Source organism: Dermacentor silvarum, chromosome 8 (genome assembly GCF_013339745.2).
Source record: "Dermacentor silvarum isolate Dsil-2018 chromosome 8, BIME_Dsil_1.4, whole genome shotgun sequence".
Lineage (NCBI taxonomy): Eukaryota > Metazoa > Arthropoda > Arachnida > Ixodida > Ixodidae > Dermacentor > Dermacentor silvarum.
In genome coordinates, this window is record NC_051161.1 from 162,984,282 (window position 1) to 163,116,294 (window position 132,013).

General features: G+C 46.8%; 1 protein-coding gene across 3 annotated transcripts; it reads left to right on the top strand.

The window, feature by feature from the left end:
• Positions 1 to 38,060: 38,060 nt before the first annotated feature.
• Positions 38,061 to 106,661, top strand: LOC119461813 (uncharacterized). 3 transcript variants are annotated; one of them, XM_037723187.2, is made up of 7 exons: positions 38,062 to 38,192; positions 56,101 to 56,405; positions 63,038 to 63,220; positions 72,180 to 72,314; positions 76,725 to 76,814; positions 78,246 to 78,342; positions 105,683 to 106,661. In XM_037723187.2, exons 1-7 carry the CDS (start codon positions 38,107 to 38,109, stop codon positions 105,735 to 105,737), a joined length of 951 nt encoding a protein of 316 aa, XP_037579115.1. In that variant the 5' UTR covers positions 38,062 to 38,106; the 3' UTR covers positions 105,738 to 106,661. The 3 variants fall into 3 exon arrangements, with proteins under 3 accessions (XP_037579119.2, XP_049528183.1, XP_037579115.1); XM_037723191.2 differs by lacking the exon at positions 72,180 to 72,314 and having other exon boundaries at positions 38,061 to 38,192; XM_049672226.1 differs by lacking the exon at positions 63,038 to 63,220 and having other exon boundaries at positions 38,061 to 38,192.
• Positions 106,662 to 132,013: the final 25,352 nt, after the last annotated feature.

Consider the following 132,013-nt stretch of genomic DNA (forward strand, 5'->3'; position numbering starts at 1 on the left):
TTTAAAGAGATGGGAGTCGCTTTGCTCGGCATTCACAACACGAAATTTGGCGAGGCTTGTTCCAGTTAAAAAAGAAAGTCTACTGAGTTTAGGAAGATGACGTTTTATTTATATTGTCAATGTTTTTACAGTGATGGCGAAAATTTGGGAACTTAAAAAAAAGACAAAACCTCCAGCACTGTGTTTTCAGCTTGTAACTAATAACTAAATAACGGAAACACAATTCTGTAAACTGCACCTATTAAGACATGAGACGGAAGTAATGTGGTCCACTCTGAAATATCACAAATTTGTGACTACGACTTTTCAGAACCCCCGTGAAGGTTGGAACAATTTCCCATATGCATTAAACACATCCAGGGTGTCCTAACTATCATGCACCACTATTTAAAAACGAGCAAATGCCACGTAGCTGGGGAGAACCAAGATAATGTTGTTTGCCGTCGCTTGGAGATACTCTGATTATTCCTTGCATTTCGCCTAATTACATAATTAGTCCTAAATAATAATTAACTTCTCAAATATTATAATGACATGAAAAGTGTTAATGAGAAAACTGTAGAGAAACACGAAAAACTCTCAATACAACTTTCTGTTGCTCAATACGTGCTTCAATACTGCCTCGCGAGTGGCCAGTCAAGCGGTAATTTTGCGTGTATTTGCGTACTTCTTTTACGCTCATTTAATTTCTTTCACTTGTTCATTTATTTTCTCTTGCACGAGCTCACTCGTCACCCTTTTCTCGGTATTTTTACGATTAAGGAGCACCTCTTTGTGTAAACCTTTTGGCTTCTCGATGATCCCTAGATGCCTGCTTATGCACTTCTATAGCTTGCTTTATTTGTGCACTTCTATAGCTAGCTTTATTTGGGGTTTCCTCTTTTCAATACAACAGTCTTTCAAGTGAAGCTTGTGTTGCATGACTCGTGTCGGTGTTGAGTTGGCGTACGAAAAAACCCAAGCCGTGCGAGAATAAAAAAAGAAAACGGCAAAGCTTGCACTAGGCCGCGCAAAGCTCGAGACGCAGCGAAGCTGGCCGATCGATTGCGTCATAACCTAAGAGATACCTGCCATAACCAAGCTCAACCAAGCGAGACTCAGCGAAGCTCGGCGAGCTTCGCTGAGTCTCGAGCTTTGCGCGGCCTACTGCAAGCTTTGCTGCGGCAAGGCGGAACTCGGCTACTTCAAGGAGGAAATCGTGACGTCACACAAGCTGCGGTGCGGTGGTAGTGCGGCGGAACTCTGTTGCGTGAGGTGTCTCCGTCGCTGGGCGTAGCTTAGCAATAGCAGCTGCGTGGTTGTCGCTACTCCGTATGCGCGGCATGGCATGACGTCACGAGGTTATGCCAGGTGTTCTAGCAGCTGCAGCGTCACTGGTTGCCATGGCTACGGCTCGGCTGGCTTTTCCTGAAACGCGACTTTTTACGGCTGAGCTTAAACAGCTTCGCTGTTAAAATTGCTCTTCGGATTGCGAGACCACCATGCTAACCAATTCAGCCATTGTCGGTTCATCATACGCGCCCTTTAACGTGGGTTTCTCTATGCATCTATACGCAGCTGGCGCGCGCGATAGCGCCATACCCCACAGCCAATCGCAGGCGTCCCCCTCCCCCGGAGGAGCGAAAGGGGGTGATCGCGTGTTCGCTCGCCTCGCGCCCGCCGTTTCCCTTCATTTTAGGCCCGGCAGTCAGATGAAGGCCGTGTTTGGTTCGTTCTGGCGAAGATCAGGCTGCGACGAAGGAACGGCAGTGGCAGCGGGCCAGTGAACGTCTCAAACGCTCAGTGTGCCCTCCCTCCGGAGGAGGGAAAGGGAGTGATCGCGTGTTCGCTCGCCTCGTGCCCACCCTTTACCGCCAGTTCAGGTCCGGCAGTCAGATGGGGAGTTCGCGTTTGGTTCTTTGTGCGGAAGAACATGCTGCGTTAAAGGAACGGCAGTGGCACCGGGCCCGTATCCTTCGCTGCATACCGTCTACCGGTTCCTCATATTTCCAGACTGCTGTAGAAATCCCCTACATTTTCTGCTATGTTCTTTAAGCATGAAATGATTTTAGCTCCCGTTGTCGGCGACCTTCAAGTGACTTTGAGCCAAAAGCCAGAGCCGTTATCCGGGCACTCAAACTACAATATCCGGGCATCGTTGCGAGAACAAAACGAGATGATCAATAAAAAGTTATGAACCAATCAAAAGTTAGTAAAATGCGGTCTCTGCCCCCAACCCTTTGTGCAGGACCGCAATATATATGTTAGTTACTGTCCAAAGAAGTTGCAAAAAATATTACTTCCGAGTTCTCCCTAATGTTTGTTCACAATATCACTCGAGCTCTAACTTCCAATACGCTGAAGTTTTATTTGTCATTTCCCATAGAGACGTTCAAAAGGCAGACACAGGACACCATACGCTTGATTGCCATCCTTTGGCGCTGAGACAGGGTGGCCTCTGCTCTTTTGAACGCCAGCAGTGCGTGAGTTCCGCGGCGTGGGTTTTGCGTAGCCTCGAGAGATTGCGCCATGCTACGTGGCGCCTCCTTCAGGCGCTTTCTTCTTCTAGCTGGGCAGTGCGCTCTGTCTCCCTGGCGTCTTTCGCTGCCGGTCGTGCCGCCTTTAGCCGGTTTTATTCTTCTAGCTGGGTAGCGTCCATATGCACCAGTACATAGTATGGTGTGCTGCGGTGTGCTGTGGTGGGGCGTACCGTTGCGAACATGCACTACATCCATTTTAAGATTGTGGCTATCTCCAACCAATCTTCTTTGCCGGTAGCCATTTCATGCTTACATCTACTCTCGATTACAGGAGAGGCAGCAGTTTTTTTGTTGCGATCTTTGTTATTTGCTTTTCATTCATTTTCAAGAATTCTGGCATTATTGGTTCGTGTTTTGCGTTATCTTCCCAGATTTTAAGGTTAAACGCTACCCAAGCTATCTTTTCCATGTTCATGTGTCGTCATTTCGTCTAGTGGTTTGTAGGCCGTTCCTAAGACTAAGGCGTAGTCGATACATGACTGACTGTTTCAGCATTGCCATGGTACCTGCGCATGACAGTTATTCTCCCTCTTGACTGCTATAAGGTTATGTTCATCGCACAGATCTAGCACTAGGCAACCGTTGAAATCAGTATATCCGTCTAAATCCTCCATGTGCGCATTCATACCTCCCTCTAGTACCACCTGGGTCGATTTCTTGAGCTCATAATATCGCGCGCAATGCAATGAATCAATGCCTTATTTTTATCTCTGCTATCACTACCTGTCCAAAGGCAAGCTACTCCTATCTACGTCTTTTTCAATGTGTCGCTAATCCATAAATGCTCGTTATTGGTCTTTTTGTTTTTTTCCACTCCATACCAGTCCTAATTACCATGCCTCCTCCTTTGGCTGACCCAGTCATTCTGTTGCACACTTCCCATATGAAAGTGTCGGTAACAGGCCGCTGCTTGTCACATGTAAGAGGCCGCCTGCGGCGAGAAAAGAAGACGAAGAAGTTCGCGGAGCGTTTGAAACCGCGCGAGCGCTCGAGGCACGCGAACCGAGGTGTGGTCGAGGCGGAAGCGAGGCAAAGCAGCATTATCGACGTGGCTCTTGAGCTGGAAGGTCGCTTCGTCAGCTGTGCCCTGACGACGGGAGAGCGGAGAGCCCGGCCACGAAGCTTGTGACGCTGGCAAGGCCCAGCTGTGGCTGTAGACCTCGGAGACGTCTGGGCGAAGCTCCTGGGACCGGCTGCTGCTGCTCACGGTGGTCCCGGTCCTCTTCGCAAGAATCCCTCTTCCTCGGCCAAGCCTGATCAACCGATAATCACTGTATCGTATCGCGTCTGACAGGTGTGCTACGGTTGATAAGCTGAGGGGGCGTTGCCCAACTTCTCTGTACTTCGTAGCATGATTGTCTGAGGGGCGTTGCCCCATTTCAATGTATAAAAGAACGGCTCAATAAATCCTGGACGATTGTGCCCTGGCCACCCCGAACATGGTGTCTGGCTGATACAATCACCAGGACACCGGGCCGCCATGCAGATCGACGTAGGGCGAAGAACGCTTCGCGAAGCCTAACCAGGCAATTGACATGTCAGCGGCCGCTACCGGGGCACCAGCCACGTATTCGGTCAGGTCGACGGAACCGTGAATCGTCGGCATTTACGGCATCAGCAACACTCCGGTCAAACACGACGTGGACTCATGACAAGAGCATCAAATCGACGGTCCGTAAGAGCCCACATTTCTGCTTTGCGACGCAGTTAGGTCGGGGCTAGGGTGGCCAGACTTTGATGAGTCAGGGCTAGGACGGACTTAGAGACATTAAGACGGAGTTAGGCTCCGAGACCGAGATAGTGTTTTTGGTAGTTTTGTATTTAGTCTCATTTTTGTGTTTAAGATTGAGTGAACATTTTTGGTGAATTATGGTTTTAGTTTTGCGTGCCTTATACTTTTCCGGTTCTTGTACATATTAAATCCTTGTTTGCTGTGCTGCCAGTCGTGTCTCTCCTCCATCGAGGGTAACGCCTGCGTGCAACCCTCTTGCTCTCGAGTAGAAGGTGACACTGCTCCAAATCTGGTAGATGAGTTTTGGTCAAAGCGCACACGCTAATAGCTTCGTCATCCAGCTGCGTTTGAAATTTCAGCCATTATTTCTACACAACCATCCTGCGTGTTTATGTAACAAATGTAAGCGTCTCTATAGTTATCCTTTGTGCGTCTTTTCTTAACTCTTGCGGTCTAATTCTGCTCTTTGTAGGTGCGTCGCTACATCCAATACATAATATTCTTTCCTAATTGCCTGATGCCCACCTAAAAACTACACGTGGCACGAATAGATGCCCAACTGGTATTGCTACACTATCGCTAAAATGTGTCCCGTCATGCACAAAAGCGCATTCGCGGCCTGCTCGGTGCACTTCTCGGTTGATGTCAATGACCCTAAAATTCATTGCCTTAGCTAGCGTCCCAATTTATCTGTTTAGTGCAAGCACTGCCCTTTCAATTGCATCCCCTTCCTTTCAACCTTTGGCACCGTGTACACTGCGTTTTGCACTTCCGATAAAACATTCCGCAGGTTGGTGACCCCTGTGGCCAATCGCGATTCCTGTGCCCTTTCCATGCAGTATGTCAATTCATGTGCCTATTACCACCGCTAGGTCTCTCTGTCATGTGTTGCTTGGCTCTCGCTGTCACTTGACTGATTGGTTCGCCTATAAGTGCGCTAATCTGGACTAGCTCGCGTACACCTACCCTCTATATTATCATCGGTTCTACTTTACGCACGTTTGAATCTCCTACAAAGACAATTAAACCCTTTTCCTGCTCCTCGCCGCCGTAACCTGTACCTGAGGCCGCGATGGCCTCCCCTCCTGTATTAGCCTCACCCTTCGCTTTGTTGTTGATTCACGCGGCCGGCACATCAGTGGTAGCCCCTACGTGACCATTACTGACGTGTCCGCCGATGCTTCCCGGCGTGGTAGGTTCGGCTTCCTTACCTGCTCTTGCTTGGGAGCCAGCCCCATTCACAGTGCTCGCATCAAAGCGTTCACCATTGCTTGCGGAATGGCGCCCTTCAGCTTCATTTCAACTTTGGCTAGCTTATCTTCTACCATCTTCCTCTGCTCTGCTCGCTCTTGAGTTCCTTAGCTTCCCAACCCGCTTAGCTAGCTCATCCTTCTCTTGATCTAGACAGTCTAGTAGCGACCCTAGCACACATGGCTATGGTACGATTTGCTAAGATTATGATTAGGGGTATGATTTGCTGTTGAGTTGACACTACGTAATTACTTGTCTCTTCATTAAAGATAATAATTTCCAATTTTTTTGTGCTAAACTTAAGGCCTTGATTTGTCGTTGCGTTGCCACATATATTCGCGAGTGTCTGGAAATCTCTTGCATTGTCCGCGATTAGCACTATGTCATCCGCACATATCATTCCGGGGACCTTCTGTTGCACCATTACGCATGTATAATAAATCGAATCCAAATTCACTGGTTTCCAGTTGTCTTTCCATGCCGTTAACATAAAGAGTGAACAACAATAGAGACAGAGGACATCATTGCTTCAGTCCTTGGTGCTCTTCAACCCCTTCATTACATTTTCGGCTTTCACATACAATTTGTACTCGGTTGTGTCTAGATATCTCGCCCAGCAGCTTTTTACGCGACTTTTTCAAAAATACTCATCTATGCCCTTGTGCTTGAGAATATCCCATTACAATTCCCTGCCTACGTTTTCGTAGGTTCCCTTAATATCTAGAAATGCTATCCATAAAAGTCTATTCAGAGCTACTGAAATCGCTATGCACTAAGCTAGTACAAACATGTTATCGTCTAAGCGTCTGCCTTGTCTGAACCAATTCTGTGGTTCCCCCAGTACACCATTTGTTTTAAGCGAAGCTTTGGCTCACAAGTATCGGCGGTGGTGGTGGTGTCACGCTGAAAAGTGAGCCGATCCTGGTGATAGTTCAGAAAGGATCCAGGCTCAATGGTACATACCCCTGTGGGCTTGGGGACATGCAACGCGCCCTCAAACTACTCTTGTCACACGTAGGACCCAAAGAGACAAAATCACCAGCCCTTCCCCTTTCGAGAAAATGGGGGTAAGCGAGACTTGTCGTCCGATACTTGCGTGAGGGCTTCCGAAGCCCAGGCGAAATGTCAGCGAAGAGCCGCGGACCCCGAGTTGCGGGAGTGCGATATTGAGGTCAAATGTCAGAGAAGAGCCGCCGAGCCTGAGTTTAGAGCGAACGAAGCGGAACGCCTGCGACAGTGTCGTCTTGCCACAAGCTTAGCTTAAGCCCATTTTCTCGACAGGGCAAGGGCTCTGAATTTTTTCCACCCACTTCAACAGTTCTAATTTTATGGCTTGCATTCCCATTGTATATATCGCCGACGTTACTGTAACTGGCCTGTACGAGCTCGTCCTATCCTTATCCCGTTTACCTTTGTAGATGAGGTTCAGTAATACAGTGAACAGGGCTTGTTAGTGGACGTCTATGATTGTACTGTGCTTGGTCCTGACTTGCGCCACGTACGCCCACTTTTCAGGCGAAAGCCTTAAGTGGCCCAAACCCTCGATGGCCTTGAAAAAAAAAACACGTCGTCCGGTCCAGTGGTACAGACATTGTCATCATCAGCAATGGCTCATACCCCTCAAGCAAGCAAAAGTGCCATGGATCATACCACCGTGAGGCTGAGGCTACAAGCGCTCAGCAAAGTGAAGCGAACAGCGCATACTTCCATTGAAATCACTCATACAACACACAATCCCTTACTGAGAGGATGCAACTTAAAGTCGAAGAGAAACGTCGTTGGCGCAGTCTGACCCCACTATACGAGCGCGCGAAGCCGCAGCTAAGCATTGAAAACGAGCGGAAGAAGCCGAACTGTGAAAGCAGCAACGCGACGATGCGACACGGCGCATTACCAAGTGTGCAGCAGGCTCTCGCCTTCACGTGTTGCAGGAGTGTAACATGCTGCCGAAGTTTTCTTCATTCGTGTTCGTTCTTGAGTTGGTCCGTCAGTGTAATACTAAACGCAGTACAGTAATGAATAGATGAGGTTCATCTTGCTATCGAGCCACCCAACCGAAATTTTCTTCCTTTTAATCACTTTCTCAATGGCATTAGTCAGCAGTGCCGTGGTCTTCTTTGGACCGAGGTTATTAACTAACTTTACTGGGATTTCATCGGGTCCTGCGGCTGTGTTATTAGGGACATTTTCTCCTGCTTTTTTTTCTAATAAAGGTTTTCTATACTTAATTTTGATATCTCTCGGCTTCTCTGATCATGCTGGATCTGTTTGAGTCCGAACTACGCTTTCTTTTGTACCGAAGTTATCCCTAATAACGTCTCTGATGTACTGCAGTGCGTCGTATCCTTTGAAGATGTTACCGTCTTAAGCCCTTGTAGCCGTTTCGAATCTTTATATAGAGCTCGGAGTGCCATTATATGGTTCCAGACTCATTTTGATGCTGCTTTGCCTCTTTTGCATATGTTTTGCACTAACGTTCACTTGTGCATTTAAGTTTCTCACTTGAACTAAAAACTATAAACTCACTTGAACATAAGTACACATAAGTAATTGCGAATGTGGCGTTTGATGTTTTCACATATATTGAACTTGCAGGAGCCGCGCTTCAACATTTCCCTGAAAGTGAACGCAAAACGGCGACGTCGGTGTGCGGTTTTTGGGTACAAAGGCGGCGCGAGTGGTAAAAATGCACAGCACCAGTTACCGCAAAACGAGCAGCTTAGGCAAGCCTGGTTAGCTGGCAGCCTCCCAGTTTAGTTTAGAGCGTGGTCGAGCGCCAAAACCGGAAGTAGTGGCATCTACGCTGAACATCTAAAACCAACTCTTAGCGCGTGCCACTGTGACGGTCATTGGGGGGGAGAGAACTATTACATTCTAGCTTCCCGCTACAATCGGATGGATAACAGTATATTTCTCCTATATAAACCTTTGTCCACGTTGTGTGCAGAACTGACTTGTCAAAAGACGGAGTGGGTGGCAGGCAACTCCGGATCCTTAGATTTGAAGTCCCAATATTTTTGCTCTCGGCCACACCACACCGATGCTAAAAAAGAAACCAGGCGCAGGTACTGTTGTAGCGCAAAGCTAGAATGTAAACGCTCCCCCCCCCCCTCCCCCAATGAACGTCACGGTGGCGCGCGCTTAGATTTGGTTTCAGATGTTTAGCGTCGATGCCACTACTTCCGGTTTTGGCGCTCGACCATGCTCTAAACTAAACCAAAGTACAACTTAACGCTACCTACCTTAAAACCAAGGACCTAAATGCATTTGCTGAATTTAAGCGGCTTAGAAACAACGTTGTGAAGTTGCTCCGAAAAGCGAGTTTGGCGTATTACTCTAATATATTTTCACATAATTTTAAGCGTGCCGACCTCACCTGGAAAAAAACACCGCATATCCACGGGGTGAATGATGATGAGTGGGCGAAGCTCCGGAGGGAATCATCGGTAAACCGTGAATCTTCCGTGTAATTCGCCCAGTCTCGTCGCACTAAATCGAAAGATTGACTTCCACCAATGACACGCGCCATATGTGACGTCATTCCTATTTTATAACAGCGCCCTTCATTATAATTGCACCATCTCCCGCTTAAGGGGACGCTAGCACAAACGCGTTAGAAACGTGCAGTACTCTCTAGTAAAGGGGAGAGGCCACAGCGTCTTACGCAGCCGTTTACACATGCCGGAACGTGCACCGCGTTTGACGACGCCATCACATGACTGCTAAGAGAGTATAACCCCCGTATTCATAAACGCTCCTCGACTTGAACTTGACTTGCCACCGCCTTCAACGGGTTTCGAACGCGCTGCCCAAGGCGGTGGCAAGTCAAGTTCAAGTCGAGGAGCGTTTATGAATACGGGGGTAAGGCGGAGAGGCCACAGCGTCTTACACCAGCTTCTTACACGGGCCGTAACGCGCTAGCACAAACGCGTTAGAAACGCGCAGTCTTTCGTTAATGTTGGGTATTTATTGTCGTCGTGGGGCGTGTGTCCATGTGCGCTTCGTGGCGTAGTGGTTAGCGCCGCGCGTTCGGAAGCGAGGGGTCCCTGGTTCGATTCCGCGCTACGGACACAACTTTCGGAATTTTTTTTCATAAAAGTAGACGTGGCTACCTACTACGACGACTACTACTACGACGACGACGACTACTACTACTACATACTACAGAGGAGGGACAGACCCACACCCTAAGGAGCTTCGCCCCTAAAAAATAAACACTGTGCTCGGGCGTAACCAAGAATACAATGAAATCTAATTGTAGCGAAGCGTTGGAATCCTGAAGTGGGTCGCGTCGACGAGGGACGCCGGGACATGCGGATGGGGCGGGAGGAGGTGTCTTGCGGCATGGTAGAAGGGCATCGAAGGGGTTGCTTCGATGCCCTTCTACCATGTAGATGCCCTTCTACCATGTTGTACCCTCACACCCGCTCCGTTTACGGAGCGGGTGTGAGGGTACAGCACCTTCCAGCAATTTATAACGATGTTTATTGGACGGCACTTGAAGTAGCGCAAGGGCGACTGTCCAAAAAGCGCAGCACGGACTCTCAACACAAGCGGCGCTCGAGAGCCGAAGAAAACGACCCACTAGAAGGTACTGGAGAAGGAGACCCACTTCAAGGCGCTGGAGCGGACGACCCACTTCAGGGTTCCAACGCTTCGCTACAGAATCAATATGTTACGGTAACGATTATGTTTCTGGTTCTGCTATAGCGAATCTGTCTAACAATTTTTTCATTAACCAATTCTCAAGTAACGCAACACAACAACACAATAGAATACAAAGACCTTGCACAAGCCCAAACACCATATTTTTTTACCCAACAGATGTTCAAGAGGCGGTTTCCGCAATAATAAACCTTAAGAACATTAACGTTTGTGAAGTGGACAACCTACAATTAGGACCACTAAAGTACGTAGTGCATGAGATAGCGTGTCCATTAACGCACATTTTTAATCTTATCCTCGCCACTGGTGTATTTCCAAAAAGACATGCAGGTTGCAAGAGTAGCTTTAATTGTTAAGGGTGGTGACAGAAATATATTGAAGAACTATAGACCCATATCGATTTTACCAATTTTTCCCAAAGCGATAGAAAAGCTCTTGTATATAAGATTGTCTAACTATTTTTTAAGCAAACATTACTACACAATCTTCAGCATGGATTTCGTCAGCATTGTTCGACGGAAACCGCGCTGCTAAAGCAAAAGGAAAGAATCTTAAAAAACTTTCAGGCCTTAATTTAACACTGGCAGTATACGTAGATTTATCGAAAGCCTTTGATTCATTACAGCATGAAATACTACTCGATAAATTGCAGTCATACGGTGTACACGGCAGTGCGCATGACCTCTTAGCTTCTTACTTAAGGCATCGTAAGCAATACGTATCAGTAGGAACATCTTCAGATATTAAATGCATAAAGATGGGAGTACCTCAGGGCGGCATATTGGGGCCACTTCTATTTTGTGTTTACGTTAACGACCTACACTCTTTTACCTTAAATCCACATATGTAACATCAATTTGCTATGCTGATGACACTACATTATTAATCACCGGTAAAACATCTGACGATATACAAAATATATCTGATGAAACAATGCCGCTGTTAACAGTAGGGACAAAGTGCAATTCCTTAATTATTAATACCTCAAAAACAAAGGCAATACTTTTCAGTCCAACAGATAAGGCTGTAAACTTGCCGTTGATTACACTTGGTCACAATCTGATTGAAATAGTAGAATGCATGAAAGTGTTGGGCGTATAATTTCAAGTACTTTAACTTGGAATGACCCTATCCGCGAAACTCATAAAAATTGTGCAAAAATGCGGGTATGCTAAACAACTGTAGACATATCATTCCTCAACGTGTCTCAACGTGTATAACTACTACTATATAACTCGTTAGCCCTTTCTCAGTTAACCTACGCCCACCTAGTATGGGCACAACAACAAAAACGAATCTAAACCGGCTGTTCTTAATTCAAAAGAAGTTTACGAGAATAATTGCAAACGTCCCATATGATTTTCACACGCAGCCACTCTTTCAACAGTTTAAGGTTATAAATGTCCATGATTTTTATAATTATCGTTTACTCCAGACATACTGTTCGGCCACAAAAAAGAACAACTCTTTTTACAGCGAGATTTCATAATTAGGAGAAAATATTGCCGTATACACTACGCGTCACCACAATATTTGGCACATACGTACTCCTCAAAGCAACTATGCGAAACAATAAATCGCTTTTACTCTTCCAGCTCTGCTCAATAATTTTGCCAACAAATCTGTAGATGTGTCGCAGTTGTCCAAAAAACAGTGCGAGATCAGTGTCTGTGAACATTGTTGTATTTATTTATCAATTGTTTTTGCTCATTTAATCTGAAGCTTGCCTTTGTCTTTTGCAAAATGTTTGTGTTATCTTGTGCAATCATTCTCTGTACATATGTGTAAAAGCAGTCATTTCTATAAAAATTGTTTAATAACTGCTGCTGCTGCTGCTGTGTAAAGGGGCAGCCACCTCGTCAAGCTACTAATCTCAGTAGCTTTTTGTGGCTACTCCTTCCTTGTCTATTTGTTCAAGGGGAATAAAATTAAATTCAATTCAATTCAAGTAACTTCTAATATTTTATCTGAGCTACGGCCTACTGTGCAAGACCAGACTCGACTGTTCATCGAAACATATCCCCGAAAGCGCGTCTTAACTCGAAGCCCATGCTTGACTTCATTTAAGCAGCGCCTGACACGGTCGTGCCCAAGACGCTTATTAAGTTTCCTGCGGCGCGTTCACGACAGGCGTCATTAAAATCAAGTCAAGCATGGGCTCCCGGTTAAGATGGATTTCTGAACACGAGTGTTAGGTTCTTTAGTGACGTATAAGCCGGATTCCTCACTTCTATAACCCGGGAGGCTGTTACGCGACTGGCGATTTCCCTCAAAGAGGAAATAAAAGTATCGCATTGACAGGTTAACATTGATTCATTGGTGTAGCAGAATGGCCGAGCGCTCGCGCGTTGTGGCATCGTCGGCTACATGAACGATCGGTACCAGTCAGCAGCCGCTGAACGCCGCGCAGAATTCAGTGCGACCCGCCGAGTAGCGCGAGTTCACGGGTTCAGTTCACGGGTGCTGCATTCCGATCGGGGTGCACTGTACGGTTTAGGTGCACGTCAAATAACCCTAGGTAGTCGAAAGTGATGCAAAGCAGCGGCGGAGCGCCCCCGACTGCTCCCCGTACCAATCTCTGCTCTAGACCCACTCTCACTCGGCCATTGGAGTACATTTGCTCTTAAATTAGCCAGAGATTTAAATCAGAGTGTGTGGCGAATGTATTCTTGGAATTTAGCATAAAATAATTACAGGCACAGCTTAACGGGTTTAGATGCTAATGTTAGCTTCCGCCGAAGAACCACAACTGTTGTTCCTTCGCGAATTCTTTTCGATAGTGGTTTCCAGCCTAATTATTTAGAATTCGGTAAATGTAAATCTACTTTGACTAAGCTTGAATAAAACTGCTGAGTTCATCACGTAATGATTCATTATCGAGCTTTCTTTTCCTTGTAATCCTTAACTTGATAAGATTTGGATTCATTTATTTTCGTTGTTTTTTTGCCACCCAATATTCTACATCTGTATGAGGCCTTCATAAAGGGTTTCTTGATTAAATGGTGCATTAGGCTTAGGACATGTTAAGCACTCATCCGCGAAAAGCAGCACAACAATGTTCTTACTCATGCGAGTACCGCAGGAAACGCTCTGCAGCATTAGCGAGCGATTCTCGTTTCGCGCACGCTGCTGACCTAAACAACTCTCGGGCTGCGTCCGTTTTCAACGGATGTGCGAAACCGAGATTGCAATGGGGCAGCGTTGTGTTTCACGTTCTGCACGCTAATGCACGATCTCGAACCATTCAAGATTGCTTAGGATAAGAGGTTCATTATTACCTCAGCAGTAAGGCATGTAAAGGACGTAAATGCTGCTAATAAGGGTAGGTATGGTTTGGCTTTTTCGTACAATTTGTGCAATTCGCGCTGCGTAAAGAAATTTTAGGCAGCTTCACCTGCTGCTCAGCAATTCGCTGCCATCGGCAATGGGTGCATTCGGTAGAACTAACTTCGTTGTTGAAAGGAAGTTACTCTGTGCTAAAGGACGTATTTTTTTGCCGTAAATTAAGACACCCACAAAAGGAAGAAAAATGGACCATGACACTCTGGGCCAGTTGGTATCCCATCTTCAAACAACGCGAGAGACAAGGGCTGCTGCAGACACAACACGGGCGCTGACTATCAGCTGCGGGTTTTTGTGGACGAACAGAAATATGTACACGTAGACAGGCGAGAAGCAACACAGACAGCCATCGCTAGAAAAGCAATTAAGGCATTCAAATGATCAGGCACCAAGAGAGGCAGGAGGGACGGCGGGCCGGCATCTAACGCATACTACATTTATCACGCAGGCGTACTGGCCGTACTTGTAAATACAATAACAAAAACAACAGAAACAAAAAAAAACACGCAAGTAATAAACCAGAAAACTAGATTTAAAAAAACCAAAGAAAGGTAGCAAAGGTGAAAAGGAGCGGGGTGCGTGATAACGTCCATAAACATGAAAACATATAGCTACGAGAGAGACATTCAGCCTGAGGCAGACTACTGGTGGCAGACTGGTGCTGGTGGCTGTCCACCATCTTGGCTGCTGTGTCTCTCTCGTAGCAATATTAAGAAAAGATCAGCAAAATTAAACGCCACTAGCACGGTCTGATTGCTAAGCTAGTAGAACAGCTTAGATAACCTCCTAAGACCCCCTTGTAGAATACATATTGCACATTGCCTTCAGCATTTTTTCGAAATTGACTCAGAAGCGATTGCGCAAAATTTTCACTCTGGGTATCAAGTACGGTACATGTGTAGCCGTGAAGACGTAGTTTACTCATATTCTTGTCATCCGCTTTCGACGAATTTGGCACTCAGCTGATCTACACCTTTGTTTCTTCCCAGACCGGCGAAAGCAACCTTGAGGTGTGTCTCAGAATCACTCAGATTGCGTGACAATGCCGAACGCAGCAGCAGTATGGCGATGCACTGCACGTATTTCCACCTTCGTCTCTGCGTTTAAGCAATGAAATGCAGTTTTTACTACAAGAAATATGAGGACATGGTGGAGATAGTGATTCTTTTCACTTACACGGAGACGCAGTTTTGGGCATCTAACCGTGGTATGTAAATTTAAAAAAAATTGTTTTTCGAGTTCATAACATAACAGTAGAAAATAAAAATCAACTAGAAGACCGATTATGTACCATAGTTGTGTTCCGGTCTCAGGAGGATATGTAATTTTTGTTTCCTTGTCTGGCTAATAAACGGTCTGCTGATACTGATACTGCCGAACCATTTGTAATCACATTGCATGCGTGACGCGAATAGTGTGCGTTCTGGGACTTGCGTGTGCATTCTGGAACTTCCAGCGATTGCGCTGGAGCGTTTCACGAGTCAAGTATAAATGGCCGACGCGTATGAACCGCAGATCAGATTTCGTTGATCGACGAATGTGCCCGACGGTGTCATTGTGAAAAGTGTTACCTGTTTGCGGGGCACAGGTTCGCCCAATAAACAGTTAGTTCGGGACTTGCGTAGTCCCATCGTGGTTGTTCACCGTCACTGCAGCGTGAAAATACAAGTATATCTTAATATAGCTTTCATACTTAACGGATGACTTAAACAACATCTTTAATTATCTTTCAAGTTGGTGTAAACCGACACCTTGTGCTTGGGGCAAGATAACCTTAGTTGCTTGTGCACCAGAAAACACGACACTACCACAAGAAGAACAATTTATCGAAAACTTTTTTTTAAGTTCTCCCAAATTGATCTCCTTAGGAATCCTTAGTTCTGGGAGAGACAGGACCGCCGGCCTAATATTTGTCATGTGAGGCACACAGCAGTGGCAGTAGTTGGCCTTAGGAGTTGCTGCTCTATTGTGATGTCGAAAGGCTGTCATGTAGTGGTTCAACACTTCGGCTAATAAAAAAAAGGTAGTCTGTTCTCTTTCTACAGGCTCTTGCTCAGCATTGTAAGAGTTTCCAAATTACTCAGCAGTGGGCCGGTATACTTACGCAAGAGTTACTATATGACTCTTTTCTATTAATTTTTTTGTCATCCACCTCTCACGACTGGTTGATCTCTACAATAAATGGCCGTTCGGACCACTCTGATCGCTTGCAAAAAGGAGAAAAACCTAAAAGAAAATATTCGTTGCGTCGATTCGAGCCTTTGGTGCCACAGAAATATTGCAAGCGTTAGCTTTTGTACAGATCTACTCTTCTTTCGTTTTTTTCACGCGATATCTAAAGCTCAACTGCATTTCTGTGCCACGGTGATGTTTATTTTCTTTTGGTCGTCGAGAGCCATACATCGGCTGTCTGCACCTGGAAAGCAGTCTGACAGTTGAATGATGACAGCGAAATAATAAAAGTATTGTTTTTGGCAGCCCTGCGTGATGCCGAGGCATCTTGCCCAAAACTGTGCCCTTGACGAGGCGCTGCTTTGTGGTAGCTTTTCCTTTTTTTTACTCTTTGTCACGCTCCTAGCATCATTGTCACAGTGACAGACTTACGTAAGTTGGAAGGGCGTTAGCTTTTCCTCTCAGGAGTTACGCTCGGCTGAGAACGGACGGCGGGAAATAATTCCTGGAACCAAATGTAACGGAATTTCTGACATGGAATGTGGTGTCGTGCTAAGTATGCACTGTGCTATACGCTTCTAGGGCTAAAAACTCACTTCAGGAAATTGTTCTTGCATGAATATGCCATGTGACACACTTTTCTTTTAAATCATGGTCACTCGAGTCAGACCGCTTGCGTGCCGAGTATCTCGGTGAGTATTACCGGCCTCAAGGTGCAATAAGATTATTGAAGCGGTCTGCGCTGGATGCATGAAAGAAGACGAAAAGGGTGGCTGGGGGAGAAGTGAAGAGGAAGAAGTGAGATTAAATGGCGGACAACACCCGTCCCACTCAGATTATGTCTTTTATATAGCCGTTCTAGTTAGGAACGCTACATTTTGGCCCAGCCGACAGCTTCTGAAGACCAGACATGTGGGTGACGTTTTTCGTCGACCAGGCGCCATCGGAGTCTGTTGTTTTCACCCGATACCAAGTGCATGGTGAGCCGGCGATGGACCTTCCTCGCGAAGTTAGTTCTACCGGGCTGATGAACGTGGTGCTGCAAGAAGCTGCAATCAGCCGCCAAACCTTGGTGCAAACAGGATCGGTGACAGTGAACCTACAGCTCCAGACACTGAGCGAACTCGTTCTGGAACCCATACGGCTCGGCACCCTCAAAGAGCAAACTCCCGCCGAGAAGGTGAGCCTGGTCTTGACTGTTATAGAAGAACTGCAAAGGCAAACGGTGCAACAAAGTGAAATAATGAGAACTTTTGTCCAAACGCTTCATCAAGAGAAATCAGCACGATATATTGTAGAGCCGGATGTTTTTTAAGGAGACTCGCAAAGTGTGCACTACTGGCTGTGGTTTTTGGAGTACGCCTGTGACAAGAATATGTGGCACTCAGACGACACAAAGATTTTGAATATGCGCCGTTATTTGAGAGCTATCGCCAGAAAATGGTATGATGTGCACCTAATGGATCATGAACCAACATGTTGGGAACTTTGGAAAAACAACTTTTTAGCTGCTTTCCAAGGCAACGAGGTAGAAAGATGGGATGCTGCACTGCGGTTCAGATATACATGTGGCTGTCTGCTTGAGTACTGTATTGAGAAGCGTCGCCTTTTGTATTCTGCAGAACCGAAGCTAGCGTCTCGTGCAGTTGTAGCTTTGGTAACGCAAGTGTTGTGCATCGAAATCCGTAGTCAAGTCCAGCTGAAAGGTCTAAGAACATTTGATGACCTTCTGAGCTTTCTACATTCCACAGTGTCAACAGTTCCATTGAGAATGCAAACAGGCGGCAGAACAGAGCAACTTGATTCTCAGAACCTGAGTGAACATCTAGAGTCGTTACCGTCATCCGAGCGTGAAGAAAGCTTCATAAGCAAACACCTGGGAAGCATCGATCATGACTGTGATGATGGTGAAGGACCAGTTACTGTAGTTCACGACGGCCTACTCCCACATAAACTGACTGCCGTGGATCAAAATCCCGAGAAAAAGAGCTGCTGTGAGACCGTGTATTTAGTGTCGTCAAGCTTACTGTATGCTCCCATTAAGGTAGATGGCATTGAAGTGAAGGCCCTTGTTGACAGTGGGGCTTCTGTCTCAATTATCAACAAGAGTTGAGTGGACGCCGGTCGTTTGCATGCTGGTAGAACGTTGCGTGTCCAAGCCTACGATGGGTCAGTGACCATGCATAGCGAATGGATAACCCTGGCTATTGTATTCCAAGGACATTCTATTACCAGTGGCGTATTGGCAATTCCCAATGTCACCTATGATTTTCTTTTGTCCCGCCCAGACATGAAGAAACTGAAGATAAACCTCTATTGCGACGACAAAGTAATGGCCGAAGACAACATAAATACAGAAGATCCTGGTGAAGAAACTAGCGTATCAACGCTGATTGTCAACGAGGAACACACCAAGACTAAGCACCCAGAGCTTATATGCATGGGCAGCTATCCTCCAGCGATGAAATCACATGTCGTTCCTTTTGAGCTCGCAGATAAAACAGTTGTTCGTAGACCCCCCTATAATATGTCCAGAGATAAAAAGGTGTGGTTGAAAAAGGAGTTGCAAGAAATGTTGGACGCAGGTATCATCCGGCCTTCTGTCTCCCCATTTGCTTCTCCTGTAACCATAGCGCCAAAAGAAGACGGAACGTTCCGCCTTTGTACAGACTACCGTGCTCTGAATCGTCAAACGGATTTGATACCTTATCCAATGCCGAGAATCGATGACATCATTGACGAAACTGGTGGTTGCCATTGTTTTTCACGAATACATCTCTGCAAGGGCTTTTGGCAGATTCCACTAAGTGATGAGACGAAAAAGTACACCGCGTTCATAACCCCATGTGACTTGTTTGAGTACAACCACCTACCATTTGGTTGGAAAAACTCCCCTGCGTGGTTTCAGAAGATTATGACCGACATTCTGAAACCTTACTTGGGCACATTTTGCAATGTGTACATCGACGACATTATCATCTACTCAAAGACAAAGGGGGAGCACCGTAGCCATCTTTCAAAAGTTCTTCACGGTCTCAGCCTTGCCCAACTCAAAGTCAACTTCAAGAAAAGTGCGTTCTTTCAAGAAAAAGTGGTATTTCTTGGCAGGGTGTTCGATGGACACACTAAAGGCACTAAGCAAGAATCGGTAGAAAGAATGTCCAAGTTGGTAAAGCCTTACGACGTGCACTCCCTACGTGTTTTTCTTGGCCTAGCAGGACACTTCCGGGCGTTAATCAAAGTCTATGCCCTGAGAACAAGGTGTCTGACACGTTTAACCCAGAAGGACATGCCTTTTCAATGGGACGAGGAGTGCGAAGGTGCCTATTGTGAGCTGGTAAAACAAATATCGTCGGACCCGATCTTGCGAATACAGAATTTTTCTCTGCCTTTCGTGCTGAACACAGACGCGTCACACTATGCAACTGGTGCAGTCATATATCAGAAATCCTCAACCCAAGCTGATCAAACGAAACACCACGTTGTAGGGTATTATAGCTATACTCTGAAGCCTGCTGAAATCAATTACTCCACCACAGAAAAGGAAGCTCTGGCCGTCTTAAAAGCTGTTCAGTATTTTCGTACTTACCTGGAAGGTGCAAAATTCAAGCTATTCACTGACCATCAAGCACTGACTAAACTTCTGAGCATGGCACAACCAAGAGGCCGCATTGCCAGATGGGTCAACTATCTGCAACAGTTTGATTTCATAATCTCGCACCGTCCTGGCCCGCTTCTCACTGATGCTGATGCACTATCTAGATTACTTCTACACGAATCAAGCGAAAATCCAGAAGTAATCAATCATACTAAGCAATGGGAAGGTACCGAAGATCTCCAGTTCATCAAAGGAAAGTATCATGTACCACCAAATATGGTTCAAAGGATTCTTCATTTGTCCCACGACACTCCTGGATCGGGCGGACATGATGGCTTCTGGCGCACATATAAGAAATTGCTCATGAGATTCACATGGCCGGGTATGAAAAACGACGTCAGCCATTACATACGCACATGCCACCTCTGCCAGGTGAACAAAGTGAAATTCAAGCAGTCGACAGATGTTATGACAAACCCTGATTATTCAAGCGTCCCATTCGAAGTAATTCATTTGGACTTCGCGGAGCTCAAGAAGAAGGGGGAAGGAGTCAAACGAACGCAAGCTTTCCTGCTTTCCATAGATGAGTGCACAAGGATGATTGCAGCTAAGGCTCTTAAAGAAGACGCAAACAGCGTTATCGATCTCCTCAAGGCTGAATGTTTTAACCACACAAAGACGATAGTCTGCGACAACGGGCCGGCTTTCTGGAGTGCGAAGCTATCAAAGTGGGCAGAAGAGCACGGGATAACAATCAAGTATTCCTCTCCGTACCACCCGGCAGCAAACGGCCTAGCAGAACGAGCCATACGAGACGTCAAGCAGTTTCTGAAGATCTATCCAGACTTTGCAGGTGGCTGGAAGTGCTGCCTCGAGGCCGCTGTGAAACATCACAACAGATCGTACACCACTGGTTTAGGCTGCAGTCCTCACTTTGCCACTTCGGGCACAGCTCCCATACTTCCTGCAGATCGTGAGCTAGGCCTCATAGAAAACCTCCAACTCAATGAAGTCAAGAAAACTGCAAAAGAACAGGAGGTCTACAAGCGCCGCATGAAGAGAAACTTTGACAAGAGACACAAGAGCGAGATACCGGACATACAACCTGGAGACTATGTCCTTATAAGGAAAGAAACTGTACCTTCAAACGCCAAGTTTTACGGACCATTTGAAGTGGTTAAGACCGCATCCCAGCATGGAATATTGAAGACCGTCTGGTACACTGGAGCGTCCGATCAAACGGAGTGCGCTTCCATTGGGAACACATTCAAGTATTACACCAGGAGGTGTAATCAAAAGAAGTCCGGAAGAGTGAAGCGGTCTGCGCTGGATGCATGAAAGAATACGAACAGGGTGGCTGGGGGAGAAGTGAAGAGGAAGAAGTGAGATTAAATGGCGGACAACACCCGTCTCACTGAGATTATGTCTTTTATATAGCCGTTCTTGTTTGGAACGCTACAATTATATGCCATCTTCTGTTGTTATCGCATTAGGCACAAATACTTATTAATTAATAATGTTAATAAAACACGTGCTTAAAGCTGATGCGTTCAAGCGGCAAAGCCTAAATTTCTTTGCTACGCAGTGCGGGACTTATGATGCACACGTTCCTCTGAAGCAACGCCGTACTTCTTCGCCGCCCTAACTGTAACTATCACAAACAGCCACTTTGGCAACTAGGTTCTGTTAACCCTTTTTAAGAATATACGTAGTACTTCAAATATTTAAACTTATGTATTCGTTTCAAAACAACAATAATTCGCAGTCCAAATTCATCTTTACCAGCTTGTATGTCACATAATCATCGCCGTCAGCATAATTATGCATTATGAGAAGAAAAGTCGCCTCTGAGAGACCACCATGTTCTAATGTCTTACGTCAACTGAGCGCACCCAAGGATTTTTGGATTTTCTGGATTTCTCTGATAGCCATGACTGCTTCACAAATCCACTGATATCCATGTCGTTTCCCTAATCTATTGCGCATTTTAGGAGGCCTTATAAGTCTTTCGAAATTGTTCTCCCTTGTTTGACTCAGTATATCGGCGAGGTGGGAGCAAAATAATAACTAATTCTCTAGAATAAATGTTATTTTAAAGCCTGTAACTGAATCAATGCACAACCGTTCAAATGGTGCGATGGTACACTATTATGCACAGTGTCTTTGTTTCCGCAAACTTGAACACAAATTCGCTACAGCGCATTTCCATAGTGGTACACTTATTTAAGATTGTTGTTCTGAGTATTTTCGTGGATATATTTCTTTTTTCAACTTTGCACAAGTGCATAGAAACAAAAGCTTGAGCTAGTTAAATGAAATGTTATCTTTTGTCAGAGTGAGGATTTGCATAGTGCCGGCAGCACCAATGACTTAATAGATGAGGTGAGAGGGAATAAAAGAACTTCGTACCATTCAAAATCATGGAATCTATATTTTTCGTTTACATTTCTTAAATTCTGTTTTATTTTTTGCTTTATGTCATGAATATTTCTGCGCACCTGGATTTTAAGATTTTTTATTCAGTTTTATTAATACAAACTTCTCATAATAGTCACAGATTTTAATACTTTCTTCGATTTTGTGTTTACTGGCTGAGTCTACTATGCTTTTTCAGCGAAGCTGTTTGTGCGTCTATAAATGCTCGAAGACGTTATATGGGCGTTTTCATGGTGTCATGGAAAGTTGAGATCAATGAAATCGTCTATATTTATAATAAATACAGGCCATATTGGGGCAATTTACAAACCAATTTTGAAATGTGTAGGCTACTAAGGGCTGAATATAAATTGATCATTTCTCATGTACTACCTGTTTATAGGTGTTATATTAAAAACTTACAAAAGTTCCCCCTGAAGTCGTAGAACGAACCGCGGTAGCAATTTGATATTTGGAGAGAACGAGGACCATGTAACGAGTGATTAGTACAGAAAATTGTATTTGTGTGGGCTTCGGACAGCCTTTGCCGCAAATTGCTGGCTTTAGCTATACAGAGCTTTACAAGTGTATTGTAAAAACCATATGGGAAGTTAATGTAATGTTCCGAAAAAGCTTATCATAATACAAAGTGGACATCCTAAGAAAATATGGGAAATTTTATGAGTGATGTGCGGGCAGTCTTTCAAGGGCGTCAGTTAAATGTGGGCTCTGGGAAAGAAACTTCTGTAAGCATGCGTTTGAAAGGTGTTTTATGGCCGTTATCCGCAATGTTTTCACAGTCCTAGGAAAACTGTTGATGACAACATGTTCTTTTTTGGTGAGAACAGGGGTCATGTAAGGGCTGATATGGGCTTACTTGCGCCACTGTCGGCGAGAAATGGATGCATTGTGCGAAAATTTCGGTATTCAGAATAGTTGCACTGCACAGGAAACTAAAATTGTCAACTTTACTTCAAATATTATTAAATCCCCGCACACTCAAGTTATGACGCCTCCTTAGAAGCCAAGTGGAGCTCATGAGAGTGCGCCAACTATGCACCCCTTGCCTTTTAATATAGAAAGTTCAATCGACCCCAGTGTACTGAAAAATTTCATTTCATTTTATTGCCTCGATGACCCCATGATGCATGGAAGAGGGAGGGATGTCACATAATAATTGGGTTAGATAAATATTTAGAAAAAAGTCATCACCTTATTTTGACACGGAAGAGGATTTGTTACATTCGCTGTGAATGTTGAAGGCCAAGTGATTAGAGCCATGTTGTGGGAAAGGCCGCTCCAGTCTTTGGCTGCTCTGGGAAAAAAGAAGGGCAGAATGTTTCAGTGCGCGCACGTGCACGAGCAACCTGATTTGCATGCCTATTGTGATGAGATATGTACATGATGAGATGGTCCGAAAAGAAAGCAATCATCCTGAAGCTGCGGAACAAACGTTCTTCGTAGAGGCTGCAAAGAGGCAGTGGAACATCCACGCTGCACTGCTACGTTGACGTTGAGCAGCGCTTTCGCGATGGAACGTGCTGTCCTAAGTGATTATTATAAATAGATTGTGAATAGATGCGCTCCTGTCGGGCATACGTGGGTTTGCTTGGGAACTTAACCGTAGCGTTCGCAGGTCCCGCGCTATAAATGTTTCCCACTTACCGTGCACAGCTCAAAACTCGGCTGAAATCCGGGCCTTCCTGCATAGCCCTCGCGGATTCTACTTCACCTTAATGGCGCCTCCTCCCTCTCATCGCTTTCTTTCCCACCGCACCAATCCCGCCGGAGTATCACTTTATAGTCCTCCGCACTTCCCTTCCAATCCGGCTGTAATGTCGAGCCTCCCTGTTAGCCTACATTTCTCCTCGCTGATTGCAGAGCGAGGGTCTGGCCGCATTGGTGCCTCGAGGGCGGTTCGCGTGACGCCCGCGGGTGCATGCTCTACAACCGACGTGAGTGGCGCCAGCTAACACTGCACCGCTAGGCGTAATCCGCGTACACAGAAAGTGCACTGGGCGAAATCCACCCCTGTGCTTTATTCGCAGACTTGTACGTACCGAAATATATGCAATTGATTTCTTTTAACAAATGACATTTCTTGGTAGCTTTGTAATTGTTCAAGTCAATTTTTTACTCATTAGGCTTATTGTAATTATAATGTTGTTTTCATTAACCAATTACATGTAACCTGTTACCCTATTAAAAAGACAATGCGACGCAAGTGTGATCACTTCAATTTGGCGACAAGTACTATAGAACGCCTCGCGCATGCGCGTGATCAGACAGGCAAACCCAGTCCCTGCTTTTTGTTTCCTAGCGCTAAAGCTATGTTATATGTGAGGATATGTAAAGCTACACCATCGCTGTTATCCGCGGATTGATAGCTATGACCACTTCGGACGTTGATGCCAGGAAATCTCGCGTGATTTTTTTTAAACTTTCCATCGACTCTTCCTGGAGCTCCTTCTCCCAACCCCGCAAGCAATAAAGCGATGAAGTCCATTGAGGGCCCAGAGGCAAGCATCGCGGCATTGAATAACCACACTGTTGTGTGCAAGGTGTTCGTAAGTTACATAACAGCCTTTCCCTCTAGCCCATACATCCAGCTGGTTTTCAGCGTTTCGCCTGATGCCTTCACAACGAAACTAGGAATAAAAACCAACGAACTTTTCTAAGCGCAATCGTTAGTAAACATAAACAACATGTGAAGGACGGCAAAATATGCACTGACACATTGTGTGCGGCTGGTGCTCTTTTTTTATTTGTATTTCTGCAATATATAAATGTTGGCAGCACAGTAACTCAGAAGTAAGAGGTTTTTAGTAATGTCTGAATTACTTTTGTGGGCCGGCAATCGGCCATGGTAATCAATTACGTTTTACTAACGTAAGTGTAATTGTAATCTGTTACAGTTTTGTTTTATAAAGTGTGAAAATGGGGTCCTTAGGCAGAGCATCGCATGCGCCGTGTGGAGTGTGCGGCCGTTTGGCTAACGCTTCGCGGCTAATAGTCTTTGAGAGCGCAGCTCCCATGCCCCCGTTCCTGCGGTGAGAAGCGGCGGCGGCGGCGACGTAACCGAGCGAACAAGCACAGCGAAAGATGAAAGCGAACACGGATCGCAGCGGAGGGTGATAGACGCGAGGAGGAAAGCGGAGAGGACGGTGCAGCGGAAACATGAGGCGGAAAGCGGAGGAGGGTATGACGAAAGCGTGAGAATAAAAGCGTTGTGCGGTGATGATGGCTACGAGATGGCGCCAGAGTAGTGCGCGTCGTCTGGTTGACTTGTCGGCGGCGGCAGCTGTGAATCGCGCCCACACGTGACCCACGCGGTGGCACTCGAGATCTCCAGATTAGCGAGCTAGCCGCGCCGCACTTCGCTCCGTTTGCAACGTGCCGCACTAGATAGATAGTCCGCAAGAGTCAATTTATCGCGAAATGAAAACACGTATACAGCTGCGTTCAAATTTCGCGTTAGGGAATATCGTATCCGTCGGTGATTTTTTTCTGCTTCCCTTTATATTGCGGATCATTCTTGAGCTACCATCTACGCGGGTAGTCATCGTCGGTCGTCGTATAGTATAGTCCAGACATTTCAGCGGAGGATTGCGTTGTGAGCAGGTGTTTCGCCGTGAGGTCAAGCGCTCTCTCCCTTTGTGTGCCCTTAATGCACATCCAGTTTAATGGAGTGCGTGTTTTATGTATCTTTTGTACTCCTGTATCCTTTGCTTCATAAAAGGAGCTTTGCAGTCCTTTCGTTTGTGTAGCTTCCTTTCTTCAATAAAACAAAGTCGCCTGTCTGATGGTGGGATTTGAACCATGGCTGCCCGGCGTGGTAGCCCTACCATCTATTAGACCAGGCAAGCGTGTATAGCACGATGTAATAACATTTCGATTGCTTTTATCTACAAGCAAGCGCTTTCACACATTATGCGACTTGCACCGCCTTCGGGATCAGTGCAGGTCACCCAGTGCACTATATCTTCAGCATCAGCTGAGGTGGTGTCGAAACAAGTTGTAACATTTATTCACTGGAGCACGATAAACCAGTGGTCACGCCATCGTCGCTGCTGTTATCGTCGCCTTTCTGTTATCTAGACAAACACGCACACGTCATTCACAACTGCTCGCTTTATGCAAATACGCGTACTCCGTTCATTTATTTTTTAATGTATCTACAGCGGCGCCTTGTGGCCCTAGCCGAAGGGCTAAGGTACACTGATAAATGTACACAACAAAGGGATTGAATGTAATATAATACCACAAAAAAGTCCAACCTTCAGAAAACAAATAAAACAGCACGAAACAGCAATTTTAGCTAGTACGAACTATTGAGACGTTAGTTTCAAATGATTCTTCTGGGTTAACATAACGAAAAGATATGACATTTCATTCATTTATTGTTCTGGGAAAAACATGACTACTTGACGAGATTTGCTCTGGAAAAATAAGGAGAGAGAGTGAGAGAGTAGAAACTACAGGTATTTCTGGCTGAAGAAAGAGTGCGATATGCGCTAAGACGATGAGAAAGTTTACGCTATATAATGAGTAAAGATATTTCAGCAGCAGTATTTTTCGTCTCCTTTAAAGGGTGTGAAATCCATTAGTGAACAATAAGTCGGTTACAGACTCTTCACGGCCATGTTTGGCTTGCGTCACCTGATTGCATTCCTATTTTCACGGCAGCTTGGCAGTAGTGGTGACGAGCTACGGACATACTCATTTACGCATCTGTACTTCACAGGTTTGTGCACTACAACTGCCATGTTTTACGACCCGTTTCTATTGCTCAGTTTACTGCCACTGCCCTATTTTGCCTCTGTGTGTTTAGTGTCTATTTGCGGGGATAATCATAAAACACTGCAAGACATTTCGTTGTCTGCAAAGAACGTATACATAGTTACCACAATCTAATCGAGTGCATGCTATTTGCTCTGCTACCTTTATTTTTGAGTAGGTTGCTCGGTTAATACCGAAGGTTGCTTTCAGCAACCTTCGGTTTGCAGATGACATTGTCCTATTCAGCAACAATGGAGGCGAATTACAACAAATGATTGAGGACCTTAATCGAGAAAGTGTAAGAATTGGGCTGAAGATGAATATGCAGAAGACAAAGATAATGTTCAATAGCCTGGCAAGGGAATAAGAATTCAGGATCGCCAGTCAGCCTCTAGCGTCTGTAAAGGAGTACGTTTATCTAGGTCAATTACTCACAGGGGACCCTGATTACGAGAAATAAATCTACAGAAGAATAAAATTGGGTTGGAGTGCATACGGCAGGCATTACCAAATCCTGACTGGGAGCTTACCACTGTCGTTGAAAAGAAAAGTGTACAATCATTGCATTCTACCGGTGCTAACATATGGGGCAGAAAGCTGGAGGTTAACAAAGAAGCTCGAGAACAATTAAGGACGGCACAAAGAGCGATGGAACGAAAAATCTTAGGACTAACGTTAAGAGGCAGGAAGAGAGCAGCGTGGATCAGAGAACAAACGGGGATAGCCGATATTCTAGTTGACATTAAGCGGAAGAAATGGGGCTGGGCAGGCCATGTAATGCGTAGGATGGATAACCGGTGGACCATTAGGGTTACAGATTGGATACCAAGAGAAGGGAAGCGCAGTCGAGGTCGGCAGAAAACCAGATGGGATGATGAAGTTAGGAAATTTGCAGGCGCAAGTTGGAATACGCTAGCGCAAGACAGGGGTAATTGGAGATCGCAGGGAGAGGCCTTCGTGCTGCAGTGGACATAAAATATAGGCTGATGATGATGATGATGAGGTTGCGCGGTTAAAAGGCACCAAGCAGAAAGGCAAGCCGATTGCTTCTTTTCGTGATAACTTTTTGTTTTCCTTTACCAGGTGTTGCGCGCTACACGCTGCAGTGTTTCAATGAGAACAGTGCGCAGGCCACTGTATTATTATTGTGGTCGCCGCTGTCGCTGTGCTCAGCCATATTTTACGACAAAGGGGCAGAGAAAATTGAGAGTGAGAACAAAAGTAATTGAGCACTATGCAGGAACAGTGTCAAATCTTACTGTCGAAATAATAAACCAAATTACAAACGTGACAAGGAAATGAAGTGGATTCGTAAAAGCATTAAGCAGCGAAATACATAAACTCAAATCAAGAGTAACGGAAACTTAAGGGAGCTAGAGCTGGGCAGCTGAAGGACAAGCGTAGATGTATTTTGAGCATTCTTGTCAACAGCCTAACTGTAACGTCAGGGAAGTAGCTTAACTCTTCCTTGTCACCCTCCGTTTCTTTTGAAAGAAAACACAAGAAAACTGATTGGCTGATCGGTTGAACTAATTAAACTATTTGAGCTTAGCGAATGTGACTGAGTATACGGATGGGCATGTTGTTAATTCATTCTGACTGGAAGTGCGCATACAGAAGAACACGAAAGACGAGCCGACGACAATGACAACAATAACAACGAAAACAGTGAAGGGCTGTAGTAAGGCAGCGCTTCGCCTTTCCTCGTCTCCTCTTTGCGCTGTTCTATTCAGTACGCAAATTCGACCTAGAAGTATACCACATGCTTCTAGTGAGCCACTCAAAGAAACACCTGCCTTTTTTGCCATTTACGGAGGCAGGTGTGAAGAGGTGCAGGGCTGTAATAGAAAGCATTGCTCCCGAAAAGCTGTAAACTGTCTTTAAGCAAGAATCGGAATTGAACAAAAAATATGTGCAACGAAAAATTAAGGACCACCCGGTGCGGCAGCTTAGCTGCTCTGGCCCTGCGCTGCTAAAATCGCGGTTTCGATCCTGCGCGCGCGGAGGCCGTACTTCGATGCGGGCGAAAACACTCGCGTACTCAGACTTTTAGGCGGCCATTGAAAAACTCCAGGTGTTGAACATTAGTCCCGAGTTTCCCACTATGGCGTGCCTCATAAGCACATCGTGATTTTGGCACATGTATTCCAAGAATTTTTGAAACATCCAATTAACAATACATATGGTCCCAGACCGTGCGTAACTTCGTTGCTAAGCTTTGCTTGAGGTCCTCTATCTCTAAATAATCTGATTTATATATTCGATCTGTCAATATTTTGTCAGAATGAGTAGATATTTTATGACAGCTTTAAATTTTCAATTTAACCTAATAACATTTCTAATCGCGTGTTTATAGCAACAGTAGCTTCTGCTTGGCTGCTTTTTCTACAATTATTCTTATACGAGAGGCGCATTGTGGAAGCCACTGTCATGCGACTCCTGTACAAGAAGTGCAATCCCAGCTAGTAGCATAGATGACATGACACACCATTGAAGTTCTTTTTCAGCAGTAGGATTTCAAAACAATGAGACGTGACAGGCAGTTCTTTATATTTCACTGTGGAATGACCCAAAAAGTACATTTCAACGGGAGACGACAAAGAAAGAACAGTGCTTTTTACTTTCAAGTTTCTTGCACAATCCACACTTGTCCCAGCAAGGGACGGATACTCTTCTTATGAAGCCATTTTTCTACAGGCAAGATGAAAGCGCAAATTATGAAAAAAAAAAAGTTTTTTTTTGGTGCTGGCAATACACACATGCTACAGACAATTTCGCCGCTTGAACGCTTGATATTTTAGTGGTGTTTTACGCATTAAACCCAGCGGTGGCATCTGTGCGTGTATTTGGGACTGCAAAAGATGTAGTACTGTTTCGGACTCTGTTGTGCGTACCGCATAGAACTAGTTCGTTAGAAGATGACGGTCTTCGACGTAAGAACCTGCTGCTGTAAAAGTAAATAAGTTGTTAGTCAAAGGAGTTGCTGAATTCTGCTAGTTGTTTTCATACTAATAAAGGCGACTAGTGGTGTAGCTATTCCTCTTTCGTAACCAATAATTCACTGTTCTTTCTTAAAAATGATACGGTGCCTGCCTTGCGCATGTATTTAATGAATTCTTCTGTTATTGCAGCCAACCCTGCTGATGCTATTACTGAAAGTCCTGTTCAATTACCAACGATATTTTCCTCGTTTTTTTTTACACTGCCTCTATATTTCTATATGCCACGATAATACATGATACTCCAAAAAGTATCAGTAATATGACGCAATGTTTTACCCGTACTGTGGGACACTGTGTATTAGACCTATTTTCGGTATTGGTTGTTGTGCCTCATTTTCGTTAGAAGAAAAGAAAAAGCACTGAGAGATACATTTACATCTCCGGGTCCTTTTAGGAGAAGTCAATATGTGCCAATGCTGTTTTCTTATTTTGTTCATTTTCAAAAGTAATATCCATGTCAGATGAACTTCTGATATGAGCATGCGAAGCAGTTGATGTCGATTTTTTTATATAAGACCGTAAGTAGTTCCCGTAGGCGTACACATCTGCAGAAACAATAAAACCCACCTCAACATTTTTAATATGCAACCTATGTTTGCGCTGTGCGTATTTACCGTTGCTATATATGCACAAAAATTGATGACCTATATTATTATGAGTCACGTAAACGACAACTCGGGTAACTTAAGAGAATGTAAATTTGGGCTCGTTGGTATTTCCTGTTAGCCTCTTAGTGCACAAAAACCACAGCTACATGCAGAACCAAAGGCATAGACAAACAAGCGCTCATTCTCAACGCTCGTTTATTTTCACAACAGTAGCATTATGCAGAGGCTGGAAAACATTGGGATGAGCGCCAGCGTAAAGTCGTCTTCTCAGCGCCAGTGAAGCTTTCGAGTTTGTGCGAGACCAACTGCCACCGCGCTAGGAAGCTAGGTTGCCAGACAAACCGCAAATAAGGCTTTTCAAGAGCGACACAAACATTGTTTAGGCGATACTCTTGTGTTGGGGCAAAGTGTCTGTAGGAAAGACCGGACAGTGCACGAACGACGTGCACGGGAAAAGCGCAAGAAATTCGAGGCACATTTGTCCGTGTTTCCCAGCCTAACCCTCATGGAAGAGCTACCAGCTAATCATGAACATCAATTCCTTGACTTCAGGGCTTTTTTTTTTAACGTGAGCCACAAGTGCCTCGCGACTAGTCACTTTTCCCTATTTCACGGGCTTTCGTTCAGGTTTAAAAACAATCAGTTATGTAGAACGTATTGAGCAACAGAAAAGTGGATTGGTAATTAATTTAGGATGGTCTACAATTTTATCAACGACACCTTTTCTCTGAATAGAATATTTGAGAGTTTGATGCAATTATATATATATATATATATATATATATATATATATATATATAAATTTGGCAGACGTTGTGTGAGCCACCAAATATGCTTTCGATCCTCGGTGGTTGGTGGCCGTTTACAATTATTGCCCGCTATCCTCGTTAGTTTTCTTGGTATTTTGTGTTCAATGAGCATCGAATTTGCCCTCCTGATCAACTGCACTTGGCTTTACGACTATTGCCGGCTGGTCCTTCTTTCATTCTTCATGTTCTTTTCTCTTTTAGCAGACAAATGTGGCGTCGGCTGTCTTTATTACCATTCTCCCATGTATGCATATAAGTAATTCCTGTGAATAATCCACAAGTTTAAGGTCACCACCTTTGTTGTTTTGCCTCGCATTCACCCTGCTATTGCGCTGTTTTTCCGAATATTTCTCAAGCAATGAGGCCAATTTCGCGCTCTTCTCTACTTCAGCTTTTACGGTAAGAACTGTGGAGGAGTGACTCAGCATAAGCAGTCCAGTGTGACAGGAAGAAGTGTTGCGCAAACATCACGTGAAATCACAGAAAGCGATCGAGATACCTTGTGTGGGCCACAGGTCCATTAGTACTGATGTCTCCACCAAAGAATCCAAATTATTGTAACCACACGCAGAGAGGGCTCGGTGGTGATGGCAGCATCGACTGATATCGTTGTCTTGTTTCTTGGCGCTTTATTAATGCGTTTATCTTTACCGTAAATGTAGCTTTCCTGATATCCATTTCTTACTAGTTCATGCTATGCTTTCTTACGTTGTACAAATGCGCTTGATCTAATTAATACTCTTTTGGCTATATACATGTCCAACGCTTGAAACAATCAAGGCGTGTTGGAAGTGGCGCTTTGTCTGCGTATTTTGTACTGCCCGCGTCTTTTTCTTTGCGTTAAGTGAATGTCTTTCTTTCCACAATGTACTTTGTACCCTCTAATCTAATTTGTAAATGTGGTTATCTGGCATAAATACTTTTAACTAAAATACGCAAATCAGCAACAAACACGTAGTGCAAGGCGCGCTTTTCAGCCATGTGAGCTTTCGCGATGTGATCATAATTTCTGAGACATCATACTCAAGATTGACACATGCTGCCTCAGTCGGCGTACTATGCGCGTTATTTCCTTGCGTCATATCATACCGACAATAACTAACTCCTCCCTTTCTGAAACATGGTGCACGGGTTTGTTTGGTTTACCGGGGGGTTTACTTCCACCATATAAATTGTTGCAAAATACGTGGTCTCCTTATAGTTGTATAGGGCGCGGGACGTTTTCAAATTCTGCAAGCACACACGTACAGCACACTACTATAGATAGTATCAGTGGTCTATCGTTATTGTAGTTCTACTTGCTCTGAGTTTCTGAATCGTCTTGAATGTATTTTTTTTTTGAAATACAAACAAAGTAAATATGGCTCTTGGCGGTGTCATGAATGTTGATAGCTTGGGGATACCGCCGCGTCAAATAAGACGAAATGAATTTCTGAGAACTGTATTTATTGCATAACCTTAAGTTATCTACCACATGACTGCTCAATAATCTACACCAATGGACATCTGTCTTACTCGTTTTACTCTTGGCTCTGGGCAATACGTACAAAAGCCGTCGTTTTATCATGTGTCCCTGCTGATCATTTTCCAATAATCGGGTCCATTTTGGATCATCACGAAGGGCCAATACCTGTCGTTCTAGTGCAAGACATACAAATTCAGTCTTTCAATTTTTTTGGCAAGCAATAAATCATATGTCATGAACTGACGTATTTTATTTATGTGACGCAAATACAGCTTTCAACATAACTCGCAAAAAAATTCATATCAACGTACAAAAGCCTATTCATCAAAAAGAATTTAAACAGGCCCGGTAAGTTAAGAAGCGCTAGATAAATAATAAAGTTTTGAAAAATGTCGCAGTTTCGCCCGAAAGGCGAAGCATCAATTGCGATAGCAAATTAGTATAGAGCTATTCGGAGAAGGGATAGTAGTTTTATCGGCTACATAAACTTGGACACATTTGGACTAACTGAATTAACAAGGCTGGTGTCAGCGCGCACCAGCAAACAAGAATAGATCACACCGAATGACCGCAGACAACGACTGTCAAAACGCTGGCAGCAAGCGCAGCCGCCGCAGCGGGCGGATTGTTCGCGCGGTCAATCGCGTCAACGGAAACAGTAGCGAATGCACAGCGCATACAAAGGTCAGAGCCGTGTGGAGATGAGAGACGGCGCGGGCGACCGCCAGCGCCGGGCAAAGTGCAGAGGAGTTGTGCAGAGGAGAAGTTGTTGGCAGAGGAGAAGCTGCCCCCCCCCCCCCCACCCCCCCTCCCTCCCACGCTGTCTTCCCGCTTTCGCGTGGGAGATTGAGTGACCAGTTCCCCTTGCGCTCGGTTGCAAGATGAGCATTTGGTGAAGCAGCACAGCGTCGCCCCGCCTCCCTCCCTCCCTCCCATACCCCCACGGCCTTTCGTCGCCCGACGGTCGCGTTTGCTTTCCGCCGTGAGTTCGCTCTCCGTGATAGCACGCATCTCCCGCGTGCTTTCACTCGCGCATAAGGCCCGCGGCGACGGTATTATCGCCCTTGGAATCTATACGGAACCTCACGGCGACGGCGACGGCGACGCTGACGGCAGAAATCCGGTTGAAGTGTCCATATAACCGAATAAAAATCGTTGAGAATATCGATGTATGGCACGAAACTGGTGTCATACTGGAAATTTACTCCAAGTGGGTAAGCCTGACAAGCTCACCGGCTACGATTCGTAAATTGCGACATGTGTCGTAAAGTAAATAACGAAGAAGTTAATTAGATAATTTTTTTAGTTAGTTGAATATGTGTTTCAATTTCTCGTGCTACTAATGTCCGCCTCATCGAATAATCCAGCTCAATGGTAAGAATTATGCTACTTGCCATTGGCGATTTCTAAAAATTTCGCAAAGCTTAAAAATGAGCACCCTGTATATTACGTATATACAGGGTCTATTACGCACGATATGTAATAGAAATAAAATAAGTTTGATGTGTTAAAATAAAAGGAAAAGGCAACATGTATATAAAAGATGTATGCAGGTTTCGTGTGCCCATTGGTGCAAAACTAAATTAAATAAATTTATTAGATCGCGTGCCGACATGTGTACATTAAAACGTGACATAATAAAAAAAGAAAGCAGGAATGCAATGTCTGTTCTAGCGACACTGGGAATCAGGCTCGTAATGACCGACGGCGTAATGGCGATTGCATGACGACAACATGATTGCGATCGAATGACGAATAATAAATGGTGTGAACTGACAGGCGATAGTAAAACAACAGCGTGACCACGCCGGCTTGATGACAATGGTGTGCCAACGACTGGTTGTCGACGATGGCTTGACAAGATGTGGATGTCGCAGTTCGAATGGTGACAATGTAACGGCCATGACGGAATCGCGACGACGGTATGGCAACAAATGCATGTCCATGAACGTATGACGACGATGGCCTGATGACTGCGTCAAGAAGCCTGGATGGCTACGATTCTGAGACGACGATCGCATCATCTTCATCATCATCGTCATCGATCAGCTTATATTTATGTCCACTGCAGGACGAAGGCGATCTCCAATTACCTCTGTCTTGCACTAGCTGATTCCAACTTGCGCCTGCAAATTTCCTAATTTCATCACTCCACCTAGTTTTCTGCCGTCCTCGACTGCGCTTCCCTTCTCTTGGTATCCATTTTGTAACTCTAATAGTCCACCGGTTATTCATCCTATGCATTACATGACCTGCCCATCTCCATTTTTCCTCTTAATGTCAACTAGAATATCGGCTATCCCCGTTTGCTCTCTGATCCACATCGCTCTCTTCCTGTCTCTTAACGTTAGGCCTAACATTTGTTGGGCTGCTGAGCACAAGGTCGCGGGATCGAATCCCGGCCACGGCGGCCGCATTTCGATGGGGGCGAAATGCGAAACCACCCGTGTACTTAGATTTAGGTGTACGTTGAAGAACCCCAGGTGGTCCAAATATCCGGAGTCCCCCACTACGGCGTGCCTCATAATCAGACCGTGGTTTTGGCACGTAAAACCGCATAATTTAATTTTTAATTAATTTTAGGCCTAAAATTTTTCGTTCTATCGCTTTTTGTGCGGTCCTTAACTTGTTCTCGAGCTTCATTGCTAAACTCCAAGTTTCTGGCCGATATGTTAGCCCCGGTAGAATGTAATGATTGTACACTTTTCATTTGAACGACAGTGGTAAGCACCGAGTCAGGATTTGGTAATGCCTACCCTATGCACTCCAACCCAATTTTATTCCTCTGTAAATTTCGTTCTCATGATCCGAGTCCCCTGTGAGTAACTGAGCTAGATAAATGAACTCCTTTACAGATTCCAGAGGCTCACTGGCGATCCTGAATTCTTGTTCCCTTGCGGAGCTAATGAACATTATCTTTGTCTTTTGCATATTAATCTTCAACCCAACTATTACAATTTCTCGGTTAACGTCCTCAATCATTTGTTGTAATTCGTACCCATTGTTGCTGAATAGGACAATGACATCGGCAAACCGAAGGTCGCTGAGACATTCGCCATTGATCTTCACTTCTAAGTCTTGCCAGACTAAGAAGACTTAGGAGTGAGGATGAAAGGCGAATACTTCACAACTAACATTATCTAACAATATGTAACACTAACAATATCTAACATTATAAAAATGTTGCCAACATCATCACAACCATTGGTCCATTATAGGCGCAGAAGTGCCTGTAGCACACCGAAGGGCTACAGGCATACACGACAACTATTGTGGAAGCTACATGTGTCACATATAATATAAAGCCATGACACTGACAGAGTCTGTCGGACTGAGTAAATGGTGCGTAGCTGTCCGCCGGCAAAATTGCCTGAAATATACGGCAAGGTTCCTTAAATATTCTCCGAGTGAACAAACACTTGGCCGTAATTCTTACCGAAAACCGCGTGTTCTTGACGCATTTTGCTTTCCTTATCTTTATTTAATTTTGGCGATGTTACAAGAGCGACAGGGCGATTGAGAATTCTGCTGGAAGCTCCATAACTGTCCAGTCATAACATCGGGTCAGCAGCGAGGACAAGTAATACAATAAAAAGTGCACAACATGAAAGCAAGTAGAGAGAAGGCTGGAGAAGGCAACAGCAAATGGAAGCAGGCACATTATTTGCAATACATACAGTGTGAGCGGTGCTGATTACCGCGGTCGCGTCGCTGTCGGCACAGCGTTTGCACCACAAAAGTAGGTGCAGCCGGGAATACGAGCCGGACTGCTCTGGAAAGGCAGCTCCGGTGAGCCACGTCCCCCCGGCGATAGAACAGCGCATTCACACCAGGCAGCCCGTGCACGTGGTAGCAACTCAGCGCACTCTCGCATTGCACGCCACGCATCTCAAACGAGTGCCCGTACAGTCTCCGTCCAGTTTGCCCACTCGTTGCAGTTCGTAGTCCCGTTCGGTACATTGCGTGCCTTCGGCCACACAACCGACGCGCGCTCGTTCGCTGCTTCGCACGCTGCCGTCGCGCTGGCAGCCGCTGGGCGGCCGTGCTTCGCCGCGCGAGGATCGAGGTTTAGGGGCAGCTAGTGGCGATGAGACGCGTGCCATCGCAGTACAGGACACTCCGGAGCGGATGGGCGCTGGCCGCGAGCCCGTCAGCGCGATCGATGCCTCTTTTACCCGTACATCGAGAACATAGCAAACTGAACACGAAGGAACGACGACACGGTTAGTTGCTGTTTCCAACTGTGCTATTTGCGCCGGCCTGAGCTTTTTTTTTTATTTGTATGTAATGTAGCAGCAATGCGCTCTCACTCTTGAGCCAGCGCGCGCGTGGTGTCGAAAACTCCATTGTTTCTCGTGTCTTTTGTTTAAAAGCTAAACTTAAAGTCATTGGCCCGTATTGCATAGTTATCCCTGTCGTGGGCGCCAGACGGCGTCGCCAACATCCCTCCCGAGAGTGAAACTATTGAAGGTAATGTTGTTTAATGTTAATATTTGTGGCGTTAATAGGTGATATAGTGTACCCATGTGAAGGCTCTGAAATACTGAACATGCAGCAGAGACTTGTACCGAGTAACTAGAGCTATGTGGGTCACATGATCCGTATGTGGGTTCCATATATATATATATATATATATATATATATATATATATAGGAACGAGAAGAAAGGGAATCAATTAGTAAGTACAAGTTAGTTCCCCTATGTTGTCCTAGGTGTCACTGTTTATACATATATATATATATATATATATATATATATATATATATGTCATAAGAAGCCAACAAACAATGACACCACGAACAACATAGGGGAAATTACTCGTACTTACTGATTGAATTAAAGAAATGATAAATTAATGGAAATGAAACCGGATGAAAAAAACAACTGTCCGCAGGTGGGGAACGAACCCACGTTTGTGGGTGGTGGCGCTGGTTAACACTCCCAGGGTTTGTTCTAGTTGTAAAACATAAATACCCCAGAAAGAGAATGGGAAAACGGCTCCGCGGTAGCTCAATGGTGAGAGCATGCCGCGCGTAATGCGAAGACGTGGGTTCGTTCCCCACCTGCGGACAGTTGTTTTTTCATCCGTTTTCATTTCCATTAATTTATCATTTCTTTAATTCAATCAGTAAGTACAAGTAATTTCTCCTATGTTGTTCCTGGTGTCATTGTTTGTTGGCTTCTTATGATATGACTAATAAAAATCGGGCCTCTCAGTTCCCTTTCTTCTCGTTCATATATATACATGTATATTCACATATGTGGGTCCTGTGGGTCATATATGTGACCCACGGGGCGCTGTTCGAGATAACTGACTACAAGTACTATCAAGTCATATACGTGCTAGCTTCCACAAGGGTAGACGTTTGGTCTTGTTGGAATAGCAGCGAAAGAAATGTGAAGCGCTTGAAAAGACGAGGAAGAGAAAGGAAGACAGTATGTGAGCGCCAACTTTCAACAAATGGTTTATTTGAAACCACGGCAGCACTTATTTACATTGACGACATCCATATGCCATAACAAAATATCGTGCATGGAAACACGGCTTTTTCGTTTCTTTTGTTCTTTTTTTTCTTTCGACGCACGTCTGATGCCTCGATTGTAAATAAACCATTTATTGAAAGTTAACCCTCCCGGTGTGCACCCCTACTTCGTCATCGTGTTTTCAAGCGATTCACATCTGTTACTGAGCTAGTCTAGCTGCATGTATCACCACCTAAGGCCATCTACCGTGTGTGCAGGACGAGAATGCCCCGCGGTTTGGCGGCGGTGCTAACAGTGCTCTGGGTGGCCACGCGGTCACGCGGCTCAGACCTAGTCTTTCTCTACCCAACGTGAGTTTGCCTTTCTCATATCGATACCTTTGATTTGAAGCACCGAATGGTGTTTCACGAACATTAGGGGTGGAACTATGGGCGCGATCTTGTACGCTTTCCAAAATGGAACGAAGGCGGTCCGTTCCATCGAGCCGCACACGATTGGTCAATTTGAACCGTGAGCCGCGCACGATTGGTCAGTTTGAACCGTGACGATCAAATTGACCAATCGTGTGCGGCTTGATGGAACGGACCGCCTCTGTTCCATTTTAGAACGCGTAAAAGATCGCGCCCTATATTCATTTGGAAGTTAATCGTACCACCTCGTGCTAATTTCAGTGCCAAAGTTCTCTACGATTCATCATAGCCGCCTTCTGCTTCTCCTTCATCCTCAACATTTTTGGTGGGTATTTGAGTAGCTATTTCCTTCCACTTTGTATATATATACAATTGTAGTGAAGGAGAGGGACGATGCAGTGGGGCATCCTTGCGCTGCTCGGAAGCGATGCTGCGAAGGTCGATGGAAGACACAGTCAACCGAGACATATTGTTGTCAGCCAAGGGAGAGCGCGAGAAGGCATCGGCGTCCGAGTGGTGTCGCCCGCTGTGGTAGAGTACGCGGATGTCGTAGTCTTGCAGGCGAAGTGCCCAACGTGCAAGACGACCGGAAGGATCTTTCAATGACGCCAGCCAACATAGTGCGTGGTGGTCCGTGATGACCTCAAATTGGCGGCCATGCAAATATGGACGGAACTTAGTAAGAGCCCAGATGATCGCGAGACATTCTTTTTCTGTCACGGTGTAATTGTTCTCGGCTTTCGTAAGCGTTCGGCTGGCATAAGCGACAACATACTCAGGGCACCATTGCTTGCGTTGCGCCAGGACAGCGCCAAGGCCAACACCGCCGGCATCTGTGTGTACCTCTGTAGGGGCCGTCGGGTCGTAGTGGCGCAAAATTGGGGGGGGGGGGGGGGGAAGTCAGCAAACGACGAAGACTCGTGAGCGCCTCGTCGCACTCCGATGATCAGGAGGTGAGGAGCCCGTTGCTCCCTAGGAGCTTCAACAGGGGCGATATGTTGGCGGCGAAATTCCGAATGAAGCGTCTGAAGCATGAGCATAGACCGATGAAACTGCGCAATTCTTTCATGGACGTTGGCTTGGGGAATTCGGCAACGGTGCGAGTTGGTCGGGGTCGGGGAGAATTCCTTCCTTGGATACGACATAGCCAAGTATCGTGAGTTGCCGTGCAGCAAATCGGCACTTCTTTATGTTTAATTGTAGGCCGGCGCTCGATAAACACATCAAAACACGCCGGAGGCTTTCGAGGTGCGTGGGGAAGTCGAGCGCGAAAACTACAATGTCGTCAAGATAGCACAAGCATGTGTGCCACTTTAAGCCTCGCAGAACTGTGTCCATCATGCGCTCGAATGTCGCGGGCGCATTACACAGTCCAGAAGGCATGACGTTAAACTGGTACAAGCCGTCGGGCGTGATAAAGGCTGTTTTCGGTCGATCGACTTCTTCCATAGGCACTTGCCAATACCCGGAGCGCAAATCCAGAGATGAAAAGAACTCGGCTCCTTGCAGGCAGTCACTTGCGTCGTCTATGCGTGGCAGGGGATAGACGTCCTTGCGAGTGATCTTGTTCAGCCGGTGATAGTCGACGCAAAACCTTACGGAGCCGTCCTTCTTTGTAACAAGTAAAACAGGAGAAGCCCATGGACTTTTCGAGGGTCGAATTACTTCGCGCCGAAGCATGTCGTCGACTTGCTCGTTGATCACACGACGTTCACTGGCAGAAACGCGATACGGGTGTTGTCGCAATGGTGAGTGAGAGCCAGTGTCGATGTGGTGCGTTAAAGTTGAAGTCCGACCCAGGGAAACTTGCCCCACGTCGAAAGACGAGCGAAATTCTTCCAAGAGGGACAGCAGCTGGGGAACGCTGGGCCGCTGTAGGGGTTCCAGCGATGGAAGAACCAAATACATCTCTGGGCAAAGCATCAGATGTATAAACAGCACTGAGCGTACTGTAGGTGGCGCAATTCAGGTAGTCGGGCACGTCGATAACTTGCACGTCGTCGATGGCTTCCACGGTACCAACACATTCTCCTCGGAGGAGCATGACAGGGTATGGGCACGGGTTGCAAACGAAAATTGTGCTAGTGTCCTCGATGATGTCCACGGTCGCAAACGGTAGCAATAGGCCCTTCCGTGCGAGGAAACGGCTAGACGGCGAAAGTAGTGCAATGGCGTCCGAGAGGCCACTGCAGTGCACGGACACGATTATTGAGGCGTTGGGATCAAACTGAGTGTCGGCTTCGACGATCAGTTTCCTGGAAGGCGGCGGAGCGTCAGTGGGCGTCAAATCTAGCAGCGGCGATAGTTCTATTTCGGCCCGTGCGCAATCGATAACGGCATTGTGGCGCGAGAGAAAATCCCAGCCGAGGATGAGATCGTGAGAGCAGGGGGAAAGGACGAAGAATTCTATGGCGTAGACAACGTCCTGAATTTCTACACGAGCAGTGCAAGACGCCAAAGGTCGAATATGCTGAGCACTGGCTGTGCGAAGGGATAGTCCGGACAGGGGCGTCGTGACTTTACGAAGTAAGCGGCAAAGTGTAGCGTCCGTAACACATACGGCTGCGCCTGTGTCCACGAGTGCAGCCGCGCGGACACCGTCGACAAACACGTCTATCACATTTAATGGGCTGCAATGAGGACTTGTGCACTTCGACGTTGACGCAGCCCTTGCCTCTTGGACGGCGACTGTTAGTTTTCCTCATCCCGTGGGGCGGCACGACGTCGCATCGGCGATAACGAGCGCCGGCGTCGAGATGGGGAACGGCGGGTGTTCGGCGGTGGGCGGTATGTCTGTGACACACCGGAAGGGGGGTCATAAGATGGACGGGGCGAACGGTTTGGCATGGATGATGCGACACTGGGCGGCTGCACACGATTACAGAAACGAGCCACGTGACCGGCGTAGCCGCAGGCAAAGCATATAGGCCGGTTGTCAGACGTACGCTATACTTATATATATCAGCAGTTTGTGAATCTTCACGTTGTTTACATTGCCACGTTAACACGTCTATTCCCGCCGCCACCGGATGTCCCATTGTATGAACTGTGAAGAAGCGGATAGTGGCAGGACTGCGAGTCACCAATGTAACTCTTCATTGGGTAAACTTGTGCCCACAAAAACAAGTGGATACAACGATGGTGGCGAGCACAGGCGTCAATCGTCCAAATCTGGTCTGCGCGTCAGGCGCGTAGGTTATTCAGACATGACTCGTCGAAGGTTCCAACGTAATCGGAAGTGCTGTCGTACACCACTATTCGCGTTGCGCATGAAATCTGATTGGACGAAATTATTTCGCTATAGAGTCGGCGACATGCGACAGCATTAAAGGAGGTTCCGATACATCAAGGCACATCTTGCGCCGAAGAATACTTTTGTAAAAGTGGTTAGCCAGTTAAAAACGGCCACCGGGACAGGCAAGATTGACACGTGTACACACGTCTCCATATTGCTTGAGTGTGCACGGTAAGACATCGTGTTGCATTACTCGTTTCTTTATTAAAGGTGACAATTTCCGATTTCACTGTGCTACAATTAGGGCCGAGTTCGCCACAGGTATTCGCAAGCCTCTGTAAATCGTCTACATTGTCCGCGATACTACAGGGTTATGCGCTTCGCATACATTCGTCCAGCGGCTCTCCATTATGAGTCATCATCATCAGCCTATTTTCTTGTCCTCTGCAGACCGAATTCCAACTTGCGCCTGCAAATTTCCTAATTTCATTTTCTGCCTTCCACGACTGCGATATTTTCTTTTGGCACCAATTCTGTAACCCTAATGGTCCACCGGATATCTACCCCACCCATAACACGGCTTTCCCAGCTCCATTTTTTCTCTTAATCTCAGAATATCGGCTATCCCCGTTTCCTCTCTGATCCACACCGCTCTCTTCCCGTCTCTTAAAGTTAGGCTTAACATTTTTCGTTCCATCGCTCTTTGTGCGGTCCTTAACTTGCCCCCGAACTTATTTGTTAACCTCCAAGTTTCAGCCCCATATGTTAGCACCGGTAGAATGCAATGATTGTACAATATTCTTCTCAACGACACTGGTAGGCTTCTGGTTAGGTTTAGGTAGTGCCTGGTGAAGTAGGTGAAGTAGGTGAAATTTACACAAGACTAGAATGGGTTGAAGTGCATAAGCACTTCAACCCATTCTAGTCTTCTGTATATTTCATTCTAATTATCAGGGAAACCTTTGAGTAATTTACCTAGATAACCGTACTCCTTTACCAACTCTAGAGGCTGACTGGCAAATCCTGAATTCTTGTTCCTTTGCCAGGCTATTGAACATTATCTTTGTCTTCTGCATATTAATGTTCCGCACCACTTACACTTTCTCGATAAAAGTCCTCAATCATTTGTTGTAATTCGTCCCCATTGTTGCTGAATAGGACAATGTCATCTGCAAACCCAAGGTTGCTAAGATATTCGCCGTTGGTCCTCACTCCTAAGCCTTCCCAGTCCAAGAGCTTAAATACTTCTAAACATGTAGCGAATAGCATTGGAGAGATTGTGTCTCCTTGCCTGACCCCTGTCTTGATAGGTAATTTTCTACATTTGTCGAGAACCAAGGTAGCTGTGGAATCTTTTTAGATATTTGCCAAGATATTCACGTACGCCTCCTGTACTCCTTCAATACGCAATGCCTCTATGACTGCTGGTATGTCTTCTGAATCAAATGCCTTTTCATAATCTATGAAAGCCATGTAGGAGAGAGGTTGATTTTACTCCGCAGATTTCTCAATTATGAGTATGGCAGCGCAAAATACGACATTCACGAGGACGTAAACAGCACAGTCCTGTTTTGCGCTGCCGTAATGAATACTTATAAAGCAGGCCAGTTGTTCGTTCTACGGTCAGGGTTCTCCGTTGCAGCCATCTGATGCTATCTGCCCGTTATTGAAGTAGGATAAGTGAAAACCTAATTTGCTATTTTTCTGTTGTCTTGTCACTCCTATAACGTAAAACATGGGCAAAAAGATGGAGACTAAAGATGGAAAAATTACAAACTGTTCTCGTAAGAGCAGGGCCGATACCGTAGATAGTGCAGTATAGGCCGATTCTGAAGTAGGTGCAATATCACGTAATGGGGCTGTGCGAATAGCAATTTTAGACCGAATCGAATACAATATGAATAACAATATCGAATAGTTTTCAAAAAGTATTTTTTATCACAAAATGCTGGTTTTGAACAATATTATGCGATGATGTTCATATCCTCGTATTTATAATGTGCGCGTTTCTGTGATAACATTTTATCCTATCAAGTATTGCTTCATAAAACCAGAAATAAGATATTCAGAATAAATAGGCAGTCTGTTTCCGTACTCGGTATTCTCCGGGAAGTGCGAACGATCGCGGTTTACAAAGAAAAGTGTGGTTCCTTGAGCCATGTAAAACATGCTCTACTACCTAATTCCAAGTTTTTATTTCTGATATGGTCGCTGATATGAAATTTATTGCCATATTGCTAAATTTTACCTTAAATTTTGCACATTGCAGGATTAAAATTGTTCGAAGACTATTATGAAAACATTCGCGTTTACGATTACTGACTATTCGAATATTCGTACACCGCTGTCAGATAGTCTCCGAGCGTTGGCTGCAACAGTGAATAATTGGGAAAACTAGCGTGCTCTCGCAAAGGAAACGGTAATTGTTGCTGCTTGTGTGTAGGGACGCCTTCCCCAGCCGTGTCAAAATGCTCACTCGCACACAAGAAAAATTGTGGTACTGTTGTTGATCGATCGTGCCATGCACGCATCCATAGCCTGCAGCTAAGTGCCAGGCAAATAATGCTTTGCATTTAAGACAAGAAAAAAAAAGTTGACATATTCAACTGTTGCTGCCGTCTACTTAATGCAAAAGATTCATGATAGAGAAAGGTTGTATGAATAATGTAACTTTGTGTATACTGAACAGGTATGTGTATATTTTATGCTGTGGCGTTTATATTTATAATAGGCAGAACAAAACGTTTGTAATGGCAAGATAAAAGATAGAAAGCAAACTAAAACCCAGTGGCATACGCCCAGTATCGCCACAGAGATACAACCCCCACGCAGTGGCACGTATACGCAGTGAGCCGAGTGTACATAGCCAGAGTCACCCACGTGGCGCACAATTTAAGACTGCAGCGGTTGAGATCTCGAGCGCATCTACGGTGAGCCTCGTCGTCATTTTGCTCCGTCATGCAGAATGATAGTTCACCCTAAATTCTGATTAAGGACGGTTGAATGAACTAGCGGAACTCGCGCAATAGAATATGGAGGCTGTGCAGGGGATGCCCAACACCCTTTGAGTCTGCGTCAGGTGGCATAAATTGCACACCCGGCATATCGTTAGAATGAGGATGATGCGCTAATATATTCACTGCTTAAACAGACTGTCTTTTGTCAACATATTTTAGGAGCATGGGCGTCATGAAGTGTAATATAGAGCGCTCTTCGTAGAAGCGCCACCCAATCTCTTCCTGCATCTTAGTTCAAGGTAGCAGCGGTGAGTAAACGAAGGTGCATTATCGTTTCTACCCCAAACAGGCTAAATAAGCATCGCATACCTACTTGCCGCAACTAACCGACAAAAGTAAGGCATAAAGTGCATGACGGGTGCCAGAGGGATCGTGACGGCGTTTGCCCTTGCAGCAAGCTCTCTGTCGCGATCATCATACACGATACACTTTCAAAAAAAAAAAGGCAGAAAAAGAAATTTAAAACAGCACTGCGTTGTATAGCGACGGAACTTGCGGCAACTGTTACCGCCAGCTACTTCTTAAAAAAAAGAGCGCGAGTGAACAGCGGTTGACATCGAAGAAAGACAAGGTCCTTCGGGGCGCATTGGTGATACCATGTGGTTTGTTGTTTAATGTTTTTTTTTTCTTTCAAGTTTTCTATCCGCGGGTGGGGGGGGGGGGGGGGGGGTAGCCGAGAAGACCTTGTCTTTCGTGCTTCGATGCCAACCGCTGCTGGGTCGCCTTAAACTTACTTGCGCCACTTTGCCTACTGCTTGAGTACCACCTTAGCTGGTTACTTAACTTTACTTTCGTTGTTTTCAGAGTTCACTACCTTGGGCATCGGCCCACATTTTTGTTGAATGAAACCACACTGTTGGTTCAGGTTTTAGACGCGCAGTTTGATTGAGCGCACCCTGGGTTTCACTTTCGCCTTTCTTCGCTAATTACGCCTTAATACAGCTCCCTAAATAGCTCTACGGGAACTTCATGCGTTTTTTTTTTTGTTCAAAGCTTTATTTTGCAGCCATTTTTGTTGTCCTATACGAGCACTAGAACGCCTTAGATCATCTAATCTTCGAGACGGAAGTGGTTAGACGCACGGATCCCAAGAATCCCAAGGCGATCTGAACTCACCAAAGCAGACCTTGTCTTCAAAAACTAACCCGCCGTGCTGGCTTAGCGGCATGGTATTGCGCTTCTAAGCAGAAGGTCGCGGGATGAAATCCCGGCCGCCGTGGCCGCATTTCGATGGGGGCGAAAAAAAAAAAACGCCCATGTCCCGTGGATTGAGGGCACGCTAAAGATACCCAAGGTGGCCAAGAGAAATCCCCCCCCCCCCCCTCCGCCCAATACGGCCACACGAATAATCACATTGTGGTTTTGGCACGTAAACCCCAGAATGCAACTTTTTTTAAACTACGGAATAATGTAAGTTTTAATGCAGGATGCAATATGATGTCGTCGTATTTTCTGAAATTTGAGTGTACTGTTACTGTCTTGCCGTTCGGTTCAACGGAAACGATACTATCATTTTGTATTCCAGGAAAATAAACTAACATGACTGGTCATTTTACGGGAAGTGGTTCGCCTGCGACAGTAATGGAAACATTCTGTGAATCCTGGGCCGGTATCGACGAGATTGTTTACTCTTGCACACCAGTTTAAAGCAAGTGCACTTAATCTCTACCCTAGTAAACAGCTGTCTGCGTAGCTCACGCAGAGTTATGAATTTGATGACGCAGTAGGTGACGACCAAGTCACGGAGTGCGAGTGCTGGCGGCAAGCACGCGAAAAGAACGTGCTTAGCCTTATGGCGTTCCTGGTTTAGTGTTTTCTGATGGTTTCCGCCGTCCGCGGCTAAATATGGCTAAATATGCGCGGCGGCGCCGTAGAGAGAGCGTCTTCGCAACCCGCTATTGGCAACTGCAGAATCCGCTACTTGAGCTGGCAACACTGTCCAAATAGAGAAAGATGGCTACGACATTCAGGTCCACGGCGGCTCTTTAGCTTGGTGCTGTAGTCAAGTTTCTCTTTTCTGGCGTTGAATCGAGCTGTTTGGTGGAAGCCGGAAGGGTCCTTATAGACTGACGATCACCTCAATTAAGGATTTGAGCGTCGAAATCGCTGAAATAGTTGCGCTGTGCGTGCAGACATTCGGCCTGCCCAGCGAGCCACACCAGATTTTATTAAGGACAAAGAGCTTTTTAAGTCAACCGGAGATTTTAAAAAAAGGGAATGTTCGTGCGTAGCGAGCCTCTTCGAAAGGTGCAAGCACTTGTTCGTGTTGTTGTTCCAGTGCTACTAGCCGATAGTTGACTCTTTTCGACCTTCATAGGCAACGCGGCACTGTGACTCGTGTTGCATGCAGTATCTCACATAGCATCCCACAGTATATAGGCAGTGACGTTTGTGGTGCTTTGAGAAGCCAAATACGGATATATCGCACTGATAGAACGAGGCTAAAAACTGCGAAGTTACGTAGTCAGTGTGTCTTGGGATAAAAACGAACGAGTTTTGTTTGTGAGGAGGGCTGCACGTTTCCCTTTACAGCAAGCTGATCCGTGTAACAAGGTTGTCTGCGTCCGACGACTGTCGCTTCTTCGTGCACGCAGTGTTCGATGTAGGCTTAAGAACACGGCAGAATTATCAAAACCGGCGAAACGTGTTAAGTGAATAACAATCAATTGGACCAAGTTGAGTTTCTTCAAACAGGTTTCCAAAACTTAGCGATTTTTTTTTTTGGGGGGGGGGGGGGGGGCAAAGTGAGTTGTATTCGTGGAAATGCATGACTTGGAGACGAATTGAGAGAGTTGTGATGGAATTTAACTGTGTGCTCAGTGTCGGAAAGCAAACTAGCGGCGCTATGCGCAGGTCGAACGCTCCAAAGATTGAACGAGCGCTATTTGCAGTTCTAAATTTCTTGCCAGCAAACAAACTGACAACTCACGGTGTTGAATGAGAAAATAGCATCTTCTGCTTGCACCGCTATACTAAATCATGCTGTGAAACGATATATCGCCTCTCAGCATAAGGTATGTCATGATCAACTTTAGCATTCAGAATTGGGAAAAGCAGAGCACTCGGTCGTTTTCAGCGCGCGTGCCCAGCAACGTGCCGAGGTTTCTAGCGCATAATGGCAACAAATGCCATGTCCCACGTTGTGATACGGGGTGCAAGTCTTGCAAAGAAATGTGCTCGTTATTTTTAATCCCCAAAAGACGATCTTCTTCGGCGCAGTGCGTCTAATCCCGAGGAAAAATTGATTTCTTCAGCCGACAGACTGTCTGCAAAAAAAAAAAAAAGGGGGGGGGGGGGCAGCAGATCCAACGAGTTGTAGTCTATATACGGCGAAGTGAGAGCACAAAGAGTGGATACACTAGTTTGTGGTTCTTGAATGTCCGCACAAAGTGTCGCGAATTCAAGCACCGGCGGCGGCATTTCAAGCTCATGAAATGCCGCCGCCGGTGCCGCGGACGCGCGAAGGCGAGCTTTTGCACACGGGCAAAAGCGCCCGCGTGCTTGCATTGTATTGCACGTTAAAGAACCCCCAGGTAGTCGAAATTAACTCGGAGCCCTACACTACGGTGGGCCTCATAATCTGAACTGGTTCTGGCACGTAAAACCCCAGGAAGAAGAAGAAGTATGTTTCGTTCCATCATTCTTTGTGCGGTCCTTAACTTGTTCTCGAGCTTCTTCGTTAACCTCCAAGTTTCTGCTCCATATGTTAGCACCGGTAGAATGCAATGATTGTACACTTTAATTTTTAATGAAAGTGGTAAGCTCCCAATAAGGATTTGGCGATGCCTGCCGTGTGCACTCCAACCAAATTTTATTCTTCTGGAAATTTCCTCTCATCATCAGGGTCTCCTGTGAGTAATTGACCTAGATAAATGTACACCTTTACACACTCTAGAGGCGGACTGGCGATCGTCAATTCTTGTCCCTTGCCAGGCTATTGAACGTTATCTTTCTCTTCTGCATATTAATCTTCAACCCCACTCTTACAGTTTCTCGGTTAAGGTCCATAGTCACATGTTGTAATTAGTCCCCATTGTTGCTGAATTGGACAATGTGATGTGCAAACTGAAGGTTGCTGAGATATTCGCCGTTGGTCTTTACTGCTAAGCCTTCCGAGTCTTACTGCTTGAATATTTCTTGTAAGCGTGCAGTGAATAACACTGTACATATTGTGTCTCCTTGCCAGACCCTTTTCTGAATAGGTCATTTTATACTTTTAAATCCGAAGCATTTCTTGGCGAACATCTGTTACTTTGACAGTATCTATCTATCTATCTATCTATCTATCTATCTATCTATCTATATATATATATATATATATATATATATATATATATATATATGTAGATATGTAGGAAAATCAGAAGCACAACTTCGTGGTTATCTTAGGTTTATTATTTACCCAACAGTTTAGGTCGCTGCACCGACCTTTTTCAAGCGTCGGTTCCATATATATATATATATATATATATATATATATATATATATATATATATATTGTAATGAAGCGGAAGCACAAGCTCGGTAACACGGGGAAAAAGGGGAAAAAGAAGAGGAAGTGGATAGAACAGCCGGCCCAGTGAACGGGTGCTGTGTCTCTGTCTCCTGTTCTTTCCTTTACAATGGCGCAGTCGGCTAATACTGAGACTTCGGAAGATCTGGCCCCGAGCATCGCAAGCGGACGGACACTACCGGGACCGCATTCGTCGCCGCAAGTATTCGCCACATCATCCGGGGACGGCGTCCAGGCCTCCTCAGTGGCTCTCGCGGACGACGGCGCTAGTGAGCTCAACCAAGCCCTCTCTGCTGTCTCAAAACGACTTCAGACAATGACCGACGCGTTTGCTTCAGTCGTCGGACAAAGCACGCTTTCACTGCAAGCACCGACGACTCTTCCTGATTTCTATGGTTTCCAAGAGGACCCTGTAACTTGGGTGCGTACCATAGAGTCTGTAGCTAATCGTTACGCGTGGACAGACGCCGTGAAGAGGTCCATGGCAGAAGGTAGTCTCCGAGGTGCAGCTCAGGCTTGGAATTTGTTTGAAGGACGAGCCTATCCAACTTGGTCCAGCTGGACCGCGGCGCTGCTCTCTGCTTTCGAGAACTTGCCAAGCGCCTATGACACTCGCTTTATGCAGATGCGGTCACGCCATCAAGCTCCAGATGAAGACATAGCCGAGTACATTTACGACAAGCTGTGGCTCCTTAGCACCTGCAATCTTACCTGGGCTTCCCCAGCGGCCAAGCAGTATGTCATAGATGGCATCCACGACTCCACGCATGCTTTAGTCCTGTCCGTGTATGCGTTAGAGACAGCGCCTGACGCTTTCGTCCGCAAAGCTTCAGTGCTACAGGACACAGATAAACGGCGTCGGGCTGCCACCACACAGCCGTGTGCTACTTCTCAAGTGCCCCTGATGCAGTGTGGAAGCCCCTCCGTTGGCGACGCTAGCCACTGCACTAGCGACGGGGTGCAAGACAAAAGACAGCAAATGCGATACCAGAGCAGCACAAGGCCGTTGGTGTCAATTCACGTCGACGGTATCGGAGAGCTGACGGCGCTTGTAGACACAGGCGCTGAGCGTTCAGCGCTGCTTCGGCGGCACGCGCCTGCCAATCTCCATCCCTGGACTCAGGCACCCTTGCGATGCCTAGGGGGAAACGTACAGCCAGCAGGCACCATTGACCTGCGGCTACACACAACCGCTGGTACAAAGCATCTACGCGACGTGCCCGTCTTCGACGACTTGCCTGCCGACATCATTCTTGGCGCGGACTACGTCCTTTCTAACGACGTGCAACTGAACATTGAGGGCGGTAAAGTTATGCTGCGATCCACAACCTCCTGCGCGCCTCCGACTGAGTCACAGAGAGGTGAGCCTTCCGGCAGGAAGACCCTTTCTAGCGCTCTCGAGCAACATCGCGCCCTGTTTGCCGACAACAATGCACGACTACCCGGTACTGACTTGCTTGAGCACCGCATTCCGACAGACAGTCACCCACCTATATGCGTGCCAACGCGACGGTATGCTGAACGCGAACGGTTTGTCATTGCCGAACAAGTAAGTGAGATGCTGGCTGCTGGCGTGATTAGACCGTCGTGCAGTCCTTGGGCCGCACCTGTTGTCCTTGTTCGCAAGAAAAACGGCTCTTTGCGGTTCTGTGTTGATTATAGAGAGCTCAACAAGCATACTATACCGGACTCCTACCCACTGCCCCGCATTGACGATGCTATCGATACAGTACGGAATGCAAGATTCTTTTCGTCGTTAGACTTGTGGGCTGGGTATTGGCAAATCAATGTCGCAGAAGAAGACAAATTTAAAACCGCGTTCCGTACACCATCAGGCCTTCACGAGTTCAACCGTATGCCCTTCGGCTTACGGACAGCTCCCAGTACGTTCCAGCGCGCTATGAACACTGTGCTGGGTCCGCTTAAGGATCATGGCTGTGTTGTGTACCTCGATGATATCTTAGTTGTGGGCACAACAGAAGAAGAACATCTTCGGAACCTAGACGAAATTCTTGAGAGGCTCTACAACGCTGGATTCCGACTAAACCGTGAGAAATGCCAATTTGGACTTACGGCCATCTCGTATCTGGGTTACTCCATCTCTGAGAAAGGTGTACAGCCTCTCCCTGAAAGGATATCAGCCGTTACGAACTTCCCCACTCCGACGTGCATTAATCAGCTGCAGTCGTTTTTGGGCATCACGTCTTATCTGCGAAAGTTTGTTGCCAACTTCGCTTCGACAGCTGCTCCCCTTACTGACCTGCTCAAGAAAGATACGCAGTTTAAATGGGGCCAATCACAGGAATGGGCGTTCCAATCGCTCAAACATCAGCTGACCGACTGCCCTGTACTGAGCCACTTCAATGAAGACTGGACCACAGAGGTGCACACAGACGCTAGCCAGGTTGGACTCGGAGCAGTACTTGTGCAGCGCGACCCAGACGGTGCTGAGCATGTTGTCGCCTATGCCAGCCGAAAACTTTCAGATGCTGAAAGTCACTACCACTCCAACGAGGTTGTATGCCTAGCTGTTGTGTGGAGCGTTGACGACAAATTTAGACACTATCTGTTAGGTCGGCATTTCACGGTGGTAACAGATAATGCTGCAATTTCATGGATGTTCTCAAAGCAACACCTGAAGTATAAATTCGCACGCTGGATAATACGACTACAGGAGTATGACTACAGCGTCCGACATCGCGCCGGTACTCGAAACCAAGTGGCTGACGCATTGTCGCGAAATCCTAGTGCGGACGACTCGTCTAGAATGAAGGAAGCCTGGATATTATTTTCACAGCAAGACGTCACCGAGGCCCAACGCCAAGACACTGACGTGGCGGCTATCATAGCTTCACTTGCGGACGCACAGAACAGCAACAAATTTGTCGTGCGTGACGCAACTCTCTATCGTCGTCTATGGAAGAATAAGTGGCAAGTTGAAGAACACCTTCTAGTCATCCCTGCTTCGTTGCGGCCTGGTATTCTTCACGCCATCCACGATACACCTGAAGGCGGACACATAGGTCAGCGAGCGACACTAAAAAAAGTACAGGAGCGCTTCCGGTGGCCCAAAATGAGTAAGAGTGTTCGTGATTACGTCGCTAGCTGCGAAATATGCCAACGACACAAGCGGCTTCCAGGGTGCCAGCCTGGGCTACTCACACCCATTCCACCTCCTGCTACCATATTTCACACAGTTGGCATCGACCATGTTGGCCCCCTACCAACGACAGCGGCTGGCAATCACTACATCCTCATTGCTGTTGACCATCTATCCAAATTTGTGGAGGTGGCCGCCGTGCCTTCTCTGGCACCCAGCTACGTGACAAGATTTTTGAGAGACCGATTTGAACTGAGGCATGGTCTTCCGAACAAACTAATATCGGATCGGGCACCCACCTTCCGCAGCTCCGTGCCTACCTACGCCATGCAAGAGTTGAGCACCACTGTGCCTCAGCGTACCATCCACAAGCAAACGGCCTGACGGAGAGAGCTAATCAGAGAATTCAAGCACGTTTGGCTCCCTACTGCAGAAATAGTAAGCCGGGAGAAGCAGATTGGGACGAACATCTCCAGGCTGCTGCTTACTCAATGAACACTTCACTACAGAACTCAGCTGGGACATCGCCGTACGAAATAGTCTATGGCCAGTTACCTCGCCTTAAGGCGCTCAATTTGGATACCCCGATCAGATTTGGACGCCCCGTCGCGCGACAGACATTATGCCGCAATATTCGAGAAGCTCGCAAGAGTGCCGCCAGAGCCCAAGACGTTTAAAAGCATCATTACGACCGTCTCCATCGTCCCGCGCCGCAGCACCAGATAGGAGATGAGGTGTGGGTCCAACGAGGTAGTCGACCACCGGGCAAGAAGCTTTGCGCGAAATTTGAGGGTCCCTTTGTGATCACAAAACGCCTGGGGAAGAACGCGTGGCGTGTTCGCACTCTGGATCAACAGGGAACCTTGGACAGGAGAAGAAAAACACCGCATATCCACGGGGTGAATGATGATGAGTGGGCGAAGCTCCGGAGGGAATCATCGGTAAACCGTGAATCTTCCGTGTAATTCGCCCAGTCTCGCCGCACTAAATCGAACTATTGACTTCCACCAATGACACGCGCCATATGTGACGTCATTCCTATTTTATAACAGCGCCCTTCATTATAATTGCACCATCTCCCGCTTAAGGGGACGCTAGCACAAACGCATTGGAAACGTGCAGTACTCTCTAGTAAGGGGGAGAGGCCACAGCGTCTTACGCAGCCGTTTACACATGCCGGAACGTGCACCGCGTTTGCCGACGCCATCACATGACTGCTGAGAGAGTATAACCCCCGTATTCATAAACGCTGCTCGACTTGAACTTGACTTGTTGGCGCTGAGCCGTGCTCCCTCAAGGGCTGCAGAAGATAGCGTCAACCTTTCCCTTTCCTCACGAACCACTTACTACTACTACTACTTGAACTTGACTTGCCACCGCCTTCAACGCGCTTCGAACGCGCTGCCCAAGGCGGTGGCAAGTCAAGTTCAAGTCGAGGAGCGTTTATGAATACGGGGGTAAGGCGGAGAGGCCACAGCGTCTTACACCAGCTTCTTACACGGGCCGTAACACGCTAGCACAAACGCGTTAGAAACGCGCAGTCTTTCGTTAATGTTGGGCATTTATTGTCATCGTGGTGCGTGTGTCCATGTGCGCTTCGTGGCGTAGTGGTTAGCGCCGCGCGTTCGGAAGCGAGGGGTCCCTGGTTCGATTCCGCGCTACGGACACAACTTTCGGAATTCTTTTTTTCATAAAACATCTGGCGTGTTTCGTTGGTTTATTTCATAAATCAACGGCGTTTTGAACCATACGTTTAGTTTATACCGACATCTGGTACTAGCGTTAAGACTGGTTACACACTACGACGGGGACGAACGGGTGCCGCTATAAGGAGCTTCGCCCCTAAAACGCCGGAAGCGTTCTCCGGAAGCTGGCTTCCGGAACCGGAAGTGGAACCGGAAGCGGAAGTCGGCTTCCGGTTATACTATACATATACATAATATGTATATATGGGTATACATACATATAGGGACACACAACGCCATCCATTGAGCAGTTCATAAAACTAGACGTGGCTACCTACTACGACGGGGACGAACGGGTGCCGCTATAAGGAGCTTCGCCCCTAAAACGCCGGAAGCGTTCTCCGCCAGCCGGAACCGGAACCGGAAGTGGAACCGGAAGCGGAAGTCGGCTTCCGGTTATACTATGCATATACATATATATGTATATATGGGTATACATACATATAGAGACACACAACGCCATCTACTGAGCAATTCATAAAACTAGACGTGGCTACCTACTACGACGGGGACGAACGGGTGCCGCTATAAGGAGCTTCGCCCCTAAAAGAACAATTTCGCCGTCCACGTGGCTCGTCTCAAGAAGAGGGTCCACCGACTAATCTGATGTGGTTGTGCACTGAGTTTCAAAAATGCAGTGGGGCCGAGTGTAATGAAGCGGAAGCACAAGCTCGGTAACACGGGGAAAAAGGGGAAAAAGAAGAGGAGGTGGATAGAACAGCCGGCCCAGTGAACGGGTACTGTGTCTCTGTCTCCTGTTCTTTCCTTTACAATATATATATATATATATTATATATATATATATATATATTAGTCTGTCTAGTCTGTCTGTCTGTCTGTCTGTCTGTCTGTCTGTCTGTCTGTCTGTCTGTCTGTCTGTCTGTCTGTCTATCTATCTATCTATCTATCTATCTAGCTAGCTATCTTGAGAAGAGGTTTATTGGCGGTGTCCTTCAAGGACGCTACGAGTTCCATGAACGGCGAGGCAGCGTGGAGCACCGTCTCCAAAAGCACCAGCGACCAACAGCGCGAGCAGAGCGGGCCGAGCGTTGGCGATGCCGCTGGACGGAGGCGCGTCTTCTTCTTCACAATTTATCTATCTATCTAGCCGCCTACGTCTTTCTGATCTCACGGTTATTTCGTTAACCTTGTATGTACGAAAATTGGCATACTATGACAAGAGTATATGACGAACATAAAGGATATGTCATGACATGAATGTCACGACATGCGTGTCATGTAGGTAATAAAATAGCCGCCTAGGTCTTGGTGCTCTCATAGTGGTATCGTTAACTTGGTAGACCCAAAATTGACATAGCGTGACAGTAGTGTATGACGAACATTAGTGATAAGTCATGACATAAATGTGATGACATGCGTGTCATGAAGGGCATGACATTGACCCAGCAAAAATGAATGCTCAAAAAACAGGGAAATGGGTTCGGACGTGGGTACTAAGTGAAGTAAACACTAAAAAATGCTGGTAGACGTCAAACTCATGAGTATGACTCAGCAAAAATGACAATGACTGGCGAAAAAGAATAACACTCAAAAACCACTGGAATGGGTTCGGACGTGGGCCCTAAGTGATGGAAACACTAAAGGATTGTGGTAGAAGTCATAGCAATGACCATGACTCAGCAAAAATGAGAATCATTCAGGGGAAAAAGATTAACATTCCAAAACGAATGGAATGGGTTCGGATGTGGTACTAACCGAAAGAAAAGGCTAGATATTGATGGTCGAAATCGTATTCATGAGCATGATTTCATGAGTTTCGCCTTAAGATCTCTTAGGTGTAGCTAAAGGGACTCCTGAAGACTCATGACATGAATGTCATGACATGTGTGTCATATAGGTCGTGAAAGAGCCGCCTACGTCTTGGTACTCTCATGGTCGTTTCGTTAACATGGTAGCCTTCCCGCACACTGCTTCGCATAACATCGATTCCCACAGGGCGTGGAATCTGCCGGCTTTTCTTGTGAATAACCAAGGTAGCTGTGGAATGTTTGTAGATACTTATTTCCCAAGAGACGGCCGTATAGCTCTCTCGTAATTTGCTATTGCAAACAATGCTCCACGTTTTCAATACCGGCGTCTCTCAGGAGCTATTGGAGCACGGAGGGGCAGAGGGCAGGAGTGGTGCGGTTTTCGAAATGAGCTTGTATAGTGAATTATTTTGTTGTTTGCCGAGTATAGCCTCACTCGCTCACTTTGTCTTTTTTTTTTCTCGTGCAGGATAACGTTTCCGAGGAACATCACAATGGGCCTCGGCACCTTTGTCAACTTCCGATGTGAGTTGAATGTTAGTGAGGGCTCGGCCAATGAAATGTTCTGGCTCCAGGGTGGCGCTCGCATCCCAAACGACAGCCGGCGCCACTCACGGCTCGAGGTGCCTTCGGAAGGGCGTTACATCAGCTACCTGGAAGTGCGAGACCTTCGGGACGTGGACGCTGGCCGCTACACGTGCGACGCCAGAGCCAGGCTCAACAACCTCAACCTCGTGCGCGTCATCCCGGACAGCGTGTACCTCAGCGTGGCTGGTACGTTACTCGCTGTTTTAAGGTGTGGATGTCAATTATTGAATGGTCAAATATGGAACGCCACGTCATAATTAGGCCAATCAATGTGCGAAGCAGTTAACTACATAAAATTGCTATCGCACGCTTCAGTCAAACGCAAATGTGGTGCACTTCATCCTTGCTCAGCGGAACCCGACAATTCCAGTGGCGGTGGTATAGGTGAAATCTATTTCGCGCTTTGGTGAAGGCGACACTGAAATTGTGGAAGTGGTGTGACGACGAGACAATAACGACGACAACATGGCCAGGACGACAATGGCCGCCAGAGCTCGCGTCAGTGAAACTGAAAAGAAGGACGGACGGACGCACAAAGCTGATCAATGCTCTTAACCGTCATCGCGGTAAACTTGTCATTTAGTTGGGTTGGGACCAAGGAGCACACGACTGGCAAACGGGTGCTGAGTTGACCACTATGGGAGGAAGTGCAAAGTGAACGGTGTGTTAGGGCGGGATCATCATCCTATATTTATATCCACTGCAGGACGAAGGCCTCTCCCTGCGATCTCCAATTACCCCTGTATTGCGCTAGCGTATTCCAACTTGCGCCTGCAAATTTCCTAACTTCATCATCCCATCTGGTTTTCTGTCGACCTCGACTGTGCTTCCGTTCTCTTGGTATCCATTCTGTAACCCTAATGGTCCACCGGTTATCCATCCTACGCATTACATGGCCTGCCTAGCTCCATTTCTTCCGCTTAATGTCAACTAGAATATCGGCTATCCCCGTTTGTTCTCTGATCCACATCGCTCTCTTCCTGTCTCTTAACGTTAGTCCTAATATTTTTCGTTCCATCGCTCTTTGTGGGGTCCTTAACTTGTTCTCGAGCTTCTTTGTTAACCTCCAAGTTTCTGCCCCATCTATTAGCACCGGTAGAATGAAACGATTGTACACTTTTCAATGTCAGTGGTAAGTGCCCAGTCAGGATTTGGCAATGCCTGCCGTATGCACTCCAACCCAACTTTATTCTTCTGTAAATTTGTAGTGTATATGTGCGCTCAACATTCTCGCCACATGAAAATAAGTTGCCTTAAAAATGTGTTTGCTTGGTCGCATTCCACGCCAGGGAAGCCGCCAGAATGCACTTAAGAATTATAAACCACATAGAATAACACGCCTGTGAGGAGAGGTACGTGATAGAAAATCTGTACGACGCACAACCGCCGTTGTATATCAAGTCAATATAAAGAGCGAGAAAACCGCGAATAGGACTGAACCTGGTGTTCAGTTTTGTCCGTGTCTGCCTTTGCGCACTTTTTAGTTTGCTTTATACCGTAAACCAAATTTCCCAGCAATAAACCTTCTTGTACGTATATTACCTTTCGCTCTGATATGGCATACTAAATATCCGGCGCCGCGTATGATCCCGCATGAATGTGTCCGAAGAGAAGTGTACCGCTGCGAAGTTTCAATCGATGAAAGGGGCACGGGGTCTTCCCATCGTGAATCAGTGCTTTAGATTAGGATGCACCGAAGAAAACATTAGCGCAGGCGTTTTTCAACACTTTAGTATGCAGATTGAAAATACGGTTTTCCAAGCATACTCAATTCATATGGAATCCCTAGGGACAACTGAGCCAGTTTACCATCTATATCTTGAAATATACATTTGAATTCTAATTAATGGGAAAAAAGCTCTGATAGCGGAGTCATTCCATCCATGATGGGTAGCAACAGTAGCTTGCTTTCGTTTTTAAGTACAGAGCCGCAGTGCTTCAGAACTATCCTTCCGAAGGGTGCGACGCTGAGCTAGTTGCTATCGGCGTAGTCCGCCGCCTACAGAGGCGCCACTGATGGACACCTGGCGGGCGCTAACGAACGCACGTTCAGGAGCAGCAGACGACAACCCTTTGCAGCAAGGATGGCTTAAATTCGCCGCAGCCTTTGCTCGGGTGCTTCCTCTGCAGTGACAGCTGCTGAAAAAAACTCGGACCTCTATGATGAAAACAGACACGTTACATGATGTTACTGGAGTTTCGGAAAACCGAATCCGCATACGTGCCAGGTGCGTTCCGCAAAGAAGCGTAACGAAGCCCAGTTACGAAGTGCAGCTCCTACTATGTGGCCGTATCGTTTTGTTCACTAATGCGATGTGTTGAGCCTTATCAGTTTCAACTTCTACCCTTGCTGCATTACTTTTTCTGTACCTAAATAATAAGCACACGTCGTTGGTGCAGACTTCTATCTCAAATTACTCCGCACGGCAGATGCCGGTACACATTGCAGTGATCTTGCTACCGCTTAATACACGTGACATCGCCGAATAACAGCGACGGAAGTCGTCCTATTAAGCGCAGTTGTGAAATTACCAATGGAAATGCGTACCATCGTTAGCGTAGCCGCGAAAAGTACGCTACACCGCCGATGCAAGTCCCCTATGTAAGTCGACGAAGTGCCGTTGTCGATAGTGTTTTCGCTATAGTTTCTCCAAGCAAAAACAAGCTGCCTCATTTATTTCACCAAAGGAACCGGATGAACCTCGTATAGCCCATTGAAATTCCGAACAAATGAGGATACATTAATTATTTTAACGTTTCCAATTTAGCCTGGAACCTTTAAATTTAGCACCATATTGAACTTCAGATGACCCCATTTCTACCAAATACAGAGTTAGGGTAACCCTCTGGTTTTTAAATACATTTGGAAACATAGGTGATAACGTCAGAGTAACATTACATATTCCCATGTGGCAGCTAACTAACCACATTAAATCTAAATGTCATTAAGTGCAAATGGCTATAAACCTTGTCGTGTGACAGGGGTATAACTTTGCACACAGATTTGCCATAGTCATGCTTCCATTTCTAATAAGCTTGACCTCCATGAAATTTGTAGTTATGTAAGAGCAGCGTTCTAAATTTTTCACTGCTAGTAAAGCTTTTTTAGAACACCCCGGAATATTTGAGTGCGTCATTTATTGCAAAAGACGAAATCAGCTCAAACATATACAAACTTGCGTGTGCATAACCTAGAACGTGCAACTTATTTTCGCCAAATGTTAGATCGATGCAACGTAAAGTTCTTTCTCGATAACGTTTATTCTCTGTCACGCGGAACAATAGAAAAGATACCTTGAAATATCTATATAACGCTTTTGAGAAGAAGGAATTTTTTAGGCTGAAATTGATCGACACGCATTTAACTTCGCACACACATTTTGGATAGCGTTCTTTCCATTCTTAATCTCGGTATAGCAACTGCAATTACGGCAGGGCAGCGGGATAAATTTTCCGCTGTTCTTAAGATGCACTCATAGCAGCTTCCGGTTCCTTGCTTACGTAATTTACTGCAAAAGCCGCTACAATTGATCCACGCATTTTGTACTTTGCCTACCGATAATCTATAATACGCCCCTTAATTTCCCCAAATATATAATATGAATAAATGAATGAATCCTGGCATTTTTAGTGCCAGAACCACAATTTGATTATGAGGCACGCGGTAGTGGGGGACAACGGATTAAGTTTGACCACCAAGGGATATTTAAAGCGCCCCCAAATGGGCGTTTTGGATTTCGTCCCCATCGAAATGCGGCCGCCGCGGGCGGGATTCGATCCCGTGACCTCGTGCTTAGCAGCGCAACACCAGAGCTGCTATGCCACAGCGGCCGGTAAATATCAACAAGGTGATTTGGTTATTTCACCGAGGACACCGCTACAACCAACTACGAAGCTCGTATGACGCGTGAAAATTGAGAATAAACGAGAGTTCAGTAATTTGCAACGCTTATAAATAACCCACGAAGGTGACAATTTTGCCACACATTATACTTAACATTGCCCTTATTTTAAATGGATTTGAAGACGGTGCCATGAAAATTTCATGAAAAACTAGGAGACCGGGCAAAAGCAATGAAAAACAGCGTATAACGCACAAAAATTGGGAGTACATGAGTATTCAGTAATTATTTTCAAACAACTAAGTTAACCTAATGATGCTTGATGCTTTCGGTAAGCGCCACCCATAAAGTTGCTCTTGTATCCTCCAAACATAAAATCTCTGCCATATTTTGTCTTTTCTGCGAAGCGGGGAACTTTTTAAGCGTCTAACATAACGCATCTAACCAAGCCGAAAACGTGGGTCTAACAAGTAGCACCTCATTGACACAAGCACTTTAACATTTGCGTGCCTATTGCCCCCTACGTTCCTCACATCTCCATAAGATAGGATCCGAGTGGTCTATTTATTTCCGGAAAAGTATGAAAGCTGGCATATAGCGTTTTTGAGCGCTGGTAGTCGCATTAACGGCTTCGTTTTAAAATTACATTCTAAGTTCAAGCCACAAACCGTCGCCTTCTTGCTTGTGTACGTTTTGTTTATAGCTGGTTCTCAACTTCGAATAGCTTTACAGTATTTGGAAGTTAATGTGGAGAACGAAATTTTGAAAAAATACGTTTCACAAAAAGATCTACCTTTGCTCTTCGCCCAAAAAATTGCTCTTCGCCCGACTTCCCCGTGAGGACAGGGTCTTTCACGTTAAGATGCTTTAGAGCTTCAAAAGAAAGCCACTAAACTAATGCTGTGATGTGCCTGTTTCGCCACCAACTACAGTGTTCTATCTACATTGTATAACCATTATATTGTATAACTAATATTGTGAAGGTTTGCTCGACAACTGAGGCAGAAATGAAAACTTACGCCCATAAGAAAACCCTAATTCTGCCGGTGAGAAATTACAAAGAATGAAATTCTTGAAACTATAGTTCGAAAATTAAATATTTCTGAAAGTTTTTAAATATTAACAAAGTATTTCAAAGAATTTCAGGTCATTCCCCCTCACTAAATAACTCCAAATGAGACTGCATACAATGAGATGTTCACATTGGTTACGGAAAGTCTTTGACATTGCGTATTATTTATCTGGTGATGCTTGTGCGTTCAGATCAGTCGTCCGTTTCAGATTGCCTGTTAGTCACTCTAAGACCAAGGTGAAACTTATGAAACAAATTGTTTTGAATGGTTTTCTATGAGGAGTTATATCCGGACTTCTTTGCATACCCCGCTTGCCCCTGCACACTACATAAAGCAGCGTGAGTGTCTGTTTGACGCTATAAGTGTAGTAAATCACCTTCGAAATCCCGCTGAGTGTGCTGAGGATTTCACGTTGTGCTAGCCGACAGCTGTAAGCGACGGCATGAAGGCTTGAAGAGAAATTAAAGTCGTCGCCAGCAAGAACGTTCGCGCAGAGCTTCTTTTCGGTCAGACAAGACCAAAAACCAAGACACGCTGAGTGCAGACAACGCAACGGCAATATCAACGGCAATAGCTTTAGCCAGTTACAGGCAACAGCTACTGGAGAATGTTTTTGGACTTTGTTTTGGAATTTTTGTCCCACTAACAGGAACCTGTGGCGTGGTGTGTTTGTATTGCTGTCTTAATGAGGTAATACAGCGCAGATTCTGATAAACGCAGCATGAACTAACCACTATGCAAGTTCACGTGCGCCTTCGGACTCCATGAAAACAGGGGGCTAATTCTAGTTTGCTGCCTTTCTAAGCGTTCATGGCGAGAAGAGGTCAGGCTTTCCGAGCAAAGTGCGACTGCTCCTTGTCAATGACCACATTACCCCATCTGTTCTATTGATCCTTTTTCATTCGTAGTATGTCAGATATTCTATATCACGGCATATGAAGCATGTGCATACATGTCGATTTGGACCCTCCAGTGAAAGAACTTTGAAAATATTGCACAACGCCTGACAACATAAATGTTGAGGCCTAATGTTATAATCTCAAACAGTCGCATCAATGACAGTTCCAGCCGATGAACAGGTTAACTCTTCTGACCATATTAGACCATTTTCCTTCCACTATGTCCAGAGTTATAAAATGGCATGGTAGGCAAGGACATCACTCACGAAGTTGCGCCTGTGAATAGTAGCTGCAAGTGAGACTTGTGGATTAATGCCAAAATATCTGGTGCGAAGGGTTGTTTTCAAAGCTGGTAGAGGGATCATTGTTAAGCGTAACGCAACAGCAAAGACTTCAAGAGCATGAACTGGTTGTAGAAACAAAAGGTCGTCGCAGTCAATGCATCCGCGCTGCAATCCAGATAGACAAAAGATTGATGCCTATTCGTACGACCATTGAATCGCTGACTGTGCTTTTAAGCTGAAATACAAAGTGGCGAGTAAATTTATCCTTGTGAAGTTTGTTATGTTCCCACAAACTTTAACGGTCTAGTGTACATCAGGCAAGAACAGACGGACACAAATGTACAGCTTGAGTTGTCTAGTACTGATCTATGTGTTCACCTTTTTGCAATGGGCATAATTGTTTTTTCGGAGCGTTTGTATGCTCACGCATAAATATGCTTAAAAACAGGAGATATAAAAAAGGCGGCCAGCGTTAACATAATTATTACAGAAAATAAATTACTTGAAACAAAAAAAAAATGCGTGCACGACGCATGCATTCTGTGGTATTACGCAGGTCTTATTTTTATTTTTTCTGAAGCCGAGTTAATTTAGGCTCGGGGATGCTAAACCACCACTGCATAGTAGCTACCAAACTAAAATCACTGGAATAGGGTTCCGCTTTATTTACCAATACTATAAACACAAACGTGCTGAAGTGAGCGACACATACCATTGCAGACTATCGGGCGGCGCATTGGGGTGAGCCGTGCCTACACCTAGTGTCTACGCCGACATGCGTGGACGCGAACACTGGATGCTTCCGTGACCGGCCACCCAACAGGACCACAGCGACGGGGTGGTCGTGCCAGTGTCTCAAAGGATTTCCTATCCACAGTACGGGACTCGGTAGATGTGAGAGAGGTATGGTGCCACTAATACTGTATTCGGGATTGTTCAGTGCAGCCAAACACCTCAGAGGGCTTGTGAGGCCCTCTGACTCGCACATGGTTGTTGCACCAATGCAAAGGACAAAACATGTAAGTTAGTGAACCTAATATTTGCAACAAGCGAGCAGCGAAAATTCATCAATTGAATTGTTTGCATTTCGCATTGCATTTGTGCGTGGGAAATTTGCGTGTAAAGAAGCGCGGACAAGGGCTAATGAAATCCTACAGCTGAAAGCTTGCAATAGAGATAACTCACAAAGATTTTTAACCTTTGCATCGTGTTCTTATACTGCTACTTTTCTCCCGTAGGTATTTCGCTGCGTTTTCCTGTATATCCGTTACAACATTTCTATGTGCCACAAGTTTCAAAACCACAGTGTTTTACTGGAACTTCTGGTAGGATGAGAAAGAAGAGGAAGTGGCGATAGAGAACGTCTGTGTTTTCGGCTGTTCCACTTTTCTGTAGTTCTTTAATATTGTGTGTACACAGTGATAGCGTCATCCTTCGGCATGGCGGGCACACGTCCCGTGCAGCTTTCCGTCGACGCCGTCTACCAAACTGCTGCACGGCCGGTTAGTGCCTTCTTTGCTACGGCCGTCACCGACGTGGAGCTTCGATATTCGGCAGATGACTCCACGGTGACTGAGATGGATTCCGACAATAAGAGCTTCACGCCTGTTGAATGGCGCCGCCTGAAAAGGAAGTTCCACCGCACATCAACAGCTGGTGAGTCGTCTACAATGACTTGACAAACCTGCTGTGTTGCGCCGGACATCAGCAGCGAGGGAGTTGCCTACAGATAATGTTGACGCACCTGACGGGTTCTCTGTGGCTTTCGTAGCCACAACGGAGACGGCTAATTTGAATACCAATAACAGATAACGGCTGACCCAATTTTTAGACCAGGTAATTCCGGGACAAGTCTAAGAGATAATAATCAACGCACGGAAGAATGTCCTTACCGTAGATGTGAAATCTCAGGCGTCAGTGGACAAGCTGAAAGAAATTGGAGTGTTAGGCGGTATGCCTGTCCGCCCCTATCTCTCTCATGGAAAACGTACTTTCACTGGAGTTATTACAGATGTAGACCCTGAAATAACTGACAGCGACCTGCGGACATTCATCAATTCTACGGCCAGGATAGTCGACATTCATTGTTTCGGCCGATCACGGTCTGTTAAAGTAGTTTTTGAATCCGACTCTATCCCCTCCCACGTCAAGGTGGGCTATGTGCGGCATCCTGTCCGTGTGTATGTTCCCAGGCCTGTTCAATGCCACAAGTGCAACAAGATTGGCCATGTGAGTGCTGTTTCCAGAAACGAAATATCCTGCCGTCGATGCGGCGGCTCACACCAGCATGATACTTGCACGACAGAGACTGTCAAGTGTACCAACTGCTTCGGTGCTCATGAGGGGACGGCTAAAGACTGTCCTATGGTGAAGAACGAGAGGCTCATCCTGAAGAAGATGGTAAAAGACAGTTCAAGTCACCAAGAAGCGGCCGCGTCTATTCGTCGCCGCAAACGTCGTTCCCGACGCCGACGCCCAGAGTCACACGCCACTGGTATGGCTCAGCCACCGTCACAGCAACTCTCAGCTCAGTTGCCTCAACGTCTTCAGCCACAGAATGATAAGACGCCGCCTGCTGCAGCGCCCCGTGTTACCAAGGTGGTTCGCAAAGATGCAGGTATATTATCCACCTCCTCTGATGTTGAATGGCCTGCTCTGTCATCCAAGGTCGTCAAACCAACGCGTCCAAGATTCTATGCCGTTCCAGCGGACAATATGGACAAGCCAGAAAGCCATCAGGTGAACGTTATTCTGAAACAACTTGTACACTCCATGCGCACGCTGCTTTCAGGATTCAATACACCAACAGCAAGGGTTGTTGTTCAGTTTTTGGACGCAATTTAGCCGCTCTTGGCGGCACTGCAGGAATTCGTTATGGCGCTACCACACAACCCATCCTCTGTGTCGATGCGCATACAGCGCAGTGTAGGGATGCAGTGGTATGCCCGAGGCCTGCGTGGTCGCCATAGTGACTTGCGACAGCGCGTCCAAAAATACCGCTTCCCTGTGATTGTGATATGTGAGCCCAACATAACTTCTGCTTTCCGCCTTTCTGGATATGTATTGCTGTGGTCTCGAGAAGCTGATGAAACCAGCAAGGTGTTACTGTGCTTACGCCAAGACATTTCACACTACCGCCACGTCCTCTAGCCCCACAACATGAACCACCACATTTGCTTGACGTTAACGCTTAAAGGACGGGTCTTCTCGATACTCGGCGGCTATGTTCCACCCAGAGATCCCATTGATTTCTCCTACCTGTCTTCAGCAATCCAGAGTTGTACAGCTCCTTATCTTATTGTGGGCGACTTCAATGCTCATCACCTCCAATGGGGAAGTCCAGTAATGAATAACCGAGGCAAATCTCTGTCCGACTTTATGTCCTCCCAGGACTTCGTCCATATTAACGATGGCTCTCCTACGTTTCTGCGTGGCACGTCCTATAGTAGCTGCTTGGGCCTGACGTTTGCTTCCTCACGACTACAGTCCTTTATTAGCTGGCTCAGTGATGTGGAAACACATGACAGTGATCACATACCAACGTATATCTGCGTGAAGTGGTTCGCACCTACCACTTCGTCTCATGTGCGGTGCACAGACTGGCCCACCTTTAAGAAATTCGTGGACAATTCCTGTGCGGATCTCGAGTCACCAACCAAAATAGAAGGCTTGATCACGTCCGCCCTCAGGGAGGCCACGCGGAACATATGCGCACCTACGCCGGGGTCTCCTATTGACGTGGAATTCGAGAGGTTACGCGCAGTCCGACGGCGCGCTAAAAGGAAATACAGAAAGGTGAAATCCACGTGCGATCTCGCCCTATGTCGCCGAGCTCAACGACAAATAAAGCTCCATCTCGAGAGATTAGGAAGGAAGCGCTGGAGAAAGTTGTGTTCATCACTGGATCCTCGCAAGCCGCTGTCACGTATTTGGCATGTAGCACGGTGTAAGAATAAGGAGAAGTGCTGACACTTTCCCCCCAACGCGCGCGAAAGCGCCGCTAGCTCGCGTCCAGATTATGTTCGGCTTGGTTGCAGCTGGTTCGGCGCCGTCGTAGAGGGCGCTGCGGTATGCCGTCCCAGCCTCGGCGGCAAGGCGCGTGCTGCCGCTGCTTCGTCTGCCTGCTTGCATGTGCGGTTGCGCTGTTTTGAAGGCACGATTTTTGTTCGCGTTAGTTTCATGAGCTTGTTCTTGGGTATTCTTGCCACGGGCCCTCAACAAAGGTGGCAGCGGCCTTCTGAGGGGCGTTTGAAATGGCTAGAAAGTGCTTCGTTCCGAACTGCAATTCTGGATACCTGACTTGTGCGGAGCGTGTGCCTTTATTCAAAGCGCCGTCCGACAGCGGTCGTCTAGAGCAGTGACGCCGTGCAAATCTGAGGGCAGACCGAACTCTAACGCCTACCGACCATGTCTGCACCAGCCATTTTTCAGAAGGATACGATATCGATGGCATATTGTCACGACGTCGAAAGCTCGAGGGACAAACGAAACGCACTTGTCGGCAGAGGCAGTAACAAGAACGGACGGTTTTAAAATAGCACGCGCTAGTCACTGCTTCTTCTTCTTCTTGCTATGTTTTTCATAATTGCCGATGTGTCTTATGCCATCGTCATCGCCGCGCTAGACACGTGGCAATATTCCGCGCAGCGCTCGATAAAAGGATTCCCACCTTATTTCCAAACTGTCCAAAGAACCTCACACGGTCAAATAAACCTCTAAAGCCGCTGCGGAAGAGAGAACCTCCTGTGTGCCGCAGTAGTTTGTGCAAATTTTTCTGCATGTAAAAGATATATACTGGGTGGTTGACTATCATGCACCAAGATTGCAAAATATGTAAATGTCACGTAGCTGGACAGAACCAAGGTAATGTTGTCTGCCGTCGCTTGGAGATACTCAGATTATTTTTTATTCCGCTTAATTACATAATTATTTTTATAATTGATTAATCAACTCTTTCAATGCTATAATTGGATAAAAAGTATGAACAAGAGAATTGTACAGCAGCGTGGAAAACTCCCAATATAACTTTCTGTTGCTCAATACGTGATACATAAAAGTGTTTTCCGAGCGTGAACGAAACCCGCGAATACAGCAATATTGCCGCGCGATTGGCCGCTCGAGGCACTTTGCGTGTATTCGTGAGCTTCTTTCATGCTCGGAAAAACACTTCTACGTAGCGCGTATTGAGCAATACAAAGCTGTATCGGGAGTCTTTCATGTTGCTCTACAACTTTCTCATTGACACTTTTAATCTAATTATAATAATTGAGAAGTTGATCAATAAATACGACTAATTATCTAATTGGGCGGAATGTAAAAAATAACCGAGTATCTCCAAGGGACGGCAACAACATTACTATGGTTCTGTCCAGCTATGTTACATTTGCATATTCTGAAATATTTGTGCACCCTGTAAAATACTGCTGTTTTCTGTGCAGATGTGTGCCTGATTTTCAAATTTGTTCCATCCTGGCTACTGAATTTTTTTTTACAATGCGCGTGCGATGTATATTACACGCTTGCATGTTTTTATACATTTTTTCATTGTGGGAGTGTATGAGACTGCAAGCTTCTGGGATGGTTATCACCTATTAAAATTATCGAGCTGCTTCATGCACAAGTTTTTTCGTATTGTGTCTATGCAAAAAAAAAAAAAAGGGTCTATGGGATTATTGTGTGGTGGGTGTAAGTGTATTTGTGGACAGGCTGTAGCATGCATTGTCAAACACGCTTACATTGGTACATTCTCATATGCAATTTAAGAAAAAAGAAAGTCACCTCTTTTTTTAGATCTTGCAACAGCCACTCAGTCTTCAATGGACGAAAGCCCAATGAATAATATACACGGTCTATGTTAAGTGGAATTGGAATAAAAAAGGCATTTGCTAAGGTTTTCATCAGTAAACTGTGGTTGTGATGCTCTAATTCAAGATAGACGCCTGCCTTCGTCCCGCCTAATAAATTCCCATATAAAAGAGTTTTTACGTAGCTGATGTGCATTCTCATCCTAAGTTCGAGCCATGAACAGCCACTTTGCTCTAGTGCATTGCATATCGGAAGCTTGCGTCGTTTTATTTCTTAATTTATATCGCGGCCACATTGAATTCGCGCAACGATGATTGAACGGTTTTCTGAGTGTGAATGGAAGCAGCGATAAGCATGAAATACATTTTCTGGTGCTGTCACTATTTTCTTCTGATCGAGGGGTAGCACATGGGCTAACACTTTCATTTTTTATGCTAGGATGAACGGCTAGACCGGACGAAACAAATTGCGTGCGCGAGGGTAACTTCAGTGGGCTTTGAGTGCTGCCCGATTGATCCGTGTTCACGTCATCCACGCCCTGCCCAAGGAACCTTCATCTTAGCGAAGCCTCGTACACTTATCACTTTAATGTGAAATAACGATTTTTTTTTCGCGCTTTGAGATTTACTCACTCCACTATGAACGAAAATTTAGCGGAGGCAGAGGAATGCCAAGCCGCCGGCGCCGCTAAGCTGGGACCGCTGGCCGCGGCGCCCTCTATCTGCTCGCAGCAGAGCTACTCGGTGCGCCCGCGCGCGGCCGAACATAATCTGGACGCTCGCTCGCGCGCAGTGTCAACACCTAAATATTCTTCCACCGTGGCATGTAGTCAGGAGCCTGCGCTCTCCCGCACGGTACAGAGCACTGGAAGGCAGTGCTCTGGCCCTTTACCAACGTCGCACTGATGTAGAGGTAGCGCACGACTTCAGCAAAATTATTGTGGGCACAACTCGGCCAGCCTCCTTTCAATTCGAAGTTTTTGCGCGTCATTGACAGCATAATTGACCTCGTTACGACAGTGGAACATGAAACCGTCGACGCCGACTTGTCGCCGCTGTTTTCTTAGACATCAAAGGGGCCTACGACAACATCCTTCATGAAGCCATTCTCGTTGCCTTAGATGACTTGGGAATTGGCGACCGGCTCTACCTGTGGATAGTGAGCTACCTCAGCGGCCATTTCGTTTACATGTACATGCCTGACGGAGAGACGAATCGTCATCAGGTCTGCCGTGGAGTTCCTCAGGGAGGAGTTCTCAGCCCAACATTATTTAATGTGGCACTGGTGAGCGAACTTCCAGCTCGCATCCACATCAGTGCATATGCAGATGACATCTGCATCTGGGCTTCTGGTACAACGCGCCCACAACTACGTGCGAGATTACAATGTGCTGTGTCATCTACTTCACAATACATACGGCGTCAAGGTTTGCTCTTAGCTGCTGAGAAATGTGCTGTGGTTGCATTCACGCGTAAATCCGTCTGCCGCTATCGGATCTCCATTAACGGTGTTTTAATACCTTATGTATCCCACAAGTGATTCTTGGGCATTATCATTGACCGCGGTTTGTCACATGGTCGAGGCATGTAAGTATGTTGAAGCAAAAACTTAATCTGTTTTGCCATGTTCTTCGTTTCGTAGCAGGCATGAAATGGGGCCCCACGTAAGGCTCCTTACTACGACTTTATCAGTCTCTATTTGTAGGCTACATTCGATACAGCCTCCCGATACTCTCAAACTTTAGTATTTCCTGCTTACGGACATTAGAAAGCTTTCTAGCGCAGGCACTCAAAATATGCCTCGGCTGGCAACGGCGTGCCTCCAACAAAGGCACAATTGAGGAAGCCCGCGTATGACCATTATCGGTATACCTGTCCCATGAACCACTTCGTGTATATCTACGCTTACTAACAAGACACCATTGCCATCCATTGACGTTGGTTCTACATGAGTGGCTGGACAGCAGTTTCACAAGTGCACTCCGCTGCCATCTACCCCACGTAACATCAGGCTATGCCCTTCCATATCACCCCGTCAAACCCCCGTGGGTGATGATTCAACCTTCCGTATGCGTGCATGTCCCCGCCATACTCAAGAAATCATCGGTTCCCGTTAGCGGAGTACAACAACTTGCTCTGGCATACATCTGGTCAGAATACCAGACCTACGTTCATGTTTACACAGACGGATCCGCGTCACCAAAGGCATCGACAGCAGCGGTGGTGATACCAGCCCAGCAGATGACACGAGGTTTCATTATAGATCATAATTCAACATCAACCGCTGCAGAGCTGGTGGCTATTCGGGAAGCGATTCGCCACATCTGAGGGGAAGACCTCAAGAGTGGTGCATTTTCACGGACTCAAAACCCGCGCTGCAAATTTGGCATGCTTCCTGTGCCACACTGCATATCAGGTTCTGGCATTGCAGATCAACGAGCTACTTTCATGCGCTCAAGAAAAAAAGATGTCGCAGTTTCACCCCAAAGGCGAAGCATCAATTGCGATAGCAACTTAGTAGATAGCTATACGGAGTAAGAATAGTAGTTTTATCCGCTGTACAAACTTGGACATGCAGCAGCACCGGCAACACACAGCACTGTTGTCGACACCGTCGGCGTTTTGCCCGCGTTCGCACAAAATGCGTGCGGCGTTGGTGACTGTTGCCGGAGCCTCTGATATAAATAGGCACTTGGTGCCGCAGCTAAACGTCGCCTCCCTTCCCTGCCCCCCCCCCCCCCCCCCACGGCCTTTCGTGCGTCAGAAGAAGGCGCGTTTGCTCTACATACGTATATGGTGATTGTAAAGGAGGAAAGAGACACCTACTTCTGCAGCCCTTAAGGGAGCACGGCACAGAACGCGCGTTTGTTCTCCGCCGTGCGTTCACTCCCCGTGAAAGCGCGCGTCCCTCGCGCCCTTTCACTCGCACATACAGCGTTCGGCGGCGCGCGGCGACGATTTCATCTCCATTGACGTCATACGGAACCTCACGGCGATGGCGACGGCGACGCCGACGGCAGAAATCTGCTTTGGAGTGTCCATATAATTGCTATCGCAATAAAACACCACCGCATGGTGTTCCAATTCGCAGGCGCAAGTTGGAATACGCTAGCGCAAGACAGGGGTAATTGGAGATCGCAGGGAGAGGCCTTCGTCCTGCAGTGGACATAAATATAGGCTGATGATGATGATGATGATGATGATGATGATGATGATAGTGTTCCAATGGATCCCGGGAAACTTTCTGCTCAATGGTAATGAGATGGCCGATGCTGAAACAAGGCGCGCCCTCAGCAATGGCCTGCGAACTGTAGTCCCGTTCTCTAGACCGGACATCACATGCCTCCTGTCGAAATTAATGAGGAGTATGACGAGAACATACTGGGCCCAGTCAGACGCTCGTCACGTCCGCCTTAAAAGGCTGGATCCCGATATGCAATTTCCTGTTCTGCGTGGAATTCCACGCCCTCATAAATGCCTGATACACAGACTGCGATTAGGCGTCGCTTTCACGCGCAAATACTTGCACATCATTGGGCGGGCAGACTCCCCCGACTGTTCAGTGTGTGGTGCTGTAGAGACAATAGGCCATGTGCTTGGGGTGTGCCCTGAGTACGCGCGCGATAGACTAACACTGGCAGCTATCTTGAGGCATTTATACAATAGACCACTGTCGGAGGACCTCTTGCTAGGCGCAGGGCCACAGAGTTGGCAGACGATAGAGGTAATGCGTGCTTTTTCACGTTTCTTAGGCGACACGGGCCTGGACTCACGCTTGTGATAACATTTATGCAATGTGTCTTTTCACCTCGTTCCTCCCATTATCACCCCCCATTATCAACCCCCATTGTGACCCTCTTTCTTCCCCTGTTCCCCTTCCCTTCCGTAGAGTAGCAGGCCAGTTGCTCCATTTTCCGGCCGACCTCTCTACATTTTCCAATCTTTAAACTACTTCTTCTGAGTAGGACGCATATCAGAACTCCATTTGGGCCGATAGCAGGGTGACGCATTCTTAGTGTGAAACGCCTCTAGAAGTATTTTGCTTTTATTCTGCTCAGGATCCCACCTTGGTGAAAGCTGCGTTGAAGACAACCAGTGCCGCTGGTTCACACAATTCGCCGTTTGCTTGCGCGGCTGGTGCCAGTGTGCCGACGCCTACACGATTAGCCGAGATGGCAGTCAATGCATCCCAGGTGAGCACGCGCCACTGTTGGCACCGACAGATGGCAGCCTTTAAGAGAGTTATGTTGCGTATCTTTTTTTTAGATTATGTAATCGGCAGGCTAAGCTTTGTTCTATGCAATGAGCAACATACATAAGTTTAAAATACAGGGGAAAAAGTGTCAGAATCCAACTTGCCATGAAAATAAGCATTTATAAGTGTTTGCCAAGTACGCGGTTCTTGTTTAGAGAGAATTTGCAAGTACATAGCGCACGATCAAGTTCGGCGTATTTTCACCGCGAAGCACCTCGCCCAGCATAAAGACATGGCGCTCGAACATGCAGATCCCACGCGTGACGACGAAGCAATGACACGATGCAATGACGACAAAGTAATGACGGCGATGCTATCATGAGGATGCCGAGGTGACGACAGAAAGCCAATGGGGTAACAAGACAGAACAATGGAATGACGACAAAAGAACGACCAATGAACGGTAATGACGACGACGGAGTGGCGATTCCATGATTATGACGCTGGCTGAATAACGACAAATGGCAACGCATGACAACGAAAGAATGAAGACGGCGGAATGAGACGATGGAGGGAGAACTAAGAAACGGTCGCAATGAAAGCACGGCGTTGAAATGACAGCGACAGAATGACGACGAGGGCTTGTTTATGTTTCAGCACATGTCCCTGTTTGCAGACATCGTCTGCCCAGGCCACCCGGTTTGCACTGTATTCGGTGCCGGTTTGCGTTATGTCCGGCGCGAGCTCATTGTGCAAGACAGCATCCAGCACCCCGAAAGTGGAACAATGAGTCAAAGAGAGCTTCGACTTAAAACTATAGGGGCTCATGCTTGCCAACTTCAGATAAAAAGAATTCTGGTGGAAACCATTTACCGCTGACTGTTTACGTTAAAGGGGCCCTGAACCAATTGTTATCGAAGTCCAGAAATGCATTCGAAGGTTAAATAGGCTATTTCACAAATACTTTGGCCCAAAAAGTACTTGAATGCGCTCAGCAGAAATGGAATTATTGTTAATCAAGCATCCCCGTAGTGTTGCTAACGCTTCTTCTTCAATGACTTGCTCTGCGAAGGCTACGGTGGAGTTGGGCGTGCCTCCAACGTTCCGCCTACCGAACATCACCGTGACGCGCATTTCAAATTTGATTGTGGATGTTCACGTAGACGCCAAAGCTTCCGATTTTCGCGCCATTATCGTGCCAAACGCGGCTGTCCTCAGCGAGCAGCAGTGCGCTCAGGCAGCTGACTCGTCGCGGCACCTCGCGGCTGCCGCGGTATGTACGCTACGTAGAACACCGCACCACATGCAACTACAGTGGCTGGTGCAACTGTAGTGCGTATATGCGCATTGTTTTCTTCGTGCACGATAGGGCTTGAATGCGCGCTCGCGCTCATATGCACCAGTCCGGCCGTGCTACGTGTTGCGGATCGGCTTTGTCCTACACCAGCTTGACCGACGAATAATAGCCACATCCAACTTGCGCATTTCGAAGCGCTATCAATAGCTGAATACGATGCGACGTCTACTGAGGCGTCTAATCAAGAGCTGCCAGGAGTGAGCGCGTGCTGGCAAACGTGCGTGTGGTGTGACCTTAAGTTTCGCTTGGTTCGAGGCTAGTTGAGTGTTCAAAACTAGTCCAAATTAGCGAGGCCAGATGGCTACGACACCAAGATTAGCAGGGTGACCAAAGATTAGTTTATACGCGGGTGGCCGAGCAGACAACAGTCGGCTTCTTCCGGAATTACATAATTCTTGTCGAAATTGGAAAGCAGATTTTCGCTTACGTCAGCCTGTTTATTAAACTGCGTCAATGAATATTCATAGGAACAGTAGGAATTAGATTTCCGTTCTTACGAAAGTAATCCAGCGCTACTTTTCAAGACAAGGAGACAAAAAAAGACATGACAGGACGGGCGCTGATCCCAACTATTGAAAGACACACAAGTTACATTTATGAACGATGAAGGCACTGAGCGCATGCGCATTCCTGCCTGCAGGAAAGACCTATATGCACGCACAAAAACCATTAGATTAAGGTGAAGAGACCGCACATTATCTCACTTTGCTTAATGATCTGAATTCACTAGCACGCAGTGAGACTGATGTGGCGGTGACGCACGTGTCGCCTCTCTGCATGATAGTTTACGCACGTTATCAAAAAACGCTATTTTAATTATGATATCCCGAACTCTTTGTGCTTAAAACATGAAAACTATTTTGCATTAGTTTGTATGAGCCTGAAAAGAAAAAAAAAATTGCTTTGAAATTGTTCTCCGGGTGCTTGTTTCCGTTGCTGTCGTTGTAAACAGGGGGTGGCGGGGCTAGTCAAGCTGCTAAAGAGCAGCTTTTTTCCCGCTATCCTCACCATTTATGTACATTTTTTTTTCTGTATTGGTGTGCCAAAAAATGGTGAAATAAAGCCAATATCAATATCAATATCAATAAAATAGGCTTCTGATAGCTCGCGAGCTAACATGTCCTTACTTCTAGTTAGAATTTTAGAAAGCGTCCAGAAAATATTGGGGAGCAAGCTTCTCTTGCAAAAAAAAAAAAAAAAGAGTTTGAGAGAACGGTCGACTTGGCGCTCCACCTGCGATCTCCATGCGTCGCGCACGACTGTAAAATTTGGCCGAGATGATCACAGCAGCGTATACTATCCGGAGACTCTGTTTTGTCACCACGCCCGGTGGTTGGTTCAGGAGCCCTTTAATACGGTTAGCATCGAAGCACCGCCATCGCCACAACGTTTATGCGGCCTGGCTCCTCTCTCGCATTTCGCCCTGCGCATCTAGCGAGCCATCTAGCGGCTCAACCGGGAAGTCCAAGCTTGATGCGGGTTTGATCAGCAGCGGATAAATTTTGAAGGATCTTCATTGCCATTGAAGAGGAGCCCGTACACAGCTGCACATGCCCATTCACCTGAGTTGGCGGGAAATAGGTTTATTGAAGAGCACCACTTGGCCTTCTGGCACATACCCAGTGAGTTCCACGACGCCAGCGACCCAAGCGGGCGTCAAAGAGGTTTACCAGACCATGGACCCGTTGACATTGGCAGCATCGAGTTGCGGCAATGAGTACCGAAGGCAGCAGTCAACATTTCGCCCAGAAACGCCAAGCATAGCAGCGTCAATATTCATCCTAGGTAGAAGCGCGAAGCAGGCTAGGTCGAAAGGAGTCTCTTTACGCTGTGGCAATGCGCTTTTACTGACGAGCCCCACAGAAATAAAATTAATTGGAAGGTTGCACGGGTCCGTGTCTCTCGTTCATGTCTCTTTCGGGCATTATATTATGCCTAAGCAATAGGAACTAGCCCAGTAACACCTTTTCTCAGTGAGTCGAACGCGAGTGCACACTCGCTCGTAAACGCGAAGGCGGACGGCGTTGATGATGAGACAGCAGTGTGCGCGAGAAACTCTTGTTTATGTCGGATGGTTGGAGTTTACGTTGACCGAACCGTTTCCAGGTGACCTGCGTCCAACTTTGTCCTGTTCTCTAGACTTGTGATTGGTTGCTTAACCAGAAGTACGTCCCTCGCAAACACGTAACAATAATTGCTCAAAGCGATTCCGACAGAGGATGAGATGCACAGAATTTTTTTGCTGTTAGAATAACAGAAGGAATACTGCACACTATCCTTCCAATTTCACTTATATTTTAGTGATTTTGCAATTTCTTTTGTTAACTGTTCAATAATGGCATTCATTTTGTGATCATATGAAGGATTATAGAACCATTAACGTAATTTTTATAATACTAAATATTCACTAGTCAACACATGACTTCAATCACCGCAACAAACAGGCTGGATTTAAACATTTTAATCAAGTAATTAAGAAGTCTGCGAAATATAAACGACTTTTAAATGACATTAATAAACTATGAAAATAACTCGATTTATGAGACATACGAGGACATTCTGCGGAAATAAGGAAGAATTGAGGGTCGCCGCGGATCAGCAACTTCTTTAGCCATTGTCGTAGTGACGCGATAAAATGCGTGCACCGTTAACGAAAGGACGTGAAGCATTTACTTTTTAATAACTAATTCACAGGGCAATCAATAAACACCACAAATTATGAACGTTTTGCGCATTAAGTAATGAGGATAAGCATGTTTTGCATATTCTGTATTATTTATTCTTGAATTATAGGCTTTCCTATCCGCGGGCCGACGTGTAGGAAAGGAAAAGTAAGAGACCAGGAAGTCAAAGGCCGCAGCCGCCTTCGGCGATTGGGATTGACATCAGCTGCTTGTATTATCCAGTCACAATAGCAGCTTCATTTGATCTGAGGTAACGCAAGAAAGCAGATTGCGGGGAACTCATGGAGACAGCTGCGCTTTGGGGATGAAGGACTCTGTTGCAGAATTTTGTGTGGTGCCTTAAACCTACGTGTATTGGATGTTTCAGTGGTACCTGAAGGACAAGAATGCACCATGGACTGGGAATGCGAGCAATCGGGCATGGTTTGCATCGAGCGCAGCTGCCGTTACAAAGTCGGTGAGTGCTGTATCGGGACAATTATGCTGCGGGGATTCATTACCAAGGGTGAGGATAACACTTTAGCGGGAACGTCTTCCACTGCAATTAACATCGGCAATGAATTACAAGCATTGAAAAGAACGAAAATGCTGCCGACTCTTTCCTGTGTCAGTAACTTCTTGTCCGATAGTACAGTTTATTGTACAGAAGGGTAGCAGATTTGGCTAGTTGATTTTCCATGGTGATTAGTGTAGTGAAGCGATACAAGGCAGGAGGACGAGTAAAGGACGAGTGTGCTTGCTCGCCCTCTTCCCGCTACATCACGTATTCAATGAATAAAGTTGTTGTCTCCAGGAATGAAGTGCTTTCATTTACGTTCGCTGCAGCATAATGAAAGCCAAGCACTTCGAAGCAATGCCAAGACAAACACCATTCTAGGTCCATTAATTCTTTTTAACCAGCAATGGCTATATGCTTCCTATACGCAAAAATAATTATGACAAGTTTTGAATAAGTGTTCTGCAGATTATGAAATTCGTTATCACCGAACATTAGGGAACTTTACTCTAATACCATGTATAAGGACGCACGCTTCGCGCATGTTCCTTGACTTATTTAATTGTTAATTTGCGATTGAGTATTTATGTTCTGTATTTCTTGCTGTATAACTGCTGGCGCTATATTGATTATGTATTTGAATTATAGCAAGTATTAGGATCCCTTTCTGTCTCTGTCTATGGAACTGCCTCTTGTGTATAACATTTTTATGTGGTGATTGTTGCATGGGCAAAAACATTGGCCGTGGTTGAACGCGCTTAAACGAAGTTTGTCGAGCGATAGCACGGTTTTGCTTGCAACACAAGGGATCCCTTGCGTTGCGCACTCCGGAGGGAGCAACAAAATATGCTCGCTCATTTCACGACAGACAAGCCCATCTATAACAAATCGTTTGGCCTCTGGTTGCTAAACAACATCTTGAAACAGGTGAAAGCGTTCAGTAAAAACCCCAATGGCTGTAACAAAACCATTTGATTCAGTGGATGCAGTGAAGTGCCGGCGTTCGAAGCTGAATTAGCCACTCTGCCACAGGTGCGCTCGTACAACTTTTACGTTCAAGAAGATAGAAAACGGGGCGAATTGTTGTTGGTTCATGGTTGATAACAGCGCATTGATAACGAAGACGAAGGAATGTGCATACACAATACAAACGCTGAATTTCAACTGGAAAGTTTATTGAATAAATGAATTTATCACTAAATATTCCAGCTGAGATTCAGCGCTTGCATTGTGTCTGTCTTTCTTCGTCTTCGTTTTCGGTGCGCTGTTGTTATTAGCCATGAAATTTTACGTGTAGTGCGCGTAAATAAAGGCATTTCATTCCAGCGACCGATTTGCTCCAGTGTTTTGTGTGCGTATTACACCACTCACCGTGTGTGGCAACCTGTGCAGCGGTCTCCGGGGGCCAGATAGCAGTCCTGGTGCTCCTGTCTATCATCGGTGCCTGCCTTCTAGTCTACCTGATCATTCTTCTAGTACGCCGTTCCAGGCAAGAATACTGTGCACTTTCTCTCTTTTTGTGTTCTTGCATGCGAGGACTTATAAATTTGGTCAAATAATTACGCAAGGTTTATAGACTTCGCGACCAGGGGCGTAGCCAGATATTTTTTTCGGGGGGGGGGGGGGGTTCACCGGCCCGAGCGGGGCAGGGGGGGGGGGGGGGGGGGCAAGCGTCGGCTTTCCTCTATGTGACGTGTTCGATGATAAATATTGGTAGTTTAAGCAGACTCTATACATGTATGTCAAACACATGGGCCTCCCCCCCCCCCCCCCCCCTCGCGTGTGCTTGTGAAGAAATTAAGGAAAACTTAAAGTAAGCTCAGTAAAATACAGTAAGTACGACAGGTACAGTGGGCGTTTGGAGCAATGGCCTCTCATCGCGCCAATGAATGGACCAGTCTTCGATAACGCATCATTGAGACGACCCGCCCGATCGGAGAAGACATCATTAATTGTTAATCTCCGTTAAGCGTAGATGGCGTCGTCCGCGTCGGGGCGAAGTGCGTTTCACAAGTCGAGGACGGCTATACACGTGAAAATGCACGTGTGACCAGGCTATATACCTACTCCCATGCAATAGCTTGTTCGCTGCGCCTTTGCGCTAGAAAACTTAAATACGCGCAAGAACGCGTAATGCTTTTTTTTTTTTCGAAGCTTTCGTCGGCCTGCTCCCTCATACGAGGAGGTTGCATTCCCGGCGGCAAGTGCATGGGCCACTGTGTCTTCCGCTGTGTGCGAGCGTGCAGCCGTCATTTGCCTTTACGTCAACGGATTCAGAATTGTACAGAATATTTCACCGCACAGCATAGATGTGGCATGTGTACTCATTTTAAGTAGTGCGTGCAACTCATTTCTGCTTCACTTACGCCGGTGCAAACAGGAAGCGGCCTTGTAACTCAAAGAATCTCGACTGATTGGTGTACTAGTGATGCAGGAATGAACTCCGGTCTTGTTCAGTGCATAGTGCACATAATCAATTTCTCAGGACGCGTGAACTCCGACGAGAACTATCGGTGCCTGCAAAAAGAGTTTACTTACGCTGTACTGCGCACAGCAGTAATCCATGCTTGTCGATCGGCTGTCTGTTTCGTGCATTCTGTTGCGAGTCAGTGGAATTTCACTGCTGGTATCAATCCCTTCGTGTGTACATTGCTGGTTTGGGATTCAACAACACAACAGTAACTGTCAGCCTTCCGTAGGGGCGCAATCGCATACAAGAGACGTTTCGAGCGCAGACTAAGGCTGCGTTCACACTTGGAAAGCGGCAAGCGGGCGGAAAGGCCAAAGCGGCCGGAAAATTTTTTCCACGCATGTCCAAGCTGTTCACATTTGTTTTGCTACCGCCGCGGCCGCCGCTGCCGCTTTCGACCACATCCATCTAGTCTGCGTGCGTTTGTCGGCGTGGTGGCGCTCATTATCGCATTTTCGAGTGGTATGTTCATTCTTTGACCCACCCGTCATCAAAAGTGATCATCTTGCGCAACTTCGCGTGTCATCTGCGACCTTCAGTAAATTTCTCGTTGGCATTCTGTAATTCTCCTCACACGGGCGCGGTAGCGCTGAGTCACAGGTTGGTGCCTAGGCGTGATAATATTTCTTTAATAGCTTTTATTTACAAGTTGTAATAACATTTCATCATTTCGTATTGTCGGCGCCTCCAGGACACCAAAGGTGCAACGGGAACACCACAGCTAAAACCCGGGCTGGCCCTTGTGTTGGGGCTCGCCAAAGCCTGCGCGTCCTACGTGAGACCTACGCTCCCAATCTATCGTCGCGACGAGAAAAGCACCCCGCGACTTCTGCAACATACCGTGCACGTGCGAGGAGAATTATGGAGCGCCAACGAGGAATCTGCCTAACTATTGTCTTCCATGGAAGTGGAAGAAGAAATGGCTTTTATACTTCTACCTACTTGTTTTCTAGAAATGGACAATGAATAAACGGAAGACGCGGACACCTCGGAAACGGTGGTGGTGGGTTTGCCTGTCTTTGCTAAAGTGTTAGAAGTTGGGTCACGCCAAGGCTTCATTACCGCACCTCCGGTTGCGCGACGTTGAATACTATCGCGAGTATTAGTGACAGTACGTTTTAGTACCACTCTTGTCGTACACTGTAAACGAAAATACCCCCACATGGGAATTTTAACAAGGTGATGTGACCTATATACTCCCATCCTTTAGTATTTATTCCGATGTATGGGAGGAATACAACGGCATTCCCTCGTTTCACTCCGCTCACAACCTGTGGGAGGATAAGGGCGGACATGACGTGATTTTATTCCGCCTTCAAAATTTTGTTCTCCCCGGGAACTCCGCACAGGGAGTTTTAAAAAACTCCCCCGCCGGAACAGGTTGGTCGCGTGGTGCTTCCCATAAGGCTGTGCGCCGCGCCAGCGACCGGCCGCGTTCGGCGAAGTCGGCGGTGCTCATGGCTGACGGTTTGTTTACATCTGTGAAGTGTCGTTCCCTGCCAGCGTTTCGCCTACTTCCTTTCCTATACTTCGTTCCAGAAAGTGTTATAAGCGTGCCTGAAGCTCACTGTATCTCATCTTCATGTGCGTTAGCTGTGATCACTCTGCTCAGGCGCGGATCCAGGGGGGATGTCCGGATGTCCTGACCCCCCCCCCCCCCCTCAGATTTCTGCATCGCCCCCTCGCTGACAGGGGGATGGCCCTGTCGCAAAAAGAAAGTATCGCCACCAGCATTCTTCAAAATTATTTTTCGCGAGTACCAGTGGTATGAGCCATGTAGAAGTAAACCTAGCTCGCTCACAAGCTTAGTTGTATTCCGTAGGGGTGTGGTGTCGCGAAGTTGCCGTAGAACACCTTGGACCTCCTTGCGCCGGCCGTGCCTTACTCTTCCCATCGGTGGCGTCGAATGAACGTGGGGACGTGCCTTTTGCCAAGCACGCAGATGTCCGCGCGAGCACCTTCGCAACTGATCAACTCAGTTCCCGATTGGGGTGTCATCGGTTGCCTCATTGGCGGTCATCGGTTCCGCGACCAACCTGCTTAATGAAAGAGATCTCTCGCTGAAGTGTTCATATACAAATAATAACAACTAACAGCTAAACTAACAACTTCGCATAGGCAACTTTTTTTTAACTGTAGCACTCAGTGTGATCCCTGGTTTTGGCACGTAAAACCTCAGAAAGAAGTGTGATCACAGTTACACGTTGACAATATCCAGTACGAGCACAGTACGGTTCGTACGCTACAAGTTTTTCATTGTAACTTCGCAGTTTTATTGTCGTACATTAAGCATAGGAGGCTCAAAGCCGTCGGATCCGTTTATCTGAGTGGCCGTTCTCGCGGAGCGGGGCGAAGCCTCGAGCAGCGGCTGCGAAGTGGGGGAGCGTGACGTCAGCGGCCAACGCCAGCGCGCGGGCGTTGGCCGCTAACCACGCGTGGTTAGAGAAACGGGAGCAGATGCGCGCCTTGTGTAAAAGGATGACGTCGCGTGGGAAGCAAAACATGTAGACACTGGCTCGCGCTCTCGGCTACTAGGCCACATCGTTCTTGTAGGTGGCGTCGTGAGTCTTCTTCATACGCGGTGATTCACATATCGTAAACAACCAGCGTAGTGGTTGCCACGTTGGAGCTCCAAAGCAAACGAAAGTGCCTCAGCCCAACACAAAGAATCTTCTTAAGGAAATCAAGATGTCTCAACAGAACTCCAAAGATGGACCCGTGCTTACGCATTTATAACAAACCTGCGACAGATCATCCAAAATTTTATTTTAAGAAACAATACAGGCTAGATATACCGGGTGTTCAAAATTAAGCTTTATGGTGTTCTTAAAATTAGGCATTGGGAGGCACGTAAAGACCACCTGGGCAAATAAGTTATGTGGCCAGGGGGACACAAAGTGAGATAATAATTATTGCTGTCAGCAGCCGAATATTACCTAAAATTGAATAATTAACTATTTATCGACTGAAGTAAGTGTGTATGTTTGTATTGAAAAGTTAGAGGCAGCCGTGTTTCTACACAGTTTCACTTGATAGAATTCTTCTAGCATGTCTATTCTCCAAGATATCCAACTCCAAATTTTAATTGTCGTTCGCATGATTACGCATGCAAGAGAGTGAGGATTGGCGCAAAGCTCCTCCCTGATGTGACGAGGATGTTGGGTGCGGCGTTTAGTCTGACAACGCGGCGGAGGCATTGGCAAAGATAATAACTGTCCCCCTTCCCCTGACGGCTAGCGAAATAAAAGAAATCGAAGAACCCGTAAGGGCTGTTGTAACACGCGACCGCGCAGCCTGTAAAGCTGGCGGCAGCTGCCATGCCGAGATAATGGCGCGAGCGAAGAAGCCGGAGGGCAATGCGCGTCCGTAATGGTGATTAGACGACCGGGCATGGTCATTTCCTGGGCTACGTAAATAAAGTGATTGCTGATTTCCAAGTATTGTAAGTTTTATTGAAATCAAAAGCAACAACTACACCATCAACAACAGAAACCTTTTTAGCTATTGCTAACGAATATTTCATATATACTGCCGTTTTAAGTTTGATGTTGTCATGCACGAATCTCATGACAACACTTCACCCATCAGGATGTCAATGCCCTAAAAACGTTCAATATGCCTCCCTTCCACAGCAACGCAAAGCATAAACCACTCCCGCTTCGATTCCATAACTCTTCGCAGTACGACAACAGAAATTTGGAGTCGGATATCTTGGAGCACGAACACGCTATAATAATTCTTCCGACCGATACTGTGTAGAAACACTACTGTCTCTAAGTTTTCAATACAAACATACCCACTTACTGCAGTCGACAAAAAAATAATTGTTCAACTTAAGTGAATTCGGCTGCTTACAGCGATAATTATCCTCTCAATTTGTGCCCACTTGGCCACATAAGTTATTTGCACAGGTGGTCTTTGCGTGCCTCCCAGTGCCTAATTTTAAGAAAACCATAAATCTTAGTTTTGAACACCCTGTATTATCAGGCACAGCCGCCAAGCACATGGTTGTATTGGGTAACGTACTTTTCCTTTATGCTCGGAGAAACAGATACCTGGCTTCGCTATAGGGCTTCTTCCTCTTTCTGGGGTTTTACGTGCCAACCCTTAAGAAAATATTAGATGAGTTTCACATGAAGGTCTGATGACTTTTGACATTACAGCCAAATGAGTCTCTGATGTGTTTCTTCGGAAATATTCTGATGTATTCCTAATGTCATTCTAAAACATAATGGCCACCGTCGTTCTGATGCATACTTGATGAGTGTTTTTCTTGTGAGCATGAAATGTCTTCCTAATGCGTGCTCCAAAGCAGTTTTCGTGTGACCGTGTCATGTCTTCCTAATGAGCCTCTGCTGAGTTTATACATTAGATTGCTGGCATTCATAAATTCCTAAAACAAAATTACCCACCACGTGTGGCAACATTTTCTGATGTGTCTTTCGTGCTTGATATACATATATCAAGCTAAAGTGCAGCACTTTTTCCAACATCCAACATGTACGTGGGCCCGTACATATGCTGCACATTAGACATTTCTCAACGAAAAAAAGTTGATAAAAACATTTATTGAGCATATTCCACGCTTCCTTAAAGAGAGAAGGAGGTTAAATGTAAGGAACACATAGTATCTGTCTGGTTACGGATGTGATATTTTCCTTTCATTTAGTCTCCCTGCTAGTCTTTGAGGAGAGGCTGTTTTTGAGGTAGAGGGTCGTCGTCTTGAAGCAAGTGCACGTGTACACTGCATGGTGAAAGGACAGAAAATTAACAACACTTGGCAATGAACCACAAGAATACACACTGTATCACTTGCTGCGGAACGATTTGGAGATGTTAGTTGTGCGAAACGTTTATGCGATGTTGGTTCACATGAAGTCGTTGAGGAACCGCCGTGTAGCCTTTGGGTGTAGCGGTAGCTACAGTATGCCCAAATTTCTCTTGGGTGTACAAACATGCAATGCCGATCCGCTGTGGGGTGTACGTGTTGTGAACTACTCTGGTTGTATTGGTTTCCACTCAACAAAGAGCAGCAGTGTCTGTGGATTGCTAGCGGGAATTGGAAAATATTTTATATGATCACTTGGCGTGGAAACAAGCATAGGAGTGCTGGTGTACGGGCAACCCAATGCAACCCCGAGACATTTAAGAGCCAGCCGTTATAGAATATTTGCATGAGCGACCGGCATAGTTCTTATGCATTTCAAGTCCACTATGCCATGCCTATGTTGGCCTATGTCCACTATGTCCCACCGATGTTGGTGCTCTCCTAGGCACGTGTTGATGCACCGGCCAGTCTGCCCCATGTAAATCTGACCAAATATACACATGATCAAAGGAATAGACCACACAACCCCTGACGGATACAAGACAAGTTTGGTGGTATCTTTAACTAAGCAAGCCTCCCCTTGCCTGGGTGTCTTTCTCAATTCGCTTGTGGACTGCAATGCACATATATAACCAGAAAGAAATAATGTAGACAGGATATGAACGACAGTTCGTAAGTGAATTGTGAAATGCAAGCCAGAAAGTGAGACTTGCTTGGTTAAAGATACCACTAAATTGGTACAGTGTCTGTCCGAGGCAGTCTGTCCGAGGCTCCTTTCACATGTGGTCAAATGCACATAGTGCAGACTGGCTGATGCCTAAATATGTACTTAAGATATCAACCATATTTGACTTAAAAGACAAGTATGCTCATTCGTCTTGGCCGTGCATTGCAGCAATAGGACTGCTGGTCAGATTACGATCGTCACCTATTTTTCACCTACAGCAGAAAATTGACACGTAAAATCAGTGAGGCATACCGCATAATAAAAAGACTTGTGAGCCAGCCCCATTAGTAATGGTCTCCCTTCTCTCACAGTGTAAATTTTGTTCTGAAAAGTTACATGAACTGACCGGCAAACTCAAAAGGACGCTACAAATTTCACCTAGTCGACATGGCTGGTTCTCAGAAAATGTACAAATACAGGGATGGGTATTCGTTCGCATACTGTAGTAATAGTTGGCACAAGTTAGCTTCGACATTGCTGCCATACTTCAACTGTCACCAAAGCTACACCTTCACATTTCATTTCAAGAAATTTAAGCTCATCATATGTGTGTTTGCCAGTGGCAGTTAATCTGAGAAGACAGAAATTATTGTAAATAGCAATGTTAATGTAACAATGGTAAGCAAAGGTAAGCACGCTGCACACTTAGATCTTTGACATATTTGGCACACTACCGTTCGAATTCTAACATGCACAAAAACTGCACATGCGTGAGGCATAAACAGAGAAAAAACACTGAAATAAAAGCCACAGCATAAGGAACAGTTTCAAAACAATAAAACCAAAATAAGAAGTGTAATATACTGTGTGCAAAGCAAGAATAAAATTGAACTTGCAGCCAAGTGATTGAAGCGAGAAAAATATGCTAAACATCAGGACATGTTAGGTTTAGTTTTATGTAGAACACGATAATGTGTGCATAATATTATGAATACAAATTAAGCAGCAAGTTGAATAAAGTTGCATAAATATTTATCCTATTTAGTAAGCTGAGTTGAGTAATATGTCAATAAGCTTATACACAAATCATACCGAGATCGTACTTTCTGGTACATGTACACTTCATACATACCTGACATGACATCCAGATTACACGCCGTGCTGCTATAGCCATGGCTGCGGGATCCCTGCATTTCCCTGCCATTATGTGGACACTGCTGGAGGGTCACGGTCTCACCACTGCAAAATGAGTTCTGTATTAACCTATAGCACTGATTGGCACAATAAAACTGTGAACACATGTAAGGTGCACATAAAAATAGTCACGAAAACATGTCTGCACTAGTGCAGGGTGGCAACGGAGCACAAGGTCTAGTCACTGAAGAATGTCCTGATAATAGGGACCCCTTCATCATAGTAAAAACTTAAACACGCACGCAGCAGCACATACAAGAAATGTTTGTTTACATACTAGAGTTTGCTTTCATGACTTAGTTTAAACAACTTTCCCCTGTCATGTTTAGTTATGTCAAAGTTATGGCAACACCCCTTGTTTTGAAAAGAACGCTGTACTAGTAGGAAGCTGTGACTGCTTACATTTTCGTTTTCTCCTCAAACTGCTCGTAAACCGAAAACCTGGTAAGCAGAGATTATGTACAACGTCGAACAGTTTATAAGCGAAAAAACGTAATTGCAGTAAGAATCGGTGAAGAGACAGATGAGTCATTATTATGCAATTTCAGCAGAAAAGCGGAAGCGCACGCACAGGTGAACACGATTATTTCCGAACGTAATCTTTCTCTCTCTCCTCCCCCCCCCCCCCCCAATGGGAAGAAAACGCTTATCAGGATATTCAATTTCGCATCAAAGCAATAAATTTGCGTAACTAAATTCTGACAAACAGCGCGCAGCATGCACAAGCACAGGTTTCACTGTTGTGGCAGAAGTTGTATTTCCTACGTTCGCAAGGCATGCTATCTATGCACACACGAGGTACACACACAACACACGTGTACTTAGCAAGCACGACTGCTTACCTTTTCAATAGTACGACGCTCTCCAAGTTGCCGGTGCTGCGTCGACATTACTCCCATCATAGATGTCGCTGTGTAGTGGACGAGCTGAGGCACGCTAACAATACGCATTATTTCTTTTCGACGTCCACCCAACTTTCCACGACAACCAGACAAAGGCCACGGCATGAAAATCGTTGGTCCACATTACCTGGTGCGCCACGCATACGGCGAGTTTGCAGCGAGACACAATGTATTTTCTGGCACTTTTGTGCACGCTAACTACGTCCTGTTTCATTACAGCAAACATAAAAACACACGATTCAAGCAACACATCGTACGCAGCACAGTTGCAGCTCGCACAGACGACCGCCATCTTGAAGACTGATGATGATGATGAGGATGATGATGATTTATTGGCATCCCCTTTGAAACGGGGTGGCGACAAATAGTCACCTAGCCTGCTTGAATTAATCAGGTATACTACACATGTTCTTTATCTAGCATTTTTGTATACCTTTTTCAAAAAATTAGCTTGTACCGCTGCCTATGATTTTAAGAGATCAGGTCGTATCCATCTTTTCCCTGCTTTTATTCCACCAGTACTCTAATCGTCTCTTGCTGATCTCTACGGCTGATCTGTTTATGTTTCCTTCCACTTTAAACCCAAGCGCTTCTGGGAGTTGCACGTTACCTACGGTTCTCGCTGGGTGGATCCCGTCGCATTCCATTAGGATGTGCTGAGTGGTCTCTGGATCTTTACTGCAGCATAGACATGTCTCATCTAGTTCCGAATATTTGTTCCGATATGTTTTCGTCCTTAGGCAACCGGCTCGAGCCTCAAATAGCAAGGCACTGCCCTTTGTGTTATCGTACAGATTTCCCCTTCTAATATCTTTCTTCTCATTCTTGTAAATCTCCATTGTCCTTTTCGTTTCCATTCTTTGCATCCAATTCACGGTCTCTATTTCTCTCACTTTCTTTCTGATGACCCCTGGTTGTCTATTTACAGTTTCGATTATCCTGTACTTGGTTGCCAACTTCCTTGACCTCTTCCTCTATTCTGTGTCCACGCTTTTCATGTAGAGATACCTGTGCACTTTAGCCGCCCATTTATTTTCATCCATGTTCCTGAGCCTTTCTTCAAAACTAATTTTGCTTTGTGCTTCTCTGACTTCAAAAGAGGCCCAACCCATGTCTCCATGCACTGCCTCATTTGTCGTATTACCGTGTGCTCCCAAAGCCAACCGGCCTACTGATCTTTGGTTAACTTCCAAACCCGCCAATATATCCGATTTTAAGCATATAATGGCATTTGCGAATGTTAGCGCTGGCACCATTACTCCTTTCCAGATTCCCCGCACCACCTCATACTTATTGTGGCCCCACAGTGCTCTGTGTTTCATTAATGCTGCATTCCGCTTCCCCTTTATTTTCAGTTTATCTTGGTGGTTGCTTGAGTAATTCTTTCCTTCGTTTATGTGTACGCCGAGGTACTTATATTGCTTCATATATGGGTATTACTTGCTGTTGAATTGACACCACGAAGTTACTCGTGTGTTCATTAAAGATCATAATCCCTGATTTCTCTGTGCTAAACTTAAGGTCTAGATTTTTCGCTGCGTTCCCACAGATATTCGCAAGTATCTGTAAATCTTTTTTATTGTCCGCTAGTAGCACAATGTCGTCTGCGTACATCAATCCAGGACCCTTCTGTTGCACCATTATTCCATTACGCATGTAGGATAAATCAAAACCAAATTCGCTGTTTTCCAGTCGTCTTTCTATGCCCTTGACGTAAAGCGTGAACAACAATGGTGACAGAGGGCATCCTTGCTTCAATCCTTGGTTCATTCCCACCATTTCATTTCCTTTTCGGCCTTCCCATGCCACTTGTACTTGGTTGTCTCGATATATCTCCCTCAGCAGCTCCACGAAATCGTCATCTATGCCTTCGTATTGAAGAATATCCCACAACAATTCCCTGTCTACGTTGTCATAAGCTCCTTTAATATCTAGAAATGCTACCCATAAAGGTCTTTTCTGAGCTACTGAAATCTCTATGCACTGAGTTAGTACAAACATATTGTCTTCTAAGCGCCTGCCTGGCCTGAACCCATTCTGTAGTTCCCCCAATACACCGTTTTCCTCCACCCACTTCGACAGTTCTAATTTTATGGCTTGCATTGCCATTCTATATATCACCGACGTTACTGTAACTGGCCTGTACGAGCTCGTCTTATCCTTATCTCCTTTGCCTTTGTAGATGAGATTCATCTTGCTTTCACGCCATCCAACGGGAATATTCTTTGTTCTAATCACTTGCTCTATGGCATTAGTCAGCAGTGCCTTGCTTTTTGGACCGAGGTTTTTGATTAGCTGTATTGGGATTTCATCGGGTCCTGCTGCCGTGTTGTTAGGGACATTTTCTGCTGCCTTTTTCCAATAGAAGCTTTCTATGCTGAATTTTGATCCCTCAAGCCTCTCTGTTGTTGCTGGATCTGTTGTCTGCACTACACTTTTTCTCGTTCCGAAGTTATGCCTGATAACGTCTGTGATGTAACGTCTGTGATGATGGGCGTGAGACTGAGGAAAAACAACAGCGCCACCTGCATACTTGTGAGGTTGTTGTGGCCTCCGTGATGCCAACAATAATAACCAGTGAACTCATGTTTTGTGCCTTGTTACGCGCAGCTAGCTATATATGTTGCGAGGCAAAACAAACCACCGAACAGTCCACATTTTACGCTATAGTTTATCGTAGAAATAATTTCTATGACGTATTTTCTATTTTGGATTGCTTCCGCTGTCTGCAGCTATCAAAGCATGGCCTTAGAGATCTGGTTATGTTATCCTTTGAAAGCTGTCGCTGGGGCGTGAGATGAATGATTTTGACTGCCTGCGCCGCCATTTCGTGTTAGATGACTTCCTGCTGTCGTTAACATCAGCTGTAGGCTCAGAAATTGGCGAAACGATCTCTGTAGTGTGCCTCGATCGTGGTTTTCGCATAAACCCCAGAATTGGCTTTAAATGAACAGTTTTGGCAAACTATGTGAAACTGCAATTGGCCTGTAAATTGCGCTCGATAGGATAGACTAATAATCTGTATTATTAGCCAACGCCCCCCCCCCCCCCCCGCGCCAAAATAAAAATAAAAATAGCAGAGCCCTTCCACTATGTGAAGATCGAAAACCAGCGAGGCTGTTGGTTTTGCTTCATTATATTGAACATTTTTATTACTGTGGTGGTTATGTTTGGTTGGAAAGACACAACACATAACTTCGTTGCATCGCCGCGCGCCGTATTCTGTATGTGCGAGTGAAAGCGAGTTTAGGCGACTAGATTCGCACCATCGGCCTCAGCACGTTGGGCCGCTGTGCGTATCGGCTTCTCGTCGCTTTCGCATCCATTCGCGCTGTTGAGTGCGGCGGCGCTCCTCGAAGGCGCGTTCTTCCTCTTCGGAGTGAGCGACACGGGTCTTACCCATACCAAGTCCAAGGGGCAACTGATGACGTCGCTAGGGAAATGGCTATGTCACGAGAGAATGAGACACAGCTACTGGTTGGTAAGACTATTGCGTTTTATCACTGACGTTTCGACACGCATCGTCATAGACTAGCGTTTGGGCAACAGCGTTCATCACGCCGGCGCATTGTTTTTGTCTCTCTGGGTCCCACGTGTGACAAGGGTAATTCAAGGGCGCGTTACAGGTCCCCGGCCGAGCCCACAGAGGTTTGCGCCATTGCGCTTGGACCCTTTTTGCACTACGTCCAGGATCGGCCACTTGTCTTTTGTCAACATTTCGGAGACATTTTTTTTCTAGATCCTAACCAATGACAGCTTCGCTGTATAAAAGAAAAAAAAGAAAAAAAAAGTTGGTGTCATACACACTTTTATGTCATGTGCTTTGATATTAGCAATGACAAAAAAAATCACAGCATATCCACGGGGTGAATGATGATGAGTGGGCGAAGCTCCGGAGGGAATCATCGGATCTCCCGCTTAAGGGGACGCTAGCACAAACGCGTTAGAAACGTGCAGTACTCTCTAGTAAGGGGGAGCGGCCACAGCGTCTTACGCAGCCATTTACACATGCCGGAACGTGCACCGCGTTTGCCGACGCCATCACATGACTGCTGAGAGAGTATACCCCCCGTATTCATAAACGCTCCTCGACTTGAACTTGACTTGCCACCGCCTTGGGCAGCGCGTTCGAAACGCGTTGAAGGTAAGGCGGAGAGGCCACAGCGTCTTACACCAGCTTCTTACACGGGCCGTAACGCGCTAGCACAAACGCGTTACAAACGCGCTAGAAACGCGGCCTTTCGTTAATGTTGGGTATTTATTGCCATCGTGGTGCGTGTGTCTATGTGCGCTTCGTGGCGTAGTGGATAGCGCCGCGCGTTCGGAAGCGAGGGGTCCCTGGTTCGATTTCGCGCTATGGACACAACTTTCGGACTTTTTTTTTCATAAAACGCCGGAAGCGTTCTCCGGAAGCCGGAAGCTGGCTTCCGGAACCGGAAGTGGAAACGAAACCGAAAGTGGAACCGGAAGCGGAAGTCGGCTTCCGGTTATACTATACGTATACATATATATGAATATATGGGTATACATACATATACGGACACACAACGCCATCTATTGAGCAATTCATAAAACTAGACGTGGCTACCTACTACGACGGGGACGAACGGGTGCCGCTATAAGGAGCTTCGCCCCTAAAAAAAAAGCTGTGTACTGCTCTCATCAGAAACCCTAATATGCATTGCCATTTGAGTCTCTGATGTACTTGTGATGCTAAACAACATTAGTCGATGCATTTCTGATGCCTGTCTGATGGCACATTAGAAACGCATAACGTCCTAATCAGAAACTCATGGTTCATTTTCATAAGGGAAAACTAGTTCTGATTATGAGGCACGCCGTAGTGGAAGGCTCCGGATTAATTCTGCCAACCTGGTGTTCTTAAACGTGCACTACAACGCAAGCACACGGGCGTTTTTGCATTTCGCCTCCATCGAAATGCCGCCGCCGCGGCCGGGATTCCATCTCGCGATCTCGTGCTCAGCAGCGCAACACCTGAGCTGACTGAGCCACCACGGTGGGCTACAGGTGTTGCTCTAGCCGTATAAAACGCGGGTTTATCGGGAGCAGAAACGGTGCATTTCGGTAAATGAGAAAGGCTACTATCATCATCATCATCATTGACAGAAGCTGACCCCCCCCCCCCCCCCTCAGAAAAAACCTGGATCCGCCCCTGACTCTGCTGACAACGATGAATGCAAGAGCAACGATTTTAAGTGCGGAAAAAGGCTTAGTTGTGACCACGACGCTGCCGGTTGACTCGTGATGTCGGCTCGGGTTTCTGGCTGTGCTTCCGTGTTGCGTGACCTTGACTTGTGTTCCTCAGTGTGTTAAATACCACTTTTATGTCCTTTTGAGTATATTCTGACAACGTCCGTGATAGCCGCACATGAATGCCATATTCCGACTTCGTCACGGTGCTGTGCTGCCAGTAAGTTAGACCGTGGTGCAAGCAACTCTTTTATGAATCTGTGTACGGATATCCTCGCCCAAGAAATACGGTAGGACGTAAGTACGTACTGTGAATAAAGCTTCTTACTGAGCGATGTGAATTGAATTGTTATCGCGCAGTTCTGTTTTGATCACGTCGTTGCTTCGGATATTGCATTAACATCATGCTCCATCCAACATACTGATTTAGGAGCATACCTGCTGGCTCCGAGCGTGAGGATTCGTTTGCCAGATCAGCGATATGGCTCTGTTTCACAGCCGAAAGACATTGCTTGGACGCGGAGCAAGTAGTGCGGTCAAAAAATGTATAACTACGCAATTTTCGGTGTTACGTGGGCTACTACGGGTCATGCTCACATGTAATAAATTGTTGTCCCGCAACAATTCTTTTGCATGAAGCTAATTTTGTCATGAAGCACGCGCACGTACATTTTTCTTGCGTACTGTAACGAACGCACTACTTTTTGGCCGCGGACGCCGGCAGTGTGCGAAGTCGCTTGAGCGCTCACGGAATGGCATTCTAATTTTGAAAAATTATGCCATGATCGTTGTTTTTTCAATATTCTAAGTTAACAGTTCCGTGTGGATTTAGGTTTCATGTTACTTTCAGAGAGGCCGATCTCATATGTGCGAGCCTGTGAGTCGTAATTCTGAAAACACTACAGCTGCTCGCTAGGCCGTTTCGAGGCCCACATTATCGTGGCTATATATACTGGCAGGGTTGCTTCTTGTTGTGTGTCGAGTGTCCGTTGGATGTCATTAGAGCTCTTCATCGGGTTTTTCTCAAATGTTTGTGCTTATGTATTGCTTGGTCTGTCTGGTCTCGTTCGCTTGTATCGCAAAATTTGGCTTATTCTTGTGCGTATATTTCGGAATTTGATCCGAAGCCTCTACATAAAAATTCTTCGCGCAAGTTGACGTGTCATTTTTTATACTCCCGGTGCACCTCGAAAAAACTCCGTCCAGCTCTAAGTAAAAAATAAAAATGACAGAAAAAAAAACTCCGAAGGCACCACGCAAAAATTCCGCCCGCACGGAGTAAAAATTATACTCCGATCATTCGGAGCATAATAAACTCCCAACCGGGGGGTCACTAGAGGACAAGCATTATACTCCCACCTGAGAGTTATTTTCGTTTACAGTGTAGAGCAAGGGGTGGTTCTTGATCGCGTCGATCAGCATTGCAGCCTACACTTTTGGTGCCATGTTCAATATTACGACCGGATGTTTACATATGCTAGTGTAGCTTCTGGTCGAGCAGAACGACTTTCCGCCGCGTTTCCGCTTCGCCATGGCGAAAAAATCCGTTCGAGACCGATTTGGCTCGCCGCCTGTTTTTCTGCCTGTTTTGCCGCCTAGGCGGGCGGATTTTTGCAAGATTTTGCCGCTTCCTCCAGCTTCGAGACCAAGTGTGAACGTAGCCTAAGATCCTGCGCGAGCGCGGCCTAACCGGCACCTGAAGGGTAGCGGCGGAAATATATACTAGAAATTTAGACCACCTGCGGTCTTTAACGTGCACCTAAATCTAAACGGGCCTCGAGCATTTTCGACTTCATCTAAAATGCGGCTGCCGCATTTGTTGCTGCAGAATGCGGCCGCCACATTCTCTCCCAAAACCTCACAGAGTGTCAAAGCCTTGACAAACACCGTGACAGTTTTTTTTTTTTCATATGCAGACATGATTCGCTGTAAGTTACCAACCCAAACGGAAGCGCCCAGGAATGAAATTGTGATAGTAGCACCGGTTTCTTGAATTATGTCAGCGCGAAGCGACGAGAAAAAAGTGTGGGTAAGTGGGGGGGGGGGGGCGAAAAAATTTCGGGGGGGGGGGAGGGTTTGAACCCCCCCAACCCTGGCTACGCCCCTGTTCGCGACATTTGTTACACACATAATTCGTGGCCTGACAGAAAAATATTATACTCGGGGAAGGAGAATGCAGAACGCGGCAACAAAATGGCAGATAAGCGGTGAGATTAAGAAACGGGCAGTTTTCGAGAGGACAGCTTTCGAGGGCGTAGACCCAAGCAGGGGCTTTGCTCGTGCGATCTACGTTCGATTATAATAGATTAATAGAATATAATAGTTTAATACATTACTGTACAATGTGAGAGACCGGGCTATTTTGTATTCAAAGATGTAACTTCGTAGCGCTGAAACATAGGTCGAAATAAAGGGGATTTGACCTACAAACGAACGCTTGGGTGTGTCGCTACAACTCTGTCTCGCCCATTTTTTTCCGCACTAAGATGTTTCATCTGCTTTACACTGCGAGAAATGTGATTAACACCACAATATTTTTTCGGTGATGCTGCATGGTCAGGGTAGAAGGTGAATCGTAGATTATGAATCGAATATCTTCGAAGCATCTGTGGCATGTCCTAAGCTATACGCCATCACAGGCACATATATTACTTGCTGAGCTACTTAAATTTGTAATGAAAAAATAACGCTATCTAGGCATCAATTACACTTGAAAAACAAGAAAACAAGAACACACATAGATGAAACTCAAACCTTCAATTTTGAAAATATTTTCTGTTGCTACACTGCTGCTCATCAGCCATTTATGCTTTGATGAAAAGGCCAAAGGGCCTCCTGAATTTTGTGCATATTACTTTTTTTGTTGAGCTTACATGAACAGCAAGTGTTCCAGCTCCCTTAATCTAATCTGATTCTGAAATTCGCAACATTCACAATGTTGTATTTGCGACAACTTTATTCACCTAGCCAATGTGACGAACACCTGATAATTCCGTTCCTACACGACCTTCTTATTGAAGGAGATATGAAGGCACATGGAGTTCACATAGCAGCTTTTTCTACAGTGCGTCTTTTATTGCGTTTGTATTCGGAGTGTTGAAGTGGAAAAAAAGTTGCAGTTTCGCCCGAAAGGCGAAGCATCGATTGCGATAGCAAACTAATGGCAAGCTAAACGAAGTAAGGATAGCAGATTTATCGGCCATATAAACTTGGAAACATGGGCATACGAACTAAATTCACAAGCACGGTGTCATGCGCGCACAAGCAAACGTGAACGCATCTCACTCGATGACCGCGGGAACGCGCCATCGAATTCTGTAGTAAGTAAGGGCGGCGCAGCGAGCGAATTGACATTCGTGCCGCCGCTCGCACCAACGCGAAATAAGCCTCGAAAACACAGCGCAGAGAGGACTGTGCCCCCGCCGCAGATGGCCTTGTGGCCCGGCGGGCGCGCGCGGTCACTCCGGCGGCGTGGAGTAGAACGCCCCCCGCCTCTCCCCCTCCCTCCCACCGTTGTGCGCGACTGGAAGACGCGCGCTTCCTTCCCGCTTCCAGCCACGGTGTAAGAATAAGGAGAGGTGCTGACACTCTCCCCCCAACGCGCGCGAAAGCGCCGCTCGCTCGCGTCCAGATTATGTTCGGCTTGGTTGCAGCTGGTTCGGCGCCGTCGTAGAGGGCGCTGTGGTATGCGGTCCCATAGGGTGCCTCGATGCCCAGCGCCGAGGCACCCTACGGTCCCAGCCTCGGCGGGAAGGCGCGTGCTGCCGCTGCTTCGTCTTCCTGCTTGCATGTGCGGTTGCGCTGTTTTGAAGGCACGATTTTTGTTCGCGTTCGTTTCATGAGCTTGTGCTTGGGTATTGTCGCCACTGGCCCTCGACGAAGGTGGCAGCGGCCTTCTGAGGGGCGTTTGAAATGGCTAGAAAGTGCTTCGTTCCGAACGGCAATTCTGGATACCCGACTTGTGCGGAGCGTGTGCCTTTATTCAAAGCGCCGTCCGACAGCGGTCGTCTAGAGCAGTGGCGCCGTGCAAATCTGAGGGCAGACTGAACTCTAACGCCTACCGACCATGTCTGCACCAGCCATTTTTCAGAGGATACGATATCGATGGCATATTGTCACGACGTCGAAAGCTCGAGGGACAAACGAAACGCACTTGTCGGCAGATGCAGTAACAAGAACGGACGGTTTTAAAATAGCGCGCGCTAGTCACTGCTTCTTCTTCTTCTTGCTGTTTTTGATAAGTGCCGATGTGTCTTATGCCGTCGTCATCGCCGCGCTAGACACGTGGCAATATTACGCGGAGCGCTCGATAGACGGATTCCCACCTTATTTCCAAACTGTCCAAAGAACCTCACACGGTCAAATAAACCTCGAAAGCCGCTGCGGAAGAGAGAACCTCCTGTGTGCTGCAGTAGTTTGTGCAAATTTTGCTGCATGTAAAAGATATATACTGGGTTGTTTAGCTATCATGCACCAAGATTGGAAAATATGTAAATGTCAAGTAGCTGGACAGAACCAAGGTAATGTTGTCTGCCGTCGCTTGGAGATACTCAGATTATTTTTTTTATTCCGCTTAATTACATAATTATTTTCATAATTGATTAATCAACTCTTTTAATGCTATAATTGGATAAAAAGTATGAACAAGAGAATTGTACAGCAGCGTGGAAAACTCCCAATATAACTTTCTGTTGCTCAATACGTGATACATAAAAGTGTTTCCCGAGCGTGAACGAAACCCGCGAATACAGCAATATTGCCGCGCGACTGGCCGCTCGAGGCACTTTGCGTGTATTCGTGAGCTTCTTTCATGCTCGGAAAAACACTTCTACGTAGCGCGTATTGAGCAATACAAAGCTGTATCGGGAGTCTTTGATGTTGCTCTATAATTTTCTCATTGACACTTTTAATCTAATTATAATAATTGAGAAGTTGATCAATAAATACGACTAATTATCTAATTAGGCGAAATGTAAAAATAACCGAGTATCTCCAAGGGACGGCAACAACATTACTATGGTTCTGTCCAGCTACGTGACATTTGCATATTTTGAAATATTTGTGCACCCTGTAAAATACTGCTGTTTTCTGTGCAGATGTGTGCCTGATTTTCAAATTTGTTCCATCCTGGCTACTGAATTTTTTTTTACTATGCGCGTGCGGTGTATATTACACGCTTGCATGTTTTTATACATTTTCCCATTGTGGGAGTGTATGAGACCGCAAGCTTCTGGGATGGTTATCACCTATTAAAATTATCGAGCTGCTTCATGCACAAGTTTTTTCGTATTGTGCCTATGCAAAAAAAAAAGGGTCTATGGGATTATTGTGTGGTGGGTGTAAGTGTATTTGCGGACAGGCTGTAGCATGCATTGTCAAACACGCTTACATTGGCACATTCTCATATGCAATTTAAGAAAAAAGAAAGTTACCTCTTCTTTTTTAGATCCTGCAAGAGTCACTCAGTCCTCAATGGACGAAAGCCCAATGAATAATATACACGATCTATGTTAAGTGGAATTGGAATAAAAAAGGCATTTGCTCAGGTTTTCATCAGTAAACTGTGGTAGTGATGCTCTAATTCAAGATAGACGCCTGCCTTCGTCCCGCCTAACAAATTCCAATTTGAAAGAGTTTTTACATAGCTGATGGGCATTCTCATCTTTAGTTCTAGCCATGAACGGCCACTTTGCTCTAGTGCATTGCATATCGGGAGTTTGCGCCGTTTCATTTCTTAATTTATATCGCGGCCACATTGAATTCGCGCAACGATGATTGAACGGTTTTCTGAGTCTGAATGGAAGCAGCGATAAGCATGAAATACATTTTCTGGTGCAGTCACTATTTTGTTCTGATCGAGGGGTAGCACGTAGGCTAACACTTTAATTTTTTTATGCTTGGATGAACGGCTAGACCGGATGAAACAAATTGCGCGCGCGAGGGTAACTTCAGTGGGCTTTGAGTGCTGCCCGATTGATGCGTGTTCACGTCATCCACGCCCTGCACAAGGAACCTTCATGTTAGCGAAGCCTGGTACACATATCACTTTAATGTGAAATAACGATTTTTTTTTCGCGCTTTGAGATTTACTCACTCCACTACGAACGAAAATTTAGCGGAGGCAGAGGAATGCCAAGCCGCCGGCGCCGCTAAGCTGGGACCGCTGGCCGCGGCGCCCTCTATCTGCTCGCAGCAGAGCTACTCGGTGCGCCCGCGCGCGGCCGAACATAATCTGGACGCTCGCTCGCGCGCAGTGTCAACACCTAAATATTCTTCCACCGTGCTTCCAGCCCTTGCGTGGGCGAGGGTGAGCTGCGATCGCCGGCTCACCCTCGCACGGTTTCACTCGCACATAGAGCATACGGAAAACGGCGAAGATTTCATCGCACGTGTACTTTATGCGGAACCTCACGCTGACGGCATAAATGCACCTGGGGCGCTATAACGTAAAATGATTCCAAACTGTTTTGATTCCAAGCTCCTGACGTCAAATTTACGTAACTGAACAACCGTCTGAACGTAACTGAACAACCGTCTGAAATTTACGTCTGAACAACCCAATCAAGTACTCTCCTCGTTTATAGGAGGTCACCTTTGTTCGCTTTCAAAACCCATAACATTGTCTACAGTCAGCGGTTTTTCTTATCTAATTGGCTGACAAGAGGCGAGGAGCACACTCTAGTGGAGAGGGTTTCGACAGGGCCGAGCCAGCACAGTGAAAATAGATAACCGCATGAAGAGGGTGGTGCCGGCTTCTCCGAATGGTCCGCTTCGCCTTACTTAGCTTGCAGTGGCTGGTCGAAAATCGCGGCGACGTGCATCGGAAGTATAAGAATCGCATCCTCAGCAAGGAAGTGTTGGCAGAGCGATGTCGTATGCATGCCGAAAGGGCGCGGCAACGTTTTAATGCCACGCAGAAAGGCTTATCATGCGCAAATAAATACATGTTCACCGGCAGGTGCGAGTAGCGACGATCTGAGTGATCGGCGGGCAGTCATCTTCCATTCTATTCGGAACGGGGCAGTCTGTGGCTATTCAGAAAAGTTTTCAGTTTTGTTCGGCATATTAATCCATTTTTTTCGCGTACACGTCACTGAGGTGGTGAGTTTTCGAGGTTTGGTGAGGTCACGTGACAGACAGGTGAAGTGGGCGTAGCCAGAAAACATTGGACCAATAGCAGAGGGCTTATGGTGAAAAGGCGTCGAATCAGGAATGATTATTTTTTCTTTTATCCGTAAAAGCATCAAAAAAGTGATAGGACTACCAATAAACGCCAGCACGGACCGCCTTCTTCAACTAGGTGTACATAATACACTCGATGAAATCATCGAAGCTCAGGAAACGGCTCAAGTATCACGACTCTCTAGCACCCCTGCGGGGAGGGAGATTCTCGCGGTTATAGGAATCGGCTCCACTGCAGCGATGGAACGCACATGTGAAATGCCAGATTACCTACGGGACAACATTACGGTTGCTCCTTTTCCCAAAAACGTGCATCCACAACACAATGCGAGCAGGCGCATAGCTAGGGCTGTGGCATTGCTCCGGAGGATAAAAGCCTCGCCTCACACGGTCACTTTCGTTGACGCGGCCCAGTACGAGCACACATCGGACTTCGTCGCAACGGTAGTCAATCACGATGGACACGTCACTTGTGCGGCCTCCATCAGAGACAGCACCCCGGCTAAGGCCGAGCAGGCTGCGATCGCTCTTGCATTTCTCGACGATGAGAGAGCTGAAATATTTACTGACTCGAGGGCGGCGGTTCGGGCATTTGCCTCTGGTGCCATCGCCGAGGAAGCTCATCGAATTCTCAAAGGCAAAGTCATCCAGCCACATACAATCACCTGGTTCCCGGCCCATCTCGAACCCCAACTCGACTCCCTCCGCAACCTCAAGGACATCGCACACGTCCAAGCGCGCGAACTAACGTAACGTTCCTCCGCGCTGACGCCACGGCAAGTCGAGGCTCCGTCGATTCTAGGGTCGTCGAGTTCCGTGACACTCTTTCCACCTTCAACGAGGTTACCAAACACTACTACCTTGGTAGAAGACTATACCCTCCCCCACACGGGACACTAACCAGACCTCAAGCTGTCACACTACGCATGCTTCAGACGGGACCATATCCCAACCTGAATTTATTTCACTACATCAATCCCGACTACTTTAGTCCAGACTGCCCTAGCTGCGGACAATGTAGCACTTCGGACCACATGCTCTGGGGATGCCCCTCGTTACAGAGGGGCCCGCATCGATGCACTGCAGAGGAGTGGAGCTCTGCTCTTCGGAGCTCCGACCAGTCACGCCAATTTTGGGCTGTCCAGAGAGCCCACGATGCGGCGCTGGAGCTTGGTCTCCCCGTCCAGACGTGGGTGCGGCCCGCGGCTTCGTCGCCTCCCTGAGAGGGGGCAACAGAGCTTCTCAGGACCTTCATTAAAGTTCTTTGTCTGTCTGTCTGTCTGTTGTGCGGTCTATTCATGCATAATCAGTGTGTACACGTTATATCAGATGGGGAGTTATCGCAGTTTTCGTGACGTCGCGTGACAGACAGGCGAAGTTGGGATTGGCCCGAAAATGTTTTGACTAATCATGGAGGCTGATTGCAGAAATGGGAATCAAAACAGTTTGGAAGCATTTTACGTTATAGCGCGCCTGGAGTGTCAATATAATTGCTATCGCAATAAAAAGTGTGTATTTGTGAGGTGGGGGAAGCCGGTCAATTGGTACAGGTTTTTATATAGTGCTGCAGACCACCGCCAGGTGCATTTCGCTCCTCGAAGAGGCGTGCCGATTGTTTTTCGTTTTCAGCGAAAATGATATATGAGGTGTGCATCTGTCTGTAGAAAATTACCGTGGTTTCTTGTGTGAGACGCAGTGCGGTTTTCAAAAAAAGAAAACAAAAACAATCTAATTCGCTAAAGGTAGAGAAGAGCATTCTTGCGACTTTCACTTTTTACAAGTGTAAAGTCCTATCTATTCAAAATTAAGTGTTGTAGACTGCCACATACGTTTTCCTTAGATTTAATCTACTAGAACTATTTACTGTTAGAAGAAAAGTTAGGTTTATGTCGTACCCAGTATCAAAAAAAAAAAAAATAAACCGAAGCTTAGCGTTTCCAGCAAGCGTCTCACTGCCACGAGATCAGTAGCTTAGGGGGGCCATTTTAGCTAAGGTGACGAAGCTGAAAAACTTTCTGACAGATTTTCAAAGAATTTTCTTCAAAATAACGTAAGAATAATGCAGATGTATTGTTATTGAATTATTATAGAATTTAATTTTATTTCCAACAAGCATATTTCGATACATGTTTGAGGCGTATGGCAGTGAAAACCGCTAGAAAGCAGCTTGACAAAGCTCCCATATCCCTTTTGACCTTGGCAGTGCAGGGCAGGAAACACAGTTCAGTGATTAGACAACAGATAATTTAGTGTCGTCAGAAAAAGCAGTAAAAAGCAGTACAGTGCGGTAACAAAAGTGCTAATACAACAATACGAGACAGTTATTATTAGTACACTTCTAGCTAGAACGGCACACTCTCAAGCAATATTGTATTGCATCAGGGAAAAAAAAGTTCTCATATGCTTTTAAAAGGGAAAGTGGAGGTGATTATATTTTGTTGTGCGATTTTAAACTTATTTAAAATATATGGTAACGCATATCGAAGTGTTTGAAATCCATAATTTGTGCGACGCTGTGGGACGTGCCAGTGTTCGTGGCATCTCGTTGGGTAATTTGCAGGATTTTCATGTAAGTTTGCGATGTCTCTAAGCAACATATTGTTTTGATTCACCTGAATTTTTATAGGATTTAAGGATACGGAATTCATATATTTTTCTATTCGCATGATAAGGTATTTTGAGAAACGTAAACTAACGTGTGATGTAAAAGGTACATTCATTATAAGAAAACGTAGATCCGTAATGAAATCCTGAAACGCCAAAATTTTTAAAGTACCAAGATTGACCCAAGTTAAGGGTGTTTGAAAAAACAACGTCCGGGCAGATATTTTGTTCAAATTTCACAGCATGTCCTCGCAAGACTGATAAAATGTATTATTGTAAAAACATATGGTATTATTTTATTGTAGGCGGGAAAATTTTGCCTTCTACTGGCTGCGTGCTGCAAGGCTAGAAAAAGAGGAGAAGAATAAAATATAGTCTCTTCTGCTCCTGCCATTGGCCTGACTGGTTCCGTGTTCTTTCGCTTGCCGACTCACGCATTTTTATAGTGGACCTAACCTCGGTCCCTATAACGAGGTGACCCGGACGTGATCGCAAGGCGAGCACCACAGCACGGAAGGGACCACGAACGACAGACCGGCGATCGGCGCAGAGGGCATCGCCACAGTGCAGATTCACCTGCCATCGTTTTGGCCACAGAATCCAGCAGCCTGGTTTACACACCCGGAGGCCATCTTCACCCTTCGGCGCATTACTTCGCAACAAACGAAGTTCTACAAAGCTGTCTCCGCACTCTCAACGGAGGTGGTTGGGGAATTCTACGACCGTTGGACGCGCCCCACGACACCACTCACCGACCTACTCAAGACCACGAAAGCTCCGTCCTACCCACTGACTTGGACGTCTGACACCGAAGCGTCCTTCCAAGCTGCCAAGAACGCATTGGCGGATGCCACACTGCTGGTGCATACTCTGTACGTTGCACAAATGCGTCTCATCACCGACGCGTCTAGTACGGCTGTCGGCGCGGTGTTACAGCAGTTCCAGCGCAACTCCTGGTACCCACTAGAGTTTTTCTCGCAGAAACTGAAACCTGCAGAAACGCGATACAGCACGTTCGGTCGTGAGCTGCTGGCGGTATACTTAGCATTCGACATTTCCAACACGTACATTTCCGACACCATTTCCCCTTCCTTTTTCTTCGGGCACCATCGCTTGCGACGTCTCACGGGATCAAACACGTCCGTTTTTTCCCACTCCGGCTCCGCTGTCAAATATTCGACAAGCTTCACGGCGCAAGTCATTCCGGAGTTCATGCTACGCAGCGTCTCATTACGACCCGCTTTGTGTGGCCGAGTGTGAACACTGACGTGCGCCGCTGGGCGCGTGAATGCCTTCACTGTGAACGCTCCAAGACGAAACGACTCACGAAATTGCCAACACTTCTTTCGCCCACCTGACGCTCGGTTCGATGACGTTTACATCGATATCGTTGGCCCACTCCCACATCCGGAGGTGCTCGCTACATCCTAACTTGTTTGGACCGTTATACCCGCTGGCCTGAGGCATTTACTTTCACCGACGTAACTGCACTTACCGTGGCGTCAGCGTATGTCAGTGGCTGGATCTCACGCTCCGGATGCCCCAGCGTTGTTACTACCGATCGCGGCCGACAGCTTGAATGTGATTTTTTCCGCGAACTCACGTGCCTGCTTGGCGTCCGCCATGTCCATACTACCGCGTACCACCCATCGGCCTATGGTACGGTCGAACACCTTCATGGTCAACTTAAAGCCGCCTTGATAGCTCGCCAGGCTGTCGCTTCTTGGGCTGAAGATCTTCCTCTCGTCCTGCTTGGCGTGCGCTCGTCTTTCAAGGAAGGCCTTGGCTGCACAACTGCGGAGTTGGTCGATGGCACAACGTTGCGTATGCCTGATGATTTTTTCGTGCCAGCTACTGTCGCCACGCCCGATCCAGGCGGTTACGTTCAACAGCTCCGCTTCCTCTTTTCACGCCTGCGTCCTTGCCCTAGCCGGAATGCATCGTCGACTGGCGTTTTTGTTAGCAAGGGCATGACTACAGTGAGCCACGTTTTCGTCCGGCGTGAAGGCTTCCGACCATCCCTTGCGCCGCCCTACGACGGCCCTTTCAAGGCGCTCAGCCCGACAGAACAAAACTGTCACCATCGAGCTCAAAGGACCGCCCGACTCCAAGAGCCGTTTCTTAGGCGCCCGTGCATCGCTGCTCTTCACCTAAAAAGGGGGGGGGGGCGGGGGGGGGGGGCTCTCTAGCGGTTATGATCATCTTCATCGGCCGCCTTTTAATTATGGCGCGCTGAGATTCATGGCCATGCGCATGTGCCTCGTTCCTCGTGCTGCGTGGTTAGAAACAGTGAAGCAGCATAGGATATAGTCTCTTCTGCTGCTGCCATCGGCCTGACCGGTTCCTTGTTCTTTCGCTCGCCGACTCACGCATTGTTACAGTGGACCTAACCTCGGTCTCTATGCCCTCCATACCGCTGTCTGTGATGAAGGAGCTTTAGCGTAGACGGATGTGAGCGGCCTGTTCGGCATGCGCAGTCCAGCCGCCTGGTGGCGCAGAGCTTAACCAGCCAAATACAGAGCTAATATTGCTGTAACCAAGCGTAAAACATTTTAAACATTTAAAAAGACAACGTGTTCAAGATTACACTTCTGCCGAAAATTTGTACCAGCAGTAAACAACACACATAGTTACTGCTATATTATCTCTGTGTTTGGTTGAGCTTTGTGCCGCCAGGTGACTGCACCATGCAAGCAGTTCACGTTTGCGCCTCCGTTCATTCCGTAAAATTACCAGTACACTTGTGTTTGCGTTCACCCGAATACCGGACATGCTAAACTCTATTGTGGTTGTAATCCTTCGGCGTGAAGTGACGGCCGCAAACGCGGAGATGCTGGCGCCGTTTGGTTACCGATGCGCTGCACGTCTGCTGCCTTGCAGAGGGGCACGATGTCGCAGCTTGACATACTGCCACTCGCTACGTTTGCAGTCCACAACGCAACAAGGATGAACCATGGTGCTCGGGAAAAGAAAGAACGAGACCATCACTGAACGCGCAGCTCTCGTCAACACGGAGCACGTTGTAACACAAGCAGACGACACTTACTGTGCGCGGGATATGCATTTAGTGTAGTGATACATTGTCTTTGTGCATTCCCTTTCTGTTACTTTCTTTTTATAGAAACAAATTAACTAACATCTCAACTATTACGAACAACGCTTGTTCACCATAATGTTGGAAAAATTATCAATGACGAGCCCTGGGCAGCCTCTCGGATAGCTCGTCCTACTGGCGTCATATGGTCAAATCGCGTCACCTGGTCAGGGGCGGTTGAAAACTCGGCCGATTGGCGTGCTGCGATCGGTAGCGATGTATCTTTTTAAAACCTTTTAATAAATTACACGCTTTACGTGGAGCGCTTAGATGCGTCAAATAATGATCAGAAGGACGCACTCTAACGACTCAGTAGGTTTGTACAAGATCGTCAGAATCGTTTCGGGGTCCCTTGAAAACGTGGGTCTTGGATTCATTTTGAGATAACTTTCACATAATTAGCAAATAATTTTAAAACACATCGGGACTAATAAAGGGAGATACAGACACGGGAGCCTACTCACGACTATTACTTTATGTGTAAACAATATTGCCGCTTTTGTCACTGTGTTAAGTATGAATGTTCATAAATTACCATATTTTCCTTCTAATTTTCCTAATTTGGCCTTAGGGGCTAGCTTCAACCACGTATCATTTATATATATTTATAGATCTGAATTTTACGGCTCCGCATTACTGATTTGCCATATCCTCTCTCTCTCTCTGTCTCTCTACAGAAACAAGAAAAAGATGCAGGAAGAACCCATCTACATAATACCACTCGGGAGATGACCTCCAGTACTGCCTGCAAACGAGAGTGTCACGAAGTGCAAGAACACTGCGGGACAAATCATCACACAGAGACTGTTCACCAAGGCGAACTGTGGTGGCAGTCAGTGCAAGTTTTCCACGCCATACGGGGCAGCCATCGACACTTTAATGATGGCGGCCAGGAACGTGACGAACGGCACTCTGAAGTGTGGTTGTCTTAGTCCAGGAAATGTCCTAGAAATTCCTCGGAATGTTTTCTTTGTGGCTGAGGCACAGTTTCGACAATTCTTCATTTTTGAAGATGAAAATAAGAGCGATTTCAATCTTCAGACTTATCTAAGTCAAAAGCATGGACTTAATAGCGCTCTAGTCGACGATTACTATTCATAGAAGCTAACATAAAGCGTTAGAATATTCACATAAAAGATTTGGCAGCACTTTCTGGCAGACGTGCGCTACTAAGATTGGCAACATATTTAAGACTTGTGGCCAGCCATTGGAGAACACTTTCACACGTGGCCTGGTGCAGATACTTTAAACCAGTGCGCGCACATTGAGCTGAGAACGAGTGCAGTGGATGAGTGCGTGCCTGAGAGCCAGCGGCAGTAGGTCGACTCAAAACGCAGAAATTTGGACAGCTGCAATATATACGAAAATCTGTATTCAACCAGCTCTTCTCATTCCGCTCTTAAAGGGGTCCTGAACCAACTCTCGGGCTTGGTGAAAAAACATAGTCCGAGAGTTGAGCATAGTCAAGTTTAGCAGTCCTGCGCGGCACGTGGAACTCGCAAGCTTAGCGCGAAGCCACCTTTCACTCAAACACTCTCTTTTCAACAGAAGCCATGTTCCTCACTCTTTTCCGGACGCTTTATTTCGTCATAAAGTGTCCGGAAAACGCGGCTGCTATTGGCCAATAGCTGATATCAATAAAGACGGACGTTTGGATCTGTTTGGCTCAGTACGCTTCTTCCTACTGTTACTTTGTATATTTATTGACCAAGTTTTAGAAACAGGCTTAAATAAGCGAAAATCTGCCTTCAAAGATTGATAATAATTAGATACTTCTGGAAGAGGCGGGCTATATAGTCTGCGCCCGCTCGGCCGCTGCCGCCCGCGTAAGAGTCAAACTTTGGTCACTCTGCTTATCGGGGTCGTAGTGGTCGGGTCCCGCTAATTTCGACTTGGAACGCTCAACTAGACTCGAACCACGCGAAACTTAAACGTTTGACAGCGCGCGCTCACTCCGAGACAACACCGGTTAGAGGACTTGGCAGGCTTTTACAGCATAAGCTGTTGTGGGCTCACTCCAATAGCCGTTTCTGGTCGCGATGATGCCGACGAAGCCGACCCGTAGCCGGTATCGCCGAAAATGCGAAAAAAGTAGCCGCTCTCCTCCGGGATCGAGCCTAATCCCTCTGCGTGCGAGTCGGATACTTTACCACTGAGCCATGCAAGCGCTTGCTATCACACGCGAGAAAAATTCCCTTTATACGCATCCTGCGCCTCTGCGCCTGCGCGCATAGGCAGGCCGACCCGAGCCTCTGCCAGTATGGTGGCGCCATCTAGTTAACGTGACTGCAACCGCCGCGGGCGACGAGATGCAATTCAGACGCGATGCGATTCAGACGATGCGCGCAATCAACGCTATCCCTATGTTAGATGTGCGCCACGTACCCTGGGTACCTCTTCGGTACACGTTATGGCGTCTCCTGGCAAGCTACGAACCGCTGCTGAAGAAGCGAATCGTAGAGCTACGTGCGCGGCTACAACCAAGCATCATCGGGCTCAGCAGACTGCTGTGCAGAGAGCATTGGAGCCGCAGCTCGCCGTCGATGCCGACGCCGGGCGTACAGTTCAGATCGTTCTCGTCAAAATCGAGGCGAAGACACTTTGCCGCGAAGACATTCAATTCAATTCAATTTATTTTGCGAGATATGCATACAAAAACGGGTGACAAAAGCATCTGGGCCCTTAGCCCATTGTTGTGCGTGTTGCCGAAATTGGAGCTACTCTTGCGCCGTTCAACCAGCTTACGCTGTGACTGTGCTGCGTGTGCCGCGCAGGCCCGTGACTTTTTTGATAGCGCTTCAAAATGCGAAGTGGATGTGACTAATATTCGTAGGTCAAGCTGGTGAAGGACAAAGCCGGTCCGCACCAGATTGGCACGGTCAGACGGGAGCATTGAGCGCGAGCACGCACTCAAGCGCTGTCGTGCACAACGCAAACGCTGCGGCATGCGCATTACAGTGGGATCATGTGATGTAGGCTGCGGTCTGCTACGTAGCGTAGGGGTGTAAATACCACAGCCGCCGAGGAGTGCCGCCACGAGTCCACTGGCTAAGCGCACTTTGGCTCGCTGAGGACAACCGTGTTTGGCTTACATTTGGCGCGTCGTAGGCGCCAAAATCGGAAGTAGACGCGTGTCTACGTGAACATCCAAAATCACACTTGAACTTCGCGCCACGGTGACGTTCAGTAGGCGGAGCACTGTGGGCACACCCTGCTCCGCCGTTGCCTTCGCAGTGCAAAACATTAAACAACGTGTGGAAGCACCGTGAACGCTGTGTTTGATTGCCAATAAATCCGCTTCTACTGAACGCATTGAAGTACTTTTTGCGGCAAATTATTTCTAAAATAGCCTATTTTAACTTCAAATGCCTTTCTCCACTTCGATAAAAAGTGGTTCAGGGCCCCTTTAAAGCGCACGTCGCCATGGAAACACGGGCCCTTTAGGTTGCGTGTTGGATTTACCCAGCATGGTCTTCCGTGCGTCGTCCCGCGAACCGGACGCGCATTTACATTCGTGCGCCCGCGCAGCCGGTAAAGCCCCTTGATGTTAGAAAGTAGCGACACTCTCCCCCACGCGCGCGCTTTCCTCCACAATTCTCCTCGCATTTCTCCCCCTCACCGGGCCGGCGCGGCGCTGAACCCTCCAGTGGCTCGCTGCAGCCGCATTAGAATCAATGCGCGCGCATGTTTATTCGGCCCTTTGAAGCGGTGTATGGGAATTTATCCCTTGTGAAACTGTCATAGAACGTCGTGCCATTTTTTTTAGGACGCTTCGATAAATACAAGCGGAAGCGCTCCGAAAAAATTAGTACCAAGCAGTGGCTGAGCTGTTTACCTCTACGTCGCCACTTGCTTTGTCCGTAACGCGGAGGTGTATTGGGTGCATACAATATAAGCAGCGTAGAGTATAAACGAGAATTTGGTCCACTATCTTCGCTCTTAAAAGGCTCAGAGAAGGTAACCAAGAAGAAATGTGATAGTTTACTTAAAGTGAATTCGCCAAAATGAGTGGGCCAAAAGCCTTTGTACCAATGCCACTGTGCGAAATACGTGCTGTGTTTGCGAAACAGCCAACATAGAACTTTACACACGCGCCTGTATTCCGTCACTATGAAACGACGAGAAATTACATTCCATCACCTCTGGGAGTAATCTAAGTCTCTCTCTCTCTCAAAAAAAAAAAAAAGGCTGATTGCTTACACGGAAACTGCTAAGACTGGCACTTGATAATTAACTTACAGACTTCAAGGTGTCAAGTTTATCAGAATTGAGGGAGATTATCAGAAGCGCGTGGCTTGTACTTAATGAGCATGCGCGAATAATACATAATACCACTTATCTACCTATATATTGCGGTTCATGCCTTCGCAACATAAAGTACATAAAGAAAAAAAATGCTCGCGGTATTGAAACTTTGCAAAGATACAATAAGCACGCAATAAGAGTAAAATAGTTCCTTGGCTTCACAAGTATCAGGCGCAAGGATGACACGCACACACACGCGCGCGCACACACATACATGCACACACATACACGCACACAAGCACGCACATACACAAACACGCACACACACACGCACACAACTACAAAATATGAGTTACAGGCATTAACTCACAAATTACATACATTTGAAAACTAACGCACGCGCGAAAACACAAAAAGCTTTGTCACGGCTCGAAGAGTCAACGAAAATTTCAGCCGACTCAAAAAAAACTATATGCACAGTTATCGGTGCTCTGTATTAAACTGAACGAAGAGTCCGGCTATGCGAACAGCATTCAAATCTTCATGCAACTTCATCCACAAATATGAGGAAAGCTGCAACATTCACCTTGTAAAGAACGGCGTGCTTAGAAGGGGCGAAATCCCTTCTCCCGATGTTATGGAGCCACTGCTTCCGACGCACGACATTCCGTTCACCTCGGAGGATATAAAATAAGGCTTGCCCTTTCTCTGGCCTGCTGCTGCATTGAAACGCGCAGCAGCAAGGCATTTTCACGGAGAACGAATCTCAGATTCCTACGAAAGGATGGAAAAACTTGGGAAACACACTTTCGGAGCGGCAGGGCGACCAACACTTGGACTGCTCATGGCGAGCGTCCAAGTGTTGGTCGAAAGCAAGTTTCGCGCGAAAGCAAGTTTCGCGCCGTTTTCGTGACGTCAGGGTCACCTGACGGGGTAGTCTCGAGCGCCGCAGCCATTCAGCGTGGCGGATGCGCTGCCTCCGCGAAAGAGGGGAGAAAAAGAGGAGGTTGGCCGCGCCGGCAAGGGTGTTGCGGCGTAGATCAAAGCGTGTCGCTACTTTCTAACATCAAGGGGTTTTAGCAACCGGTCGATTGCAGCGCGCCCGCGCGGCGCTAAAGGCAACTACAGATCTAGGTACTTGCTGGGGGCGCGTCTCCGCGAACGTCCCTAGCTCTGTGAGTCCCCGCGCCCTAGCTCCGCCGCCTCCCCAGCTTCTGCATGGCTTCACGGAGCGCGCCGCGCTAAAGCCCGACCCTCATGGAGCGAACTTCCCCGACGATGTTCGCGCGTCAAAAAGTGTAGCGAGACGCGCCGCCGTGTTTTCGCCTCACCGCCCCTCATGCGACGATCCAGCGGCGAACGCCTACGAGCCGCTATCAATGTGACCAGCCGTGAAGCAGGATATTACTGTTTTTTAAGTGTAACCCACAGTAAGATTTAGCATGTTGCGACACTTAATAACCTCATAACTTAGTGTTTTATAATTTTTCTTGAGTTATTTCTTCTACAACATACGCGGTTCCATTACGCTTTGAATTTCGCATACATAGGACAACCAAGTAATTCTATGTGTGTGTGCGTCAGGAAAGTGCCAGAGGCAGCGCAATGGAAGCCAGGAGCACGTTGTATTTTTACTTCCCATGTCCGCCGATCTGCAGCGAAACAGACAAGCAGTACAAGCTATCTACCATAGCCCCCGAAAGCTTCCCATCTCAGAGGCCATATGCCGTCGTCGCGCCTATCTCCCAGCTTTACCGACAGGTGGCGCTCTCATCTCAATGAAAATTTCTCTCGCTAGGCTTAGGCGCGTTCGAAACGAGAAGCGATCTCGAAAATTCCTCAAGATTAGCCATAACACTCTCTCGTCGAAGCGGCATGAGACTAAGCAAAAGCCGTTTGCGCAGTCAGTTGCTACGAACGAAGTGAATTCTACAAAAACAACGCCAAATTCAGTTCGAAGCGGGCGACCGGGACCGCCGCCATGTTTTGCATAAGCTCAATCCCATGATGCAACGGTCGGAAGTGCTGCCTCCTGATTGGATCGGGCTTGTCGCCGCGCGCTGGAAGCTTCCGGCGGCGGGCGAAAATATCTATCCCCTCCAAATCCGTGGCGCGCGTCGCGATTTTTGACGCCGACCGAGGAGCGGCAGCCGTCGGACGAAGTTCGTCGCTTGGACGCCGGAAATTCGTTCTATGAGGGTCGGGCTTAATGGCCAGGCGGGCGCGTCGCCGTGGTCCATCAGAATGATGGACTGAGTTAACTGTGTTTAAAACTGACTGGACACAATTTCTCACTTAGCTTGGATCTCAATTTATTTCCCCTTTTAGTTTTACCATACGTTACCGCATACGGTAACGTGCGCACCATGTTTTGCGAGCCGAGCTGGACCAAGCGTAACCGTAGCGAGCAAGTGGCGTCGGCCAGAGAGCCCACGCCGTGGATGTCCACGTGTCGCGTGCGTTTTTCACCATGGTAGGACCAAGGGACAAGTTAAATTTAATTCACCTTCTGCGACCTGGCGAAGTGGCACCAAGTATGGCAGTCCCTCTAACCGGAAGCATAACCTTGAGCTGAACTGAACTTGTGGCCGTACCCTTCGTACAGGTGAGTAATATACCCAGGCCTAGAGTGTACTAGAACTCTACTCAGGCCGAATGAGAAAAAAAAATTCAAATAACCGAAAATCAACCAAAGAAACAGAACACAAAGCCTGGCAGAAAAAATAAAGAACACTTCGGGTTGGTGGCGCCATCTAGTGATGTAGACTTCACTTAGAGGGGGCGCCGAGTTTTTTGGCAGTAACTAACTATATTCTACTTATCTGCTGGTGTAAAGTGTCGGCCGCGGTGCAATTTACAACAAACAGTCCTATATATATATATATATATATATGTGTGTGTGTGTGTGTTTATCGAAGCAATATATATATATATATTGCTTCGACAAACACACCTACGTAACGAAAAAAAGATTTCACGTGTTGTTGGACAAAGCGTCACAAGATGTCGCCACCAGCTTTGTGGCTCGCGTCCACATTTGCCGTAACACGGCACTTCCGTAAAGAATAATACGTGTATGGACATGCTAAAGCTTTCTAGTATCTGCCAAAATTATTAGTTCACACTCAGCACATAGTTCTTGCATTCTGCAAGGCCTGAATGTTAGCCGCTATCATCATTATCAAGTTACCGTACGCATCGAACACACACGCAGCTCAAACGTATTCGGTCATCGCGGTACGTTACCGTACTTACCGTACCGTAACACGGCACTACTGAAACTAATTGACTAAACAGTCGCGGACAGGAGTAGAGCAGCAATTTATTGTCTTCTTGCCTGTTTACTAATGGCAAGAAATCAGGCTCTAGCACTGTGGCATATCAGAGAATAAATGTTAAAGTTCTTCCAGGTATGACTCCGAGCTTGATGCTCTACCATTGGTCCCCGATCGCATGCATACTTCCCTCCGACTTCGTGATCGGCCTAATGTAATATTACGTTTTAACACTTCGCTGGCGCACAAATGTCATCGTTTGTGTCATTGACCACATGACACAAACGTAAGTTCGTACGGTTGTATCAATTGTCGCTAACCGCGTCAAAATCCTGTGTTTCTCTCATTAATGCCCGTTAAGTACCTGCGCTAAAACCCAACAGTCGGCTCGCCACGGCCGCACTAGAAAACAATCGTCTTCTCAACGTGGTTGTCGTCGCGCTGTTTGCGCCCGCACAGCTCCGTTCGCGCAAACGCGTTGTTCCACCTCGTATCGCTTCGTTTTATCTCAAACAATGCAGGATAGACATCGATTCCCACAGTGTGCGCGCCTCCTGCTCGTGGCTAGTTGCCGAGCCCGGCTCAGCGGAGGCGTTCCCGTGGCTATGCCGGCGAGCGGGGACTATAGGTACAGTGTACTAGAATTGGTACGCTGTACTATAGGGGCTCTACTATGCCACCATAGCTCGACGGAGTTAGGTACGCGCGAGCCCTAGGACCGAAAGAGCACCTAGATGCGTAGTTCCCGTTGGTGTCGCGCGGGTGCGCTGCAGGCAACCGGCTTCACTCTCACGAGTGAAGCCGACGGGAGCGGACGTGTCGAGTCGAGGTGCCATTTCAGCGCAGCAGGAGCAGCGTGCCAAAGAGATAAGTTTTGTTATTTTATATTTCACTTTTTGGTTTTTTTAGGAGGGTTAGCTTAGCCAAACAATCTTTATAAATTATTTTAATGCTTTCTCACTTTCTTGGTCTTCTCGCTTAGATAAAAGTAGGTAAAGAAATTTTTTTTTTCTTTTCCACATCTACGCCTTGTTAGTACGAGATGATGGTTGGTACTAGGGGGAACCCACGCGTGCGTTGTTCTGAGTGCGAGCGTTCCTACGCGCTGGAAGAAACGCGGTTTAAATCAGCACGCGAAGCGAATGGTGCAGATTTTATCTGTAGGATGTGTGTGCTAGGGTCGCGGCTAGACCGCCTAGAGCAAGACAAGGATAAGTTAGCTAAGCGGGTTGGAAAGCTAGAAAAGGAACTTCAAATCGAGCAGAAGCAGAGGAAGGAGGCAGAAGAAAAGCTAGCTAACGCAGAAATCCAGCTGAGCGCCACCATTCTGCAAAGCACTGATGAACGCATCGAGGCGAGCACCGCGAACGGAGCTGGCTCCGATGCGAGTGCAGAGACAGCCGAACCCGCCACGCCGGTAAGCAGTGGCGCAAACGTCAGTGATAGTCACGAAGGGGATACCACTGACGCGGCCGGGGAAGAAAACAAAGCCAAGGGCAAGAATAAGAAAGGAGGGGAGGGCATTGTGACTTCGGGGGCAGCTTTCGGCGGTGAGGGGGAAGGAAAGCGTCGAGTTGTCTTTGTTGGGGATTCCAACATGCGTAAAGTAGAACCGGGGATAGCAGAGAGGGTAGGGGCAGACGAACGAGTCCAGGTTAGCGCGCTTCCGGGAAAGCCGATTAGAGAGGTGATCGCGAAGGCCAAGGAACGCATGTGGGACACAATGGAGGAGAGACACCTAGTGGTGATAATGGGCGGAGTGATTGACGTACTGAACGGACGAGCAGCAGGAATCACAAAGCAAATAGCCAAAGGGGTCACCGACCTGCGGAATGTTTCAAAAGAAGTACAAATCGCGGTGTGCACGGTGCCAGAGGTTGAAAGGCAGGGTTATAAAATTGAAAGGGCAGTTCTTGCAGTAAACAGGGAAATTTGGACTCTAGCTAAAGCAATGAATTTTACGGTCATTGACATCAACCGTGAAGTGCACCGAGCAGGCCGCGAAGGCGCTTTTGTGCGTGACGGGATACATTTTAGTGAAAGTGTAGCAACACCGGTCGGAAATCGATTCGCGGCACGAGCTGTAGCTTTTTTAGGCGGGCCCCAGGCAATCAGGAAGCAGGATTAGGTATTGAACATAGCGAAACACCAGTAAAGGGCAGAATTAGGCGACCAGGAGTCAGGAAAAGACGCAGAAAGGATAAGAATAGAGAAGGTAAAATTTGCTACATTAACATGCCGGGTGGTCGTAAGCAGGAAAAATGGCTGGAAATTCAAACGCAACTGAATGATGAAGCGATTAGTGTGTACGCCTTGACCGAAACGCATCTACGAGATTTGGAGCAGCCGCCGGTTATTGACAACTTTGTATGGGAAGGGTGCAACAGAATGACCGGGTCAAGGAAAGGCGGAGGCGTAGGCGTACTAATTAGGCGAGGTCTGAAGTGGCGAAGGGTAAACGAGACATGTAAAGAGCATTTATGGATTAGTGGTACATGGCAAGGTAAAAAGACGTGGCTGGGAGTAGCTTACCTGTGGACAGGTAGTGATAGCAGGGAAAAAAATAAGGAATTGGTCGATTGCATTAGAAGCGATATTAATGAGTTCAGTAACTCGGGCCAGGTGATATTAGTGGGAGATATGAACGCGCACATGGACGATTTAGACGGATATACTGATTACAACGGCTCTCTAGTGCTGGATTTGTGTGATGAACAGAACCTTATAGTAGTTAACAGGGAGAATAAGTGTCATGGACAGGTAACGTGGCAATGCGGAAACAGGCAGTCATGTATCGACTACGCCTTAGTCTCAGAAATGGTCTACGAACAACTGGACCAAATGATAATAGACGAAAATGGAAAAAATAGCCTGGGAAGCGATCATAGACGTTTAGCATTAAAGTTTGGGAGAGATACCAGCTCAGAACATGAACCAATAGCCTCAGAGTTTTTAAAAATGAATGACGAGCAAATAACAGAGATCGCAAACAACATAGAGAAGAAAATTGAGGCTTTTCCTACAGCAGTCTGGGAATATAAGGAACTGGTGGAGGTTATGCAGCATGAAATAAGGCGGACACGGCAATACAATTGTTGGATTGGAAAGAGGAAACCACGTAAGTGGTGGAACAAGGAAATTAAACAAGCTATAGAAGAGCGTAAAGAGGCATCTAGGGTTCATCGAGAAGCCAAAAAGTTGGGATTACAAGAAGAAGAGGTGCTCCTTAGATGGAATACATACCGAGAAAAGAAAAGGGTTGCGAGTGAGCTCGTGCAAGAGAAAATTAAATGCGCAAGTGAACGTTGGGTGCATAACATTCACAAAAGAGACAAAGGCGCCCCAAAAAGATTCTGGAACCATATAAAAGCACTCGGAGCTCCAACTAGAAACTCGCAAACGGCTATAAGGGATGAAGACGGTAACATCTATGAAGGCGATGATGCGCTGCGGTACATCACAGACGTTATCAGGCATAACTTCGGGACGAGAAAAAGCGTAGTTCAGACAACAGATCCAGCAACAACAGAGAGGCCTGAGAGATCAAAATTCAGCATAGAAAGCTTTTATTGGAAAAAGGCAGCAGAAAATGTCCCTAACAACACGGCAGCAGGACCCGATGAAATCCCAATACAGCTAATCAAAAACCTCGGTCCAAAAAGCAAGGCACTGCTGACTAATGCCATAGAGCAAGTGATTAGAACAAAGAATATTCCCGTTGGATGGCGTGAAAGCAAGATGAATCTTATCTACAAAGGCAAAGGAGATAAGGAAAAGACGAGCTCGTACAGGCCAGTTACAGTAACGTCGGTGATATATAGAATGGCAATGCAAGCCATAAAATTAGAACTGTCGAAGTGGGTGGAGGAAAACGGTGTATTGGGGGAACTACAGAATGGGTTCAGGCCAGGCAGACGCTTAGAAGACAATATGTTTGTACTAACTCAGTGCATAGAGATTTCAATAGCTCAGAAAAGACCTTTATGGATAGCATTTCTAGATATTAAAGGAGCTTATGACAACGTAGACAGGAAATTGTTGTGGGATATTCTTCAATACGAAGGCATAGATGACGATTTCGTGGAGCTGCTGAGGGAGATATATCGAGACAACCAAGTACAAGTGGCATGGGAAGGCCGAAAAGGAAATGAAATGGTGGGAATTCACCAAGGATTGAAGCAAGGATGCCCTCTGTCACCATTGTTGTTCACGCTTTACGTCAAGGGCATAGAAAGACGACTGGAAAACAGCGAATTAGGTTTTGATTTATCCTACATGCGTAATGGACAAATGGTGCAACAGAAGATCCCTGGACTGATGTACGCAGACGACATTGTGCTACTAGCGGACAATAAAAAAGATTTACAGATACTTGCGAATATCTGTGGGAACGCAGCGACAAATCTAGGCCTTAAGTTTAGCACAGAGAAATCAGGGATTATGATCTTTAATGAGCACACGAGTAACTTCGTGGTGTCAATTCAACAGCAAGTAATACGCATAGTGAAGCAATATAAGTACCTCGGCGTACACATAAACGAAGGAAAGAATTACTCAAGCAACCACCAAGATAATCTGAAAATAAAGGGGAAGCGGAATGCAGCATTAATGAAACACAGAGCACTGTGGGGCCACAATAAGTATGAGGTGGTGCGTGGAATCTGGAAAGGAGTAATGGTGCCAGCGCTAACATTCGCAAATGCCATTATATGCTTAAAATCGGATATATTGGCGGGTTTGGAAGTTAACCAAAGATCAGTAGGCCGGTTGGCTTTGGGAGCACACGGTAATACGACAAATGAGGCAGTGCATGGAGACATGGGTTGGGCCTCTTTTGAAGTCAGAGAAGCACAAAGCAAAATTAGTTTTGAAGAAAGGCTCAGGAACATTGATGAAAATAAATGGGCGGCTAAAGTGCACAAGTATCTCTACATGAAAAGCGTGGACACAGAATGGAGGAAGAGGTCAAGGAAGTTGGCAACCAAGTACAGGATAATCGAAACTGTAAATAGACAACCAGGGGTCATCAGAAAGAAAGTGAGAGAAATAGAGACCGTGAATTGGATGCAAAGAATGGAAACGAAAAGGACAATGGAGATTTACAAGAATGAGAAGAAAGAAATTAGAAGGGAAAATCTGTACGATAACACAAAGGGCAGTGCCTTGCTATTTGAGGCTCGAGCCGGTTGCCTAAGGACGAAAACATATCGGAACAAATATTCGGAATTAGATGAGACATGTGTATGCTGCAGTAAAGATCCAGAGACCACTCAGCACATCCTAATGGAATGCGACGGGATCCACCCAGCGAGAACCGTAGGTAACGTGCAACTCCCAGAAGCGCTTGGGTTTAAAGTGGAAGGAAACATAAACAGATCAGCCGTAGAGATCAGCAAGAGACGATTAGAGTACTGGTGGAAAAAAAGTAGGGAAAAGATGGATGCGACCTGATCTCTTAAAATCATAGGCAGCGGTACAAGGTAAATTTTTGAAAAAGAAAAATAATGATAGGTATACAAAAATGCAAGATAAAGAACATGTATAGTATACCTGATTAAATCAAGCAGGCTAGGTGACTATTTGTCGCCGCCCCGTTTCAAAGGGGATGCCAATAAATCATCATCATCATCATCATGCACGGGCGCGCGAATGTAAATGCGCGCCCCTGCCAGCACGGACGAGAAGGTGTGGCGGAAGTCACGTGCTGTTATTCGCAAAGGAGCACGTTCGCGGAGACGCGCCCCCAGCTATAGACGTTTTCACGAGGGCGCTCCCGACGGTCTGGCGTGGAGAGTATGTGTCAGTGTTGCCTGTTCGGTCTGGACTGTGAGCTTGCCTTGCGCTTGCAATGCGGAGTGGTAGCTTTGCTTCGATGTTTCCATTTATTTTACTGCGATAGCAATTATATGGACACTCAAAAGCAGATTTCTGCCGTCGGCGTCGCCGTCGCCGTCGCCGTGAGGTTCCGTATGACGTCAATGGAGATGAAATCGTCGCCGCGCGCCGAACGCTGTATGTGCGAGTGAAAGGGCACGAGGGGCGCGCGCTTTCACGGGGAGTGGACGCACGGCGGAGAACAAACGCGCGTTCTGCGCCGTGCTCACTTAAGGGCTGCAGAAGTAGGCGTCTCTTTCCTCCTTTACAATCACCATATATGTAGAGCAAACGCGCCTTCTTCCGACGCGCGAGAGGCCGTGGGAGAGGGGGGGGGGAGGGGAAGGAAGGGAGCCGACGTTTAGCTGCGGCACACAGTGCCTATTTATATCAGAGGCTCCGGCAACAGTCACCAACGCCGCACGCATTTTGAGCGAACGCGGGCAAAACGCCGACGGCGTCGACAACAGTTCTGCGTGTTGCCGGTGCTGCTGCATGTCCAAGTTTATACAGCTGATAAAGCTAATATCATTACTTCGTATAGCTCTCTACAATTTTGCTATCGCAATTGATGCTTCGCCTTTCAGGTGAAACTGCGACAAGTGTTTTGTTACGAATGACTTACGCTCGTAAATAATGGCATATATCATCAAAAGGCTACAGGCCAGCACTGTGCAGTTTATGGGTGGACAAACAACCAGCGGAAAATAACGATTTTGTGGACTAAGTGTGTCCACAACACTGTCACAGCACTCCGCGAGACCACTGCCGATGTGATATGTTCACGCTTCGCCGGTTTTCTGCATCACCTGAGGACTTGGCATTTCAGTCTAATATGAACCAATGCACACATCAGTAAAATAACGCATTTTGGTAAACTCTTTTTGGCACATTTCCCAACAGGTTGCGAGAATTGTCAGCTCTTCGATGCAATATTGTCTCGTATGTAGTGGTAGAGGCTACATTTGTTATTCCTTCAAACACGACTTCATTCCAGTGCCTAATACGGGGGTCACACGGCGAATTTTTGATCGTGATCGAGCCCGATATGGGTCGCATTTCTTGGTCGCGATTGGCTTCTTTGCTCAATCTGCGGAAGGGAGCCAATCGCGGTCGAACATTCCGATCCAGATCGGTCTCGATCGCTATCAAAAGTGGCCGTGTGACACCGGTATAAGACAAATTGGAGCACTCTGCGGGAGAACTGATCGGTAAATACACTTCACAACGATCTGGAAAAATCGTGTCCTATGGAAGATGTATGCAGACCCTGTGTCCACCAAAACATTGTCTCTGCATTCACACGCACCCTACGCGGCCCTGCCCAAAAGGTAATTAACTTCAACAGTGTGGTGCTGCATCGAGCTCACCCATCTTTGAGCGTTGTCTATGTGCTCGGGCAGCAAGAGAATGCAAAAACGAACGTCTCACCCTCATCATTGCGGCCTAGCGTCAGTGTATGAGTTCGGGAACCGTAATGCGCTAACTGTGCGTGGCGTAGAAACGCGCTAAATGAGCCCGCGCAAGTAAGAAAGTAAAAAAACGGTATTCGCATGAGTACGCGGACAGTAGCATCATGCTTGTAAGAATAACAGTAACGAAAAAAATTAATTCGCACAGTCGATCAAGTGAAATACTTACGTGCGTGCAGAGACTGCTTCGCTGACCACTAAGCGCTTTTCACTCACGGTCAGTAGTGGTTTACTGTCATATGCATATGTATTTATTCGACAATTGTTAAGACTCGACATTACTTTATTATGAACATAGCACAGTGAGATGGTGTAAGGGAAACAAGAGAAAGAGCAGAGATGGCCCTAACGCTGCAATAGTATTGGCTTATTTCGCTTCAGAGATAACAAACCAGGTAAACAAACGTAAAAAAGTAGGTACACAAATATATCTTTATAACAAGTAATGTTATAATCCCTATTGGGATTGACAGTATGTATAAATAAATAACTACTAAATACTAAAAATAAAAAAACTAGCACCTGGGCTGTATCAGTTGCGCTGGCATCTGTGATCACTGTCGCGCGTCGGTTCGCTGCAGGTACCGCGCTGCTCGATCGCCACGCTTATGCTTTGACATTTGGTTATAAGCACCCTGCACCACACCTGATCCAATAAATTTTCCATGATTGAGCTGTTCAGTTGCGTCGGAAGCGTATGGAGTAACCACCGCACATCTACCAACCACTGACACGCGTCGTCGGGCCGCCGGCGCCTGGTTCTAAGCATTGCCCGACAGCTACGTACGCGCCTGCTTTCGCTAAATGAGGCAACCCTCAACCGCGAAACCTAATGGTGATCAGATTCAATCGACGATACGGTCACATGTGTCCAGAAATAACAATGGAATATACCGCTGATTAGCACGCCAGGTCTCGACGAAGCAGACGCGGCTGCCGCCGCTACCGACGACGAAACACCACATCCACTGGCTGGGCTTGCTGTTGCCATGGCACACCACACTGAGCGCTCACGCGAGCACGTGAAACATGTAACAAGTCAAGCCGCACAAGACAAGCGAAACGGAAGAAAACAATCGAAATAATGCGCGGCGAAGATCACAGAAGTGCGGCCGGCCTGCTCTCGCAAGGCGCACAGTCCAAAATGGTGGCATAACATGTTCTGACGCTAGACGTCGCCCGCGTCGGCAAATGGCGCTGCTCAAACGTCGGTTTGTGAAAAGGTCTATAGTACCTAGATCTGTAGTTCCCTTTAGCGCCGCGCGGGCGTGCTGCAATCGACCGGCTGCACGGGCGTGCGAATGTAAATGCGCGAACCGGACAATGATGCGAGGATACGCGTGGCATTGGCATCCGCTCATCGGACGTCCTCTTCACGTTGGCTGAAGTATTGGCAGCATAAACTTGGAGAACGCGCAGAATGAAATAATGCGATTCTGAAATCTCTAAAATCAATAATAAACTGAGCACACAGGTAGAAATAACGAGCTTGGTGGCGCAAGCCACTATACATCCTCCCAAAGAGCGCGCTGGTAAATTCCATCCGCCCATTTAGATGAATGGTTAATGGCAAGCCTAAAATCAGCCGTTTTCAGCGTTTGGTTCGCACGTGTCTGTGATGCTGCTATTTGTTGAGCATGGTCAGGTGATTTACGAACCCATAGATCGCAAATAAGCTTACTTTGCCGTAGGCACAAAGCTGCTGATGCCATCGCCCTGCGGGGCCACATTAGAGTTCCGCCTTGCTACCCAGTAACAAAATATCACTTCACCAATTCGCCATCCTAGTTTTACTTCCGTTCAGTGCGATATCCTGCAGATAAGATTTTTTTACTGAGTTTTGTTGGTTACCACGCCTGCGACAGATTGCGCTACGGTATTGTGTGGGACGATGGATGGTACATTAAGGCCTGTTTATTGGTTTGCCCTACACAAATGCGCTATGCTTGGAATCAAATGGTACTCCTATGTCACAAAATAATGTTGTTTAACTCGGTGGCGTCGTATACGGCGTGACTGCAAGGAGCAAAAGTGCTCCATTTAACTAATAGTTCATTGCGCGATTTATATCACCCGTGACATTCGTCCGTTGCTTAACCGTATGGACGTGGATGACTGTTCGAAATAAAACAGTGCTGCAACACAGGAACGTTCCTAATGTACTACATGTCGAACTTATTCAGCTAACTTTGCTATCTAGCTTTTCAAGGATCATGGCTGTGGTAGGGTACTATTGTCGTATCAAGTATAGTGCCATGAACGCCGCGCTCTGATCAGGCGCTCAGTTCTTCCAAGTCGACGCAGGGGGAATCGTGCTTTATTACGGCGGTCTGAAGCCCAAGAGCATTGCTTGGCAAATTTAGGAGACGTGTCCTAGAAATAAAGACCCGACGTTCGGGATTCCTCATATATGATCTACTTTGAATTTAGTTACTGCGCATTAAATAAATAATTAGATGCTGATAAGTAAATGCGCCGGAATAGGCTTTTGGAATCACAACTGCATCCGAATGGATTAAAAACCGAATCGGATACACGGCTGGAATGTTTTAAATATTCTATTCAACGTCTTTTATTTTTTCATCGTCATTTGCGTATACGTTTATTTTCACGATCGACCGATCCTGAGAAGCTTCACTGAAGCTTCTCAGGACTTCAAACTGGTACAGATACAAATATCGAATTTTTCTTCAGTGACTAGGAACGGGGGCTCAGCAGTTCCTTGGAGTTGCTCGATGTCAGTTTTGCTGACGTTGCCTCGAGGTAACTTTTATAGTAAAAATGGCCGGACTCGTACACACAAGATTGCCATTTTCACCCGACGGCGTAGCTTGAATGCGATAGCAAGGGCTAGCGTAGCGCTCGAGGTAAACACAGTGGGCTCGTACAATACGCGGAGGCTGCACGGCGGGACGCAGTACGTGAAGCATCGGCTGCTGCGAAACAAGAACGGCAAATAGCAGGCGTGTCACGATGCTGGCGCGATGAGGAACGCCGGCAGTGGCGTTGTCGCATTAGCTCGATGGTAGACGACATGAGACCAACGTCGGCGTTCGTCGGGCCCAATGAAAGGATAAGGCCAAATTTAGCTTGACGTGCACTGCCAGTTGCACTCAGATCACGTGTATGCACCAGGGTGCGGTAAGAACGCAGCTGCTAAACAAGATCGCAGGTATGTGTGCGGACAACGCTCATGCGAGCATCAGCACCAGCAGAGCCGATTTAGCGGAGCATGAAGGTTGGTCCATTTGGCTTCATCGTTTTGCAACCCCCTGAACCGTACATCTAAGCGCAACTCTTCACGCGCTGACCGTGAATGCACGGCCTGCTTGTGAGCTTGCGATTATTTAATTTAAACCACAGTGGTTTAAATTAAATAATCCACCACTGGAAACTGAACCTGGCAACGTTCAACACGCGCACCCTATCGAGTGAGGCTAGCTTAGCAGGGCTATTTCAGGAATTATAAGGCATTGCCTGGGATATTATTGGTCTTAGTGAGGTTAGAAGAACTGGTGAGGCTTATACAGTGCTGATTAACGGCCACGTCCTCTGCTACAGAGGTCTTTCAGATAAGAAAGAATTCGGGGTAGGATTTCTAGCCCATAAGGACACAGCGGGCAACATGTATGAATTTTGCAGCATTAATGAGAAGGTAGCAGTCGTCGTAATAAAGCTGAATAGGAGGTATAGAATGAAGGTAGTACAAGCCTACGCCCCAACCTCCAGTCACGATGATGAAGAAATAGAACAGTTTTATGAAGATGTTGAATTAGCAATGAGAAAGGTGCAAACTCAGTATACTGTAGTCATAGGCGAACTTAATGCAAAAGTGGGGGAAAAGAAGGCTGGTGAGCAAGCAATTGGCAACTACGGCATCGATTCTAGGAACACTAGAGGAGAGATTTAGTAGAATTCGCGGAAAGGAATATACTCCGAATAATGAATACCTTCTTCAGGAAGCGCAGTTACAGGAACTGGACCTAGAAAAAGCCCTAATGGAGAAACAAGCAATGAAATAGATTTCATACTCTCTGCCGATCCAAGCATAGTGCAGGTTATAGAAGTGTTAGGTAGGGTCAAGTGTAGTGACCATAGGCTGGTCAGGTCTAGGATTTCTCTCAATTTGAAGAGAGAAGAAATAAAATTAGTCAAGAAGAAATAGGCCAACCTAGACGCAGTAAGGGTGAAAGAAAACCAATTCAGGTTGGTGCTCGCAAACAAATATGCAGCTTTAGAACAGGAAGAGGAAGAAAACATAGAGGTAATGAATGAAACCGTAACTAGGCTGATCTAAAAAGCAGCAATTGAAGTGGGAGGTAAGGCACCACGGCAACCAGTACGTAAGCTCTCCCAAGTAGCAAAGGACCTAATAAGGAAACGGCAAAACATGAAAGTGTCAAACTCGAGAGATCAGATATAATTCGCTGAACTGTCAAAACTGATCACTAAGAAGGAAGTAAGGAATATTCGAAATTATAACATGGAAAAGACTTAGGAAGCAGTAAAATATGGGCGCAGCATGAAATCCGTGAAAAGAAAATTTGGTATAGGACAAGGCAAGATGTATGCACTGAAATATAAGCAGAGTAATATCATCAGCAATTACGTTGACATAGTAAAAGCAGCTGAAGAATTCTACACTGACCTGTATAGTACGCAGAGCAGCCAAGCTACTTTTATTTGAAGTAGTGATGAACAGGATAGAGACGCTCTTTCTATAGGTAGCGATGAAGTTAAAAGGGCCTTGCAAGGCATGACCAGGGGAAATACTGCTGGAGAAGATGGAATAACAGTGGATTTAATAAAAGATGCCGGAGATATTATGCTTGAAAAGCTTGCGGCCCATTATACGCAATGTCTCACGACTTCAAGTGTACCAGAGAGCTGGAAGAACGCCAACATTATACTAATCCATAAGAAGGGAGATGGTAAAGAATTGAAGAATTATAGACCCATTAGCTTGCTATCAGTATTGTAAAAAATATTCATCAAGATAATTTCCAATAGAATCAGGGCAACACTTGACTTCAGACAACCAAGAGAACAGGCTGGCTTCAGGAAGGAATATTCTACGATGGATCATATCCATGTCATCAATCAGGTAATCGAGAAATCTGCGGAGTACAATCAACCTCTCTGTATGGCTTTTATAGATTATGAAAAGGCATTTGATTCAGTAGCGATACCAGCAGTCATAGAGGCATTGCGTAATCAAGGAGTACAGGAGGCATACGTGAATATCGTAGCAAATATCTACAAGGACTCCACAGCCACCTTGGTTCTCCACAAGAAAAACAGTAAGTTCCCTATCAAGAAAGGGGTCAGGCAAGGAGACACAATCTCTCCAATGCTATTCACTGCATGCTTAGACGAAGTATTCAATCTCTTAGACTGGGAAGGCTTAGGAGTGAGGATCAACGGCGAATGTCTCAGCAACCTTCGGTTTGCAGATGACATTGTACTATTCAGCAACAATGGGGACGAATTACAACAAATGAATGAGGAGATTAAACGAGAAAGTGTAAGAGTGGGGTTGAAGATGAATATGCAGAACACACAGATAATGTTCAATTGCCTTGCAAGGGAAGAAGAATTCAGGATCGTCAGTCAGCCTGTAGAGTCTGTAAAGGACTACGTTTATCTAGGTCAATTACTCACAGAGGACCCTGATCATGAGAAAGAAATTTACAGAAGAATAAAACTGGGCTGGAGTGAATACGGCAGGCATTACCAAATCCTGACTGGGAGCTTACCACTGTCGTTGAAAAGAAAAGTGTACAATCATTGCATTCTACCGGGGCTAACATATGGGGCAGAAACTTGGAGGTTAACAAAGAAGCTCGATGACAAGTTAAGGACCGCAAAAAGAGCGATGGAACGAAAAATCTTAGGACTAAATTTAAGATACAGGAAGAGAGCGGTGTGGATCAGAGAACAAACAGGGATAGCCGATATTCTGGTTCACTTTAAGATGACAAAATGGAGCTGGGCAGTCCATGTAATGCGTAGGATGGATAACAGGTGGACCATTAAATTTACAGAATGGATACCAAGAGAAGGGAAGCGTAGTCGAGGTCGGCAGAAAACTAGGTGGGGTGATGAAGTTAGGAAATTTGCAGGCGCATGTTGGAATCGGCTAGCGCAACACAGAGGTAATTGGAGTTCGCAGGGAGAGGCCTTCATCCTGCAGTGAACATAAATATAGGCTGATGATGATGATGATGGTGGTTGTGAACTACCTGGAGAGATAGTTTTTGACTAATCGTGGCCTTTGACGAAGTGGGGCCTTATAACGTAAAATAATCCCAATCTGCTTTTATTCCAATCTTCTGTCGTGAAATTTACGTCACCACCAAGGCAAGCATCGAGGGCGACACGCCACGTTCTTTCAACCGTCCAATTAAGTGCTCATCGATTGTACGAGGCCACTCTTGTTTGCTTTGAGAGCGAATAGCATTGCCTGCCTTGTAAAATATTTCTTACCTAATTGGTCTACAAGAAGGCTAAGAGCATGTGGAAGCGTAGGGGGTTTCAGTAGAGCCGAGCTAGCGCAGTGACAGTAGATAACCGGCTGAGGAGGGTGGTGCCGACGTCTGCGATTGGCCTGCTTAGCTTGCGGTGGCTGCTCGAAAATCGCGACGGCGTGCGACGGTAGGTTAAAGATGTCGCCAACACGGATGCTCAGAGACAGAGAGTTGGCAGGGGGACGTCGTACACGTGCCAAAAGTGCTCGACAACGGTACACTGCCACGGAAAATTTTCGATTATGCGCGAAATAATTCATTCTACCCGGTAGGTCCGAGTAACCAGTACCAGAGTGGTCGGAGGACAGCCATATTCTATTCTTTTCGAAACGGGGTAGTCTCCGGCTATGCAGAAGAAAAATCCACTTTTTTGCATATTAATGCGTCTTTAATGTGTACGCGCCACCTTGACATGGTGCGTTCTTTTGGATTCTTGACGTCGCGTGACAGACAGGTGAAGTGGAAGCAGCCCGAAAATTTTTGTCTCATAACGGAGGCCTAATAGTCATAAAGGCATAGCATCGAAAATATATATTTTGATATTGCTACCAAGCAATGCTCAGGACAACGCTGAGGAGATTACAGAAGACGACGACGCTCTCCGACATTACAGAAGACGACGACGCTCTCCGATGTCGCGCGGAGAGGTTTTGCATCTTGTATGCCTTGTATTCCAGTGGGCCCTTTCTAAAGACTCTGTAAATAAAATTTAAACCTCTCTTTCCCCGTAATATTTTGGATGAACGTGTGGGGTATCCCAGACGCACAACGGATTTACGCAGCCGGCGCTCAATGGCTGCATCGGCCGTGCCAGCTGAAGGCGAGAATGCTTCGGGCTCGTCGCCGCCCGCGCCTACCATCATCCTGGCACAACCGCGCGGCCCTGCCACCTTTTCCGGAACGGATAACACCGACATGGAAGATTGGCTTCGGCTCTACGAACGGGTGAGTGCGAGCAATCACTAGGATCAGACCGTCATGCTCGCTAACCTGCTCTTTTACTTCGCGGGAACGGTACGCGTCTGGTTTGAGACCCACGAAGAGGAGCTCACCAGCTGGGACTTGTGCAAACAAAAGTTCACTGATTTGTTTAGCAAGTCTGTTGGCAGCCGGCGTGCCACGCAGAAAGACCTTGCTTGCCGAGTTCAGACTTCTACCGAGTCCTGTGTGACTTATATTCAGGACGTGCTTGCGCTTTGTCTCAAGGTTGACGAGAAGATGCCGGAAGCGGAAAAGGTCGGACAAATTCTGAAAGGCATCGCGGACGATGCGTTTAGTCTGCTCGTTTTCAAGAATTCTTCAACAGTGCAGGACATCATTGCTGAATACCGCCGCTTTAAAGAAGCCAAAAGCCGTCGTATTGCTCACAACTTTTCTCGCCTTCCTAATACGGCTGCAACATCTACCTGCGAGGGCTTCCGTCTCCCACCCGCGCCGGCTGCATGCGACAGTACTGTGCGCATCATCCACTGGAAGATTGAAGCTGCATCTCCAGTTCCATCCCAGATTCGCGCCCCAGACGATTCCCACGCAACAATATCTCTCATTCAGACCGTTTATACGGCAAGAGTTGGCCAATGTCGGGTTCCACTCACTTAGCCCAGTCCTCAGACCCGACTACCGTTCTCCCGTCGTACCCGATCTACCACGAAGTTCGTACGCTCGGTTCACTCTCCAGATTCACTCTCCGTCTCCTTCTTAACGAAACCGCAGGAATGGCGCACCTCCGATGACAGGCCTATCTGCTTCTGGTGTGGATGTGTCGGACACATTTCTCGCCACTGTCGCAGTTCTTGGAACTCGCAGCCTTGGTCGAGCTATCGAAATACCCGGCGCCTGACTGGCAGTCGCCGCCCGTCGACACACATTGAAAAAGACAACGCGCCAACATCTCTGCCCGCACGACCAAACCGTTCCCCTTCGCCACGCCCACGTCTTTCCCGCTCACATCTGCCTTGTCACTCTCCGTCTCCTTCTTAGTCCCGCCGCTCCTCGGAAAAGTAACGGGCGCAGCTCCGAGAGGTGACCCTGCCATGACGACCCGACATGAAATTTCTGTGCTTACACTGCCTTGCCATCACAACCTCATCAACGTGGACGTGGACGGTATGCAAAGGCACATTATTGACACAGGAGTACACATATCGGTTATGAACTCGAACCTCCGTACGCGCCTAAAGGAAGTCCTAGCTCCTGCCCCGCTCACCATCGTCCACGTAGCCGACGGTGGAACTCCAGCTTTCACTGGGATGTGTGCCGCCCGTGTAACTGTAGCCGGACACCATACGTCTGTTTTGTTTTATGTCTTGGAGCAGTGCCCACACGAAATCATCTCAGGCTTTGACTTTCTGTCGGCACACTCAGCCATTATTTACTGTTCGGCGGGTGTTGTCCAACTCGCTCTACCGTATGCCGTTGACCCTCCTGATCCTACGCCCAGTCGACTATGTTCCACCGATTACATTCGCGTACCTTGCCGAGCCGTGACCTATATTGCTGTTTCACCCGATCTACCTGTCGCCGACGGCGATTACGTCGTGTCGCCCAAAGCCACTATCCTCCTGTCGCAGAACGTCGCATTTCCCCACACGGTAGTCCGCATAAAAGACAATGCCACCTGTCTTCCTGTGGTGAATTTCGGCCTCTGTCCTCAAATTATACCTCAGGGCATATCAATTGCAAACTGGAGCCCGGCTTCCGACTACCACATTTCTGCCTTGACTGGTGATACAGCGTCCTCTACCACCTCTGGTTCGGACCCTACAACCCGTGCATTAGAAACTTTCTCGACAATGATCGCTCCTGACCTACCCGCCCTCCATGCGGACGCACTTCACGGCCTTCTCGCCTCGTACCGGGACATTTTCGATCTCGATGACCGGCCACTGGGTCAAACGTCCGTTGTGAAACATTGGATACAGACCGCGACGCCAGCCCGATACACCCACTGCCCTACCGCGTCTCCCCTACTGAGCGCCAAGTCATAAAGAAGGCAGTCGACAAGATGCTTGCCCGAGATATCATTGTGCCTTCTAGCAGCCCTTGGGCTTCTTCGGTCGTGCTCGTGCGAAAGAAGGATGACAGCTGGCGCTTCTGCGTCGACTATCGTCATCTCAACAAAGTAACAAAAAAAAAGACGTGTATCCCCTGCCGCGCATAGATGACGCCCTCGATTGTTTACATGGTGCAAAATATTTTTCTTTGGTAGACCTTCGCTCCGGGTACTGGCAGATTGCAGTTGACGACATGGACCGTGAAAATACCGCTTTTATTACACCTGATGGCCTCTATTAGTTTAAAGTGATGCCGTTCGGGTTATGTAATGCCCCGGCTACATTTGAACGTATGATGGACGCCATCCTTCACAGTTTTAAGTGGTTCATGGTTTTAAGCCTGTGCTACCTCGATGACGCTATTGTCTTTTCACCAACTTTTGCCACGCACCTCGAGCGTCTTTCGACAATTGTTTCTGTTTTCCGCAAGGCTGGGCTTCAGCTTAATTTATCAAAATGCTACTTCGGCCGCCGGCAACTAACTGTGCTCGGACACCTCGTAGATTCTTTTGGCGTCCGCCCCGATCCAGAGAGAGTTCGCGCCGTCAGGAATTTCCCCGTGCCGACTTGTGCCAACGACGTTCGAAGCTTTGTGGGCCTCTGCTCATACTTCCGCCGGTTCGTACGCAATTTCGCTAAAGTTGCACGTCCTCTCACGGAACTTCTCAGGAAAGACGCGGTTTTTGTATGGGGCCCGGAACAAGCTACTGCGTTCACTGAGCTTACCGTGCGGCTCACTTCACCGCCAGTTCTAGCCCATCTTGATGTGACTGCTCCAACGGAACGTCAAACGGATACCAGCGGTCATGGAATCGGCGCTGTTTTGGCTCAGCGCCAGAAAGGTTGCGACTGTGTTATTGCCTACGCTAGCCGTCTTCTGTCCCAACCAGAGCGTAATTGTTCCATTACTGAAGGCGAGTGCCTTGCCCTGGTTTGGGCAGTGGGTAAATTTCGCCCCTACTTGTACGGCCGGTCATTCACACTTATCACAGAACATCATCATGCTTGGTTTAATCCCTGAAGGATCCTACTGGCCGTCTTGGTCGGTGGGCTCTACAACTTCAAGAGTATTCATACACAGTTGTGCATAAGAGCGGCTGAAGATGCTGATTGAATGTGGTGCCATCCAGTAGACCCACCGGAGCTTCCCGACAGTTGCGAGTATACCTGCGTGCTGTCGCTTACGGCGTTTCAGAACATAGGAGATGACCAACGCCATGACCCATACTTGCGAAACGTCATTCTCCGGCTGACTTCTGAGACACTTTCCCCTTCTCTGCGTATGTTTGTGATGCAGGACGGTGTCTTGTACCGTTACAACAAGCACCCTGACGGTCCTGAACTGCTCTTGGTTATTCCTGCACAAATGCCTCAAACTGTCCTCACACAGTTACATGGCACTCCTACCGCGGGTCACCTCGGAGTCTCTAGGACGTATGAGCGTGTTCGACATTGCTTCCTTTGGCCCGGCATTTACCGTTCCGTATGCCGTTACGTCACTTCCTGTGAAAAATTCCAGCGCCGCACGAAACCAGCACTACTCCCAGCTGGCCGCCTCCAACGCCTTGACGTACGTACCATCGGAGCCATTCTTTAGGGTTGGTCTTCACCTTCTTGGCCCTTTCCCGCAGTCTGTCGCCGGAAATAAGTGGATAGCAGTCGCTACCGACTACACGACCCGGTACGCGATCACTCGGGCGCTTCCAACCGGCTGTGCAAACGACGTTGCCGACTTCCTGGTCGAATAGGTTATACTTCACCACGGCGCTCCTCGACAGCTCCTCACAGACCGGGGCCTTAAAGAGACCCTGAAACGATTTTGACGATTGTGTACAAACGTACTGAGTCGTTAGAGTAGGTCCTTCTGATCATTAATTGACGCATCTAAGAACTCCACGTAAAGCGTGTAATTTATTATAAAGTTTTTAAAATGTACATCGCTACCGAGTGCAGCACGCCAAGCAGCTGATTGTTTTGCCCAGATGACGTGATTTGCCCAGAATACGTCACTGGGCCAGCTATCCGATTGGCTGCCCAGGGCGCGTCATCGATAATTTTTACAACATTATAGTGAACAAATGTTGTTCGTAATAGTTTACATGTTAGTTAATTTGTTTCTATAAAAAGAAAGTAACAGAAAGAGAATGCACAAGCACATTTATCACCACACAAAAACCACTTCCGGCCCACAGCAAGTGTCGTCTGCTTGTGTTACAACGTGCCCCGTGTTGAGAAGAGTTGCGCGGTCAGTGTTGGTCTTGTTCTTTTCGCAAGTACCATGGTTCGCCCTTGCGTTGTGGGCTGCAAACGTAGCGATCGGCGACATGTCAAGCTGCGACATCGTGCCCCGCTGCAAGGCAGCAGACGAGCGGAGTGGCTGCAGAGCATCGGACTGACGCTATCCAAACGGCGCCAGCATCTACGCGTTTGAGGCCGTCACTTCACGTCGAAGGATTGCCACAATAGAATTTGGTATTCAGGTGAACGCAAGCCTAAGTAGACTGGCCGTTTTACCACGTTTTACGTGTTGACCGGAGGGGCAAACGTGAACTGCTTGCACAG

Bases quoted from the DNA above. Each gene is read 5' to 3' on its own strand.
- LOC119461813 (XM_037723187.2), top strand. From the start codon at position 38,107: ATGCCCCGCGGTTTGGCGGCGGTGCTAACAGTGCTCTGGGTGGCCACG. The intron at 56,406-63,037 runs GTACGTTACTCG...ATACCATTGCAG, and splicing joins CGTGTACCTCAGCGTGGCTG to ACTATCGGGCGGCGCATTGG. The intron at 76,815-78,245 runs GTGAGTGCTGTA...CAACCTGTGCAG, and splicing joins CAGCTGCCGTTACAAAGTCG to CGGTCTCCGGGGGCCAGATA.